The sequence below is a fragment of the Copadichromis virginalis genome, linkage group LG10 (assembly GCF_057382275.1).
Source record: "Copadichromis virginalis isolate Kocher_CV1m ecotype Utaka linkage group LG10, C_Virginalis_male_GT1.1, whole genome shotgun sequence".
Lineage (NCBI taxonomy): Eukaryota > Metazoa > Chordata > Actinopteri > Cichliformes > Cichlidae > Copadichromis > Copadichromis virginalis.
In genome coordinates, this window is record NC_140627.1 from 10,216,698 (window position 1) to 10,346,239 (window position 129,542).

General features: G+C 39.4%; 2 protein-coding genes across 3 annotated transcripts; one reads left to right on the forward strand and one right to left on the reverse strand.

Annotated features, from left to right (window-relative positions):
• Positions 1-9,102: 9,102 nt before the first annotated feature.
• On the reverse strand, positions 9,103-18,444 carry LOC146699843 (protein phosphatase 1D-like). The gene is made up of 6 exons (XM_085469763.1): positions 17,739-18,444; positions 15,757-15,985; positions 13,384-13,508; positions 13,080-13,261; positions 12,608-12,835; positions 9,103-11,279 (listed from the first exon to the last, which is right to left on the reverse strand). Exons 1-6 carry the CDS (start codon positions 18,253-18,255, stop codon positions 10,842-10,844), a joined length of 1,719 nt encoding a protein of 572 aa, XP_085325889.1. The 5' UTR covers positions 18,256-18,444; the 3' UTR covers positions 9,103-10,841.
• Positions 18,445-37,334: 18,890 nt separating this feature from the next.
• On the forward strand, positions 37,335-120,558 carry LOC146699844 (roundabout homolog 1-like). 2 transcript variants are annotated; one of them, XM_085469764.1, is made up of 29 exons: positions 37,335-37,946; positions 58,069-58,395; positions 93,642-93,799; positions 97,221-97,341; positions 98,734-98,872; positions 98,982-99,112; positions 101,734-101,858; positions 101,957-102,128; positions 107,173-107,378; positions 107,470-107,551; positions 107,625-107,793; positions 107,910-108,076; positions 108,177-108,298; positions 108,963-109,197; positions 109,331-109,452; positions 109,622-109,793; positions 110,131-110,328; positions 110,975-111,001; positions 111,548-111,587; positions 111,778-111,932; positions 112,082-112,441; positions 112,530-112,649; positions 112,740-112,875; positions 115,109-115,261; positions 115,354-115,799; positions 116,479-116,619; positions 116,713-116,934; positions 117,117-117,271; positions 117,454-120,558. In XM_085469764.1, the coding sequence occupies exons 1-29, from the start codon at positions 37,889-37,891 to the stop codon at positions 117,466-117,468; spliced, it is 4,674 nt and encodes a 1,557-aa protein (XP_085325890.1). In that variant the 5' UTR covers positions 37,335-37,888; the 3' UTR covers positions 117,469-120,558. The 2 variants fall into 2 exon arrangements, with proteins under 2 accessions (XP_085325890.1, XP_085325891.1); XM_085469765.1 differs by having other exon boundaries at positions 98,985-99,112.
• The last annotated feature ends 8,984 nt before the right edge of the window (positions 120,559-129,542 follow it).

Sequence of the window (129,542 nt, forward strand, 5' to 3'; positions counted from 1 at the left end):
CTTTATTGCTAGCAATGATCAAAGATTAACTGTTCCAGACTTAAATAATTTAATTTTGTAAAAATGGTTATGTTTCATTGCTTTACAGCATCAAACGTTAGTGGTGTTGCTTATATAAATGGGTAGAAGAGCTACTCAGGAACATTAATATCCCATCAGAGAATAACTGAGATTAGAACTGCAGTGATGCAGGCCATGGTGGGGGATGGACAGTCATCTCTCAGCTACTGTATGAGACCTCTTCTATCAGAGTGTATTTAGATTTCATCTGGGATCCTTCCTAATAGGATCCTTACATTCAGTTCCAAGAAGATGCTTGTGGCGGATGTGGTCCCTGGCGTAGCTGCAGGGGAGGGGTGGAGCAGTGAGCTCAGGGGGGTGGCGATTGTGTCATGAGTGTTTTCCTTCTGTGTGTCTATATAGTGACGGCAGAGGTGAGCGGGAGGCGGGCTGGACCGGGACGAGCTGTAACGGCGCATTGTTATTATAAATAAAAATATTTTTCTCCATACAGGTGACCCAGGAGTTTGTTTTTTTTTTTCTCTCTCTTCCCCCCCCTTCTCACCGTCTCTTCGCCCCTTTGGTTTTCTTTCTTTCTCTCCCCCTCTCTCTCTCATTCATTCCCCCTGTCCTATTTATTTAAAAAAAAAAAAAAAAAAAAAAAAAAAAAATGACAAAGGATGAACTGAAGCTCTGCCATCACGTAATGTCGCATACTGCTGTTTCTGATGTCATTTAGAAAAGGAAAAAAAAAAAATAAATAAATAAATAAATAAATAAAAATATGATCGTGAGCAAAAACGGTGTGTGTGTGTGTGTGTCGCATACATCACAATGCTCAATCACGTAATTCCTAACATATATACAAGTGATGATTATTGTAAAATCAGCTAAATTGATTGGGATCAGCTTTGCAATTCATATTATGTCAGGATAACTGAGGCTTTAGTCGTAAATACCCAAGACCCAAAAGAGAAAAGCTCACTGTGCGGAAGAAAAGATCATCTCCCTCACACATACAAAAACCTTTCATATTATAACTGGTTTTGAGCATCCACCTATCACTCATGGTGAGCCTTGAGCCTTTAAAATCAATCCACCAGTTCACTTTCTACCATTTATCTAGGTTTGGGTCATGGGGGCAGCAGTCTAAGCAGAGAAGGCTCGACTTCCATCACCCTGACCACGCCTTCCAGTTGTTGCCAGGTCAGCCAAGAAGTATAATCTCTCCAGCAAATCCTGGGTCTGACCGGGGGCCTCCTTCTTGTAGGACATGCCCAAAACACCTCACCCAGAATGCATCCAGGAGGCATCCTTATCAGATGTCCAAACCACTTCAGCTGGCTTCTTTTAAAGTGGAGGAGAAGCAGGTTTACTCTGAGTCCCTTTTGAATGACCAAGCTCCTCATCCCATCTCAAAGGGAGAGCCCATCCACCATCGAAGAATGCTTGTATCCTTAGCGAAAATGTATTTTTTCAAAACCCAAAAGGTGATTTTTATCTTTAGTTTCTTTATCTTTTGATTAGATCTTAGATTGAGACACTTGAAACACTTAATTTGGTCAGTTTGTATTAAATTACCATTTGTTTAATATTAGTTTAGTTCCTTTTTATTCTGTTTTGTAAAAAATAAAATCGCAATCTCAGACTGGTTGGTCGTGAGGGAAATCTGTACAAGGACACAAAACAGTCATCTGGTTACTGGTCAGCCACTCTAGTCTCACCCAAGATGCTCATCCATAATTTTTATCTGGCCATCCAAACACAACAGGCTAGAGGTGGCAGTTCTTCACACTCTTAACTGATAACTATGGCCAAAGTCCATGATGCCCATCAAAAGTTCACCAGTCTTGGACACACATGATGCATATCACACATACATAACAAGAAGGAAAATCCCTTACATCTAGTCCAGTCTAGACATAGGATCATCTCCACATCATTGCTCCGGGATATAAGAAGGTTATGTGGTCAGTAAGATCAAAATGTACCACATGTTTGTCATCTATATAAGATGCCTTATGCAATTAAGTATATGCACGAATGAATGGCTTATTGTCATCTTTGAGGAAGTTTTTTTTTTTTTTTAATAAAATGACTTCTAAATACTTTACCAGATTATTTGTGTCTTGTCAGGGTCTTGTCAGGCTTAATTTCTGTCCCATTAAATCCCATCATAACTGTTTAAGTAACAGGGCGCACCTGTGCTCTACTGCTGACCCTACAGTACATCCTTAATAAGCTTATCTTACGTTTTATTGAGGGGGAGGGGGGAAAATTCTTCTATTCAGTCAGTCTTTGAAATGCAGAGTATTTTATCAATTGCCATTTGTGCACAAATACACAATTCTATTCTCCCATGGGTAAGTCCACTAAACAAGCCTAGGCCCCAAAAGATAGGCCAGATTTCTGGTTCCCTATAAGACCACTTCAATTCTAATATGCATAAAGGTATGAGAGATGTTTTTTTGTCTAAAACATGTTGCCTAGCCCAGCTTTAACAGTGTTTAGGTCAGGTTAGAACTGTCTGTTTGTGTGTGTGTGTGTGTGTGTGTAAGACCCTGTTTGGCTCTTGAAGTCTGCTTTTCTTTACAGGAGGTTGTGCTGAGTATGTGAAACTGTTGGTGCTAAAAGCACTAGCAGTGACAGAGGAGGTGTTTGACAGCTCTCGCGCTCCCGACATGTCCTCCCGCCTTTGCTTTCACCCTAAGCCAAAGTGAAAAGACAACATATTCTAGCGACACACATTCAGTCAGTGGTGTGCTGCCTTTGTTGCCAGCAAGAAATCAGGAACGAGATGAGTCAACGATTTCTTTTCAATTCTCTCTATGGTTGGGCATCTGTGTGTTTGTGCATGTACTAAGATGTGTCAGAAACAATGAGCGAAAACAGTGAAGGACAAACAGCAAGGGAGATGCTCCTGTTGTATAAACTTTGGAAAAAGTTTTTATTGGACGAGAACTTTAGGAATTAAAATATGTCCATTTGTCCTTCCAGAGTCACAGCATTTTAACTTTGCGTTAAAGTTCTTTAAAAACAAATCAGTCCAAACTAGAAGCTTGGTGTCAGGACAAAGAGCCACTTGCAGACACATACAAACATCAGTGCATTACGGAGTACAAACTTGCACAGAGGGTTATAATGAGCCGCCTGGAAAATAATTTCCCAGTGGTTTTTAGGCACCAACAACTGGATCTGTTCCTTTTCTGTGAGAGTGTCACGACTCACTCAATAAAGCCTCCCTTTGACCAATACAAAATGCGGGTAGGTCAGGGCTGTATCATGGTGCACCATGTCATCATCAATTTTTTTCACTTGGTCAAAGGCTGAGGGTGGGGTGTCATCACGAGACTGCTCTAGTGGAAAATCTTCCATGGAGTGAATTACTGGAGCCAGTGGGGCATCACGAGAAGGCCTGTCTCTTCCTCCCCACAGTCAGCGTCGCACAACCCTTTGTCAGAGCTGAGACTACACGCTCAAACTACAAACTCAGACTGCACGCCACTAAAGGTCATGAACGCATCCCCACACAAGGTCCTGACAGGTCATTAAACTCTGGCTAATCTGTTTCCAAAATTAAGAGATCAGTTAGACGCGTACCAACTTCTGCCTTTACTCTATGTGTTTTGACCTTATATTTAATTTGCAGTAGCACTATGGGATATTTGTGGACGTCCCCATGCATACACCTATCTTGCAGCCACTCTGCCTCCAGCAATGCCCCCAGCCAAATCAGAGTTTGGTGAAACAGGGTTTATGTGCAGCCTGAGTCCATATTGCCTGGCCTATCTTCTCCAGCAGAAAAGATTAACTGGCTAATGCTTGGATAATCTGAATTGACCCCTGGGCTTTATTTTGAGGTATAAAGACAGATTAGCCATAAAGATAAGCAGTTTGTTGAGAGCACATGTCTTAACTTTGGGAATATTAAATTAATGGTCAAATCCTACACAGCATGGGTATCATATTAAAAGCAAACTAAAAGCGAACACTAAAATAAAACCTGTCACATTTTCTATTACATTAGCATATGTGGTCACAGATTTATAAGCTTATGGTCTGCACACTGTTTAATCAGGTCAGCTGGAGTGCCCATGCTGGGTGTCAACACTTCTCACCTCTGTTTCGACAGTGATGACCCTCTATGGCGTTATAATCCAAGCTTCAGAGGTTTGATCAGAGTAAGAACCTTTAAGAGATCAGAGGTCAGATTGATGTCTCAAACAAGAATGACTTGTGAGGACACATTAGTGGAGGATTAAACGCCATTCTGAGCAGGTCAGCCAATAATCAGAAGATCGGTGTTTCGATCCCAGGTTGCCTCCTGGCTGCATGCCAAATTTCCTTGAGCAAGATACTAACCCCATGTTTGCCTACTGGTGGTGGTCAGAGGGGCCGGTGGCGCCAGTGTCCGGCAGCCTCGCCTGTCAGTGCGCCCCAGGGCAGCTGTGGCTACAACGTAGCTTGCCATTGCCAGTGTGTGAATGACTGAATGTAGTGTAAAGTGCTTTGGGGTCCTTAGGGACTGAGTAAAGCGCTATACAAATGCAGGCCATTTATGAACAGTTCTTATATACAGATTTTAAACGATTGTGCTGTTTTTTGCAACAATTCTCCAGTAAACAAAAACCACAGACATTCTGAAAATATTTTCCCAGACAGCGATACGTTACTAAACCCGACCTTATACCTGGGCAGGTCAATCTGCCTTCAAACTGTTCGTAATGTGTGTGAGGTGAAAAAGATTTTACAGGGAAACAATCAAAGGACTTAGAGACATTTAAGAATCTTAACCTCACCATACCTCTAAATCCTGCTCCAATCTTGGGTCACACACTTACTCCCAAGCTGGCTGTAATTTCAAATTGTCTGTTGCGGCAAGTTCAACAGTCTAGACACTGTGACAGATCACAGCAGGAAAATGGAATATAATAAGTGTTATTATTTACATGTGTTTCCCAAGTCAGAATGCCTGTCTTGAGAAATGAAGTAATTAATGCATAAATAGTTTTTTTCTAAATGTATTTCTTTTTTTAAACTAACATTTTATATTTAAAACATAAAGCATATCATAGTAATGATATGTCAAAGTATTTCTATCCATCGGAATTTGGTGTAGTATGCTGTCTCGCTGACTTTAGCCAAAGCCTGTCTGCTCATAATGTGATGGAGCATTATTCATTGTACACTTGGGCACATTGACACCTGGCTCAGAGTTAAATGGATTTTGTGATCAACAGGCAAACCTTTCTCAAGCAGTTCACCTATTCCTGGAAAACAGAATATGGCTGGAGGGTTTGAGGATACAGTGAGTAAGCCACGTGAGTTCGTATAGTGCTGTAAAAAAGTATTTACCCCACACCCCAAATTTCTTGGTTCTTTGCATATTTGCCACACTTACTTGCATCATATCACCAACAAATTTTAATATTAGAGAAAGTAACTTGAATAAATAGAAAATACAGTTTTAGAATGATGATTTCTTTTATTAAACCTACCTGGCCCTATGTGAAAAAGTAATTTCACCTAAAGTTAATAAGTGGTTGTGCCACCCTTGGCAGCCAGAACTGCAATCAAGCCCTTTGCAACACCTGGAAGTGAGTCATTCACCTCAGTGTCGAGGAATTTAGGCCCACTCTTATTTGCTAAATTGATTTAATTTAGCCATTTTTTTGGGTGTTTTTTGTTTGTTTTATATCGTAAACCATGAGCTTTTAATGCAAATTTCCTGAGAGGAAGCATCATTGACCATTTTGTCCGGGATGATTCGGTTTTCGATTTATAAAGTAAAGTAAGAAGTGTTGAAGTCTGTAATATGAAGCAGGTTCATCATACTGAGCAGCTTATAGGGCTTTATTGTGCTGTTTTAGGAATGTGGTGCTTCTTAAGAACAATAAAAACTGATTGCTGCCCAAAAAGCAATAGAGAAAGAAAATTTACACTTACCAGAAAGTCACTTTGACAGTACCATTTTGGACCATATTTGGACCATTTCTACATGGCAAAGATTCAACAAGGTGCTGGAAACATTTCTCAGAGATTTCAGTCCACACGGTTTGTGCATGGTCTCCACATCCATGTTGCAAACTTACCATTCGACAGCATCCCAAAGATGCTCCAGTGGATCGAGATCTGGTGAATGTGGAGGCCATGTGAGTGCAAGATAGAGGGACACACTGTGGTCATAAAGGGATGAACACTGCCACAACAATGCGCAGACTGTAGTTTTTAAACCATGCTTACTTTAAACTTTAGAAGGTTGTCTTGACCATGTCAGTGTGTCTAAATGTACTGAACTGATGCCATGTGATTGGTTGATTAGATATTTGTGTTAATGAGTAGTTTGATTGCTTACAAGTGTAAGCAATCATAGTCCATACATTTAAAGTCCCTACCCTCATTTCCACACTTCTGCCTTCCCTTCTCTCTTGCTGTCTCTGAACACGGATTCCCTCTTTTCCTCTTCCTTTGTCTTTAGTAGGAAAGTTTCTACTGGCAACCTATTAGCCAACAGCACCAAATGAAGTCTCAATTAATGCAGACTCCTGCTGACCCAGTTTGAAAATCAAATTCATCAGCATTCTTGATTTGGTAAAGCCTTTACATTGGATGCTCTTCCTCAAGCAACCCTCCCCATTTATCAGAGTTTGGGACCATCACTAGGAGTACACTGGCTTGTGGTCCCTCTTTTCCCTGGGTGGGTTTGCAGTATGAGCGAATGACCGAAAAGAAGGTGTGGTGACTGTAAGAAAAAGGAAAAAATAATAAAGTGAAAGATTCCTGCCTGATTTAAGTGCATATTGTGCAAATGGAAAGGTGCAACAACACAGTCCATCGAGTTAAGCTGCATTACTTTGGAGCCTGATACTATTCAGTAGCTATCATCAAGAACAGTTAAGAAGCATAAGTGGAGACTTTATGATTTATAGGACAGTGCCTTTAATCAAAGCTACTAAGCAGGCTTAAAAAGGCAGCAATAATTTAGGACATCTGATGAATAAATCAAATAATGATGACTTATAATTATTATGGAAAACTGGAAAACTATCCAAGTCTAATTTTTACACTAGTAAAAAGATCAAATTTTATCTTTCAAACAGTATTTGAACACAATCCAGCACACATTGTTTGGAGAGAGACCAGGGGGAGAAAATGAGGGCACGTCATTTTACATCATGTGGAGAAGTCACTCTCGTCATAACACTTACTCTAGAGCCTCCCAAGAGTGGCGCAGGGCAAGCCATTAAAGGTCTGCTGAGATGCTGCCCGAAGGAGACGGGACACTTGGAGAGAAACAAGTCAATTAGTGAGAGTGTGAAGGTGGCAGGTGAGCAAAAGTCTAAGTTAATCAATGGAATTTCATGTGACACATGACAATGAAGTGCAAGATTACTCAGCACATGTAAATGTTTGCTGTAGATTGTACTATGTACACACATGAAAGAGTTTGGGAGATAAACTAAAGAAAATCACATTATAAATAATGTCTGCTAGCCACTGGGGGACTGATTGCTGCCAGAAAAGCTTGAGCTTCAAGTTGTTTATAGGAGCTTCTCCACTAAATCACTCAGGTTTTCACTTAAATTTGCAACCGCATCTGCCTATGAGACTGAAAGTTTGAACTCTTTCCTCCTACTCCGAGTAATCTTTGGAGTTCTTTTCTGAACTGAGTTTTTCTGTCTTATTCCAGGCCTGTTGTGAAGTGCATCGGAAGTTGGTGAGGATGGTACCCTTCATGGCAGGAACCCTTCAAAAATCCTGTTCTAATAGTGACCAAACCAACAGTATGGGGGAAGGAATGAATAAAAGGGGACATTTGCAGACTAGAGATGCAGTTTGAATGTATTCATGGCATGTTTTGCTCCTCACTTTTTCCAGATTTCCTTGGAATATGGAACAGATGTACCTGATCTTCTCTGTTCCTTTTCTTCTAGCAGGACATGTCTGACTTTTAGTATTGTCTTTGCTCCCCTTTTTTATAAATTAGATAGCAATTAACTGGCAACTATAACTGTCAGAGTGAAAAGTACAAAACTAAAAGTACATTAGTCTCCAAAACACAGTGGAGTTTAAGGAAGAAGCATAACCTGGAAATATGCAAGTGCATCAATAGTGTAGAACATTTGTGTAAATGCACTTAACGACATTCCTGTAGCTGTCACATCCAGTTTGCTCTCCACTGCCCTCCTCGACTGGCTCTGATCATGCTTATTTGTAAGAAATTCAGACAGGCGGAGCAGAGAGAAATGCGGTGGACACAGTGATGCTTCGCTGGCTGATGTACAGCGACAGACTGCAGTAAAAGGGAAACGTTGCGTGTTAGGTGGGTCAGCAGATGCCGAGCTGACAGTCGATGAAATATTTAAGTCAACACAACGCTATCATGGATCTGATGTCTGTAACGTGTAAGTGAAATGCAAAGTAGAGAGTGTGTCAGAGTCCATGTTACTACAAAAGACTTTGTTTCTTTCTAAATATAAATGATGGCATGTAGTATGAGAAATTACATTTAACTATAAATAAAATCCCCCTATTTAACAACATATATTAAAATAGCGTAAATTAGCACAATCCTGTATTGAAATTTGTTTTTTCCATGTATTTTTCCTTTTAAAAAGGTATAAAAATGCTGGACAGCCAAAGCATTTGCAAAGTCAAACCAACCTTTTTTCCACCATGTTGGGAGTTTGGGTTTTTTTTGTCCTAAAACTGTAGCTCTTATCAGTCCATGTTTTTGACCACTTTTCTTATTGAACATCTAAAAAGAGAGGTTCAACAAGAAATTATTTGTCCAAAAACTGTATCATAAAGAGCCACGTTGCAAGTCATATATATTAGTGATTTAGATCTGTGGGATTTATATAAGAGATACCCAATTTGTCTGGTAAAGATGGCATTCAAGCCCTTTACATTGCTACCATCTACTGGATAATAGCAGCAAATGCATGGTCTATTACCTCTCTTCTCCCCCTCTACAGTATATCTCAGCACCACGCTAACTCAAGACTATATACTGTGCACAAATGTCTACTGATTAAGCAGCTTTACCAAACAGCTAATCTAGTTATCAAAGTTGGGAAATTATTGAATGATGACGCTGTGTGAAAAATGAGAACTTTATTACAACACGCAAACACTTTATACCCAGTCAACTTTCAAAGTCTGTAACTTACACAGTTAAATCTTGAAAACCGGCAGCATTTGGATACAAAGTCAGACCAAAGCATTTTAATTTGTCATAACACACCACATGCCCATTAACACCCATCTGGACACGTCACAAAACATTGAATAGATCTGAGCATGCCAGACTCCTGAAACACCCCGATTACTTTGCATAATAATGTACTGTACAAACTTCTATTGCATATTGACGCACCGTACAAAAACGAACAAACCGCTCAAAGTAACAGGAACAAAATATTAACCACGCAGAGCAGATTTAGTGTGATGCAGTGCAAATGGTAGAATTAGACTAACGACTAATTAGACTAACTGAAGGTGTGTGGCGTTCGAGGCTGGGCCACAGAGATTGTCACCAGTTCGGTTCCCAAATATGTAAAATAATGTGAAGAGCACGTCGGACTCGTCTGTGCTAAGGCATCCATGACATTTTAAAATGGAAAAAGAAGGCAACGAATGAGCCGGGACTTTTGCTGAGCTGCCGTATAAACACAACACCATGAATCGGGCACTTAATGTAGTCAACTCATGGAACATAAAGTGTTGCCTTCGCAGAGTCAAACAAGCTGCGGATGCAAAACCATGCATATACAAAGAATACAGTATAGAACAACAAAGAGGAAGACATGTTGAAGTTGTTAGTGCCTAGTGAACAGGTAGTGTGCTTGGCGTTTCCAATACGTAGACACCCGTTCGAGTCAATAACCTCTTTAGCTGCCTTTATTAAAGTTGTAAAGAGGTCCAAAAGTGTCATTCAATTGGCCAAATGATAAATAAAAATAAATTAAGGCGAGTGGAACAGAACAATAGGAAAACCCAAAAAGGAAAAAAAGAACTCGAAAACAGTAAATGACCATTTCACTCAAATTGTGTACAAACTATTATGAGAACATGTAATCTGTGTGAAGTTAGCCTTTAACACAACACAAGCTATGCATGAAATTCATCAATCATATGAGTAAAAGCTGTGATCATAACAGCACATAATTAATACAGATTAAAACCCAGAACCTGCATAATTTCCTCACACCTGTTGCTTGAACCCTAAAGAATAATAAGTACTAGAGGCATCTCTCCAAGTGAATACACAGAACCTGAGCCTCCCCATTTGATGTGAACTGGCTCTGAACCCTTTCCAGATGCTGAGTCAGTAGCACATTTAAACTCAGCAGGGATCCAAACAACTGATGTGAAATATTAAATCTAGTCAAACAAAGGCTAGCATGTAATACCATCCACCAAGTTAAAAACAACAACAACAAAAAAAAAAAAACAATCTACAATAGTTCATGAACAGTTGATAAAAAATCTCGAGGATCACATGCTTAACAGTTCTGCTGAACTGATGTTGTGCCAGATTTTCTGATCTCCCATTAGCTGGCTTATGAATATATTGTACAAACTTAAAAGTATGACACTCGGTAGCGTAAACAGGGCAAATCAAAACTCAAACACAAAGTGGGGGCAAAAAAAATATAAAGGAATAACATATTCACAATTTCTGACATATTTACAAAAGGAAAAAAAGGACTTTGTAGTAAAATTATACATTTAGGAATAGGCCTGTGGCACACCTGGTTCAAAGTCAACACGATGCACATCATTAGTTCATTAGTTCAGCGTCGCGGCCAGAAACCACCTTGTGTATGAGACCAGATTCAGCACACGCACAAGGCAGCGTTGTGGTGCTGTGAAAGGATGCTGCGTTCCTCAGAGGAGCTTCTTTCTCTGCTTTGAGTTTGAAGGGACTGTTCGTTTTCCGTCTCGCCGTGAGGCGTCTTTGGGGACAAACCTTTGTTGGGGGGCCGGCCGAGCCGACGATGAGGACCTTTGAGTTCTGGGGAGACGTGCGAACAGCGGCGAGACCTTTTTATTGGCGGAGGGGAAGTAGCACAGTCCATCTGCGTGGTCGAGTCTTGCTTTTCAAAAACATTGGCTGAATCGTCTGAAGGGGGCAGCGCGTCCCCGACGGAGTCGATGTCGGGTAAGAGCTGTGTGGTCGCACAGAAAGCGGCTTCGTAAAACCCAAATGCCTGCTCCAGAGTTGTGGAACTTTCTTTGAAAGGCGAGGGAACATTCAGTGGTTCACCACTCCACTGAAATAAAGCGAAAATTAAAAAGTTAGCATTATTATTGAGTGATTAAATAGAATTCCAAAAACTAAGTACTTTTATTTTGAAATCCAAACACAGTTGTCAAGAATAAACAAAACAAACAAAAAATTTGCCATTTAATAACTTACGGCTAAAAATGAGATGGACTCATGGAAGCTATATTATATGAATGGAGACATGGAGACAAACTCAGAGATATAAAAATGAATCTACACTGAGTTTTATGTGTATTGCATGCACATGTGATAAATGTGCAAATGATGCAAACAGTAAATATCGATATATGACTGGCATCTGAAAGAATGATAAAGGTGAGTAAATGCAGTCCTAAAAATCCCCGTCTTCCATCTGTCCGCCTAAATAAACTGGTCATCTTTAACAATCATCATCTTCTCTGGAAGTGTAAATATACTCTCCCAATGCCATCTCACAGCGTTAGATGAGCTGCAGTTCAGAGTATGTGTAAAAGCGCTCATATCATAAACTCAATCATCATCAGGGTTACCGTCTTCTTGACTTTAAGGATGCTAAAGGCACTGGCGTCAATAAACACTGAAAAATTTGACATTTTAAATAAGATCTTTGACAGAAACTTGTAACACAATTCCTAGACTGATGCCAGCTGTTGTGCCAGTGCAACCTGGGAATAATCTGAGAACAGCAGCCGTTTCACCGTCTCCCACCACTGGTGCTCATTTGTCAGTAATGTTCTGGTAAATACCAATGAACAGATTTAAATAAACAAAAGCGCTACATTGGAGGTAATAATACCAGTATTTCAGAACAAATTAGCTTAACTGGTTGTACAGAGATGTAATCATCCTTTGGTCCAAACAGCTGCGTTTTCCTATCAGATTCAGTAAGACCAGCCTGGATCTTGAGAAGGGCAAATCATGGGCTAATCATTTTTGACACATTTTCATTGCTGAGTCAGTCACCTCACTACCACTCCAGGCAAGTCCATCCCTCATGTTCTTCTCCAAATACCTCATCTTCTTCATAAAACATGCCATCCTCATGCTCCGCCTGTTGGGCCCCGAAAACAAAAAGTGATTTGGTAAACCATCGATCTTCTGATGGAAACTGATTGTGTGACCTTTGGCTAATTTCTCTAGGTGTTTACCAATAATCATATTCCAACTGGTGAAAGTATTAAAATGATAATTAAAAAAATGGACTGAAATATATATATATATAGAGGACAATACAGTGAATAGCCAAAGACAAACACACACTGTGAACACACTGGGTATATGCTTTAATGGAAACAGAGCAAAAGGAAAAGGCTAAAGAAAAGCTAGGGCACTGACCTTTGGGACCTCACATGTGTTATAAGTCGTCCCTGGGCCAGGAACGTGGTCAATTCCTGTAGCCATGTCGACAACAATCTCATCTCGATGCATAGGGATAGGTGGGCCACCGCGTTCCTGTAGGGCTAGGACGATCACTGTCGTATTATCTGCACGGAGCATGCGTTCCTTCCAAAACAACAGAGCTGTGCATCCCAGCCGGCGGGCACAAGACATTCCCTTTGGCCCCTTAATAAATTAAGAGATAAAGAGAATCAATGTTTTCAGATTTCCAGTGATACCACTTTAATTGAAATTGTGTTTACTTGAGGTGAAAGTGTGAAAATCAATTCAAAACTGCCCCACTCTAATAAGTATAGCAGGCATCTACCTTAAGAAACGTTGTAACCGTTTTAAATTCCAAACCACTATACTGCATGTAAACATAACATTAAACATAACGTAAAAATATTAAAATGGTACTATTACGTACCACCATTTTGTCGTGACTATAACACATATTAACAGCATTCTTGGGTGGCATCATGTTCCACAGTCCATCACTGCCGAGAATAATGTAGCGATGTCGTTTGGGGTCAAGGGTCATCACGGTGGTATCAGGCTCAGGAGAAACCACAAACTCTCCACTGTAGAAATCATAGCTCCAGAGGTCACCTGTCAACACACAAGAAATTATAATTAGTGGGAATAGATTAAAAAAAAAAAAAAAAAAGGCCATTACTCACATCGTGCACTTACATTTAAACATCTCATAAATAAAGAGTTAAATTTCTCACCAAGGGATCGGGCTACGGCCAGGAAAGGGATCTGGTCAATGACTGTACTCCTCCTCACAGGGCCATTGTGGGTCAGCCTGGGCCTCTTCCACACAACACGGTTCACCCCAGATTTTTTCATTACACTACAAAAATAAAACAAAGAAACGCTTCAATACAAGATTTTGCTCAAAATCATTGTTATTAATGACACCCGCACGCATCAAGTGAACTGCAGTCATCATTCTACTGCTTGCAGTTAATTGCAGCTTGTGTTCACACAGTGATGATAGATATAATCCTGCACAATGCCAGTTAGGCTGATTTGGGCATGATCAAAAAAAACAAAACACATCTAGTTAGTTCCAAGTTGCTGGCCAAACACCCTCTGACTATTACTGTAGATAGCTATAGATACACCCATCGTCCACTATGTTGGGAACACCTGTTCAGCTGAGTGTTAATGCAAATATCTAATCAGTCAGTCACATAGTACAAATGCAATATGTTTAAGGCATGTAGACATGCTCAACACGAACTGTTGAATTTCAAACCAAGCTTCAGAATGGGGAAGAAAGGTGATTTAAGTAACTCTGAACGTGGCAGGGGTTCTGAGTATTTCGGGAACTGCTGATCTACTAGGATCACACACACAACTATCTCTAGGGTTTATACAGAGGTTCCTCCCCAAAAAAGAAGAAAAAAAATCCAGCAAGCTGCAGTTCACTGGGTCAAAATGCCTTGTTGGTGTCAAAAAAAAGGGCCAAACTGTGTCAAACTAATAGGAAGACAACACTAACTCAGATAACCACTGGTTATAACGAAGGTAGAAAAAGATGATGCAGAAGAGCAGTTCTAAATCGACCACACACTGAACTCTGAAGTAGATGGGCTACAGCAGCACAAGACCACACCCAGTGACAGTCCTGTGAGCTAAGAAGCCTCAGGAAACTGAGGCTACAGTTCACTGGGCTCAGCAAAACTGAACAAGAAAAGATTGGAAGAGCCTTGATTTCTCCTGCAACCCATGGATGTTAGGGTCAGAATCTGATGTAAACAACACTAAACCATGGTTTTATCCTGCCTTGTATCAGTGATTCAGGCTGCTGGTGGTGCAATAGTGTGTGGGGGAAGTTTTTGTGGTACACTTTGCGCCCTTTAGTGCCAAGTGAGCATCATTTAAACACCACAGGCAACCTGAATACCGTTGATGAACATGTCCATCCCTTTAGAACAATGTATCTAGATGCTTATGGCTGAACTTGTGATGCTCATCTTGTAAACAAGGACCGAAATGTCTGAGGAATGTTTGGTTGCTGAATCTATACCATGAAGACTTTTTAGTTCTGATGGTGAAAGTGGCTCCAGTCCACTACCAACTAGGTGTACCTAATAGAATGTCTGATTAGTGTAGTCAGTATTATGAGAACTGCCAGCTAAAGTTAGAAAAATTGATTTGAGAAATCCCAAGCTGATGTATCAGTTCAGTCTCAAGAGTTTGGACGAAATAGCCATACCCATTTGGTCTGAAGGGTTACAATAATGTATGTATGTATGTATGTATGTATCTTTATTTATTTCAGACATAATAAAACAAACAAACAAAAAAAAAAACAATATATACTCGTCTACATGTATTTTCATTTACGGATACGAATATATGTGTAGATATACACACACACACGTATTTGTACAGACAAACAAGAAAGAAATATAATAACACTATAATAACACAATAACACTGTTTATCGTCTGGTTAATGCAAAGTAATATTATCTACCGGTAATATGCAACCAATGCAAATTGCTCAATAGCTGAAGCAGCAGCTAGCTAGCCTTAGCAGGGTTTCTAAAGTTCCCAATTGAAAAATGCTAAATGGATTCTATTTTATGCTGGGACCAAGCACACTTGGCTATGTTTATTTCATGATTAACGGACTCCTTTTCTGCATTATCATTAGCCAGTTTAGGAACAAGCACAATCAAGATAGCTTTTGAACTTCCACTGAGAAGCCAACCAGCCAACATGTGGCTTAAAGGTATAAGACGCCACCCACTGAGACATTAAAATATTTTCAGACATTGGTAACAAAAGGTGTTTAATACATGGACAAGTTATCCAAAAGACATTTAAGCTTGACAGAAGATCAGCAATGCTGGAACTGAACAAATGCCTGGATTTGAATGGTAAATGGGCTGGTTCTTATATAGTGCTTTTCTACTGTAGCAGACGGGGATAGAACCACTAACCGTCTGATTAGTAGGTGACCTGCTCTACCTCCTGAGCGAGAGCCACCTTACATTTATTATTTGGCTATCTGACAGAGCCTCTAACTCTGTAGTCTTGACAAGTTCCTCACAGAAGAAGTTCTCTGAGGTTCTGTTCATGACTCACCTGCCACCAAGTCGTTCAATCCTTTCCTTCTCTTTAGGAAGTTCAGGTTTATGGTCTTGTGTTACTTCAAGTGCCTGGAGCGTGATGTCAGAGTCATTTTCTTTCACTCCAACCACTACAGCTGAATCCCCTACATGGGCAACATACATGTGAACCCCACGGATGACAATGACACTAGCTGTGGTGCCCGATGTACTGGGCAGCCCGGTAATAGTCTTTGGCCACTCAGCTGTAAGGGGAAAAGAAAAGTCAAATGTAAGTCAGCTTTCTGAGACCACTTAGCAAAAAATCTAGACAAGCGTACCAATATAACAAGAAATGTTACATTAAAAGGTAAGCAGAAGTTACATTAACATTATGAATATGATACTTAGAAACTTACTCCAGACCTATGAAGCATAGAATTATAACGAATGCAAGGATTAACAGTGGATTTCTGTTTGTGTGTTAAATCTATGCCTTAGATAAGTTGTAAATAAAAACCTTAAGCTGATGTAGGTTATGCGGTTGGCTCTACAGAGATTCACAAGTCTGAATGAAGCTTCAGTGAGTTAAAAAGCTGATCCAATAAAGGTGTTAGCACAATCAGAACTAAAGGGAAGTGGTTTTAAATGGTTTTAATTGAGTTCATTGAGTCCCATTATCAATGTTGGTATATGTTTTGTTTGTTTCCCCTAAAGTTGCACTGGAAAATAATGACGTTAAACTCTTCCCAATGGAGCTGCTCCCTGCGTAAGTCGCACGCAAGAGTATTTTTTTTTCTTTTTGTTAATATTGTATGATAATAAAAACAGATGCATTGACTGTAAAACAACAAACAAACAGAAAAATACAGGCCTGCTTTTTCCCTGCATCGAAAAACAAAAAAAGAAACTGAATTAGAAATCTAGGCAGAATCACAGTTGGAAAGCTCATATCTAAAACAGCCTACTACATAAAAAGAAAAATTACAAGGTCAGCTTGCATAAGAATGAGAGGCATATGTTCACTTTTGAACCCCGAAATAAAATTTTATAAAAACCTCTACGCTGCCTTATAACCTTTAGGGAAACCACAGGAAACTGTGGATTTTGCATCTTCGTGACCTCTTCTTACAGCACCTACAGGAGGAAATGAAGATCGTGTGTTTGTGTGTGTGTGAGAGAGTGTGTGACTGTGTTTTAAGGGCGGGGGGGCACACAGCTGAAAACTGTTTTTTCACTTTGAAAAAAAATCCAGTCCCATAAAGCTCATCTTACCATATATACTTTAAAACCCGCAGTCCCATGCTATTTGGGAAAGACTGAACATTGACTCGTGGTTAATTGCATTTCATTCCATTTATCAAAAATAATGAAACTATGAATATTATCTCTGAAAAATTATCTCTAAAACAGTATTTTCCCTGCGTTTTAACCATTAATTTCTTTGGCGACCGGGCTCAGGGGGTTGGGAAGCGCATCTGTAACCGGAAGGTCGCCGGTTCGATCCCCGGGCTCTCTGTCTTGGTCGTTGTGTCCTTGGGCAAGACACTTTACCCTCCCGCCTACTGGTGTTGGCCAGAGGGGCGATATGGCAGCCTCGCTTCTGTCAGTCGGCCCCAGGGCAGCTGTGGCTACAACTGTAGCTTGCCTCCACCAGTGTGTGAATGTGAGAGTGAATGAATAGTGGCATTGTAAAGCGCTTTGGGTGCCTTGAAAAGCGCTATATAAATCCAATCCATTAATGTCTTTGCATCCTATCATATCAACATCATATTGTGACAGCCTCGAAGGCTGAGTCGAGGTCAGATGACAGCTCGCTGTTAATTGTAACGGGATTGGCCGTCGGGGGAGCCACCAGCAACCAGCTGAGTGGGATGCTGCCTCACGCGACAGCATTTTGCCATCTAAGATGCCGATACTCGTAATTGTTAGATTTTATGCCCGTCGTGCTGCAATAAAGATCACCAGCGAAAAAATATGAGGGAATAAAGTGCAAGTTAGATAACTTGGATGACTCACGTAGCTCTTTCCACATTGCGTGGTGGCAAGCGATGAAGCCTTTCCGTAGAGCGGCACACACTTCACTGTGATCCTTCGACCAAAACCCCCGTTGCCTTTTCAGCAGACCCCACAGATTCTCCCTGGCGAAATGCGCTGCTTCTCGGCCCCCGTGGCCATCGAAGACGGCGAAAAACGCCACGGACCTTCGAGTATCAACTAGATTTTCCGCGTCTTTTTGGTCTGATGTTGGTGCACTGATGTTGTCGCTATTCCCGTCTGATAAACTCTCTGTCCACGCTGCAGTAGCTGGACTCGACTCGGCGGAAACCTCGTGTCCGTGGGTCTCACTCTGAGTCTGTTTGATAGCTTCACTTTCCGCTTTCCCCGGTCCCCCGTGTCTCTGAGAATTTGGATAATCTTCGGCTGGCGTCGGCGTCGGCTCGTACTCGAGTCTTATCTCGACAACATCCTCCATGTATTTTCTCCCTCCTTGCTCGGAAAATGCACTCATACGGAATATCATTGCGTCGTCCATGACTGTGAACTCCGTGTGGCACGTACCTAAGCAATAAAAGGCTGCATGTAGTTGCTAACTGCAGCTCCAAGCTAAAAATTTAAACCGATTTTGCCGCGATTGTGTAGCCGAAGGGTTCCTGCCTTTTTTGTTTATCTTCTCAGCTACGTCCCGCTGTACGTAATGACGTCGCTTTACTCGCTCTCTCTCCCTCTCTCTCTTTAAATGCATCAACTCAGACACTTCGCATAGCACTCCCGCCTGTCGTGCTGCCTTCATGGCAGCTCGAAAACCTCGCAACGACAAGCTCATGTTATATTATACCTGAAACATTTGCTTTGGTATTATAGTGGTAACAATAAATAATTTTCAAAAGCCGACTCTTTATTTGGCTGTAGCAAATCACCCTAAGATGGCAAAAAGTAGACTCATTAAACATTATTTATTAATAACCGGACTATCAGTGACTATGTGTTCAGAAGCTTCAGTTTCTATAAATTGGGAAAATACATTTAAACATAACTGGAAGTTATGCAAGGTTTTGGTCTCAGTTATCAAAAACCGATCTGAAATAAAGCCAAAAAACCTTGTGCTTTTCAAGGTAAAGGTTTCCAATTCACAAAAAAATTACTTACTAAAATAACTGTGTCCGACTCAAACTAGTTAAGTATTAACTGCACGTAATTTGATGGTGGCTGTAACAAAAGCTTATAGTACTAGAGATACTCTACAAAAAAAATAAAGAAATAGAAAAAAAATAGTTTTGTCTCCCTCCATGGTTCTACCCCGCTTTGCTTCCTGTTAAAAAGGAGTTTTTCCTTTCCACTGTCACCAAGTTCTTGTTCATAGGGGTTCATCTGACTGTTGGGTTGTTCTCACTATTACTGTAGGCTGTACTGTCTTTATCTTACAGTATAAAGCACCTTTAGCTGACTGTTCTAGTGATTTGGAAATCTATTGAAAACTGAAAATATATTGGAAACTGAATTTAACTGTGTTTTTATTGATTGATTTAGTTATTTTCCCTTCATACTCAATTACCTCAAATTACACAAATTTATCATGACTAAGCTAGCAGTTGTTCCAGTATCCTAGCATTGTGTATAACTTGTGCTATGAGAAACAATGGTTGTGCTCACACAAAGCTACAACTGCTGGACAGAAATCTCCAACACATTCCAGATAGTGTGGCGTGTGCGCTGGTCTTGTTAACTCTATAAGCTTTTTTTCATTGCTTGGGTAATGAAAACATTAATGTAAAAACCAAATGTGGAGATGCTTCTTACAGAGAGCTTATTACTGCGAGTGTTTGTCGATAGTATTATAATTTTGGTCATAGTAGACATTTACTGGCATAATGCTAGTTTCTTGCGTAGCACTTAGTCTTTCCTGGCAATGGAGATTGATCATGTTGTAAAATAAAACCACAGATTTCATTAAAACACACCACATGAAATAATGTAAAAAGTTTAGGACTTCTTACTCCAAAGCAGTGGTCTCTTTATGAGCACTTCGAGTAGTGTTACAGTAATGCCAGGTGGAGGCAGTGTTAATCCAGCCAAATAAACTATCTTTTTTTTAAACCTTTTCTCTCATATTCAAAGATTTCAAAGCATATAATGTATACTTTCATTTAATATAAGAAAAGAAAATATTTGATCTTATGTGTCATGGTAGGACTATCATGGTTTTGTTGTTCTTCATATAAAAGGTGCTTCCACATTCCCTGTCTTGCTACAAGTAAACCAGATACACAGTTATTTATGATTTGGTAATCTCATCATTGACTCTGGCTGTAGTGCATGTTTAATGTGAATGTCTAAGCAAACATTCAAGTTTGAGGTCACAGGTGCTACTGTGCATGCATGCAGCAGTTTTGCAGCAAGCATGGAGAAGCAAACAATAGATTGGCTTTGTGGCTTCCTGGAGCCTGAGAGATGTGCCAGATGTTTTACTCTTATCCCACCTCACAGGCCTTTTTTCTTTTGGAATATTGACATTTTTAAATATTGGTTTAATTTGTGATATGATCACGGAGAAATATTTGATATAAACACGGAAGGAAAATAAAATCTTGCATTCAAACATGTCTTACTGCAATCTAACAAGGCACTGAAACATAGACTATATGCATTTTCAACAAGTGCTTAGATGTGAGCTTTGTGGTGGATGTTTGCGCTTTAGGGGGAAATCTTTATGTCTCTTTTTAATGTGGGTATGTATTCCTGTCCACATGTGTGTGTCTGTGCATGCGAAAGAGGGAGAAGGGGAAAGAGAGGATCCAGGTTTAAGTGGAGAAAAAGGAATTTCCCACATTATGCTTTCTCTCAGTCTCTTCTGCTGCTTTATCCCTTAATACCTAAAGCTTTGACCTTGACTTAAACCCAGAAAACCCCAGGTTTTAGTATGCACCCTACTTTCTTTCTTTCTTTCTTTCTTTCTTTCTTTCTTTCTTTCTTTCTTTCTTTCTTTCTTTCTTTCTTTCTTTCTTTCTTTCTTTCTTTCTTTCTTCCCTTCCTCCCTTCCTTCCTTGTTTATGCCCATTAATAGTCCAGCCCTCAGAGAGGTCCTGTCTGCGTACAGACCACTATTACAGATGAAGAGGCAAAGTGATTTCCATGTAAATGGTGTCAGAATGTCATTTTCAAGTGAAGCTGCTGAGAAAATGAATTCCTGAAGACGAGAGAGATTACCAAGGGGCAATGACACCTGGATTGCATTCTCACAGATTCCCTGTGCAGCTCTTGTATAATAGTCCATCCATAAAAATAGCTTCTTCTTTTTTTTCTTTTGGTTTTCGCACAGAGTAGATACTAAAGTGTCAGTCAGGCCAACCAAAGAGGGTAAAAGAAAAAGGACTCAAATATTACCATATAAATGTATGCTAATATAGTCATTTGTCATTATTTGATATGAGCAAATCACAGTTAAACTGAATGTGAAAGTATGTGAGCAATCTTACTGAAGAAATTTATTTACACATCACTTTGTAGTATAAGTACAAGTTGTCCAAGGTAAGTAAATAGATAATGTAGAAATCACTAGACCTTAAATGTATGCTTTGTCTATCTGACACGTTCACAACGAAGAAAAAAAAAAACTCAGGAAAGACAAAACAATTAAGAATGAAAGATGCCAAAAAGGCTAGGACCAAACATCAACATGTTTCTCAAGCCCTTCAGGAGAAAGCCTGTTGCCAAATTTCACAAACGTTGATATAGTTCTTCATCATTGCTGTGTGACTAACCTCATGGAACTCGATACTGAGAATTTAAATGAATTTGAGATTCTAGGAGGTTTCGCTTCTGCTGTGAGAAATATGCGGTGGCGCATTTCATCTCTGTCTGCAAATGCAAATGAAATGCACTACCACACAGCTAATGCGGATACAAATTTCATTAGCATTCCCATTAGCTGTTTCCTTCATTTAGTAATAGCTTTAAATAAATAACTTAGATCGAACAAAATGCAAGTCTTACTGATCATAGAGGATATCATTCACAACATAGTGCTTTTTCTGGAATAATGCACCTTTTTCTCTTCAAAGTAATTTGTGCAGCTATTGCTGTTTTCACAGAAGAACTCCAGAAAACTTGCTTTATCATTACCACAAAATACTGCATTATATAAATACCTCTCACATAGGTATGAACAACTGGACATCGCACAGACTTTGTACCATAAAGCTGTTGGGTTAACAATGATTTAATATCTGATCTGAGTGCATTGAACATTTGCATCGGCACACGCAGCTCTGTCAAGTAACGGCTAGAAGTTTACGATAATGAGTGATATCAAAAACAATAACAAGAATGATAGATATTATAAAGGTGATGAGGAGCTCAAACACCAGATTGTGTTCATTTTTATCAGCCGAACACTTAATAGACATAAACAGGGGTGTGGCAGTCATTTGCATTCATCAAAATACAAATATTTTGCTCTATGATCAGCTTCTCCACACGGTCTGTCTTTTGTTGATTCCACCTCGTGTTCAAACTGCAAGCAGCCTGGTCATTCTAATCACCGAAGCAGCATTCCTGCCAGATACAGCCATGTTTCCTTTTGATTATCTTTCCACTGTCACACTCACAGGTCTGCTCCTGTTAGATCGATGACCGTGATATTGACTTGAGGTTAATTCAAAGCTGCACTGCTGAGTTAGATGAAGGATTTCGATAAAAGTGCTGATGATAAGAGTGCAGTTGAAACGAAAAAGGCTTTGGGTCACATGCCCTGACATTCCTTCATTGCAGCATCAGACTATTTACGGTTCCCCATCTTTTTTTGTAAGAGCACTTAAAAGCTGTTATTATATGTGGTGTGTACTTGAATCTACAGTGCATTGCACAGGTTGGCTTAATCCTGCTGATTTACTGTTGCTGAATCCTGTATGACACATAGCTGTTCAATAATCCTGCGGATCAATTTCTTTTGTTAAACAACATCATTGCACACAAGAAGATGCATTTATCAGTCGACATTGCCCTCATTAAAATAACATAAAGCCAGTTGCTGCTGCTGCACAGGTGACGTGTTTCTGAAAAATGAAAATCACACAGAAGTGTATGGTGGGAGACAATAGAAAAGGGCAGAGCTTAATAGTCATGCGAATCAGGTGGCCTCAAAACCTCTAAAATTTCTATAGGTGAGAATGTGTTTGTCTTTGTTATCTCTATGATGAATTGGGTATTTTCCTGCTTTGTGACCTATGCATCTTCAAGTTCGAACCAACCCCCTCAATGTGTATAGCTGAATAGAAATGAGAAAGAAGAAAAAAGCATTTCAATTTCACTCACTGCGAGCACCGGCAAGAGACGCAGGCTGGTTTTGCTGCAGGTAAACGTGGATACCCTGTGGGATACTTTTTGCAGATTGTGAGCCACAAAGCACGGCTGTTTCTCCACATTGCAACAACACACCATGGTTCTTTGCAGGTATCTTGAACTCTGCATCTTTATCGAACAGGTATACACAAATGCACTTGTTTCCAAATTGTGCCAAATCATCCAAGATGATAGAGCTTTCTGCTATACATAAACAGTTGCGATATAATAGTTTTTGTAAGAAATGAGAGGGTGGTGTTGAGCACAGATGCAGTAAAATTAATAAAATGCACATTCATTTAGAGTTGAGTGCAAAATAAAGCACTGGTATTTCCGAATACAAGAATATATTTCCTTCTCTTTTTAATAATCACAGAAAATAAGACCAAAAATATTATTTTATTTTAGCTGAACAGTTTCTAATGTCCTTGAATGTGTGGGGTGTTAGTCCTCATCTGTAAGAATAAACTGTTAGAGTGTAGCCTTAGGACCCTGAGGATATTGGACCTAGGTTGCTGCAGAGGTAGGTCTGTGATTTGTATTCACCCCATCTGATAGCGTCTCCTAGATCACAGATGGATTATTTAGGCTCTTCCTCCAGCATAGGCTCCCTCTTTTAACCCCCACCACCACCTTTTTTTATTTATTTTTTTACACAGGTCTAAAATGAACCCTCTTTTTCTTTTTCTTTCTGCTTTCATTGTGGGCTACTTGCATGCCTCAACAACACACAGTGGCAGAGACTTGGCTTCACTGGGAAAAATGAACCAGTAATACTTGAGGAATAACCTGGAGGGGTAAGTTGTAAAGTTGTACTCATTCATATTACTCATTGCTTAGTAATTTTGCTGCTGTTAGTGCAGTTTTTTGGCATAGGTGGCTTCAAAGGCAACTGAATGCTTTTTCAATTAATTTAGATTTACACGCGCAGACAGTCCACGTGCTGTAGTGCTGAAAGTTGTTCATGTAGGCAGTAATGCTATAGCGTACCTGTAAACCTTAACCTTTTTTTCATTCTTTAAATGTGTTCTGATTATTAGTAAATCATCATTGAATGATTCTACAATTTGCAATCTACTTAGTGTTCACATGTTAAATAATAGCTCAATCATAATTTTTCACCTTTGTTATTAGGTCTTAGATAATAAAATGCTAGTCTATACTGTAATCCTAGTGGATTTGAATGATGTCAGACCAAAAATAACCCATGCAAATTTTAAAAAGACATAACAGCCCTTTAAGAGAACCCCTTTGATTTCTAAAAATCCGTTGGTGGTTCTAGATGCATTTGGCTGTGAATGTGTGCAATTTAATTATCATTAGAATTCAAAAGAATAACTCATACGTTACAGCTTCTCTTAATTTGGTAGTTCTAGCTTATTTATATGCATTTTAAAAGTTGCTTTCAAATGACTTTCCCAGCCAAATTAAGGTAAACAGAATTATGATGAGCATGCTGTACTACCCACTGAAAATTAACAGTTGTCACACTGAGTGGAATTAGTGTATGTATTTCCCTTGAAATCTCTTGATCTGTGCTTGTCCTGTATCAAGTACAGTTTGCTGCAGTAGACTCGTTGCTGTAATTTATTTGTTGTTTTCTTGATAAAATCTAAATTCTTGATTACATTTTTACTGCTACGAATCCAATAAATCCACAGAAATAACCCATATTTCAATAATTATTTGTTAATAGAAGCCAAGACCATCTTGGACTATGAAAACTCTTGGTCCTGACATGCAGGGTAATTCATCCTCTGGGGTCATGCCCTTTGAGGCTGCTCCGTGGGACCATCAGTTATCTTCTTGCTGTGGTTCCTGCTCCACAGTGCCTACTCAGCTGACTGTGACTTGTTACTATGAACCCTGACGGAGCTCTAGACATATCCTCTCATACTTTTAATATCCTTTGTCTTGCTCTGATAGCTCCCTTAATGCATTATAGTGGCAGTGATGAAAGCTTGTATTTGTCTCCCTACCATCCATTTCCCCCAAAAGACACAGCAATATGTCACCAGTAACTGCCAAGCATTGATAAGAACTCCACAGAACTCCTTAGTTTTTCCCCAAAAAAACAGTAAGCCCTGTATAATGTAAAAGTATGTGATGTATGACTTTACCTGAGTGACACTAATATATGCAGGTGGGATGCGTGTTGTGTGTACATCAAATATCTGAGCCTACTCAATAGCGTGAGCCTCTTCCTTTACATACCACCCACTGTGGACTTGATTTAGACTCCAAAATTGTCAGTGAATCATACTTCCTGGTGGTGGCCCCTGCTTTCAGTTAGCACCCTGGAGCTGTTGCACTGGAGAAGTCCTGATCAACCATCACAACCTGTGCATAGTGATTTAAATATGCTTGATGTTAAACCATGTAAAAATTACGTAGTACTTTTTAATGATATGCAGTAGAGTCCTGCAAGGTGCATTGGATATGTCTGCTTTGCATTTTGTATCCATAGTTTCTTGACAGACGTTCTATGTATCTAAGTGTCTACACTCCGCCTTTTGACACGGTACACTTGGCAGCATATTGCACTGCACGTTTCTGTCTCCATGAGGACATGGGATTAAATTTTTGGAGGTTGAAAAGATGGGAGCGTGTGTATGTGGGGAGGTGTTGAAAAGTGATTTTGTTCACGGTCCAGTGCACTCTACAGTATTCGATCTCTCTGCTCGGGTATAGGGGGAGTTCTAGTCTGCAGCATCTTATTGACAATATGTTAGATGGTGAGCCGTGATTATTTCCCAATAGGCAGAAAACGGAAGGGGACATCAGCACTTCCATCTCCTGTGGACTGCACTCTCTTCCCATTAGCTCAAAGCCTGTGCAGATGAGCCTAGTAGATACTGTCTTTCAGCAAAGGCAGCTCTGTAAGTGTTGGCTGTAAGTGGACCTGTATCCACAGCATCAAAGTGTCACACAAAGTAGAATGTAAGCTATTGAAATGCTTCTCACATACAGTAGAATTGTACTATTATGATGATTACAGATACTTTTAATCTTTACATAATGCAACTCTCTCTCTCTCCCTCTTTGCTTTTACTGTAGATTTGTTGGTGTAATTTTCTCTCCTATGGAGTTTTCAGCATATTATGCATAACCCTATATGCCTTTTCTGGTTGATTCATATTTTTCTTCCGCTGGCATATTTTAAAATTACATTTTGATTTATACATCCACTTTCTACCATTCCCCTCAGTATTCTCCAACAGATGTTGGATAAAGCTAAACAGTGCAATGTTATTATTACCACCCACATTTAATATTCAGCATACTGCAAAAATCTCCCTCGCTCATTACGTTAGCAGTAGATTTCAATATGAATGTTATTCATATTTCATATTTTATTCCTATGAAATATTATTGTTTCTGGCTCACGCTTTTTGAGACATCAGCATCTTTACTAGATTTGCAGAATACTGAGCCCATCACAGCAGGATAGTTTTGAAGTACCTACAAATATGTCTAGAACACAGTGTTTTGCAAGACTCTGTGAATAACTATTAACTGGATAAAAGAAAAAAACAAATATATAAAACTAACAGTTTGTAAAACAGTTCATTGGAACAGAGATGTTTTAAGATAGATCGTTTTTGGTTGCACGTTTAACAATTCAAGTTAAGTTGGTAGAACCATTGCAAATTAGTATCAATAATTTAGAGTTGAGCCTTAGACGCATCACATTTACAAGCTGTTGGTTAATAAATAAATCGGTGTGTTAAGCTAATTTTTACTCCATTGTGTTGCACGCGTAGGGTTAACTGATGGCATGACCATAGCTGGACTGGCCATCAGGCATACCAGGCATTTGCCCCGTGGCTCGATGGGGATTTTTCATTTTTATGGGCCGATTTTTTTCTTCTTCTTGTAACGGTATAAACAATGAAAGGTGGTGGATTTGCCAGATACTGGCATCACTCAGTTGCTTGGTGGTGGCTATGGCGGAGCTTCCACAGAGGCCAGCGGGTGGATGAGGGAAAGGGGAGGCTGGAGGAGGAGTGTCAGGTGAACTGAACTTCAGGTAAGAAGTTATGACCTGCAGTCTATCTGGGTCAGATATAAACCAACTTTAGGTGTAGTTTATTTTCGTTGTGCTGACTTTTTACAGTCAGTTACAATAACTCGTACTGCATACTAGCTAGCATGATGGAGTTTCTGTACAGCTGGGTGGGTGCTATGATGTTACTGATAATAAACTTTAGGGGTGGGGAAAAAAATCGATACTGTGTAGTATCGTGATATTTTGTTTGCTAATAATGTATCGATACAGGGACAGCAGAAATCGATATTTTGTTACAAAAAAAGTTTTTGTGGACTGGAACATGCTCTGACTTCAGAGCATGTTGATCAGCTCCTTTTTCTGAGCAAGAATCCTGACATTCCTTCACTGTCCAAATGTGTTTAACTTTTTTTATGGCAGCAATGAACATGACAGTTTACTTATTTTCATTTAAGACATGTTGTATTTTAATTAAGTTTAAAACTTTTTTATTCAATGTAAAATTATATTTTGTTTTAATTTACTTTCAAATTCTTCAGTTGCTGAAGGGGCTGCATAGTTTTCACAAATTTCATAGTTCAGAATAGCTATAATTGTACCAGATGGTAAGTTGGACTAGACTGTAATACAAACCGTTCAGTTTGTCAACAATAAAACTGACTGAAATGAGAGAAAGACTGAGTGTGAGACTTTGTTATTAGATAAAATGAATATTAATAAAGTTTACCTTTATGTACAGAATCTGAATATCGCAAAATATTTTTCAAAAATTGCAATAATATCGTATCGTGCGTTAAGTATTGTGATAATATCATATCGTGGGATGTATGGTGATTCCCACCTCTAATAAACTTTATTTTATTCATAAGGTTAGTTAGTAGAGTTGCTAACCATCCCGTAAAAACCGAATCGTCTCTTATTCAGAGAAAATATTATGAGTTTAGTATTGATTTGAAAATGAACACAGTTTGTCCCGGACTTCAGCTAGAATGGAAAAAGACACAAAGCTGGAGTTATTCTGTCTTTACTCTGTCAGCTGCCTCTTCTTCTCTCATTCCCTCTCCCTCTGTTTCCTGTTGCTCCTCCAATCATGAAACTGATCAATGATCAGCTGATCGGCTTTTCTCTCTTGTTTGTTTATCGCCCACTTTGCGCCAGAAAGAGGAAACCAGCGGATGTCACGCTAAACAACAGCAGCATGTTTAAGCTTGATCAGCTGTTGTTAGAATTTATTTAATATTAATTTCTAGTATCAGCTGATGTTTGCTGGAGCCATAAAGCTGCTGGTCATGATATCGGTGTGGTTATCTGGTGAGAGGGAAACATGAAGATGAAACCAGGAGATGTCCTTACTGAATCATCAGAGCTGAACAGGTGATGGAGAAACAGGTTTACCTTTTAGGTGACATGAATGAGTTGAAGGGAAGTTATGAACTGTTTCTGAGAGACAAATAACACCAGGATCCTTTTCTAAGTAGCTGACAGCTGGTAACTGTGCAGGGGCGGGTCTAGCAAAGTTTTGCCAGGGGGCCAGGTAGGGCATTAACAGGGAAAGGGGGGCACAAAGAAATACTTTTCTTTCTTATTCTCATTTAAAATCTCTTGCCTTTAATAAATAGTTATCTGAATCTTACAACCAAGATGTAAAATGTATAGAAATCATGCATATACCAACAAGACAGTGTTCATCACTGTCATCACCACAGCGTTTGTTTTCATTCAAAGGCTTTATGGCTTTTCCTATAGTACCTGGTGGGCCGGTCTCTAGTCAAAATGCCCAGGCCGATTTTTTGTGAATTAATCTGAGAGGGTGCATTAAAAAATAAATGGCCAGGCCAGCGGTGCACATTGGAAATTAGCTCGCATAGACACATTAGTTGTGCCACTTCTCAATGACGGTGGCATCTTAGCTAACAACCCCAACTACCAGATTCAACTTGTAATTGGCTAAAAATCACTTAGCCTACCGGTGAGAGGGACGTTGCTAGCTGTCAGTTTTTTCAAGCGATGTTGAAATTTCTACATTCCGACATTTCAAACGCTTCAGGAGCTCTCCGCTCAGCGCAGCATCAGCACTGCGGAAATACACGGATACATCCATAGGCTCAAGACAGAATTCACAATGCTTTTTCTGGACTTTCAGGCGTATGGACCAATGTTTTCTTTTCTGATCAAACCAGAAAGCTTTAATGAGCAGCTGGATTTGTCTCGCATTAACTGGCTGAGTTAATTCCAGTTAATGCGACATCGAAATGCAGCTGATTAAAATGAAAACCTCGACTCTGTGGGGGTCAAAGTTTGCAGAACTACGAACGCAGCTGGAATCCTTAGCTGTGCGTGTTCGTGGAGCTTGTATTTTCACCTGCTGGACATCACTACCTGACAAGTTTAACTGTCTTCAGAACATTGCAGAGGCCTTATTGACAGTATTTGACTCTACATATCTGTGTGAGCAGATTTTCTCTCACACGAAGAGTGTCCTCAGGTAGTCGTCTGAATGCTGGACACTCAGAGACCATGTAACATGTGTATCTCTGTATTAACAAACATGCCATATTGGCTCAGTTCATTTTTCTTATCACTGTTGTGAGGAGACCATAAATAGCATTTGCATTTTCTGTTGTATAGTTCATTTGCTGTTATGGAGTTCTTGTTATTGATAAAAAGTGTCTTTTTTATTTCAAAATAGCTGATAACTATTTGCTGATAGCTGCCAACATCTGTGAACAAATATAATTCTATAAAGTTGTTCTATATAGTGTGTAACTGTTAATATAGAGTGTTATTAAATTTATTGTTAATGCAGTCATATGGCACACTGACCTCTTAGGAAATTTTAGATGGCACTCATCATCAGAAAGGTTAGCCTACCCCTGCTCTAAGGTATCACCAACTGCTGTTGAAATATTTAAAAAATACAGATGTCAGCTGCTTGAGGATGCTGCGGTTTAAATATCCATCCATCCATCCATCCATCCATCCATCCTCCCTCTTTCCTCGGGCTGCACCTGAAATGCCGGCTAAGCTAAGCCACTGTTCATCTGCAGAAAAGATACCTGGCGGCCCACCTGATCTTTTTTCTGAGCTTAAAAAAATGTCACCCTCATTGTGGAATCAGAAGAAAAGAAAGTTATAAACAAAGTAATCTGAATTCATGCTCTATATCTCTACAAACCTTCTAACAGAAGAATTGTAAAATCAGTCATTGAGATATTTTAGTCCGGTGTGATTAATTCACACACCTTTATACATTCCAACTGTCATATCTACAAGTTGACTGGTATAGAAGCACAATCAATTATTTAAGTAAGCAATTATTAACAGTCTTCAAATAGTACAGCTTGATTTGATTTTCTTGGTTCTAAAAAAATGAGTTCAATTTTAGATATCTAAATTAAACAAATCAAATTTTTAAAAGTGCAGTCATGAATCTCATGAAACACTCACACTTTGTCAAATGACACAAAAATACCTGGAACCTTAAGCTAGGACAGTGCCGTAAATATCCCCCTTTACACGCCAAAACCCATATCTTTTCATTGCTATGTGCACAGAATATTCATGCTTCATTCAAGTTTTTGGCACATTCACAGTGCTGGCTGTTGGTGCGTAATTCTCAGAATAATTAAAGTGGTGCATGGAGTTGATGGCCACAGGGTGCCAAGACATCCCAGGAATCTGGCTGTCCATCAGACAGCTAGGAAGAGTTGCAGTGCTGTTTGTACCACAGATGGCTGATCAGTAGAACTGATTTCTTTTCTTTTTTTCCTTGCCTGGAGCATTCATTGTGTCTCATCACCACACTCACTTGAGAGTAATGGTTTGTTTCATTTCACTTTGTGTGTGAAAAATGTGTATTTGCAGCATTAGGATGGGCTATGCAGCAGGTAAACGTGAGCATATTTCAATGGTGTTTGACTTGGAATATGTATGAGCGCATGAAATTTTGATGGAGCACTTCAGCACAAAGCGTACTCCTACTCAGTTTTCCACAAAACAGACAGAGAGCGTCTTTAAGATTTAGAGGCTCACTTGTGTGTTGGGGTTTGAAAGGAAATTCAGCACAGACACCACAGCAATCTGCATTCACTTGTTAAGGTTGGACTGGATTAGACTGAAGCAGGCAGACCCAACATTTGTCTGTATTCTGGATGCATTTCAGAGCAAAGTCCATCTGTCTGCCTCTTTTTCTTTATTGTAGAACTTTTACACAGAGACACGCCTGCACAAACTAGCCAGCAGGATAGATGATGGAGAAGGAATGATTTCACTTTGGAACTGTAATAAGAATATCTGTGGTAACAATTTCCTACATTTTTTGGGAGTTTAAAATGGTTTAAAATAGCAATAAAGCACACAAGGAACTACATGTACAGTATATTGAGCCATTTATTTCTAAAGGATGTTCCAAATTTGAAATGTGCTAACACTCTTTTCCCCCATCTTTTTGTCCAAGCTTCTTTTTCGAGGTCTTCCCGAAGACCCACTTTGCCTTTTGGGACTATGCTGGTTATTCAAATATTCATTCTCATTGGCCTGCTTTGTATGAACAACCTGCAGCAGGGCTGTGGCATGGACTTTTTATCAGGTGAGAATCTCATACGTGGGTGTGAGAACGATGAAGAGTAATATATTAGGACGCACTATTGTGATTTACTAACTTGAACTTCTCCTGTAGGTGCATTTATGTTGTCCTGGATGAAAACATGAAAACAAAGATCACTTGCATCTGTTCTTGTCTTTTTCAGTGAAATGCACACCCTGCCTTACTGTACAATACGCATTGCTGCTCTGTGTATGCAAACTTTCATTGTAATCGAGCTCACTGATTATAATTATATACGCTTTGAGCTGTCTTTGAGTGAGATTATCTTCTACCAGTTATTATGTAAAATAGATTGGAATTTGTAATTTTGCTTGATGTTCTGTTCTTTTATTTCAGTTTCAAATGACTAAATCTCCTTATCAGATATGTAAACCTTTAGCTTTACTTATATATTGGCGTTTGTGGGCATCATTTAAAAAACTTAAATACTTAAGGACCGAAACTATAAAAGCCCAAACATTATACCTCTGTTCCATTTTCTTGCACCCAGCTCTGCTGTATTGATTAGGCAGTGGCGCCCTCTAGTGGTAGAGTTTTAGAAAATATCTGAAGCTATACAGCATATCACACCCATACCACTCACCATTAATTTCCCCCAAGATTGGGACGATCTTGGGGGAAATTAATGAAAACCTTGAGGTTGATCTATGTGAGCATATGCATATGAATAGAATGACTGCTCACAGTATTGCAAACACACAGAAATTTACCATTTACCTAAAACATTTTGAGAAATGTTTCATTCTCAGTTTAAGGTCATAAGGTCATAATACATATATATGAATGTCAGTAAGCTATACAAAAGTTTTACTGCATACCAAGCTAAATTTTTTATATCATAATTGATGTTGCATTAGATTTAGTTTCGGCTTACACATAAAAGATCACATTCCTCTTGTGACTAAGTCATTAGGAAAACTTGTACACTCCTTTCTGCTACTGCAGGATTAAATTTGAATACACTTCACAGGGTTGGCATTTATAAAAATGTGCTTCCAAAGCAAAAATGTATTTATCTACTGGGAAACATCTTTTTAACTTCATCTATTTATTCACTTCAACCAGCCCAGTCATCATTTCAAGTCCTTTTCTAAAATGTCAACTGAAGTTCATAAAACTTCTTTGTTAAAAATGCTTCTTTCTTTTGGGTACTGAGAGATGATTTACATTTATTTGTTCATTTTTTTAAAAAAAAACCTATCTTACGGTGTTCACAATCATTCTGCAACAATTTTCAGTGTAGTTTACTGTTTGTGGATACATTTAGGCCATGAAGATATAGATTACATATATTATGTAGGTCAAAAAATACTGTATTTTTTTTTACACTTGCTGTTGTTTTTCCATGCAAACAAATATAGACAAACACAGAGGAAACCATGAGGTCATCACCCAGTCGCCCGCATCTGAACAGGAAGTCGAACAAGGCAACAACCAGGGGTATAAAGGTATGATCCACTCATCAGTCTTGTGTAAAGCATCGTGTCGTTGTGACTACAATGTGCAGAATGCTGGAATTAATTTGGTTTTATGCTTGCATGTTCCTAGTTTGCATTTACTTTTCATTGCATTCTCTATTGCCAGTAGTTGTTCAACTAATCCTGTTGCTTTTGCTTTGGTTTTATCTTGCAAAATAGCTTCAAAGAAGCGTCTGAAATAAGCTTCAACAAAGCTGCCGGTGAAGTGTTGCCCCAGGATGTGCTGATTCTGTATTTGTCCTTTGAAAGACACAATTTTGATCCCATTTCCCAGGAAGAATACCACATTTCCTTTTGCTGACAAAGACTCTAATACCATTTAATGCCAGTTCAGCAGCTGTCGACCGCAAGTCCTGTGTCCAAAGCCAACACAGTTCAATCCTCTATCCCTTTGCTCTGACATTTTATGGTGAGGGCTTTGACATGGGGGTATATTGTGGTGGAACAAAGCTAAACATTTAAGTGTTCTTCTGTCTCTGTGGTTTCTGAAGATGAAAAAATCGCCCTCAATAAACTGATTTATATGCTGAGCACTCTTCCTAGCCTCTGAAGCAAAGTTAAGTCAAACACAAACAGAAAATGACATGCCATAATAATTATGTGAGTGTGTTTTTCTAATCCATAATGGGCACCATGAAGATGTTTTCTTTTTCTATTATGAAATCAAAAGTGGAGTTCCATTGTTAGTTTATGTGGCACTAATGGGTGAAAGTGGAATTCTTGATCCCTTTCTCACATCTAAAATCTTAGTAGACCAGCAAGGAAAGAAAAAATACTGTGAGATGGCGCAAAGTTGAAAAGATATCCAAGTCTTAATGAATGATGAGACCATCCGGGCAGCTGCCAGTTTGGAGGAAGACCGAGAAAAACAGAAGGCATGGCTGTTGCATCAGCTTTTCTGACTGTGTTGTTAAATGTGAAGGCAAGGGCTGCTTCTCATTTTGCCTCAGTACTTTGCATGACCCTGAGCAACTGTAGTGAAAGGCATTTGACAACTATGATGCAAACAAGACATGAAAAAGCCAATGAACTGTCAGATGAGGAGCAAAGAGCAGTGAATCAGCATGGAAATTACAGCTAGTAATGGGTAAAATATGTGAAAAGGAGCCGCTAATGGCAGTGATTTGTCACATGCACAACTGGTATGAGCAAAAAATATCATGAAAGACCTTTTTTGTGTGTGTGTAACAGCTTTTAAAACCTGTCTGCATCTTTAGTGGATAAAAACAGTTGATAGTGCTTAACAGACGATCGAGGCCAAGTTTATTGCTCTGTTGAGATTCCAAATTATTTATTTTTTTGTAAATATATTTTTTTGGGAGGGGGAAGAGGGGCGATTTGGCTTTGTGCTTACTGGAGATATTTTCTCCCTTGGATGAGAACCAACTGGATATCCACTCTGGGGTGAAATAAATAAATAAAATTAGGTCTCAGTACTTGGCAAGCTCTCCTTGAATTCCTTGCCATTAAATGCGCTGTGTTGTCGTGAAGACGTGCACGTCTTTGTGTTCATTTTTTTTTTCATTTTACACCATCTGTTCCTGGAAATATTGGTGCTTTGGGTTGTGAAATACACAACAGAATTCACAAACTCTGCATTTAGCGGCGCATACTGCACCTGGCATTATGTAGAGGCCATGCATGCATAAAACAAAAGAGGCATGGGTGAACCTCTGTTTATCTTCTTTTTGTTGTTCTTTAGCTCTACTGTGATTCCAGCCAGTATATTCATATTAATGCAGTAAATTGAGACTAATGATGAAGTTATTACATCACCAAACGATATGTCTTGCAATACAATCACAGGCCTGCTCTTCCTTATAGTCTCAGCCAACTGGGCTGCCAGAGAGTCATATTGCAGGGATGATATTTACGTGCAAGTAATGAAAGAAATGTAGGCAAACAGAGACCCCCTTTGGGAAAATAAGAAGGAAAATGCAATATGTGCAGTAAATAATTAAAAGTGAATAATGGAGGAAACCACTGTCCAATTATTTTTTTTAATATCACTGTGTTGTTAAAATTATTTTTAACACTATAAATGGTTTAGAAAGGTAGAAAATGCATAAAGGCGGCAGAGAATCAGAGGTGTTTACAATGAAAGCCATTGAGTGTGTGTTTTATGAAGCCAGACGAGAGCTCATAGTGAGACTGTAATTTCCCATATTTTACTGGTTGTTTACCAGCTGTGATGTCTTGGCATGGAAAGCTGAATGCATTCGACAGAGCCATCAGAGGTCCACAATGGGCAATTACAGGATTTGAGGCATGAGGGCAGGGACGGCTGAGTAAGTAAACTTTGTTCAGTCTAAATGTGACTTAAAAGAGCAGAAGCTACTGAAGATTACCACTTCTGTGGCATGAGAGGGTGGTCACATTTGCCCTAAATGCATAATTACTGTTTACTCCTTTTTTGTTACTAATTTCAGTCAGATATGTGGAGGAATTTTTTAAATGCATGCTTTTTTATTGCAAAAATTGAGGGGTACCTATTGTGCTCATTTCCAAATTTATTATATTTCAGTTTTTTTCTACTCTGCTAGAGTGGCTTTGCATGATTCACAGTTCAAAATAATACTTATTTATTTTTTAAAATCTGTCTGAAACAAACCATTTTAGCTCCTTTTAAGCTATCTTTCTTAGATTTGAACTGCGGGTGGGTGGAGCGTGTGTGCATACAGAAAAATAAACATATAAGGTATTGCTGTGCCATACTCCAAATTTTGGTATCAATCCAATGCAAGTAATTACAGGGCTAATATTGCCACTACCACTATCAATACCAATACTTTTACCCATCTATAAAAGCAGCATATGTAGGAGAGAGAGCAAAGAGATTAATGGGATGTCTCATCATTAATTTGCAAATTCTGAACACATTTTAATGACTAGTGACTTAGTACAGCAAAACACACCATTCAAGTTTTTATATTTTTGAAATTGTTCTTTATTTGCGAGCTGAATTATAAAGGCGCATGTCTCTAAATGACTTTGGCTATCAATAAATTAGATATGACAGTCAACACAGAAAGGTTCATACACACACACACACACACACACACACACACACACACACACACACACACACACACACACACACACACACACACACATTTAACATACTGAACTTAGAAGACAAAAACAAAGTATTAATCCTGTTGCATTAGTAATGATCCGGGGTGACAGAGTCAGAATTCAACGTTAACATTTAATATCACTACTTCTGTACTTCTAAATTTCTAAAGGAGAAGCGAAATTTCTCAGGAGCGATCCTTCCCATGGACTGTGCTGCGCTCTTGCAGCCAGCAGAGGGAGCCCGGACCTGCTCAGACAACAAATACATTTCTTTGGTTCACTAGGTTAGAGAATTAGACCAACTGCCAAGTTTATAGTTTTCTTTATCGATAGAAAGTATTTATTTAATCGGATTATAACTGAGGATGTCCAGTTATTACTTCAACGTGACATTAGGACACAATCCACGAGATATTACATTTCTAACGCACTTTAAAATATCATCTAATTTCACAGGAGTATGAGTGGGGGTCACAGGGTGCGAGCTGGATCGATTTTTTCAATTTCCCTGAAAAGCACAGTGACGCTTCAGCCTCACAGATGAAGGCACACTTTACCAGCTCATTAAGATTGTAGCACTTCTTTGTGTGTTGCCCGAGCCTGTCCCTTTTGGATATAATAAGAACACAGTGCACGTCTCTCTCCTTGATGGTGGGATAAAAATAGTATAAATCATTCATCAAGGTCATTTGTTCACTTCAGCAGTAGTCACACTTTAAAATATCGAGTGTAGTTTAGATGGGGGAAATCTGCATGTGACTAAAAGCACTTCTTAAAATATTGGGTAATGATGGGCACCTGACAAAGGGTTTAGTTGGAGTTTACTATAGTCCTCTGCAGGCTGCCGCCGTTCATTAAACAGGACTGATGTTGCTGGAGTTGCCTGATGTGTTACATGATCTTGTGACACTTTGCTATTTAATTTCTTAAACTGGATATACCGTGTTCCGATGGTTTTATGACATATATTAGACTTCTTCAGCCTCATCTTTAAAAAAGTTGAGCACGATGCAAAGCCAACTGGAGCCTTTTTGCTGTCAGTGTATCCGTATGCGGTTAAATGGTGCCTGATTCGCAGGAATCTCCTCTGCACAACAGAAAAGCCTGTGACTGGGTAGGCAAGCCAGACCAGCTCTGAGCGCAGAGACGCACGGCGCCTCATCCAACCAGCGTCAGTCCCACTAAATCGGGCTAACACTACACATTTTTAAACCATTAAAGTGACTGCAAGTGGACGTTTCGGATCTTTTTTCTTCTTCTTCTTCTCGATCCTTTCTCTTCATTCAGCTGCGGAAATCTTCTTTCGAAGTCGGACAAATCTGATCCCAGATGAATTCCGTGAAGTTAGCGGCATTTGGAAGTGAGGAGCTGGGTAGTGGGAGTGGAGAAAATCCAAGTGGTGTTGAGTGGATTAGGGCTACTTGTCGGATAACCCGTAAGGATGTCTCCGACTGATTCGAACTTTGATTCAAACACAAACTCAGTGTCCGAGGAGCAGTTGTGAACATTACTGTCTGTATTACCGCGGAGCTCAGGAACTCTCCCTCCACCCCGATCCCCCCTCTGTCTTCGGCTCTGCTGTAGAACTTCCTAAATTAGATGAAATAGACAAGAAAACGCATTCTCACTGGATTAACACCGTTTCCAGCTGTTCTTAGAGATGCCTGCTTATCTCACAGGAGTTTACCTTCTGCTGGTATTTCTAAACATTTCTTCAGGTATGAGTTGCTTATTGCCTAAACATTTTTCCCCTGTCAGCCTGTGTTCTAGTGATGGAAAGTTTCCAAATAATACCCGATGGGCACGTGCATATGCAAAAATGTAGCGATGGTGAAACAGAAAGTGAAGGGAAAGAAGATGATGGATTTTCTCAGTTGTATCTGTAACAGCAGCCCGCAGGTATTTGGGTCACCTTTGCTCTCTGCAGACTGCAGTACCAGTGTGTGGCCCCTGACCCATGCCGCGTGCTGACTGGAGTAGCTGGAGGTGACCCTGCTGTCCAGTGAAATACTTTTTATAAACCACTTATTATAATTCATTGGAGCTCACAGCTGAATGCATGGGCTGCTGTTAAGTTTATGTGAGAACTCTCAGTTTTGCAATAGCATGAGATCATTTGCATGACTAAGTGCAGGAGGAGTTAGCTGGATGTGGTAGGTTGTCGCCTTTTTAAATTCATTATATAGGGGTGTACTTAAGAACAGAGGCTCTGCAAAATATCCTCTCATGTTCAGGCACTGCAAGTTGGGAAATCAGCCACCAGCCATCTTTAAACATCATTCTCACTGGGAGAAATCTGAGACAAAGACTGAAAAAAGAGAAAAGCTTTTGGATTACCAGTATGCACATTGATTATTACCCACAGAGTTTTATTTTTGTCTATTGAATGGCCAAGGTTAACCTTGAGCAGTGAAGTCACAGGTGGAGGTTGGGGGTGCATAACCTGAAAGAAAGGTTTTATTGGAGTGTTTTGTGCAATTTATTGTGATGTATTGGCTCATGTTGAATAACCCACAATGACCATTTGAAAGCACGCGTTTCCAAATGTTTGCAAATGTAGCCTTAATATGTGTGCATGCGTATTTCTGAATGCACTTTAGACTCAAAACACATGAAATGACATTTGTTTCATTTACTATTTATATATTTATTTATTTATTCGTTTAAAGAAACCCTGATACTCTGTGCTGGCGCCAGACTCGTTCACTCTGTAAAGCAGAGGCAGCTGTCAGTAACATTAACAGTGGCCACAAGCTGCAAAGGAACTGCTGTGTTTTCAGCACTAGAGCTTTCGTAAGTGTCTGACACTGAGTGATGGTTTTATCTGATGCAGAACTTCCTTTCCTTGACAGCACACAAGGTGATTCTTCCAAAGGCTACAGCAGCTCAAATAACTTCAGAAAAGACGTGTGGCTTAAACACAACCTTACTTTTGGATCACATTCTTTAAAATAAACATAGTTGTATTTACTTCACACTTTCCAAACCGCTGAATATGTCCTAAATGGTCTTCCAGGCCACTTTCATGAACGCAAAAACAGTAACGTGGCTATAATGCAGCTTTTAACCTGCTCTTTTCTTAAATTTCAGTGGTCAGTCAAAAAAAGGGGGAAACACGCTAAAGCTTGCCCATCCTCTTCACCAAGAGCACTAAAATGTGCGTGACACCAATTTTCCAGTACGTTGTCTGTAAATTTGCACACTGACAAATTTGGTAACCGCATAATTCCAAGAGTTTTCAGGGAGATTTGAGAAGTACGGCTCACTCATCTAGTTTAAAAAAAAAATGTCTCTGAACTATAATCATCTATAGCCATAGGCACCTACTCAATGCTATTTTTTGTCAGGATACAAGAAGCAAACTGGCAAGAGGAAGTTTAAAGTGAACATAATAACTTCTGTGTGGTTAATGTGAACAGAAATTAACCCCTTAGTAGAAGGCCAAGTACTAATAACAGTATTTAACAGTATTTACTTCATTCTCTTTTGACTAATGCAGTGGACATTTTTTATTACAAATGGTCACCAAGTGAGTTGGAAGAAGCTATTAGGTGCAGAGTACATGCAATACCACAGTTTGAACCCATGAGAGAATGCTCTTATGATTGATTATAGAGAGTTTATACCGGAGATAGCTGCCATTTCTCTTGCAAATGGTCCAAATTGCAATCAGAACGATTACATCGTTTTCCCATTTCTAATGTGTTTAATATAAACACACCTAAATATGGCAAATATCCAGCTCTTCAAGCTGGATGTTTGGTGACTTGATCATACACAGAAACCTTCAGCTATTGGTGTCATTTTAAGTAATAAATCAGGTAATAAGGATGATGTTCAATAATCTAAATGACGCACAAAAAAGCACGTGCTCTTGTCGAGATGGCCTTTTCCTTTTCTTCCCATGTGCACATCTTAATTATGCGTCCCCAGAGCGTTGTTGTCTCACCATTCTACCTGCTTTGTTTAAAGGTCTGCAAAGACTGCATAAAAAGGTACTTCAGGAAAATATAAGATCGGCCCATTCTGTTGTTCTTCATTAAGATGACTGTTTTACAGCTGCGCTTTCAAACTAAGTCGAGGATCATTATAAAAACACTGCCAGCTTAACTGTCACTAGGATCATTACTTTAGCCTTTAGCAATAAGTATCCAAATCCTCTGAGGTGACATCTTACCTTTATAAACCTTCTCATCCATGCACTATCAGTGGATTAGCTTACTGATAGCAAAACCATATTCTCAGTCAGTATGATTGTTAAGTACAAGAGGGACTCAGAGACCAGCAGGACACAGCCCAATTTTATCATCGCTGTGAACAGCAACCCCGCAGAGGGTAGTTTAGCTGAAACATCTGGCCTACCTCCTGGAGCTTGCTGTACGCAGGTCACAGATCACACATACTTATCATTTTGTTTCGTGTCCTGTATGCTATAGGTTGACTTTTGTGGCTGGACAAAACGTCCAGCACCTGTTACTCAGAGCTAGACTTCAAACAATAATGGTTTGACTGGGGGAAGCTGACACTAAGCTAACAAGACTCCCTACAGTCATTGTGATGGTGACAGTGATGAGATGACTTCCACTACTAATGAGGATTTCTTTGCTATGGATGATAGGGCTGATAGGATGTCTTTGTATGCCAAGAATTCTTTTGTTTGTTGGTTGAAATTGTGTTCCTTAGGAATAATGCAGCTTATAAGCTACAGTAGACATGTGTTTGGTTGGAAAGAACCTTCATGAATGTTTATTTTGGTTTGAATACACCAGTATGTGGGGTCTTCTTCACACTGACTGAGTACACGCTTCTTAAACAACCCTGAGCTGGTTGCAGATTTATGTGTCCCCATGAGTTCCAGTAGCTTTATGTTTTTCTTACTGCTCTTTAAGATACATCAGACTTATACATCTGAACATCAGATTGTATGGATGCTTCATTTTAACCATTTGAATGTGATAGACATCCTAAATCTTAGTGGAATTTTTCATTGTCATTCAAAGCATCCAGATCAGAGAGTGTAAAAAAATTAGGTCGTTTCACATGAAGGTTGTTTGACACAAGCATTTACTCATGAGAAGCTGGCCCATCAAGAACTGTTGAAACAGAATAACTAAGGCTGCATGTTTACTCCCCCAAACCCCTGCAGATGTTGCTGCAATTGTTTGGTTCAGCCTGAATGTGCATAAATGCATACGCAATGCTGTTAGCGGGAGCTTGTTTTTAATGTGTGTTTTCAGATTGTCTGCTGAAAGCTGTGATTCATAATTGCTTCCCTTGTTTACTCACTTGTTTCTTGTGGTGCTGTGGGGCTGAATGTGGTTGCTTGCCTGGGGAGGAACAAGCTACTGGGAGCTTCGACGAGTGCCTCTGGGCCTGTGGGCAACAGGTCATCACACCTTCGCACAGACACACAAACATATACACAGAGAGGCAAAAGTGCTTGCACATCTCATTTTGAGGGGGATCGATTATTGTCTGCCTCCCCTGCAAAGGTAGCAGGTTGCTTGCCTGGAGGATCTTCACAAATCTCTACTACTGTCTCAGTCTTTTCAAGTCACATTTTAAAAATAGAACAAAAAACCAAAAAAATAATGTAATAATAAGAGTTTAAACTGTTTACCTCAACAGGATAATATTTATACAGTGTCACAACTTAATAAAGTGTAACAGCAACTCATGCATGTGTGAATCAAATTATGTTGTTATAATTAAAACATTATTAAAAGCATAAAGCTCAGCATAAAATTTAACTTTATGTCTCAGTGTAATTGTTAACTCACTGTGTATTCAATCAGAGTGATATAATATATAGAAAATCAATGTAGTTTTGTTCATTTGGCATGAATCCAGATCAAGACACCCCCCCCCAACATTTGGTGAGCTTTGCAGGCTTTGTTCAGCAGCAATATTTTCTTTGAGAAGAAAAAAAATAGTTTGGTATGATCTCTCCAAATTTGCAGACTATTTACATGCACAAAAACTGTATTGTACACTAAATGGAAAAACCTGAAAAGCCAACCTTTATTTTTATTTATTTTTTAAATTTGGCTGTTATGCTTGTCAATCTGTGGTGTTGTTCTTCATTCCTCAAACCCTGTCAAGAAAACCTTAAATAGTAAAGCAATAGCTTTGCTCATCTGGAGAGAAAAACGTCTAAGCTTCAGAAATGGCTGTGGGTTTGTGGTTTTCTCTGGGTTGTTTGTACTCCTCTGGCCATAGTTTCCTGTTCTGAGGTTATTGTCCAGCTATGTCTGTGTGTTGAAGCACTTAGGATAATTACTTCTCTAAATAAATCAGCTCTCCATTGTCCTGAGGTTTTATAAATATTGTGATATTCTGCGCCCAAAGTGTGTGGTTAATCTGCATAATCTGTTGTTTCATTCTCTGACAGTCAAGATGGGTTAAGGCATGCTGTGCTGATATTTTCAGGGAAATCTCTGAAATTTATCATTGGGACCCATTTCCCATTGGTGCTAGCAGTGATTGGAGTGCTATAATGGTGGCAATACTTTAAAATGTAATTATCTATTCTTCCAGGGTTTGGATTTGAAAGGGTCAGAGTAACATGACCTCAGAGATACTTCTTGAAGTGACCTCTCTGAGTTATCTCCTTTCCATCCAGGCATACCAGTAATCAATAGAGTCAATATTCTGTTTGATAGGTCTTTAGAAGTCGTTCCATCGTAAAGCTCAGACATACGTGGAAAACCACATATATTCTCTTACATATCTATTAGGCTACCTCTGACTGTTAAACCTATACAGTAACACAGGCTACCAAAGAAAATGGCTGAGGATTGCGATAGACCCCATCAGCAATGCACATTACCCATTTCCTCAATCCTTCTCATCTTTCACCTTTATTTGTCTCCTGTCTCTCCCCGTCATTACTGACAAGCTTCAAAGCTCTCTATGTGAAGACTTCAGCATAAAGAACTGTTTCCCACCAGAGCGTCTCCCACCGAAGAGCCCGAAACGTGCATAAATTTCTTTTAATTAGGGCACCTATTATTAGTTAGCACTTGAAACACTGTGCTTTGGATCAGTGTTTCATTTAGGATTTTTTGTCAGCATTGGGGTGGGAAAGGGTTTTGTTGTTCCTGGGTAGTGCATGGGTAGTCTGTTGGGAAAAGTGTTGGGAAAGCGATGCTTGACTGTAAAACATTCTAAGGAAATATTAACTGGCATCTATTTGTTAATACATAATTTAAATTTAACATGCAACTTACAGGATATACATTAGCCTAAGTGGCATTTTTTATGCAGTCTGAGTTAGTACACTTCTTTTATGTGGACGTTTGTGGAAGCAGAGTGTTTGATGAGCAGTAGATAAATCTTGCTGAGAAACAGAGGATATTGCACTTTCATATGAAAATGACTTTTTAGTGTGATCTACTTTAGGAAACCCGCCTCAAAAAAAGAAAATTTCACAATATATTGTGAATTAATCACTCTATAAACAGTACGTTGTTTTGCATGTTGAAGTATAATAACAAAAAGACTGAAGTTTCATATTTGAATATATTCCAAACATGTTTTAGAAGAAAAGTTAAGAGGAGCTTTTCATCACACTGGATATTTTCAGACACCAGGATAGTGACAGATGGTGTGGTGTCAGCTTCTCAAGTATATGGAACCGAGCCACTGGGTGCTAATAATATATTAGAATTTTATGTCAGTCAAATTCAGACGCTGAGATGAAACGCAACAGTCTCGAACAGACGAACAGAACCTCAAAGCCAAACACTGTACCCAATATTCCCGTCATTAGACAGAGGTTGGTGCAGGTGAAAGCATCTCAAGTGTTTTGATATTAACTCTCATTAGCTTGTGAAGACAGTGGAAAATATGTGCCCTATGTGTTAGTCACCATATGCATGGACATGTGGACTCTGTGTGTAAAGATTCAAAGTATTCTTAACTTTAAAACCTATAACTTTGGTAAAGTTAGGAAATATAAATATATATTCATGCAAAATGTTAACGTCAGTCATGTTTGGTGTTTTTTGTTTTTTTAATAGAGGGCTATGAGCATCTGACAGCTAATTTAGCATGCTGTAAAAGCATCAAACATACTTGTTACAAATGTATGATGCACATTGTATTCAGTTTATCTTTCACTGCTATCGCTGAATAATAACCATTTTAATTGAATAACCATTTTCTTCATTTTCTATAATTTTCTCAGCCACTCCACAAGAAAAAGAACTCTTTTTATTTTTTGCCTGCTCTCATCAAGAATTTTCCATCTTTGAATTCAGCTCTAGACTTTGTGTAAATAAGGCTGAAACTAATATTGTAATAAAGCCGGGCTTTGCCTGCTTACTAGATTCAATTTTCTCTCTAGCAGTGCTGGGCTTCACTGTGCCTGCCGGCCATTTTTTGATAGTCTGTGAAACTGAGGCTTGCTGAGTGATACGATAGGCCACCGGCCAGTGTCTCATCCAATTAGAAAATGGCTCAGGTTAATGAGAGAGAACGAAAGGAACAAATGTTGACAGGGATGGCATCAGCAGGCTTTGGTCACGGTGTTGTGAAATACGTTAATTAACCCGTGTTCAGAATCTGTATGAAAACAGAGATGAAAAGAAAGTTCAGTTGCTCATTCATCTCACAGAGGTTGTGTTTGATTTCCCAATGCAATGAGAGCTAAAAGAGCAGATTTACACCATATTTAAATCCAATCCACAAAAAAAAAAATACCTGCGGTGTTTTGCTGACTTCAAACAGCTACTTTGTCATGAACTTGATCAAATGAGAACTGTAGCCAGATTTGGTTTTATTTTCCACAAATCAACTGCGTTTACATTGTGTCAATACAATCTTTTGTAAGCAGCTCATTACATCATTATTTCTGAAACTGAAAACAACGTGTTAACTCTTAACACAAGTTTGTACAACACACAAAGAAGCATTTTACCTCAGTAACACCTTTTTTTGATAACCGCAAAAGCATAAAGAGGTTATTGGATCATTACCCTTCAAAGAATCCAAAAGCAAACCCAAAAGCTGGGCTTATGCGTCAACAATCAACCTAAGAGCCTGTGCCAACACGTGCGATCTACAGCACCATTGCAAATGGAGCCAAATAAAAAGCTGTTCACACAGATAAATTCTCAAATTGCTGCCACATGAGTAATCACCCTGAAAAAATCTATTGGCCTCTCCTATGGTAAGCTTTTATCTTTTACAGAAGTAAAAAAAAACCCCAACAAAACAAAAACCTGAACTTATCAGTGCTTTAGTCTTTCAAATAGCAGATATAGAGTGAAAAGAATGATATCTGTGGAGTGGAAGTGACTGACAGGATTGTTAAAAATAAAGAAATAATGGTCAGGATATTATAGACTTCCAGAAGCCAGCTCTCATTCTCTCACTGCTGTGCTTTCTTGCCACTTGTATGTTACTGCATTACTGATTCATGCTTTATGTGTGACACTGGGAAGTCAAACTCCCATAATCAGTTTGAATAAATAGCATTACCACCATTTGTTATTATATGATTTATTTTAAGCAGTTTTACAAATGGTGGGAAATACTAAATTTTTTTAAAGAAAGATAAAAAAAACAAACCCAGATTCAATTGGATTAAAACTGCATTTCGCATCGCAAGTCCACTAAGGCCTAATATTTCAAATGAGGAATGTGTTTTTATGGTGGTAATATAGCACCACCAGCAGCAGCAGAAGCGGCAGCTGTGTTTTGATAAGACTTACATGTGGTTCCTTGGCATGAACGCTGCCAATGTGTGAAACACCAGTTGGTGTTTTTAAAATGTTCAGACCTAAGATTTGAAACTGTTTTGAGAAAAGACAAAATTACATTTAAATGTCATATACACTGCTGCATAAGCATTTCCAGGTGAACCTGCTGATTTGTGGGTAAAAAGTAACATGCCACGCTTTATTTCTTCAGTACTTGTTAAAACCAGCTTTCAGAGAGTTTCCTCATTACAAGGAACCGAAGGACGTCTGAAAAACCAGATTCCCTGAAGGTCTGATGAGTTAAGCAATCAGAAGATATTTATTTCCCTTTTCTTTGTTCCACAAGTAGCACGAATAAGTCCAACAGGTGTCAGCCAGCTAAGATAACAGGCTGTTAGTATCATAAGAAAGTGCAATGTGCTTTGCAAACTGAGAGCGCAACCCATTTTTAATGTCTTAATGTGCAGGAAATGAGCCCATTTTAAGAAATGTGCTCATTTAGTTTCTTTCCAGTGATTAAGATTAAGAAGACTATTAACAATCTTAATGTGTTAATTGGTAAACGTCAGAGATGCTTGTGGATGGATTTCCTTGTCTTTAGTCAAAGATTCCCCTTTCAGTATTTAAGTTATACTAATAATCTGCCTGTTGCAGACACAGGTGAGAACAGAATTGATCTTAATATAATTCTTGGCAAGAATAAAAACATGAATATTGTCTAAAATGTAGAATATGTGTCAGTGTAATCTATCTGCAATGCTAACAGCAGCACTAAAAAAGAGAAATCCAAAAAATACAGAACAATATAGCATGAAGGAAATTTCTGTATTATTTTTTATGGCTATTTTTTATGGATTTTTTAGCTTCACACCAAATGTTACTATTTAAAATGTACAGAAATACCCCAAAACACCTGAAAAAAAATCCAAGACATTATTTTTATTACTATTGTTATTTCTCTTATTATTATGGCAATGAAATGTATACTGTATATCAGGTATATGTCTACATTTGGGGCTTATTGCACAGCAGGTGAAATTGATTGAGCTATAAAACTATAATAACTGTCTTAATAAGATCTTATGTTTGCTGTAACTATCTGTACAATCCATGACTGTGGCATCGTGTTCTGCGTCTTTATTATAGAGACAGAATTTGAGACTTTAAGAAAGAAGGGTTTGGAGGAAATTGCCAGCTTATTTGGGGGTTTAATTGTACGTGTGTCCATTAATATTATGACATGGCATAAATAGCGTGTGTACAGTATGTGTTTGTGCATGAAATGGGATTTTGCCAATGAGAAAGACTTCTATTATAGTGCTTCAGTTTTGTAGTTGAATTTAGTGCTTTGGGCAAAGTCTGGCTCCCCTCACAGTGTGACAGTTAGTTCACATCTGGGCTGTCACTACCAGGGGCACAATTAGGACCAAAAATAAATGTAGGTCATGCACATGTGACATGCAATAGCGCAGCATGAGCCTAATGGGACATTAAAGTATTGATTTATTTAGTTTAGGAAAAAATGTTTTATTTAAATAAAACATTTATTTTTTAAGTTTCAAGTCTCTAAGGGCACAGGGAAGGAAAAAACATAGACTACAGGTGGTCTGGTGTACTCAGTTTAACTGATTATACTAAGACTGTAGACTACACTGTAGCTTCAGCTAGTGAAATGATAAGACACACTTAAAAACTTTAAATAATGCATTTCATTAAAAAATCTAAATGTGTAATAATTCATTACAGATATACAAATGTGTGTGTGTGTGTGTGTGTGTGTGTGTGTGTGTGTGTGTGTTTTTCCTGTAATCATAACAAATTACCTTTTTGCCAATTCACTGTCTCTCTATTCATGGGAGGTTTTGCTCTCGGGCTCTGCTTGAGTGATAATCAATGGCCTGTACAGCCACTTTACTTTCCAGTGAACATTTAATGGAGTGAGAATAAGCCTCTCAGATGGGCTACTGGCCTTTCCAGGCAGTAGTGTACCGGAGATAAACGACTGAAATCATCTCACCTTAGCATATGGTGTAGGAATAAACAATATGGTCAGCACATAAAAAGCCAAACATGTAGAATCTATTGACAATATTTCACACAGCAGACTTTACTTTTAAACAGCATTAGAATAAGCTGAACGGCAATGAATGAATGGACTAATACAAAAGGGGAAAAAAGTTATCTGATTCTTTCTCTCTGCAGGGACATAAGACACGTGCAATATGTTTGCCCCCTTATGTGAGTTATAGACAGGTTGATGGATTTATCCTGCAGTTAATGTGTCCTGGTGACCTACTTGGCTCAGATGATTATCATGTACCAGCAATGTTCTGGTTCGAGTATGCCCAGGGGACTTTATTGTGTGTTACCTTCCCAGTGAGCATTTAACAGATGGCAACCCAAAGTGTATTTTTTTCCTCTCTCTTTTATTTACCAGCCATAAGAGCCTGTCTGGGTTTTGTTTTCACTATGCGAGTCTGTATGTCTATAAGTGTGACAAAATGTGGTACTGCCCACTCTACTATAGTAGAAACTAGTACAACAAAGGCTTAAAGCACTTTTGCAGCTGTTTGAAGAGGATGTCTGTCAGTCTATGAATAGATGCTTTAAGTTTGGTAGAATCTTCAAGATGCAGTCCAGAAACAGCACAGAAGCTTTAAAATTTAGAAGATGGGTATGGTTTAACCAAACAGCAACCTCCAGGGCTCAAAAATTAAGCCTATAAACACACAAGTGTCAAAAACTGCAGCTTCTCAAATGTCCATGTCAGATTGCAAGCCGCTGCTAACAGATTTTATTTAAAGATCACATTTACAGCAGAAACAGACACATTTACAGCTGGTACAGCCTGTCTGTGATCTAATATTCCCCTTTATAGTAGCTGTTCATAATAGCTGAAGGGATGTGCCTGAAAGAATCAAGCTAGCTAGTGTCTGCTCATTAATTAGTACTCCACCTTCTTGTCCAAACCTGGTCATTTCTGGCTCAAAGAAAAACAGAACACATTTTGTATGCAGTGCAGTGAGAAAATATTTGCCCCCTTTCTGATTTCTTAGCTTTTTTTTTTTTTTTTTCCAAAAAACCTAAAATCAATTGTAATTCACTAGATTTTTTTTAAAGGCTCAGTGTTACTAGCCACACCCAGGCCTGATTACTTCCAGACCTGCTGAATCACTTAAATACAACCTGTCTGACAAAGTGAAGTAGGCTGAAAGATCTCAAAAAGCAACATTTCGTGCCACGATCTAAAGAAACAGCTGAGAAAAAAAGTCATTGACAAGGATCAGTCTGGAAAGGGTTAAAAGTCATTGTCTGGACTTAAATCCAATTGAGGTGCTTTCTTGTGACCTTAAACATGCCATTTATGTTCAAACCCTCCAATGTGGCTGGATTCTGCAAAGAAAAGTGGGCCAAAATTCTCTGCAATGATTTGAAAGACTCAATGCCAGTTATTGCAAAAACTTGATTACAGTTCTTGTTGCCAAGTGTGGCACAACTAGTGATTAGGTTTAATTGTGTCTTCAATTACTTTTTCACACAGAGCCAGGTAGGTTTGGATAGATTTTTTCCCTTATAGGCACCAGCATACCTGCCGCATTGCTCGCTTTGTGCCCCGCCATTAACATCATCATACATCCATTTATGCCCAACGTTATGGTGCAGGTAGTTGCTGCAGTATTTTCCTGAATGATAGGTGTTGCAACTCAGATTAAACCCAACATTAGTGCTGATATAGGAGGAAAAGTCAAAAGCAAAGGGATTGCAGAGTTTTCTTTTCAAACTGTTGCAACATCTCCCTCTGTGTAACCGGTGAATCGGGGAGCTTCTGTACTGATGTGTCATTAAAACGGCAGTAAAAAGCAAGATGATTGTACACTTGTGTCTTCAACCCAGCTGTGGTGGCGGCAGCACAACAAGGCCGGGTTACAAAAATCGAGAGGTGCACGACCTGCAGAAACGGCGCCTGGCGATAGCGACATGATGTCAGTGTGAATAAATAACTCAAAATGAGTTGCCGTACTCCCACCTTTATCTGACATATTTTATCTTACCAAACAAAAGGAGGTGCAACAGATTGTTTACAGATTTATATGTTTAACAAAAGAAATGTCAGTTGCTTACATCACCCTTTTCTCTTTTGTGACTTGTCTCAAGAATTTTCTTGTACCTGCTTTTGTTTTTTCACTGCTTATACAATCATTCATACTGAGGCTGCTGGTTGAGCTCTAGATATCTTTAGCCTTAAGCTCTTTACCTTTGTCAGCTTATTTAAACCACACATGTGAAGCTTGGGGAAAGTGCTTGAAGTTTTTCATTAACAATGTTCTTATAAATATTTTTCATGGAGGTTCCCCTATGGTTGACTTTGGCAAAGCACTTTCATAATCTCATTGAATGCAAATGATTAATTGGACAGGCAAGGAATGGTGGTTGGTTGGAATTTGGTATTCATTTAATTGTGAATGTAATCATTAAATATTAATCTCAGAATAATTTTAAAAATAAATGAAAAATGAAAACGCCTTTAGTCCAGATTTTCATTAAATCTAATTTTAGGCCTGTGGTAAGCCTATTTCCACTCTGCTCATATCTTGCCCCGAACATCTGGGTGCTGCAGTTGGGAGGTGTTATCTTGTCCATGACCTTGACTGTCCTCCCTGGAGACTGCCTCACTGCGCATTGTGTTGCAGGAAGCGAAGAAAGAAACCCTAATTTACAGCATTGCAACCAAAGTTGATCATAACTTCCCAGTAATTATAACCATATGTACAAATGCAATTCAAAATCAAATGTTTCAGCAAAATATGAGACAAAGTGCGGTTGTAGACACCTTGTCCTGGCCGCACACAGGCACAAAAACACACTCACATTCCTTTTCTTGCATTCTTGTGTGAATGACAGTGTTGAACTGCTCCACTTAATTGTAGTTTATACAGCCTGAGAAGGAATGTCTGGCATTCATTGCGTCTTTCTGTTTTACTTAACAAATGAGTATGTGTGAATCTTTGTTATATGTCTCTACCACAGATGCGTAGCCTGATTGCTTGACAGTTTGGGAAGTGCATTTCCTACCAAGAGTGAGCTGAGAATATGGTTGCAACTCTCATATCTTTAATATGAAGCCACTAGCACGACATGGTTAGCTTACCTCAGCATAAAGACTGGAAACAGGAAACTGTAAAAAAAAATGTAAAAACTGTAAAAATGAGTTGTGGTTTGATGGGGGGTTATATGCTATAGTAGAAGCTCAGATCACTTTACCTCCAGGCTGTAGCTTTTTAATGAACAGACATAAGAGGTGAATCTTCTCTTCTGACGTTCGTCAAGAAAACACACTTGTATATTTCCCCGAAAAACATGTCGTTATTGTAGAAAAATAAAACCTAATCTGTTTATGAGACTTTTCACTCTATGATGTACTTCTGTGGCCTTATTAAAGCCAGTATTCTTGTGAGAACTCGGAGCCATTAAACAATAGCACATCAACCTTCCTAAAAGCCTTAGCACAAGGCCTCATCTTTGATTGGTAGTTTAATCATATTTCCCTTTCTTTCAAGTTTTATAAATGACAAGTTAAATAATATGAATATTCCTCATTTGACATTCACACTGATCAATTGTTAAAGTAACGGGGGCAGATGCGACATTTACGAGCTCCCCTTTTGTGATAATTATGATTCAAGATTGGAGAAAATTAATAGTAAGTGACCATGTGGGCTGCTTTTAAAATCACTATTACACCGTGCAGGATTTTACCTTTTGTGTCCATGTAACCTTTAGTACTATACAGTTATGTGAAACAAGCCTCTGGTCTCTCTTGCAGTCCCTTTTGATATAAAGCTGAATCCACATTAGTGAGATCATGGCCTTAGAGAAGTGGATTTGTTAGGTGTTATGCTGACATTTTAGTATAATAAGATGTGGTTAAAATACCCAAGGTGATGCAGCGATGCAGAGCAAACACTTGCATACTATCATCTTGTCACACTAATACCTTGGTGCTCTTAGTTAAGTCTGTGAAGCACTCATTTCTTATCCAGGCAGAAGTCATTTCATACTGAAGCCACTATTTTTTTTTTAAACTGAGGTGTATGTAGATGTCTGGCCAAAGGTGGAAGTAACAACTTTCATGTGGCACTTGCTGGCTCCTCAATTTAAAAATATCACCTTTTCTCCTTTGGCTGCTACCTAAAACTCAAAACACCTTCAGGCATTTTATCAAGTTCAGTTAGTTTTATTGTGCTCCAGCAGTGCTCGTTGATACTATGGTGGTCATTTGGTTATCAGCGTGACTTGTCATGGCGGTCTCTCAGATGCTCTTTTAGCCTTTAAATCTGTCTTGTTTCAATCCCTTTCCTTAAACTCTGCCCTGAGAAGCTGTCTGTTCAAACATGCACTGTCATTTGATGCACAAGTACCGAATTTAGAAGCTTCTGGAAATCTCTGCCTCTCCATTAAATGTGTGGACTTTGATCCACGATCTAGCCCAAGGCTCACGAAAAAAGAAAGCTAAATGACTTTTTCCACACTGAAACAAAGGGACTGCCTTAACAAGATGTAGCTGTTCCACTTATTGCACACTCTTAAGCCTCACAAAAAAAATCTGCCTGCCTTATTAGCTGTCTCTGAGTCCTGCTTTTCCAAAATGGCATTGTCATTCAAGCACAGGTAATTCCATTGTACTGGAGGTAGAGATTTACCACCACAAGAGACTCTGGTAGTCTTGGCGTCAGCGTTACTCTTTCTGCTGCTGGCAGCTGTATGATCGTGTCATACAGCTGCCAGCAACAAGGTAGGAGGAAGCTGCTAAGTCTCCAGCATCCTACACTTGGTGCTTTTCTAGTACTTGCTTGTTTGGACAAACCACAAAGAGACAATTATGCACATTGTCTAAGAAGCACATCTTAAGACTGAAGAACAAGATTTTGAGACTGAATGTGAACCAGAGGTGAAAACTGTAACCCAAGACTACAAGTGAGGGTCCAGAAATGTGTGTTAGCATGTGTGCTCATTTGGTTCTGCTATTTGATATGTTTCTTTGACTTGTTTCCAAACTGTCATACACCCCTTTCATGCGCCATAAATCCATACATTATTCTACAGTAGATGACACTGGGGTGGGCTACCTAAGACCACCAACATTGTGCTAAATTACATTCCCATTGTGTTATTACAATCTCAGTGCTTATGATTTGTTATTTTAAAGGCCCCTCTTCCCCTATTATTACATCTTTTTTCCTCCTATTATATATCCCCCCCTTGCATTCTTTTCTCCCTTACATATTCAGAATTTGAATGGCATACAAAATACCAGCCTTGTTATCCAAATATAGTTTGACTTTCTACTGCATTTAATTCTCCAGAGAGATGCACTATTCACCTCTTTTCTTCACTGTCTGAAACAAAACTACACAGACATCCGTACAAGACAACAGCACTGCCTCAGGAACGACTAACTAAAAAAAAGAAGGGAAAAAGAGATTTTTAGGTTCATAGGTGCTACAAATGACCTTTGTTGTGTGCGTGTGCACTCCATTGTGCACCTTTGTGCATGTTTTTGCATACTGATTGTCTGCTGGCTGCTGGCCCTTTGCAGATAAAGCCTGGTCTTTTTGGGGGCCACTTGTGGCAGGCTGATATTGCCTTTCAGTAATGCCAAGGAGCTCAGGGACTTCTGTGGACCGCTAGGCATCAGCCCAACACAATTAAGAACAAGGAAAACAGCATGTGTGTTGTGAGCAGGGACCGAAGGCCACACTGGCTGCCTTGTTTGTATTGTTCTGATACTGGTTTAAATGTCTAGACAGTGTGTAAAATTGCACTCAGATTAAATATTTACAGTTTTTGCCCACAGCAGTATTGGTGGGATTGCCTTTTCTGTTTTTAAATATTTGGTTTGAAAAGCTGCAGAATGTGTTTTGCTTTTCTTTGTAGTGGTTAAGATTGCTAAACATATTTTTTCTCTATGATTCAGAGCTTTTTAAGCATCTTCTTCATTCAAGCAGCATTGTTTCCAGCTTCAATTGTGGGATCAGAATGATGCATTAGAGATGCTGCTCTGTGCTGCTACCTTCACAGGCTGTGCTACTGGAGAGTTACTTACCCAATTTACTCCCCCCCCCCCCCCCCCACCGGAGCTCTAGCAATTTCAGTGCACATCTTAAGTGCAAATGTTAATGGTGTCCAGAGGATGAATCCTCAGAAGCTTACTGATTCACCTACATTTAATCAAGTACATCAGATCCATTTCTTGCTTCCATCAACCACTGCTTTAAATTATTATATTGTATTATTGTTGGTCCTTTACCTTACAATATAAAGCCCCTTGAGGGGACTCTTGCGATTTGGCGCAGTATGTAAAAATGCATAAATAAACCTTAAGATGTTAACATGTACATGCTCATCTAAGATGCTCAGAATGGTAAGGTGTAAGTGCTACAGCTTACCATTCTCAATGTTAAGGCGTAGCATTTACATTTTACTAGTGGGAAAGGTGTAAATATGACAGATTATTAGGACCACGTTAAAAAAAACAAAGCAATATTACTGCGAAATTTCGACTTTAATCTGGAAATTCTGACTTTATTCTCAAAAAGGTTTTTGTTTTCTTAATGTTGCCCTAATATTCCTTCATATATAAGATGGAGGGTTTGTGATTGAATGGGGTCAAGCTGGCAATTAAATGCAGTTTATTTGGGATAGTACAAGTGAAAATGGCCATCTTCACACACACACAAAGGTTACATGAAACAGAAATTCACATTAACAACAAATGTTTTACCACCGATAAACAATGCAATATTAACATTGTCATGGCCAACATATAAACGTAGTATCATATATATCATTACCAAGCAACTGCTCAAAACACCACAAGTGTTGGAGACTAACTAGCATTGCTTCAACATTGTAACCATCATTTTGTAGGCAGAAATCCCAGCTGCAAAAGAAAAAAAAGGATAGTTAAATGGGTTTTGTAACTTGTACAGTGGTTCCAAATGGTCCCTTGGTGGGGAAAATTTTCCAGTTGATTCTAATTTGATCACTATTGATTGCATGTGACTGTACTGTGAACCTTGTGAAAGCCCTCTGATCATTTAGACTCACTCAGTCTACAGTCAGTGTTTCAAGGCTTCCAGTTTGTGCTACAGTCGTACTAGGGAAAACAGTAGTCGAAGATCACAGCACATTAGTGAGTTACTGCAATTGTATGCAGTGAACCTGCAATCTCCTTGTCTCTGAAATAGTTGTTAGACTAGGCCACTTGCAATTAGTGCCATCTTCAAAGTGCCTTTGGTGCTGCAGGATGGCGATTTAATTGCAAAATGACAGTAGGTAACCAGAATACAACCAGTTGACAACAGGTTGAGCCCCATACTGCAAAGAGACATGTCACAGACAAGTTTTACTCATAAGTTCAGACTGACTCAAGTTGATTGCAACATCTTGTCTGCATCTGTATGCATTTAAAAATTAGACGGCTGTTATTTGTAAACCTTTGACAATCTGATCGCAGTTAGCCTGAGTCCAAAAACAACTTTCTGGAGATGAGTTGCCTCCCACCAGACGACCTGTGCAGTCACCTTGCAATTGAAAGTGATTGCCTGGAGGCTTGACCACTGCAGCTACTTATAATTTGTCACTGAGTGCAATCACTGAAAAACCACCAATATTTCCTAGTTGCAAAGAGTGTTGCTGTACTATTGTCATTCTAGCGTGACTTAGCTATTGGCTGTCTGTTATACCTTTTCCAAGAGATAACTGGACTTTAGCTCTGTGTTGCGTGCACTGATCTGTTTAGGACAACAGGAGCTTTTTTAAAAGATACTGAAAGCGATACATCATTTTCAGACACAGAAGCAATAGTTTTAAGACTGCATTTTGAGCAATGTCTCCCTCTGTATCTCTCCATATGATTGCCAGCTTGCAGTAAAAGCCCACTCAGATGGCCAAAATCGTGCTCCATGCTTAAAAATTCAGCGCATTCATTTTCAGGCATCTGTTTAAACAGATTTGTATCATTGCTACATGCCTTCAGGCTACTTTTCCGCCATGCCAAGGTGTCCTTGTTAAATAAGAAACTGCTGTGGAGCTCCTGCTTGATTCTGAGGATAATTTTTTCCTTTACATGTGTAATTATCTGTTTTATGTAGAAATCAACTTTTGCTAAATTTTGCGTTCATTAACACGTATTAGTTAGATCAATCATTTGACAGAAAAAAATGACCAGTAGACAGAGGAAATAATTTGGTGAAAGGTAATAAAAAAATGTAAAATTCATGGAGTGGGAGGACTTATCTCAGCTGTCTTCATCCATTTAGTCAATCGGCTACTGTCCATGAATTATGGAGTATTGTGGATGCAAAACATACAAATTCCAGCATATCTTTCAGTTTTAATGATAAGCCTGCACAATCCTCACTTTTTTGTTCTTATCAGTTTGTGTACTGTGTGGTAGGGGGTTTATTCTATGTACTATTTTCTTTTCTTCCTGAGAAAATTCAGTTTTATACAAACACCAGAACTGCACCACACTACCCAGTAGATCACATTCTCACCCATTTCACAAGGTGTTATCTATCTGAGTAAACACTTGTCTGTGTGGGATTTATTACTTGCAGCGGGAGTGTAGGAGCTCATCACTCTCTGGCACAGTGTGATTATCAGCTTTACAGGGCCATTGGTACATTAATGCAAGACCGACTGAAGGCTGTATAAAGTACTGTTAGAAACAGCAGGAAAGAACAGAAGTGTTTCCACAGTCATAGAACGGGTAAACAGCAGTTGCAAAATGGCCATTTATGTCCTCCCTCTTCTATTGCGTGATGCTACCGCCTTTGCACACACCTAGTTGTGCATTTTGTGTTAGGGTTACAGGTAATCTAAACTAATTCTGGAAAACAATAACACCTGTGGCAGTCTTGCAGAATCCACCCAAGATTCAGAAAATACAGGAGGGACGGAGGACAGAAAATGAGTAATGGTCTGTTTGCAGAGCTGTTGGTAGTGTGCTAGTGTGTGTGCTTCAGTGTGATGGGGGTTGGAAAGAGATGAATAGAATGTAAGATGTACAGAGGCATTGGAGTTGTGTACCTGGCTCTCTCATTAGGGAGGTTTTTCTTTGTCCTCTGCTTCACTGGGATTCATTCTTGCATGGTTTCTTTTAAAGACCAGTATGACTGACATCTCCACAGTATTTCATGGATTAGAGGTGGTTTTGTGGGCGTTTTGTGTAGGTGTGGCTGCAGATTTCTCATTTCATCTTGGTTTGTTTAACAATTTCTGAGGTGATGGCGAAATTGGCTTCAGCTGTAAACACGTATCATAAATAAATGTGTGTAAAAATATATATGCAACTGAATAGGTTGGGGAGAAAGTGATGGTTTATCCTGAGGACAGGCATTCAGAACAGGCAGCTGCAAAAAATACCACAGAAGCTCCATAGAAGTAACACGAAAATATTTTGGAAACTATAAATTCCCTGGGTCATTTATAAAGTATACTTATTGGAGATCTTTCTGCCACTCGTTTCAGTTTTAACTGAAGTGCAGTCTTACTACAGTTAAATAGGCTAAATATTTAAACTAGCACAATAAACGCAAAAATCTACATCCCAGTGTTCAGTGGAACCACAGATAATGCCGTAATCCTATTATAGTTCAGCTTAAAAGATTTTCTTAAAAGCTGTGAATACTTACGTCTTATAAATACACATTTGAAGGCTAGACATGCTTTCAAAGATATTACTTCCTGAGGATTTTGCGTGTCATCATCTTTTTCTTTTCTTTTTAATTTACACTGCCTCGTGGGGTTCCAAACTACTAAACAAGAACAAAACATATTATGGGGAGGGATGTGTAGTATGAGAGGGGATGTGTTCGTGTGGTAATTACACTGTCAGACTGGATTATTGCTTAATGAAGGCACTTACACATCAATAATAATGTGCCATGTCTAATTCCTTTAGAACTGCTGCTGTTTTGATTACCACCACTCTTTATTGAGTGGAAGGATTATCTGTTATATTTCACTGTGGCTCGTTGTTGGGGTGTTTTTGTGTTCGGCTAACATGTATCTGTAGCTTAATTTCTAATAAATGCTATGCCTGAAATCTTGTGCCATTCTTCATCTCTAGGGTCTCGTCTTCGCCAGGAAGACTTCCCTCCCCGCATTGTGGAACACCCTTCTGACCTCATTGTGTCCAAAGGGGAGCCAGCCACTCTCAACTGTAAGGCAGAGGGCCGTCCGCCGCCTACGGTGGAATGGTACAAAGATGGGGAGCGTGTTGAGACGGATCGGGAAAATCCCCGTTCCCACCGTATGCTGCTTCCCAGTGGGTCCCTCTTCTTCCTGCGTATCGTCCATGGACGACGGAGCAAGCCAGACGATGGCAGCTACGTGTGTGTGGCCCGAAACTATCTGGGCCAGGCGATCAGTCACAATGCTTCTCTGGAAGTAGCCAGTAAGTTCCTTTTAACATGTGTGTGTTTTTTTTTTTGTTGAGTTTTTTTTGTTGTTGGTGTCTTGGCAATGCCATTAAAGAAAAAAGATGCAAAACACCAGGAGGGTTTTATATATCAGACACTGCATCTTACAAACAGGATCAGTGGAAGCAGTCAAACAACACCAAAGTATGTCTCATATCTGTAAGTGTTTGATCAAGAATTCAAAAGTTCCATCTAATACCCAGGTCCATTACCCACACGGCCAGATTTTAATCACCTAAGCTTTTATAAACATTTTAATTAAATTTTCCAAAGACGGTGATAGCAGCAAATTTAATATCTACTTTAAAAGAAAGCAAGTAGCTTCTTCTCATTTGCTCACTATTTCCTCCATATAACCTTACGATAATCTACATGACTAAAGTTATTCAATTATTTGTACTAAAATGAGTGTTTATTTAAGTTTTGGGGTTTTTTTTTTTGGCACCTTCCAACTTAACCACTTTCATGCATCTGATTATACATGAAAAGCATCATGCAGTTCCAATCTTCTTTTTATTTTGTAACTTTCATTCCTAACTAGCTTGTTGTTGAGAGACCATAAAGGAAATTCAGACAGGTGTCAGCTGTGTATTCCCAACAGGTGACAACCTCAACTTGCTGAATCATGGCTCTGAAAACAGCCAGCATGGGGAATTGCCAGTTAAACAGTCCCTTTACTGCACTATGTCACAGGCAGGACTCCATCTGCTTGCATGCAACCAATCATACGTGTGTGTTTATGTGTTATCTTGACTGTTGGAATGGACCATCTGAAGTAGAAGAGGCCAAAGAGCAAAAGGTCAGGACTTGCGAGCGTCAGAACAGGGTGTGCACATACACCGACAGTCTTTTAGGCATTTTTTGTAAGAAATGCCAGGATTAGTGTGAATGAAACAGGAGTAAATAATGGCCAGAAAGTGCTGGTGACAAGGGTTAATAACCACGACCGTGCCCTCACACACTTCAGAGCTCCCCATCTTTTACTGTCAATCCCCAGTTCTGCTCAGCTGCGTCAGCTTTGCAGTGCGCTACCCAGACTCAATCTCATGGGCAGACATCAAGGTTTTCGAATAATAATGCCCCTCCAGTATCTGGTTCACCTTTTGAATTATAATGAAAGAGTTGGTCAAATGCTATCATGGTAGTGCTAGATCAGTGCTCCTACCTTGAGAAGCTCAGCCCTCCAGGGAGAGAGTTTATTACTTGTAGTTCACTAAATTTACTGCCAGGTTTTAAGGTCGAGGGGGAACACAGAGAGGACTTGTTGAAGCTGCCTGGATGAATTATGTCTCCCGGCTTTATCCTTCAGAGGTCACACGGATTCATGGGTCACCCTGGGGCTACATGGTAAAACAAAATGCCCTCTGGCAAATGCTGCTGAGTTAAGGTGTTTAGAAGAGAGAGGTGAGGAGCTGGGGAGTGTTAAAAAGGGGACTGACCTTACTCTGTCAAAAGTGTGTGAAGTAATTTGTTCAGCTTCTTTAGGGTAATAGTAATGGTGTAGGGTTGCTTTGTTTGAAGGAGATGCTTTCAAAAAGGTGGCAGTGGATGTGTTACAGTTTCTCTTTAAAATGCAGCTGTTTCTAAAAAGTTGCGGTGCTCTGTGAGATGCAGTTAAAAATGAAATACAGTGATTGGAAATTTTTTTCAATGCTGTATTTAATTAAAATACTATATGCACAGTTTCAACATCAAATGTTTGAATTTGAAGCCCGCAACACCGTGTAAGTGCTCAGCAACTACGATGGTCACGTGTCGTAGTTTGTAAGAAAAATGTTTTCTCAGTCTTGCTTGATAAAGGCTTTTATCTGCTTGGCCACTGAGGGCATCCTTTATCATTTTTCTTTGTTTATCAGGGGGCTAAATGTTTTCTGTGGGTGGTAGGTCAGGTGACAGGCACCTTTACTGCCTGGATGCTGTAATATGTGCAGGAAGTGGTTTAACATTGTATAGTTTAAATAAACAAGGTCTTTCATTAAAAAAAAAAAAGACAATGGGGTTCATTCACTAGCATGTGCAGAAATGTCCTTACCCTGCTAACAGAGCAAGTGCACACACAAAATTATAGTTAGATACAGTAAACGTTCACACCACTGTGCATTGTGTTTGCTATCTGCAGTCTGTGTAGTGAGACACAAACTGTGCTGGTTAAAAAGAAAAAAAAAAGATATAATAAAAGAAAACCTATTGAGAATAAACACATTAGCTGGAAGAATGAAGCAGGTGGTGAAAGGCATCAGTACAGCATGGATTCATGCATACAACACAATATGCAAATGAGGTTGCAGCATATTTATTTAAGCATTTACAGGTTGCCATATATATGTCCCACACCTGGGAGGACTTGATGGGCAATCACATGATGGCATGCACTTTGCATCAAAAATTAACTCAGGTCAAATGAGGTTTTTCTTTATGAACACATGACAATAGTTATTTGCTATAACATATAATATAATATTCTTTTTTACTAATGTCCCCCAAAATCATTAAAGAGGTCATAGTCAATTAAGATGGCTGTCATTGTTATGCTGCCACTTTATATAATATATGTTTTTTGAACATGTTTTTGTACTGTGATTGGAGATTGCTGGAGTACACGGACAAGAATCCCACATAGAGATTTAGCTTTTTTCATCTCTTAGCGACAAAGAAAATGTGAGCGCTACAGTGGGAAATAATAACTTACTAAAACCTCAACTCAATTCCAAGTGAATTTACTGTATTAAAACCATTTCTGCTGCTGTTACAATTTAACTAACATCGGGGGAAGATGATGAAAAGCTTTGAGACGGCTGACAAAAGGCTGTTGGAGGCTGACAGATGTAAAGTGATGGGAGCAGGAAAGGAGTGACAGAGACAGACTGGAACAGAAGACACGGAGGAAGAAGTATCTGTCCTTCAAGGCACAGAAGTGGAACTTGTTTGCAGAAAATTGAGGTGAAGTTGTAGAGACAGTGACAGATGTACTATGTGCTGGTGCCTGAAGCATGACCACAGGGTTGAAATACTTTGTAAGCATGCACAACATCCGCACATGCATGAGCACAGGCATACACACTCTCGTGCACGCACTGTGTAGAGGAATCCTCTCTAAAAGTGAAAGAGATGAAATTAGAAAAAAGGGGAAAAAATCTAACTTAGTTCGTATCCAATAAATGTCACTGAAGACACTCAGCATACTTTTTTGTGCCCGCAGGGACCCTAGTGGACCCTGGGAAATGAACATATGTCCTGTTGACCTCAGCCACTTGATTCAATCATGGAGAGCTTTATTGAGGTGAAGGCAAAGTCACAGCTTGTGTACTCCAAAGGTTATTGGGTAGTATAACAGTTTTAGGTTCAGTAAGAGAGAAAAATAAATGTTATTCTTAATGAAATTGGACATTGTCATTTGCTAGAGGAAAGTGAGGCTCATTGCAGGGCTGAAGGTTAAGCAGCAACACTGCAGTGATGAAGTAATGAGCCACAGGGAAAGACATCCATACAGAACCGAGACTCGTCATGCAATTAGAGCGTCCCACAAGATTTCTCTGTTTGTATATACAATTTATTGGTATATGAACTAATACATTATTCATACTATTAACAGATGTGCTCTACAGAACCATGTGTCCCCTGCTCACCAGCAGATGTTGCAACCCTGTTATTTTGACTTCATGAGTCTATATTGAAGCATACCACTTGTCATAACTTGACAGTTTACAGGAAGCTTACGAGCTGAAATTAGGGAGCATTTCATAACCCTTTTTTTCAGTATGCTGTAACTCAAGAAACTATTTTTGATCTATTATTGTTAATATTTTATCTTGTTATTTTTTATATTAATATATTAATTAACACCTACTGATAGGACACACTCAATATTGTAATGTACTCTATTTTTGTTAGAAAGACAGACTATGGAAAACTGTAGTAAATATGTAATAAGTATGCATAGTATCACTAATATAATATTATAATGTAATACTGGATGTGAAAATCTGCTTTAATGCTCAATATAAATGGGACCCAAATGGTGGTATTAGCTAGGTGTAGTCTACTGTGACAGTTATACCAAAGAAGCTGAAACTGAGTAGAATATCCTTTTGGTCTCAGTCACTGATAATTATTATAGTGTGACATAAATTGCTGATGAATTGGAGGGTTGCTGGGCCACAGAAAATATTTCTGAGCCACTGTTGGCTTGTGGCTACACTCTAGAGAGTTGTAGCTGGGAAGTCAGTGGAAGCCATATGAAGTACTAATTACACAAATGCGTTACATTAATAGACATGTCCACTGTATTACTCTCTTTGACATGGACAATGAGATATGCTTACCCCAGTCACCCTGTCAGATTGGCAGCTTGTGATGGGACCATGTCTTTTCTCTGTGGTTGAAATCTTGTGCTAAAACTGAGCAGGTTCAGGAGATACACAAGGCAGCAAAGACAGAGAGGTGGCTTCTTAGAGTGCTTGTCCCCCTCTGACTGCCCCTATCCCTTAAATGATGTCTCTTTAGTTCAGATGGCTGTCACTGCCGCTGACAACATCCTGTCTCCAGTCACTCTGGATAAATGGAGTAAGAGACTTTAAGTGGCAGTAGAGTGGTATATCACAGGAACGCTGTCATTTTCGCTCCATATGGACGGGAAGCGATGTTGTTTTATAGACAACCACCGACACGTTGCAAATGGTCTTCAATTCACAGCCACAGAGCCACATATCAGTATTTATTTCTAATTGCCTGTGACAGTCTGTGGAAGCTGTGCTATCCTCTCGTTCCTGATCCTGTGTTCCGCTCCCTTATTCCCTCCCTGTTGGCCTATGGTTAGATCAGTCAGTGAATAAGTATCACACTCCAGGGACAGCTGGTTTGTGTTTACAGTCTGGAGACTGGGGGCGAGTGCTCTTCAAGTATTGTCTAAACAGTTTTAGTTGCTCTATTCCCCTCAGCTGAGCTTTTCCAAGAGCCAAGTTTGTACCAGACTGTCAGGACGTAGGGAAAGACTTTGTTTGGCTTGCAAAGGCTTGGTGAAAGGAGAAAGGAAGTAAAGTACTCAAGAGCCTCTGACAAAGACCATATGGCTCCTGGGTGTGTGGCCATATAATCATGACGCAAAAGCTAACCCTTAGTCTGTGTCTGTGTGTATATTTTATGAGAATTGGGCTGTATATGTATACATGCTAACCGAAAACAACAGTTGGAGCGTCATGATAGAGGAAAAGACTGACCTTCACATTTTTACACTCTGGGTGATTACTGAATGACAACATTAATTGCAACCATCTTGCTTTCCATATAGTTTCTCTAAACAAAAGAATATTGTGTGTATGTGTGTGTGTCTCTGTGTATGCATGTGTGTGTGTTTAAACCAGCAGAAAGAAAAAACAAAACTGATGAATCTACTTTTATATATGATCACACATATGTCATTTAGGTTCACTGTAGGAACCCAGTTTTACGTGGCATATTGTGTATTGTAGTCATGATATGATTTTTGAATGATTTTTGTGTAGAGTTTGCTTCTGTGTGCCCATATATGAGTGGCATAAAATATATATTAGCGCATCTCTCCCTCGTTTGCCTTGCATCTCTTCATTTCTTCTCCGCCCATTAAATCATGCTAGGCAGCATTTTGCATTTAATTAATGTATTCTGCTCTAATTGTTGCCTGTTAGATACTGTTTGGCTTGTCCCATTTCCCCTGACAATAAATCCTCCCCTCGTCTTTCACGCTCTAAACAAAGAACTTTCTTGGTGGTTGGATTTTGTTGCATCCTTAGAGCAGTAATACAACCTGATTTTATCTATTTCCAATAAAACCATGCGCTCATTGTGTCAGGTTGCTCTGATGTCATATGCCTTTTATGCTCACCTCTTTGCTGATTTGTAACTTTGCACAAGAAGCAGCATTAACATGCTTAACTGTAGCAGTGCATCTAATAAGTGAATCAATTAACAACAAAAACCCCATCATCAAGTAAAAACTTCTGACAAACCATTTACGGACATAAATTATGATGCGTCTGCTGTGCCATTTTGCTTGTGAAACTGTCACTGTGAAAATATTAAGTGCTTGCAGCGTGTCGTAGTAATCCCGCTGTCACCAACAGAAGAGTGATGTCTGTGCACTTGCTAAGATATTAGCATTATCCATCCTCTATCTGTCACACCACAGTCACCAGCACCCACCAGTCTTATGTGTGCTCGGGGTTAATCCTAACACCCTCAGGTGCCAAACGTTTTGCCTTTTTTTCACTTTGTGTCTCATCGTATCAGCTGCTGAAAGTTGGGTGTTGTTGTGTTGAAATAAATAAAGAAATAACTCTATGCACAACTCTGACAGTCCCTTCAGGCCATTAAAATGAAAAATGAACACTCTCCCAGATGGCAGGCTGCGTAATTGTGGTTTGATGATTGTTTGTTAGTGTTTGTGAATTAAATGCCAACTTTTTGGACTATCATTAAGCACATCAAAATTCTAATGCGATCTACTAGAGGCGGGCATTTTTATTTTATTCCTGTCAAACATAATCAAATCTTATATGTTGTGAATAAATACCAGACAGCCAAATTGCTGGAAAATTCATCTCAGCGTTTATTGTTTGTTATTAACCGTCTTTGAAGCGATACAGTTTAGAAAAACAGATCCTTTCAGTGCCGTTCGCGTTTTGCTTAACAAAGTAAAATTGGGATGCCATTAGAGTAAAACGCTTAGCTTTTGCTTCAAAGGCACGTAGCTTCTCTGGTATTATAGCCATCATTGCTCATCTGAAATAGGAAACATTAATTAGTTTTTGCACAATCAAACTGTTAGGGGTTCCGAAAGAGACTCAGGCGCAGGCCAGGGTTTTCCTTTAAGCGAAGGACAGTGCGTTTATTTTCAGTGAACACATACACCAAGTGGCTATATACAACGTGCAGGGGAAACGGGTCCGGGTCGCCAGGGTCCGTGGGAAACAGGGTTGGGAGAAGGGTGTTCCACACTTTCTGTACAAAAAGTTCCCCCTTCAATCACTCCTCTCCGCATCGGGTTCCAAAAACGATCTACACAAAAAACGTCGGGTTAGCAGGATAATAATAAGAAATTCTCAAGGTGAAGGTTAGCCGAAACACAAGTCTAACTGACACTGATAGCTCAACGATCCAGCGAAGACTAGTGCAGACTCGCCATCTAAGTAGTGCAGTAATCAGCTGGGATCAGCGGCCGGTGTGGTGATGAGCAGGTGTGTGGGCCAGCAGCGGGAGCCCGCAGTGAGCATCGCCGTGGCGAGAGAGAGAGAGAGAGAGTGAGAGAGAGAGGGCGAGAGAGCAAACAAACCACAAACATATTGCCCAATAGAGGATTGACCAGCGGGGCACAGGGACCATGACACAAACAGTGATTTAAGATGATTAAGCTAGTTTATACCATTTCTGAATATTATATTAATTATGTAATTATTTTCTTAGGTCCCTGTTGCCAAGATACAAGATTCTGAATATAGGTTTGGTAAATTCATAAAATCAGAATTGGCTAAATACATTTGCAGTTATTTATTTAGGTGATGAAAATAAATATCACTTTCGCCACAGTAAACTGGGCTGGTCTTACTATAAAGTAAATTACATATAGTTTGAAACAAATACTGAACAAATGTTATATTTTAAACATCATTACTGAAGCACACTATAAACAAATGTGCTATAATGAGGCCGATGATCAGTGTTGACTTCAAGGTAATTCAAATTAGAGTGTTACCATGATCCCATTACATTTTTGTTGAACACTGTAATAGTCATGTAATGCAGTATTGTACTAATATATTAACATAGTTACATATAAAAAAAAAATCAACACACCCATCTCCTGTGGCTTTGTGCTGGGATCACCCAACTTGAGATTGTGTAGAGGAATGGCAAAAGTGTGCTGGGGAACATATTTACACAAGTGGGAAAAATGAACTTATGTGATTGGAATTTCAGTTTTATTGAAAAGGATAAGAATGTGATGTTAAAGTGCAAACTAGCCACTGCTGCTAAGACATAAACCCGTACCAAGTATGTGGAAAGACAATATACTTACCTCTTTAATGTACAATCAGTAATACTTGATTTGTAAAGTTTAAATTTTACAGATTTTACAGGTTATTATCTGGCAGTGAGTGCATGTTGCTGGGTAATACAAAAGTAATGCAACAAGTAGTGTAAAAAACTACTTTGTTCAGCAAAGGAACATTTTTAAGTAACATAAGGTGTAATGCTGTCACTTTTTGGAGTAACAAGCACATTTAATCAGACAACACTAATGGAGAAATAATACGAGAAACTGAGAATATCTCAGCTGAGTATTTTCACAGAACTCACACTACATAAAAGCACTGAGAGACACTTGGAATCAGAGATGTGAGCAGTTTCTAGTGCAGCAGCAGTGTAATTGACTGTGTATGCAGTGTTGTTCCTACTGCTTACCTACCACAACCAACGATTCGGGTATCTTCTCTAATAGGCTGCAGATGTGGTAATTTATAACATGCAGCAAAAATGGGGGGAAAAAAGAGTGAGAGTGGGTGCATGTAGGGGGGTTGTAGGGGTGTGGTGGGTTCTCCCTGGAAAGGGGAATAATGAGATGAACAGTTCCAAGGCACCACATTCTTGTGTCTGCCTGGCTGTCAGTTCTGCATCCCCTATTTTCTGCCATTTTCTTCCTGCTTCTCCTCCTTCTGGAGCATCGTTACCTCGCTCCTGAGGGAATACTTGCCGACATGTTTGCGAAGGAGCTGCTGTTTGCTGAGAAGCTTTGATGACCGTTAATGTGTCCTCCATTGTAAAATTGCCATACCTACTACTGTACAAACTGTATGCATGTGTGTGAGGGAGATGGTAAAACAAAGGTGTGCCTGTGTGTTTTCATGTTGATGCTCTGCCTTCCTTAGTTTTTTTTAACATTAATATTGTAGCACATGAAAAAAAAAAAGCGAAACATTGTTGTCATTGTCAATGTTTCCAATCCCTAAAACATAATTGAATAATAACAGACAATTTTTCATTTTACCTTTTTTACATTTTATGATATTGTTTCAAATATGCAAGTTCAATCATTTTTCCAATTAGTTGCTAGTGTGGCTGTAGTAGAAACGAAAACTCACAGCCTTTGTTTTCTTGGCTGGGTTCTTCCACCCTCACCCACAAAATACATTCTTCTCTGTCATCAAGGCCAATTTCAGGGTCTGTGTCATGTTGTGCGAGACAGACAATTGAATGAAAGCCTTCTCCAATCTACAACAACCTAGCAATCAGGTACAAGTGTCTGCAAACACAATTGCAGTATATGCTTACAAGTAGGCTTTCTATCCCATTGATTCTCTCAAATGTATGGCAGTATTTTATCTTGAAATGATACGGAATATGAAAAGACATTTCTTAATGCAATTTCCATCTGCCAATAGATCCCTGCTCTGTTTGGCCATCCTCTCTCAATCTGTGCTTTTCTTTGTAGAGTATTTGCTTTACTGGTTCTCCCAGAATTCCCAAGGCTATCACAGAAATATAACAAAGAGGCACAAATGCAGACAATATATTAGAAGGAACTCTGGAAGCTTAAGGAGAGGATAAAGCTGAGAAAAGTAAGACACACTGAGGAGAAACTGGAAATAATTAAAAGGATATTCTGAGTGATATGGCCTTTGGCACTGTGACTTTGTATTCATTTATACAAATATTAATGCCCCTCCACCCCCAACCACACACACACGCACACACACACATACTCATTTTCATATCGTAGTGAGGACATCTCATTGACATAATGCTTCCCCTAGCTGCTTACCCTAACCCTTACCCAACCATAACTAAATATTAACCCTGACACTAAAACCAAATTTTAAGCGTCAAAAATGCCTTCAAACTCATTGGGATGCACATTTTGTCCCTATAGTATAGTAGCATGACAATGCTCTGTCCTCTCAAAGATGTCTAGACATGTACGTACACACACACACACACACACACACACACACACACACACACACACACACACACACACACACACACACACACATTAAAAGCAGGTAATGTGCCTATAGTCAATGTGCCCCCCCACTATTTAATGAGATATGCAAAACATGTCAGAATTCAAGTCATTTTCAAAACAGCAATCTACTGACAATTTACCACAGTCAACCATAACAACAATACTGTCATGCACCAATATTACTTTTTGGTGGAGTTTATTATAATGTCTCTTGTATTGTTGTAGTGCTTTGTTATTTTCTTGCGGTAACATGTTTTCAGGGTGTGATATCCAATTTAAATATTTGCATTGTACTAATAAACATTTGCCTCCATTTCTGCTTCATGGTTTGCTACTGAGGCAAAACGACATTTACAGCTGATCTGTCAGATGATATTCCATCATAGTCACTTGTTTTCAAAGTTAAGGATGATAAGGAGACTTTTTAGAGCTCATTTTATGCATGTAGAGTTTATATTAATTGATCAGCTTCTGAGAAAAAAACATTAATGAATCCTGTTAGAACGGTCTATGTAATGTATGACTCCAGCACTAGTCCCCCTAGTAATGTAGTGGGGCTTTCTTGAAATGATGTGGTCAGAGTAATGAACAAATGATAGCTGTAATCTGTCAAACAATGGAAAATGACATAAATATCCCTTACATCAATCTTGCCTGGGAGTTAACTAGATGTAAAAATGTAAAAAAGTACAAAAGGAAAAAAAATCTCGTTTTAAAAAATGGTCCAGATGAGTCCACATGACTGTTAAGGTGGCTATGGGTCATGTAAGTGCAACAACCACCTTAAGAAAAACTAAATAAATGCATGACACAGTGGGTTGAGAGTGAGAGGCAGAATGAAGTGCCAACCGCAGCTTTATGGTTTGGGAAAACAGGGCCCAGGTGTTCCCAGTTCGTGCTGACAAGCTGTGCCCTGCCCACCAGGGCGCTGGAACACATGCAGAGAAAAAGGTTGCGGGTCGGGCAGAGGCCGTCACACGTGGGTCAGTAACAGGAACGCATTTTCACTGGAAACTGATATATATGCAAAGTACCATTGTTAATCAAACTTTAAATATTGCATTTCATAGCAAAATTTACTACGTTTAGGAAAAAAGAAATCGTATTAAATACAGAAGCTTTGTTTGTACTAACATGAAATTTCAACATCTGGTCCACACTGACTAGGTTGAAAAACATTTTTTTCAAATCTCTGCTTGATGGCACCACTATCTTCTAGAGCAGCATTATGTATAGCAGCAGATGAATGACAGACAGGTACGCTCTCACAACCTAATGTGCAAATTGTCTCAGCTGTAGAGTGCTAATGTTGTTTGCTTTTAACAATACCTACACAAATTTATTTGAATTTTCCACTGAGAAAATACAACAAAAAAAGAGCACATGCTTCCTTTGTTTCTCAGTATGAGATCATAGTTAAATATTATTAACCTTCATTCTTTATATGAGAGACAAGGGAGATAATACCACCAAGATCAAGTCAACCTAGAGAGTTAAGATATAGACGGCTGGCTCGTACTTTTTGATAGTTTTACTACTTCAGTGAGATGTGTATTCTCTCAGATCTCACTATGCATGTCAAGTCTGAATGGGTCTCATGATACAACTGAGTGTCTGAATTTCATATTGACTGTAAGCAAACCTCCTCCTGGCAGGTTTTACATCTTCTCATGAAAGATTCACATGCTGATAAGAATTTTCTTCCAAGCTCCATATTCCTATATTTTATCCCAGTGGCTTCCAAGCAGAGCTGGTTAATTATAAGCCCACTGAATTCATTTGGAGTGAACAAATTGAGCCAGGTTTCATAGCTGGACTGATAATTGGATTGATCAGGTACTGGGAGGCAAAATCTCCCTCATCTAATTTAGTGCTGTGGATAAATAGTGCATTGACATAGAAAATGTTGAAATGTACCATTTTTTTCGTGTCCGCTTTTTGCATTCTCAGTACCATTACTTGATTGTCCAAGATTTAAAAAAAAATGGAAAGCTCCACATCCCTGCTGAGACTCCTGTGAACAACAAGATTCACTTTTTCTGTTTTTGCTCCGGGTTGGCATTTCAATACGTCCCCCTCCCCCTTATGGGCCTTCATCAAACCAATCTATGTCATATATGCCATGAAAAATGTCTCGCTAAAGGTCTTGAACTGAAATGTCGAGAGACAAGAACACATATACAACCACCTGTCATGCACGTCTTTTTTCACCCACTCTCTGCTTTGTGTGAGAGGCTTCTCAAGATGAGTGCTTGTTTAATTGACAGCTGCTTCACTAACTGGTTCCCTTCACTGACAGATGAGGAAGTTTTTAGACTAATAGCCATTGGACACCTGCACCTCTTGTCAGCTTTCCTTGAGGTTTGTTGACACCGTGTGCGGAGACAGCGACTGTGATGCAGGAGTGCTGTCAGTCTGATGTCTTACACTCTTGCTGTCGCCCTTTTTTTTCTCCTCACATTCGTGCGATTTATAAATAGATGCTGAAAGCATGTGGTGTTCTTTTATTGTTGGAATACATTTTTTTTTAAATGTCTGTATACAATACAATTTTGATTGCTTTAAATTGTTCACAATGACAGAACTACAGATATCATTCCTTCTCTTCTTGCTGGCTTTTTCTTATATGAACAGAGCTCAGCCTCTGGGTAAGCCTCTCTGCCTTCTCTAGCCAGTGCTGCTCTGTTGGCATTGATTATCTCAGACCCGAGGTCTCCACTGTGTGTGCACCATATGTGTTTATGTGTTTCTCTGTCTCCAGCATTGCTGCATGCTGAGAAGGCAGATATCTCCAGAGGCACTGTAATAGAGCAGATACTATTGCCTGCCTCGCTTTGCCATGGGGGGAGTTGGAGGTGGTGTTGGATACTAGGGAGGAATGAAAAGGGAGAAAAAAATAGGGTAGAGGGCAAGGGATGAGAATATCTGATGCTTGCTTAAAGATACATATGAAATCCTATCTGTTTGATAAGCCTGTTTACTCCACATTTCACACCCATGACTGAATTGTGTGTCTTCAAGAGACATTGTAAATGTTGTGTACTTGTCTCGGTCTGGATCAGTGGTCGGTTTGCTGCCATTCATTTTGACATTATACATCTTTCATGTGTGAACTTAAGTAACAACTGAAAGATTGAGATTGTAGAAGAAGATTCAGTTCAATCAAATATTATTTATACAGCACCAAATCACAACAACAGACACCTCAAGGTGCTTTATATTGTAAGGTAGACCCTAATAATAATAATAATGGATTGGATTTATATAGCGCTTTTCAAGGCACCCAAAGCGCTTTACAATGCCACTATTCATTCACTCTCGCATTCATACACTGGTGGAGGCAAGCTACGGTTGTAGCCACAGCTGCCCTGGGGCAGACTGACAGAAGCGAGGCTGCCATTTCGCGCCATCGGCCCCTCTGGCCAGCACCAGTAGGCAAGTAGGGTAAAGTGTCTTGCCCAAGGACACAACGACCAGGACAGAGAGCCCAGGGATCGAACCGGCGACCTTCCGGTTACAGATACGCTTCCCAACCCCCCTGAGCCACGGTCGCCCAACACCCTACAATAACAAATACAGAGAAAAACCCAACTATTATATGACCCCCTATGAGCAAGCACTTTGGCGACAGTGAGGGGAAAACGCTTTTAACAGGAAGAAACCTCCAGCAGAACCAGGCTCAGGGAGGGGCGGCAATCTGCTGTGACCGGTTGGAGTGAGAGAAGGAAGACAGGATAAAAGATGCTGTGGAAGAGAAACAGAGGTTAATAACAAGTATGGTTCAATGCAGACACACATAGTGAGTCAGAAAGGTGATTGAAGAAGAAATACTCAATGCATCACGGGAATACCCCAACAGCCTAATCACCTGGTCCAGCCCTAACTATATGCTTTAGCAAAAGCAAAGTTTTCCGCCTAATCTTAAAGTAGAGATAGTGTCTGTCTCTCGAATCCAAACTGGAAGCTGGTTCCATAGAAGAGGGGCCTGAAAACTAAAGGCTCTCCCTCTCATTCTACTTTTAAATACTCTAGGAACAACAAGTAAACCTGCAGTGCGAGAGCGAAGTACTATACGTCATTAAGATAAGATTGGGACTGATTATTCAAGACCTTGTATGTGAGGAGCAGGATTTTGAATTCAGTTCTGGATTTAACAGGGAGCTTCACTCTCTGTGATACGAGGGTGTGACAGAAGTACAGACACTGCTCCAAATTAGAAGGGAGTTAAGGTACTCTGGCCATCTGATTAGATTGCCTCTAGGTGCCTCCTATTGAAGGTCTAAACTGGGCATGGTCAGCTGGGATGAAACCTCAAAATTGGCTGAGAATCTGGTAGAGAGTTTATATCTCCAAGTTGGAATGGGAGTGCTTGGGAATACCCAGCGATGAGCTTGAGAAAACTGCAGGGAACAGGGATCCCCGGCTTTTCCACTTTCCCTATTGCTACCAAGACATTAGGTTAAAGATGTACGCCTCACTGTTTTAAGATGTTCATCTCTGAAATGTTTTCATCTGTCCTAATGATGTGAAAAAGAAATCTGTTTGTAGAGTACCAACACAAAAGAAAAAGTATATTTATAATGTTCATGAATTAGTGTCCTTAACAGGACAGTTTCAGGACAGAGCAGAGTTTTAGAAGAAGCAGACCAAAACTGTGGTTAATGATTTTTTGGATAATACAGAATATAGTTCCAATGCAATGAGTAATGTTCTAGAAAGATATGTTGCTCTTGAGGTTTCATTATCTAGTATTTTCAGCGCTGTGAGCCTAACTACGAATTATACAGTATTTCCCTCCACTGCACTGGGCTGTAGCAGAAATCTCACAGCCAGTTATTCCCTGTAGTTGTTTGAGAACAGTTTGTTGTAAAGACCAAATGTAGGCAAGGTTGGTTATTGAAGTCAGAGGCATGTGCTTGGTTGAACATTTTCTTTGCAATTCATTTCCTTTATTAGGAATGCATAACTGTGAGAGGTATCTGTGTTTCATTCCTGTGTGTGAAGACCTTTATGTAGTTAAAGGCAACAGTGCCACTTGGTAACTCTGGTACTGAATTGCTTTTGGGAAGGTAAAGTGGAAGATGCTGTATGCACTCATGAACACACAGCAGGACATGTGGTGTACATTGTTTACAGTATACACAGTCTGCTGTTCAATAGTACTCCTTGTCACTCCCATTTGGTTTCTGAACAGAGCGACAAGCTCAAAAACACCAGGACTTTAACAGCCCATGCATGTTAGTCAGTACGCTTCAATGAAAGCTATTAAACATGGGCTACCTTCACCACAGACACCTACTGGGTCTAATCAAGGGTTTCAGTCCCAGTAAGGCTCACTGTTCTTTGCCTTGTAAATTACTGTAAGACTACCGTAAATGTATGTTGACCTCCCACTTTTTATTCGAACCCCCAAGCAATTGCATACTTATGTCAAGCAGAGCGGAAGAAAACAGCGTGTCCAACAACAAACCAATTAATTTGGACACATGCTGCCAAATGAGACAGTGAATTGAAATTAAGAGAATGGAAATCAACCAAGGCTAGATTTAAAAAAAATAAAAGCCTTTGTATGACGTGGAATGGTGCGCTTCATTGTGTGTGGGAGTGGGGGACTGGAGCATGAATGATATTTTACTCTGACCTCGTCTCAATGCTAATTCTCTCCTCTTTGTGTCGCTTTTTTCTCTCTGCTGCCTATAGAGACATAAAAGACTCTCAACAGACTGTGAAGGACATTATTTAATTTTAGCCCACAATGCAAAAAGTGTCTTCCCAGAATAAGGTTATCCCTACCCCTAACTGCTCTCTTTCACATTTCTTCCTATTTGGATCCAGACAGTGCTGAGTCTGCTTAGAGCCAGACAGCTGAAGGGATTACAATGAACTAATTATAAGCTATCTATCCATAATTGCAGCAGATTATGCTATTATTCATACACAGCTTAGCTGCATAAAATGCTCTAACCGCCATCACATTACGTAGCATATATTGCTATGTATTATTCATTATTTGCACAGCTAAAACTAAATACCACATTTCAGTTTGAGTAGCCTTAAGGGTAAAGGATAACCAAATCTCATTACCGTATTACAGCTTTTTTCTCAGTCTGTAACATATCATTGATGACTCGATTAGGCTCATACATTGTGGGCACTGATGTGCAGAAATGAGGAGATGATACTGTCCATTCAGGTTATTGTTTTTGGAGATGTGCATGATTTGACTTCTAGGCTTAAGGTAATAAATAGAGTGTCAAGGAAAGCATTACAGCTTAACTTGTCTAAGCAATCCTGTCATCTCCTGTACCCCCTTACTTCCTTTGTTTATGTAATAATTGTTTTAAAAAAAAAGTGGACTGGAGAAAACTACAATACAGTGCAAAAGTGAAGCAACTCCTCATTTCCCATTTTTTGTCTTCTACAGAGCCAGACTTTCTTGGATTTTTTTTAATGTGGTCTTGAGCAATAGTTCCTAAGGCTCTCTGAAGTTTTTCTTTGCATATCTACTGCTTTTTCACTAATTTTCAGTAGGATAGTGTGCAGGGTGAGGAAATTGGATAAGTGGAGGCCAAAAGAAGAAGTGGTAAGTCTTACAAAAACTATCAACAGTATCCGAGGCCTCATCAGAAATGTTCCGAATGGAAGGGTGGCTGTCAAGAAGCCCTTTATGAAGACATGAAAGAGCAGGAAAGGCTGAGGTATGCCAAATTACACAAGAACTGTTCTGAAAATCAGTGGCAAAAGGTCTTATGGAGTGATGAATTTGTGTTTAAAAGTTCTGACTCCAATCGCCAATCAACATGTACCAAGTAGGTCAAGAGAGGTGCAATAGTGAGTGTCTACAGCCATCACTGGAAGATGGTTTGGGGCTTCGTTTGTACAAGTCATGTTGGGGATCTTGTTGAAATTGATGGAATTATGAATGCTACTGTAATATCCATCTTTTGATCCACCAGGAAAACACGGATGCCAAACAAGCTGCCAATTCAATAGAAGTATACCTTGATAGAAAACACACAATGGGGCCTGTATTGAAGCAGTGTTATCTTGACATGGAATCAAACAGTGAACATCCAAAGAAGAACTTTGAATGTCCTTCAGGAAGCCTGGAGAACTATTCCTCAAGACTTCTTCAAGCTAAGAAAGCTTGGATAATACAGTTCAGGCTTTCGCGGAAGAGTAAATGTGCTTATATTGATTTTCAAACTCTGCTTTAGTCTTTCCATGTATGTTTGTGCTAATCAATTGTGACATCGGGTTTCCATTTTACTAGCAACATTTAAAGAAATTAGGTGTCGCTCAAGAAATTTGCATGGTGGTGTACAATTTTACAAGTAAACCTGGAAATCTGTTTTCTTCATTGAGTAGTTCTAGTAAGGTACATTGAAACACTGTTAATGGTTTACTAGACTAATGGCCATTGCCTATAAGCTGTTTGGTCCAACAGTACAAGTATATTCCACTCACATCAAATGGTGAAGTGTACTGGAGTAGAGCTTTATGGTGTTTCTGTCTTGTTTGAATATGCAATCAAGACAAAATCATCATTTTCATTCAAAGCAGACATTCTATATTCCCTGGCAAGGAGGCCGCATAGTGTTGTGTACTGAGTAAAACTATTAAATATTAGTCTGATTTGTACAGTTAACCTTTAGATTATTGAATAAGAGCTATAAACAGCTTAAAAGAGTCACAAATGCTATATCGGAGTGAAAGAGAAACTATTTCAAGAAGCCTAACTATTGGTTGAACCTTATTGGTTGGAACAATAATTATCAAGCATTCTTTAACAGCTTTGTTAGCATGGCCAAATATTAAGATTGAAATGCCAAACAAAGAAAAAAGAAGCAGGTTTTTCTCATCTCCGGTTGTTTTGGAAGAAAAAGATTGGGAATAATTGATCTGGTGGTCTTAGGCGTTACTTTAGTTATCAGCAACAAAATGCCTACCTCTTTTCTGCTTCTTTGTATGGTTCTTGTTTATGACTTTGCAGAACCAGAGCAAAATCAATCCCCTGCCTCAGAGCCTTGTGTCCTTAGTGACCACATTGACTAAACTTTGCTTTCAGCATTCCAAAAAACTCATTTTACTAGTGAGATCATACCCACTTACCCAAGTTACAAAGCAGAGAAAGCACTTGAGGGTTTCAGTGGGAATGGAATAGATGCCATTTGCCCTTCTACAATTCACTGTGTAATCAAAATGATTTTTGTGCTGCTACAGTATTTAAAGAAAAATGATTACCACATTATAAAATATTGGTTGTAGTCATATTTGAATATCAGCCAAAGATCTTATTGTGTGATCTTCTGCTTTTGAGACAAGTTTTACAGCTGCCATAGAAGTGCAGAAAATACCAAATATACCATGTAAGCTAATCATTATTGAATAACCTGACAAAACATCTGTGATATCAGAACTTGTGTATACATCATTTCAGTCTCATGCTACTTTTGCTTACTTTTCTATAATTGTCCTGTATGGCGAGTGGGATAAGGAAAGAAATGGTTGGTAACATACCAGTAAAAGAGTCTTGGCTAAACATCGAGAATGATTCACAAATGACCAACAACTCTAACTACCCCAGGAGATTAACAACACCAGACAGAAATTTGTCCTTTGCGTAGGCTTCAATGGGATTAGAGGCAAAGTGAATATTTGCAGAGTATGGTACTGTGTGTTTGCGTGTCCTTCCATCCATCTGCATCCCTGCGTTTCCAGGCTGACAGTATGTTGTTTATCAACCTGGCTGGTTTTTAAAATAATCTATTTAGCAGTATGTTCACTTTGCTCCCTCCTACCTCCTACCCATCAGAGCAGCTGTCTCTGTGCACATGGTGCAGCAAGCCAACCTTAACGTTTTCTTTGCACTGCTGCTAAAACCAATTAAATTTACAGCAAAGAATTCGCCAGATTCTAAAGCTCAGCCCGCCCCGCCCTCTTTCTTTCCCCCTGGTGTGTGTATTCATGTGTGCATCTGTGTTTGCATGCCACCAAGGGCAATGTTAAGAGCTGATCAGGTGGGAATGTGACATACTTTCAGCTTGTGTGTGCGCCTGTCTGTTTGCTAATCCATATGGGCGCAGCACTAATTAAATCCAGAGGCTCAGCCATTCACACCAGTGACTGCTTGGCACTGAGCAAAAAAAACAAAAAAAAAAAAATCTGCTGGTGTTCTGTCAGGTAATATGACAAAACCAGCAGGGAGAGTTTTAGTGAGCGTGTGTGTTGATGTCAGTGAAGGAGACCAGGGTGTCGTTTTTGGGCTGCAAAATGATTTTGTTTGGGTACAGAGGGAGCAAGCTCATCTATAGAGGCAGAAACCTTAATTCTAGTCCAGTGTTTGTAGATTGAACAGTCAGATTGGCAGCTGATGATGTAGGTATTTGTGTAAGAGGAAAGCTTGTGTCAGCAGGGTTAATAGCAGAGGGGGACATCATGTCACACGAGGCACCTCTCGGCTGAGCCAAGCCGGTCAGAGTCACCGAGACAGACTGGCTTGTCTCTGGAAGTGGATGCCTCACTCAGCAATTTCCAGGCCTTATCAAATCTAACCAGTATAAATGTTGCCTTCTCGCTTCCCTGACCTCCCTGACTCCCTAAAGCTTTTTCCAGCCTTCTTCCATCTCCACAGTAGAAACTTATTACCGGGGTTATAAGTGACATGTTTTTGCCCCCAGATTTATTTTCTGAGTGCATCCTTTCTATTTTGCTTTTTCTCTCTCTCTTTTCTTTTTTAGCAGGAAATGCTTTGCTGTTGTGTGCAGATGCTGTGAGTAATGGCACTTCTCTGAAGGGATTCTATAATGTCTTTTTGATGTGTTTCTCGCTTTCTTTCGTTTCTTTTTTAATCAGGAATGTGTTCGTGTACTCTACACATTGTGCGATATGCTTGATTAGCCTGCTTGTGAGGGCTAATGTGTTGGTTTATTGGCATTGTGTTAACTGGATAAAGATTTATGGGGGGGCAGGCCAGCATGTGTTCTGCAGTTCACACAACACATAGATAAATAAAGGGAAATTGTGTCCATTTGTCACTGTCTCGGGCTGCTCGGGATGCCGTCTACCTGTGGAGTGCCGAGCCCAGCAGAGATGTGACAGTTTGTCCTTGTCGGTCTGTTATCGCGTTGTCTATCACGCCGACACCTGTAAGCTTGTTGCAGCCTCCTGCCTGCACTCCTATTGGTTCACTACTCCGAGGCAGAGGGCTACAAGGCTTGTTTGAACTCCTGCTGTTTGTGCTTGTACATTTTTAGAAGAGTTATCTCTGGTTAAATTTGTCGCTGTAATGAAGAGCTACATGGAACAGAAAACCAGCAGGATCAAGATCCATAGTTTCTATATTTTTGAGGTGGGAATTATTTGTACACACTTTTTTTTTTTTCCAAATTCAGCACAGAGAGTCATTTTTTGATTGGCATTTCAGCTTCTTAAAATAACTAGATGGAGAAAGTGGATCCTTTATGTGTGAAAGTATTGCAGCTACTTGTGTCTCCAACTCCACCGGATGATTTGCTTCAATTAACTTTTTTTTTTCAGTATTTCTCCCAGACCACAATCTATCTGTAACCTCAGTACAGTGAAGCATAAAAATAAACTTTAATTGAGTCTGAATTCTCTGACTCTTCAGTGACAACGATTTGCAAACATATTACTTTGTCAATCAAAACGGTATTACTAATGCCCTTAACGTTTCTAACAAAACATATTTGCGGCAAATTAGTACTGTGAAAACATAATTTCTAGGAGACGGGATTGTTTACTAAGCGGAATCCTCCTGTTATTTCCTCGGGGATATAAGTTATGGGACAAAATTGGGGGGAAAAAAGCTTCTCATGCACAATATTTGCTGAGTTTATCAGAAGCAACAGCAGTTTCTTGGGAACATGGAATAACTGGGTAAGTATCAAGTTTAATGGTAGCTTTCATGACTGCATGAACAGAGGAAAGTTAAACCTAAGCAGTTTTATTTTTTAAAAAAAGAAAAAAAGCTGCATTACCCCTTATTAGTTAAAGATTAACAAATAAAAGAATAAGCAAAGAAAAAACCCTTCAAGTTAAAACATTAATTTTAAGGTTTTTATTTGAGATATCAGACACTGCACTGTGAAGAAGCGTTCTTTTTGCTTTCGTGTTCGGCAGTTTTCAATTCATTTTTTTGTACCCCCCTTTTTCATAGATGGAGTAGAGAGACACTGAAGCAGAGACAAACATGAAGCCACAGTGCAGTTGTGCGGTTTACTCTGGTATTCTGCAGACACTGGATCCATTAGGAGGGTTTTCAGGGTGGGGGGTGGAGAATGCACAACAGAGCTGGAAGAGAAAATGAGGAAAGCTCAGGCCTAAAAAAAAAAAAAAATAACAGGGAGGAAAATCTAGCCTTGCCGAAAGACTTTACAGCAGGTTTGAAGTAGAGGAAAAGAAAAGAAGATAGGGAGGAACAAAGCCCTGGGAGATTGTGAGATGGCTTAGAGGAAACAAAAGGAGATGAGAGTAAGTAGAGATTGAAGTTAGAAGACAGGAAAACACAAGGGGGGGAATGAAAAGTGATGAGGGTGTATGCAAGGGTAAGATGGAGAGATGAGAGAAGGAGAGCTGGTGGGTGGCTGATTCAGCTTATCTTTGCGATGATGGGGAATCACAGGCACATGGCAGGACCTGCATAAGAAAAATCGCAAATGAAGAATGTTTGCAACTTTCGACATCACATTACAGCAAAGCGCCATCAAGAAATATCCAGGTGTGAACTTGTCTTAACCAAAATTGCTAATGACTCACACCACTGACCCTGGTTTGGCCTGCTAATTTGCACACACGCAGTTAGATGAGTCACCTAATGTTAAAGCAGAATAAATGCAGGCATTTATTTCAGCAGCGCTTATTCGTGGGATACCTCACCCTAATGAAAAGGCAGAATATCTGCATGCACACTTAGTGATCTTTCCTGTGGTGCCCAAATTATACCCTCCTCCCCTGTCATCGCCAGAGCCTTGCACACCACCGGGTGGGAGTTTCACAGTATTGGAGGCTTGGCATACCTGGAGGTTAGCGTCTTCCGACAGCACATCAGCCAGTCATATTTAAGTGGAATCAAACATCGATGGATGAGTGTCTGTAGCCACGGGGCTGTAAGCAGTGTTTGTGATGGAGAGCAAATGACAGGCGCTGTATTCACAGCATTTTCCAAAGCGCTTCATGTAATTACGGACAGTCCTCAAGGATGTTCTTCTGCTCACTTTGTTCACTTTCGTACGAACATTCCCACATGCAAATGTCCACTCTTCCCAATTACTCCTCTGACCACGACATCAAACGGAATGAGCTATCAGAGACGAGCTCTGCGAAGCGTTCCAATATAAAAATATTTTCTTCGTATAATCACATTTTTCTCATCCCTTTCCATATCGTTTTGGAGCCTTCTCCCCTTTCCCTCCCCCACACCTATCCATGGACTCCAATCGTCAGAAAGACAAATTACCCATTGGGCTGCTCTTTTAGCTGTGCTTTCTGTACAATAATCAATTTGAGGTTGAGGGAAAGGAGAAGGCTAGAAAAACGTGAAATTATTCATCAGGGTCTCTCAGTAGCGGGGTTGAAGCGGTGCGGGGGATGGTAGGGGCTATGTTGTCCTCCACGAGAGATAATTAGGAAGAAGACCAGAAAGCAGAATTAAGGGGAGGACTGCAGGCCACAGTGAAGGCAGGGCGGGGGGAGACTAGAGATTGAGAGTAGTTGGTGCAGAGAGCAGTTTGTCGGGATATTTGGAAATCTTGAGGTGGTGTTTGGCTTGTTGTCCCAGCAACAGACAGATACACAAGGCAGAATGGAGGCTAGATAGCTGCGACTAGCGATGAGTGAAGGGGAACTGTGAGGAGGAGGACGAGCTATGAGGGGAGCATGGCTTTGAGTTAGCTTCAGTTAAACGAGTCAGGAGAAGAGGATAGGAGCGTGCACAGAAAAAAAATGAGCCAGGCTGTGTCTCATGACAAGTGTTTATTCAGAGTCCTCTTGTTTCCTACCAATTACGGGGCTGGGGGCCGCTCCGGCACAAATCCTCCTGGTTGTCTTCCCTCCTATGCTCCATTTGCAATTTTGGATCACTTAAACATCTTGACCATGGATGTTTACATACGTGTCTTTACTCTTCGAGTCTACCTGTCTGGCATTTTGACACATGTGCTTAACATATAAATGTGTGCGTAATTATCGCTTTCATGTGTTTAGTTATCCTTTGTGTGTTTATCTCATGTTAATTACTTGTATTATCTGGAAACCCGCGTTTGCTCTGTTCTGATCTGTACCCTTCCCCGTGCTGCTGCAATGACCCAATTTCCCAAGAGGGATCATTAAAGTTTCATCTTTCACCCCTCATTCATTTCTCTTCCCATTCATTCCTCCCTGGCGCAGCTCGGTCAAAACCAAACAAGCTTGTTGTAATACCCGATTTCTGTTCCCATTCCTACTCTAAATTACTGGTTTTTAGCTTCGTCATGACTTGAAGGGCTTCTAAGTGCCAAAGACTACTGCTCCTAGGCTGTTTTTCCCCCCTAAACCATTAACAGGGCATAGATTTTATTTGTGCATCACTTATTAGGTTTTAAATGATCATTTATTTCATTTCTGATGACCTCTGGCAGTTCATGGTAATAAGGTGTTTAGATATTTATGTTTATCCAGTGCTATTTTTTTGGTGGAAAGCCCTTTTTCCAGAAGAATAATTTTTTTAAAGATAGAAAAAAAGAGAGAAATGCTTGCAAAGCATGACTGAAGCACCGATGCTTGCCAGAACATCCTATTATCAATATCTGACACTTGATACGAAGCACTAAATGGATGTAAATAAGCCAATGATTCGTTTTTCCCCCACTTTTTGCTGCATCTTTTCACACATCCTTCAGTTACGCGGAAATTATCGATGGTGCAGTGTCAAACCTTTCGTGTCTTGGGTTCGTGTAAATCTGCTATCACTTCATGCAGTGTCAGCATCTTTGCATGTTCTTAAACCGCAGTTTCTCCCGTTTGAATGAAAGCATGGGCTCTGGTGTGTTGTGGTGCATAATGTATATCTGTCAGCCACTGTAATATCCTCTGGAATATAATGCTGTAGTCTCAAAATATTTGCGTGAACACCATCCGTTGTTCCGTCTCGTACTTTTCTCTGATTTATATTAGGCTTTTTTTTCCTCTCTTTTCTTTTTTTCCTGGCACACCACAGTGCATTACATATTTGCCCACAGCCTCTTTCTCTCCTGGGCCTTGAGTTGTCTCTCAGATTGATGATGAGGGAGAGACTAGGGCACCTCTGGGTACATTAAGATGCAGAACATAGCTGTAACTATGAATGTGTATATTGCGTGTGATTTGTGTGTGTGTGTGCATGTGTGTGAGAGTGCGTGTGTGTTTTAGCACATAACTCCTGCATATTTTGGCACCTGCCTCACCATAAAGCAAACAGTGACTACAAAGTTGTCTTATCCAGTGTTACAATGACTATACCTCTTTGTTTCTTTGTGTCTATATCTCCACTCTCCTGCTTCTGTCTTTGTCTGGCTCACTTTTCTCTTTGTTACAATACATTGCCCTCCCCACTACCAGCTCTTCCTGATCCTCCTCCTCCTCGCTTTGTGACCTAGGTGCACTCTTCCCTTGGAGCATCTCTCCTGGGTTTTGCACTTTATTATTTCCATCGCTACCCACTTTGTCTTCTTTCACAAACAAAGGCCAGGTAGAAATTAGGGTAGATACTCATTTAAACAAAGAGTTGCCCACTCAGGGTTAGATTTATGCTCTGTCTGCAGGGTGTAATTGCACATACCCTAAACTTTGCCCCTCTCTTCTCTTTGTGTACAGTTCATGAAAGGTGCTTATTTAGAAATCAAGCTAGCCCAAGGAGATTTTCCAAACACTATTCTAAGGTCATGCTGCTCAAACAAAGGTTTCTATGGGCCAAAATGCTGGAATACATTTGTCTCAAGGTCTGACTACTGTCTACTATCCAATTCTTTTGTTTTGCCAAACAAAGCCGGTAAAGTCTTTCACACCAATCTCTCTCCTTCAGGGGGACTCATTGGACCTATTAGTGGAAAATCTGCAAATGTGTTTTTGTGTCTGCGAAAAAAATTAACTGACATACTCGCACACGTACTTACACGGACGCCTCCCTCCGCTTACCACATTTTATCTACTCGTTAATGTTCCCAATTACTCTGTCAAACACTGCCAACGTTTTGCAGCGTGGCACGCTTATTGAAATGGTAATGCAACCAACTCAAAGTGAAAGTCTTTCATTCGCTGACTTCTAAGTGGATTTATTCATGACAATTTACTGTTCTCATGCAGGATTACACTAATGAGAGGGTTAAAGTATGGTGTGTGTGTGTGTGTGTGTGTGTGCGCGCGTGTGGCTTTTCTGCTTTCATGTGAGGGACTCTTGCCCCAGAGAGAGAGGGCCACTCTTCGACTGCCTCCAGTTCTCTCCATTATTCAGAAGAAGAGGACTTGATTGGGTTTTGTACCATTCCCATTCTCACTGACATGCATTTCCTGCTTTCTAAAGGATTCAGGTGTTTGCTATTGCTGTCACAATTAATAGTTATGTTATGTTTCCTTTTGTGAGGTTTTTGATGCTTTATATCACTAACAAGTGTATATCCTGACAGCCTCAATACAAATCTCAGTAAATTACATCGCACATGGAATAGGCTTCAGGAGTAACAAAGGAAAGCTAACTCGGGACCGTACAGAAAGCCATCTTCTGGCATGAGATGCAGTTCTAATAAGCAGGTGTTTTTAGGTGAGATCTCAGCATATAGATCATTATGTGTTGCGTTAAACAGTTCCTGAGTTTTCCACCCATCTAACCAGAGTCCTGTTTTAGCCGCATTATTCAGTTTTATATTTTATTGCGTTAGCGAGTGGCTATATGGATTTATTCCATTTGGTCTAAAAGCGCTTGGTGTGCAAAGTGGGTGCTATTTCCAAAGTAACGGGTGAAAAGCACAGACACAACCCACACACATTTTGTTTAGACTTCTAAAAGATAAATTAATGCAAGGCTTGCATCACTAGAATCCTGAAGTAGTGCTTCATCCTTGCAAATAAAAGACTGCAGGAAAATAATGGCAACCTCATACCTTTAGTAGATTATATTTCACTAACATGTTTCATTGAACGCTGCATTTTCACAATTATTATGTGCCCTAAGGAAGGAAAACGTTCCCTGAATGCATTTGCACTTATTAAATTGACCAAACGGGGTCTGATTTATTCTCTGTTCATTTATTTTGTCCAATACAATCTTGATTTAATTAAATGGCACACCTTGGCGAAAATTAATTAAAAAAATACTTGAAAATAATTAGCTTGTTTAATAATTGTGTGTATTCAGTGCCTGCAAGATGAAGCAGTATAATACAAATAATTTTAATTTAAAAAGAAAGGTGTGAGGCAATCCCTTTTGATGACAGGACACCGTGTTGTAAAACTATGGGTTTTCACATTCCTGCGTCATTTTAACTCTAAAGGTAGTTATTTCTCATGTCACTTGCACACACTATTTGTTTTGCAGTGCTGCAACACAACTTTTATACCTTATAATGACGCTATTGTAACAATTTATGAAGTATATATACAGTATGACATCAGAGATAGGTATGTAATCGGCAGGCCTGATTATCACTACTGCAAATTAAAACATTATACCATTAGAGCAGAAACAATAGTTGTAATGCAAGGTACATTAAGGTGTGTGTTAACACACAACCTTCACCAGAGTGGATGTCCCAGCAAATTCAGGTCAGACCATAGTGTAACCATGCAATCTCATCTACAGCCCACAGTTAGCATGCTAAATCCTAAAGTTCACAACAGCACAATTACAAAATGACTCAACAAGTATGTCTTACTTGGAAGGACTGCCAAAAGAAGGCTTCTTCTCTCTAAAAAGGACACAGCAGCACAAGACTTGTGGAATATTTTCCTTTGCACAGCACATGAGGATGACACGTCATACTGTCAAGTATAACTGTCAAATATAACTGTCAAGCACAGTGGTGGAAGGGTGATGATTTGGGCTTGTTTTGTAGCCACAGGACCCGAGCAACTTGCAGTCATTGAGCTGACAATGAACTCAAAGTCAGATGTGGGACCATCGGTCTGACAGCTAAAGGCTGGCACAAATTGTGTCATACAACACAATTGATATCCCAAGCGCAGCTGTATTGTCCAATGTGAAGCCATCTGTCTAACAGCTAAAGCATGGACACAAAAGAAGTCATACAAAAGAATGATGTTGCAGAATGATCCCAAGCACACTATCATATCAAAAACTGAATGGCTGAAAAAAAATACAACGAAAAGAAATGTAAAAGTTGTTGCTGTGACCCATTTTTTGTCGAGATGTCAAAGTAAATGAAATGCTGTGGTGGGAATTTAAGGATGAATGCCCCTGAACTTTAACTGAAAGAGAACTGAAAGTGTAAAGAAAAATGGGCCAAAAAAGGGGGTTCTATCAGATATAAAATGTATGGATTGTACTTCATTTTTAAGTTAGCTGCTTAATTAAAATTTTAAATAAGAAAATATTTCTGGTCATGTGGGAAATTACATGAAAAATCAGTGAGAACTGCCCACCTGATCTCGTCAGAATCAGCACTTCTTCTTTGACTCTTTTTTTATTTAGTCCGAAACAATTGCCAAATGATAACTGTCAGATTATTTTTATTCAAGAAATTAAAACCACAATAAAGTGAATGAGTGATCACTATACAACATGTATAAAGGTGTCGTTTCCACATTTAACTTTGACCTTTTGCTGACGGTATGAGAAAAAGTCCAGTCCAGTCATGACATCAGAAAATGATGCTTTCCCAGCTAATCTTCATGTGCATGTGAGTCATAAGCTGATCAAAGTCAGTCCACATAGGAATTTAACTTGAAGACTCAACACACCACCTAGTGTTCTGACAAAACCTGATAGATCTGTATACCTATACAGGTGGCATTTTAACAAAGCTACGTTGCCACGAGACAACCTATTGCAGAAATCAGTCATTGTAAGAACTGGAGGAGCCTGTGGACCTATTTAATGCCTTACAGCCAGAGCTAGTTTGCAACAAACCAACAGCAGTCACATTCTGACTCCATAAAAGCTCTTTGAATGGTCTACATTTTCTATTTTGATGCCAACAAAGCACACGTAATAGTACACTGCAAATCCAACAAGAAAGTCCCAGCAAGATGCAGCCATACTTTACTACTGCAACAGCGTCAGCAGTGCCATATTTGGCAAACGTCTATGATAATGTATGGTGCCTTGTATTATTTCTAGGTGTTGAGGAAAAAGATATTCATCTAGAAACAATCATTTCCTGACTTTGTAGAAAAGAGATACCCAGATTATACATCATGTGACATCTGAAAATGGAAACAGGCTGACAGTACAAACTAACAGAGGTAGAGAAATAAACTGCATCAGAGCAAAACTAGAAGGCAAGAAAGCAAGGCCACCGCATTGGTGTATTTTTTTTTTTTAAAAGAGAGACTATCAAAAAATGGATGGATGAACCTGTATTATGTTTGTTTTGACAAGCCAAGTATGATATATATACCCACACAGTTGGTATGTGTTATTTGTATGTATTGATGTGTCTCTTCTCCTGAACGTGTTTTTTTCGCAACCAAATATATCCAAGACAGTAATTGACAACTCTACTAACCCTATTAGAGCTGTTCAGCCTCTGTTTCACCCAGCTCTTCTGCCACTTCACTAATTCTCCTAATCTTCTTCATGCTCGTCTGTCTTTTCATATCTCCCCTCTCCTTATTCTCACTGCAATGCTTTACCTCTTAGAGAGGGATGGGATGAGTGAAGAAGATTAAAATAGAGGTCACGCAATCCTTTTAGCTGGTTTTAATATCTGCTCCTCGAATGATATGTTCTGCACGTACATCAACAGGATTAGAGTGTCAGAACTTCCAAGAACTGATGAAGCAGTGCATCTATCCCTGTACGCACATTCACATGGCACCATGGTACACATCCCCTGCCAGGATGTAGTGCTGCTTAGCAGATGATATGCTTGTCCATTTTGCACATACAGTGTCTTTTTTCAGTTATTGTCTTTTCTTTTATACATATGTGTGTTTTAAAGAAGAGAAATAAGCAACAGTGCCAGCATTATCATTCCCTAACAGAGGATTTCGATGTATTGAGGCATTAAAGGGTCGTTCTCTGAATCTAAAAGGTAAGGACAGCAACAGAAAAGCGAAAGTTCAGTATTAAAAGACCCTGCAAATATTATAACATGGAACTTTATCATATGAAGTGAGCTACAATATTGAGTTAATTGGTTCGCCAAACAAAGATAGATATATGGCCCTGTGTGCAAGAAAATGTTTGCCCTGGGACCGTTTTTTTAAATAATAATTTCATTGTGGAAAATGAAATTCAAATTGGAGAGCCCATGGAGGACAAGCAAGGAATTTTTGTTAGTTTATGAGCCTTATGCACTGTCTTCTAGATGCTTGTGTTTATTTTACAAATCTCCTGTGGCATAGTTATGAGACTGAGCTCATGTATGTATTCTAATTTGTATGTGTGAGACTCTTTTATTGGATTTGCTTGGTTGCAATTCTTATTATGTTATTGGCTTTGGTGGGTGCTTGCAAAGGAGAACAGGGCCCACTGGACCTCCCGTGTGAGAGTACAGTATGTGTTTGTTGGTCTCACTCTCTCGCTCTCTCTCTTTTTTCAGTCTATATTACGAACTATTAGACATGAGCTGCGCATATTGGTTTTTCTGTGAAGCAGCTGTTTCTCTCAAAGCTTTCTGCCTCTCCAGACTAGTTTTTTAAGAGCAAGGAGAAGAAGAGGAGGTGGTGGTAGTGGAGGAGGGTGGTTCATGGTGGATAAACACACCAGGGGGTGGGGGTAGCAAGAGGTCAGGAGATAGATTGTGAGAAAAGCCAAGGATTTCATATCTACTGGGACTGAACGATAGCTGTATTTTCAAGGTTAGCTTTGGGTATTTATTGCATGCCCGTTTTCAAGTTGCTGCTCTGTGATATTTTAGTCAATAAGGGCTGGTTTGTATTTGAGCTGAAACAACAGGAAATGTTTTAAGCACTGAGCGCATTAAAATTTCACAATGTCAGTTCTTATTTTCGGTTAATATTACTTGCTCTTATAATATCATGTTTTTTGTGCGGTCACTGTGATGAGTGCCAGGAAACAGACAGAACCACAATACTGCTAAGCATCTGCCTCTTGCCCTTTTCATTTCAGTATGTACACATCACAGACAGGCTGAGGCTGATCTATAGTAACAGTTTAGCATTTTGGGAACCCAAATGAACCAATAATCAGTAGAAGGTTAAAAGACAGTCGCTACTATCTTACTATCGGAACTGTCCTACAAGTGACCCCTTTACGGTGGCCCTGAGAGGCCAAACGGACTGCAACTTAAGAAAACACCAGCAATAAGAAAAACGCTGCAAAAGCACACAAAGCACAACAGACATAGGAAAAACGACAACAGAAATAGGAAAAAAGAAAACAGAAATAGACTCTGTGCGCCTTAGCATATGCTGTTTCCGGTGGGGAAACTCCTGTATAGCGCTTCGTTTCCAGTGTGATATTCGCTCCTTGTTTACGGTCGGGTTTTCCAAAACAAGTCAACCGAATAGATGAATCAAGCGGTGATTTACATTTCTAAAGATGTCTTGGGCATTTACCGAATATATCTGTAGATGATGTTCATTGACTTGTCAATATTTTTTTCCCCGCGCCTCAGAGCAAAAGAGAGAAATAATTCAAATTCTATATTTCTCAGCATTTGTATACAGTGGTCCCTCGTTTATCGCGGGTGTTATGTTCTAAAAATAACCAGCGATAGGTGAAATCCGCAAAGTAGTATCTTGGTTATCTTCTTCAGAGTCACACTGCAAAATTGATCATTTAATTTTTTTATGACACAGCAATGGTGAGTGTTCGCACACTCCACTCTTTGTAACTTAACACGATCTTACCGTTTTCGTGTTTTGGACATGATTTTGGAGTCCTTCGCAGTAGCGACTGACCACAAAGTAAGGCTACCGGAAATGTACAACCCTACACCCGGTCTTAAAACAGGAAGTAAGCATTTTCTTGTGCACAGGGTCTATTGGAAAAAAACATATTTCCAAAAGCACAAGCGAAGTGTTTCTAGGGAGACAATAACCCGACAGACCAGTTGCAGGAAAACAAAATATGGTAGGTGTGTTTTATCATGATTCATATAATACTGATGACGGATTTTTAGGCTAATAGTTAGGCTAACACACTTACCTCTCATCTTTTCTTTCCTCACAAAACCGATAGATCCTCCACTTCTTTTAAGTGTCTCCCAGCGCAATTCTTAGCATATTTTGGTTCCTGCAACTGGTCTGTCGGGTTATTGTCTCCCCAGAAACACTTCCCTTGTTATTTTGGAAATCTGTATTTTCCTATTTCTGTTTTATTTTTTCCTATTTCCGTTGTCATTTTTCATATTTCCATTGTGTTTTGTGTGCTTTTGCTGCGTTTTTCTTATTGCTGGTGTTTTCTTAAGTTGTAGTCCATTTGGCCTCTCAGGGCCACCATACTCCTTCCTTTTTTTTTCCCGTTTCAGTTTTTGTACTGATAAACTAGATGTTAAGCTAAATGGCTACTAGATAGCTTTGTAGGATATACAATGATTTTTTTTCTCCATTTAAGTCTTAACCAAAACAGCAATTAAGCATTACAATGTTAACTTAATATAAAAAAAACCCATTAGATATTAGGTCAACTCCTCTGACGAGTAAGGAATATAACTAAATATCTTTCTAGTAGTAGGTTATTGCAATAGACTATGAGGGTAAAGTGCTATAACAAGATATAAGATTTATGAAAATACACATCAACCAGGTGATAAAAATGCCAAAGTGCTCTGCTTTGCTTTCTTTAAAATACTAAAAAGGACATTTTTCTCCAATATAGCTCAAGGTGAAATCTGATTTTAACCATTTTTAACCATCAGTGTCTTAAGGTAATATCACTATTGACTTTGGGACATAAAAGTTATGTTTTATTATTGCAGTATGCAATAACTGTTACTGCTACAGGATAGCAAATAGTAAATTGAGGAGTAAATTGAGACCATCACCACAAAAAGTGTATATGGCTGTCGTATACAATGATAGTGTGATAAGGTTACTGTCTGTGGCATATCTCAGGCCTGTCCTGATTTGATCGTATTTCTTTGGTCTAGTTGGACTCTATAGAGAGGATTATTGGAGCCCTGCTACAGTAGGCCTTTCAAGCTGTGGTTCAGGCTCCAGAGGACTAACAACAAGTCAGACGCTGTCAGATCCCAACTAGTGAGGCCAAGGGCTAATGCTTTGAAGTGGGCTATGCAATTCTCATCTGGAGGGATCAGATTGAGGGAGAAAAAAAGACGAGGAGAGGTGCAAAGCTTGAGCTAAACAGGCAAGTTGGGTAGGCCTCAGAAGCTGGTGAGGTGGTTTTCACTGAATCAGACCTACGTGGATGCTACATACCATCAAAAACATACGAAATTCCTGTTCATTATGCAGCTTGTGGAATACACAAGTATGATTTGTTTCTAAAACGGAGTGCAGAGCCCTAAAATATGCAAGGCATGTACAAAGAGAATGGAAAATCAGATTACACTAAAAGTTTTTAAAGTTGGCGGGAGGACACAAAAGAAATCATAATAGTTCTGGTTCTGCAATCAAAGCATGCTGAGAAAATTATATGGTAAGAAAGAAGGTTTAATTTGTGCTGATTGTTCCTTGCATAATTCTTCAAATCCTCTTAAAATCAGTATGATTTTCTTTTATTATTATTATTATTCTCCATGTAGCTTGGTCATGCAAATGCTGCTGACTTGGGAAGATTTAAGGCTAGACAGTGTTGTCTAGCCTTAAATCTTTAAATCTCTGAGCAACATCACTCCCAAAAAGTAGGTTGTCAGGATATGCTTCTAGATAAGCCGAAATTATATTAATTGTGTGGAGCCAGTAGATGACGAGAGAAGACAGTAATGTAAGAAAACAGGAGGATTTGACGACTGTTGAGAAACTGGAGAGAAGAAAACAGTCTTAGTATGCATAGTTTAGGTTTGGAGATCACAGTACATGCACTGGTGTGTGCTTTCATGGTTTTTACTTGGGCATGCATAATTTCCTATTATAATGTAACAGGCAGATACTTTTTCCAAACTCAACATAAACAGTCAGTTTTACAATCACAGCTTTTAGATTATCTGTGTACTTACCCAGCACAATAGCATGACATGGAAAAACTAACCAGTTTCTCCTTGTTCACACACACACACACACACACACACATACAAATGGGTGCACACTTACAAAGACATTCCTTCCTAACCTTCATATGCTCCCTCTGATTTTAATCCTTATCTCTTCTAGTCTTATTTCTTATGCTAACTGCAATGCTATCACTGAAACTGAATCTTTAACAAAGGGGTTTATGGATGCAGTCCAGGCTTTCGATTTCTGTGAAAACATTTGGCCCTCACACAATAGTAAAAGCAGATGTGCAACCCACCATTGGAATTAAGCGATAATATCAGTCAATCAGTCAACATGCACGCACACAGTGTGCACAGAATTATGACGGTCTCCCTTTCTTCCTGTCTGAGGTAACCCCAACCATGTTTTTCGCGTCCCACGGGGAGTGCCTTTTATCATGCGACATTGTGGTGTCGGCAGTATTGGGGGGAGTCGGGGAGCGGGGGTGAGGTGGGGTGGGGTTGTCAGACAGCTGTTTCCCATCAGCACTCAGTCAGGCGGTCGCAACCCTCCTCAGAGGATCAGAGGGGGCAACGCAGCGAAGTGAGTCTCAGAGATATGCGTGGGCCAAAATACTTCCAATTAGGTGGTCATCCCAATTTGTTCTCTCATATCCACGGTGCTTATCAGGCGTCTCGGGCCCACTCGGTGTTATGCACAAAAAGAGGTGAATGGGTTGTTGCTGCCATATGGGAGTGATTATGCGTTTTCCTCATTGTTTCCTGTCTTTTCACCCCAGCTCTACTGAGTCTTGCTGCTATGCTTGGTCTGCGTTGGCTCGGCTCCCTCGGCTTGTTTCAGGTTCTAAGCCCCTCCTGTAATTTAAGTCCGGGAATGCTTAACAACAGTCACTCATGCACAGGCGTCTACATTAGCACATGTTGTTCACCTCATCAGTGGCAAAACTGTGCTCACCGATATGGAATTAAAGTTGTTTTTCATCAAAAGAACTTTCTTTTTCGTTTCTCTTCTACATATCCTAATTTCACTTTTATTCTTGCTGTAATTTTGCAAATGATAGCCCATTCAATATGATGCAAGAATCTAATAAAAAAAAAAACTGCTGCAGACACCACAACATAATGTCTATGGTGGAGACAGGAAAAAGCTCTCTCTGACCACCAGAGTTCACGCTGGAGTAGATGCGAGTTTGCTTTGTCTCTGATACAGCTGGTGGCTGGAAGATCTTTTTCTGCACACAACCTAGTCGTTGTGGAAAGATGATAAATTGCCGTGGTAGCTTTCCGCCTCCTGCTAGTATAGGCTGCTGGATCCCACCTTTACTGCAGAGCTTTATATCTTCTCATCTTACTGTCAGCCATTAAGAACAAACTTTCTCAGCAGCTAGTCTCAACAGACCTTGCATGAGCGAAGGAGTAGTCCCACGAGGGATCCTGACAGGCTGATAAATGAATACAATTTAGATGAGTGGATAATACTGTACTAATATTATCAGATTACTAACAGTGTAGCTCTGTAAATTTATTTTGTGTAGGTGTTTGTGTGTCACTGTCAAAAAGTGGGATTGACAGAGCTAGTAAACAATCAACTGAAACTTGTACGGCTGTGTTTTTGACATGGGAAGTCAAGTACAAAATATCCTGCTGGTCAAGCTGTTAAAGACTTGGTATCGCAGCCCAGTTCTGCCAACAAGAAAAGGCGTTAATATTGTTACCAAGAGCAAAAAAGCAGCTTAAGTCCAAACTATAAAATTTGCACCTTAAAAATATTAGCTGCTAATGCCACATCACAAAAGTCATTGAAATAGACTTTTTGACACACTAAACACAGCCCCACTTGAAGACACCAATGATACGAGGAAGTATTCACCTTCTTAACATTATTAAAGTCCTCTCTGTTTCCTGTTCTGCTTGTCTGTGTTTTTTCCAGTCTTACGTGACGAATTTAGGCAGAATCCTGTTGACGTTATGGTTGCAGTGGGTGAGCCTGCGGTCCTGGAGTGCCAGCCACCCCGTGGACACCCCGAGCCCACAATCTCCTGGAGGAAAGATGGCTCCAACTTAGATGACAGAGATGAACGCATAACAGTAAAAGCAGCTATTTTGATTTCACACATTTCAACTAATGATAATTTATACTGTTGTTGTTATATCATTATATTCATGGGAAAGTGCAAGTCATTACATTGGAGATGCTAGAACGTTGACGTTATGTGAAGAACAAACTTTGACATGAAAATTGGTGGGGTTCAAAAAGCCTTTCAGTGTGAAATTCTGATGCTTAGTTGCCTTTTTTGTAACGTTAACATACAAATTAAAGCTCTGCAGGAATTTGGAAAAGCAACCCTGTGAAGTCGCAAGATAATTTTCTTGTGGTCACTGAAACCTTTTCTGGTTCTCATTACCAAAATGCTTGTAGGAATTTTGGAGAGATGATTTATTTGGCTCATACAAAACCTTAACCACAGAGCAGCACATCAGAAAAAAACCAAAAGTGTACATTATACTGTACAGGAAGGAACAGCATTGTGTGCTAATGTTAGCTACTGTATTGATGTATGGTCTTAGTCTAATGTATTAGGTCATGTGGCACGCGGCAGACAGCAGTGATTTTCCTTTTCATGCTTTTGTATACACTGAATTTATTTTGCATTTAATGGCTTCCTGCTCCTTTAACTTTGGAACAGAATCTGGTTTCAACAACTCAGATAGCTGTGTGCGTGCATGTGTGTGTGTCTGTGTGAGAGAGCTGATTTGTTTATTTGAGTCTTCTCTTCCATGCTCCCAGGAACATGCAGGAAATTCAAAGCTCATGTTAGTGTGGAGTGACAGGTAGAGCATCTCTGGGGAACTGTGATGGACAGAGCAGCTATCTCTGATTTAAGAAGAGGAAAGGATCAGAGCCAAGGGGGAGGCTTCTCTGAGGGAAATACAAAGGCTGCTTTTCCCTTTGTACTTACGTGCCTGGCTTCGTCCTCCCTGATCATCTTTTCTATATGGAAATGTGTCTTTGCCATGAGTGTTCTCTCAAAGACATTACTTACTGTACAAAGACCAAAGGAGTCTACCACAAGTGATTCATGGCTACTTTAAACCCTTTTGAGTGTTTCCCTTGTGGCCTTTAGCTGTCAGTTATTAATAGTGATATGCAGATCAAGTTGTGAGTTAACAGTTGGATTGAATTTTATGGATTTTAATTAAAAAGCTGAGTGTCTTCATTGCAGGAAAATACGTACACATCACACTAAGGCAGCTAATGTGTTTTCCCTCAGGGTATCTAAGACTATGTAAAAAAGAAATAGAAGACACCGAGGCACAAGAGGAAGAAAATCTGAGGTTTCAGTGTCCGAGATGGAGGACTGACAAACCACATTTTCATTTCTTTGCAGTGGAATTTTTGCTAAAAATGAGGAGCGGTCAGTCGAGGAAATAAAAAAGCTCTCAGTCTACTCTTTAATCAGCTGCTAAAGTTACAAGTGCAGTAAACAGAAAAAAAAAGTTGCAGAGCATAAGTATAACATTAGCCAGTGGCAATGGTTAGATCATCTTTGCAATCCTCGAGAAAGACTTGCAGCAAGGGGTAACTCGCAAAACCCTTTCTCCAGGATTTAAATAGGTAATCTCAATGAGCCAAAGTCAGTAAACTCTTTGAAATGTAGAAAAGAAATGAGACCAAATAAGAAATCTTTTAACTCACATTGCACTAGTTTGAAAAAGAGCCTGTGGTATATCTGTCTGTGTCCTCCAGTCCCTCTGCAACCCTGAATTGGATAAGCAGTTAAGAAAATGAGTGGATGGATGGGTTATTCATGAATCATTCACAGCAGCTTAAACACCCGCATTGCATTATGTTTTTAGTGAAATACAGAGCGTTTTATTTTAGTGGCTATAATGTAACTCCAAACATCCAACCCTAATCCAGTGAATACTGACAGGAATGGCTGAATCTGCAATACTAGTTCCCAAATTCCCCCACGTGCCCCCTGTGATTACCAGTGGTTGGCAATGTGCATCTCAAGTACACACAACCACAAGTCACCCCGCAATTTATTAAGTCTTCCTCTTAAAACCGCATGATTTACAACAGATTTGAAATGGTATCCACTCTTAGGCCACTCTTGGTCTTTTTATTTTTCAATTTTTTTATTTATTTGGTGGACAGTGTCAGCCGTTTGTGGTGGAAGGTTAGCCTGGAGGAGGCTGACTAATAAATGAAAGGCTGCTGGTTTTATCCCTGCAGCAGCAATTTAATGATGTATTCCATCTGTAAGCTTGAGAGTTGAGAGTTCCTACGGAGCCAGGTGCTGTCTGGCATGTTGCTGAATTACTCAATGGACGCAGCTCTGTAGGCAGCCTTGACCTCTGAACTGTGTTAAGAAATGGCAGCGCTGCAGTGTGTGTCGTGTCCCTAGCAAGAATGCATGAATAGTTTGAGCAGGGAAGAAGCAATCTAAGAGCATAATAACTGGGCTGAGAGTTTAATTGAAGTTGATGCCTGGTTTCACATGTCTGGTTGCAGAGAATGGCTTTGTGTTTGTTTGGAGGTCAGCATGTTTCCCTTCTCCAGTTTCTCATCTACTCACTACTGCTCTGCTGTCACCTCTAACACCAAGCTGCTGCATACTATCAGTAGAGGATCTCACATTCAAAGTACCTCAAAGACATGGTGTGTGGAGGCGTGTGGTGGACAGAAAAGGCTGAAAGCAGTGGGCCACCCCAGTAGCTTACCTGGTAGATCGCGGATTTCTCACTGAGCCTGAGTCCTTTTGTGCAGAGCCTTGGGTTTGAATGTAGGGTGGGCTCTTTGCTGCATGTCATTCCTTCTTTCTCTTTCATGCCTCTGCTGTCTATCTCAACTACATCTACCAAATAAAGAAGAAATGCCAATAAAAAATAAACATGAATGTGTGCCTGTGCCTGTGCGTGTGTGTGTGTGTGTGTGTGTGTGTGTGTGTGTGCGTGCGTGCGTGCGTGCGTGCGTGCGTGCGTGCGTGCGTGCGTGTGTGTGTGTGTGTGTTTGCCGATATGCTTAGAGAAAAGTTTGGGAAAGGCAAAGTAGGCTGACAGAACATCTAAGGAGTGTCTCTACAAAGAGGCAGTCCCTTTGTTCCCAGGGTTCTCATGTAGTGCTAGATATGAATTATGTAATTTCATAATGGGTGACCTTCTGTGCAGATTGAAAGGCAGTGAAAATTCTATTCCTAAGCAATAGAGAGCCAGATCAATGCGCACAGGCTTACACAACACCATGCACTTCTTTTTAAACAAGGGACAGTCAAAGATGTGACCATGCAAAAGACGGCATCATACTTTCAAGTAAACATGTCAAAAAGAAAACTTGAGCTGAGGCATATTTTATCGCAGAATACACAAATAGCAGCCAGATTAATACACGCTTTATGGATGTGATACTCTGTTAGTAATTCACAAACACGGTACACATACAGATGGCTAGATCCTCCACAAATACAGCTGTGCAAATATTGATTTTTTTTCTGTTGTCTTTTAGATTCGGAGTGGCAAACTAATGATCACCAACACTAGGAAGAGTGATGCAGGGAAATACATCTGCGTTGGAACCAACATGGTGGGAGAGAGGGAGAGTGAGATTGCCGAACTCACGGTGCTTGGTAAAATATGCAGCTTTTTGATTGCATTTCACAATGTTGCAGTACTTCACTTAGTCTGAGTACTTCCAGTTCTCAGTGCCTTGCCAGTCCACTGTACAATGCTTTTTTCACTGGGGTATAATAACCCATTAATTATTTTGATTATGCAGCTCTACCACCCAGTCTACCAGCTTTAGCAAATTTCCCCACTGAACATGCACTGAACATCTAACAGTGCTACATCTAATGTTATAACCTTTCAGTATAAGAGCTCCCTATGGTACTGTGCTTCTTCTAGTGCCGCCTCCTGCTTCTAGCCTCTATTCTCAATCCCCCACTTATTTTCCCAACACTTTCCATTAGAATAGAGCTCTTATCTGTACCACATCGTTAGATGGCCTTGGTTCAGGTTGCAAATATACAATGTAGTGGCTCAAAGAGCCTGTCAAATAAATGTGGAAAATCCCGCTGAATGCAGAAGCATATTAACATATGCTGTTTTCTGGGCTGTACAAAATAAATGGCAGATAAATATATGATTATCTATAGAATTTCATGTCAAACCTGATTTTATTGTATTTATTTAATCCCAGCAACTAATAATTTATACTTATTTGGGTGAAAAGTTGAACCACTCAAAAATAACATACTGATTATAAAAGTTTGTTCAAAACTCAAATGTACCTCAAATGATTTGAAAAAGTTATTAATATGAAGGACTTTTTCTGCTTGTTCAGAGGGGTTAAAATCAGATGACTTTGGAAGAAAGTTCATGACAGACAGCATTTCATGGTCTTCTACTACAATAGGCCTTGAGAAGCCATAACATGCATTAGATCCCATTATTCTGCTGTAATGTGAATCGCACTGCACAAGCATTTGATCTTTTCCCCAAAAGTGTTTTGTAGACAGCTACTCATTCTCTGTGACTGCCTTGAACCAGAACATTTCACAGAACTTTTGCTGGTTGTAGTCCTGCTTTCTGTATCTCAAACAAGTTGCTTTGCAATTTTTAACTTTTGCAAAACTTGATGTATTGATGTTCTGTTGGTGTGCATAGTCCTCAGTCCAGCCATGATATGATGCAGAGGAGAATAGAATAACAATCTGACTTCTGACGCTTCAGCTGTTCGAACACGCTGTTTCCCACACAGAGTACTCAGTAATAAACTCTCAACCATATTTATAATAGGTGAACAATTGCAGCAAGTGGATTTACTTGGGTGAGCCTTTGATGAGTAGATTAAATCAGTCTGAGTGCCGACTGATCCCTGCTTCAAAGGATTTGATATGATCCAAGACGTCTTTCCATTTTTGTCAGCTTTTCAATACTCATACCTTCTGAGCCCACAAACACGATGAATTTGATCCTGTAATGATGTTTGTTCCTCTTACTACTGTGCTGCCATATAGAGCGTCCGACCTTTGTGAAGCGGCCCAGCAGTGTAGTGGTGCTGGCAGAGGAGAGTGTGGAGTTCAGCTGTGTTGTCCAAGGAGACCCTGTTCCCACTGTCCGCTGGAGGAGAGATGATTCTGACCTGCCTAAGGGCAGGTAACACACAAAAACCCTCTACATTCAGTAACTGACCATGCAAACATGGTGTTTCCACTTGTTCTTTCATCTCTTGGGCATGTGTGTGTGTGCATGTCTGTCCTGCCAGCAGATTTGAAATCCTAGAGGACCATACCTTGATTGTTCGCCAAGTGACCTCTGCAGACGAAGGCTCTTATACATGTGTGGTGGAGAACATGGTTGGGAAGTCTGAAGCGTCTGCCACGCTCACTGTACATGGTCAGTACAACCCAGCCTTCACACTTAATGCTCTACAATCGAAGCACCTTCTTCTCATGTATATGCAGTCCACATATTTTTTTTCAAGGCCTCAGGTTTCATTTTAATGGATGAGAAGTGTTTGCCTAAGAGTTGTTCCTAACAGGAGACCTAATCCTGTGTCATAGTGTCACAAATTTACCAAGAAATGACTTTTACACAGCCGGGCGTTCAGCATGACCACGCTTTCATCATTGTGCCTTCTTGTACCGAATAATTGTTTCTAGGGTGTGTTTGTCTTAAGGCCTGAGGGTCATATAACAACAGCTAAGAAGTCATAATAAAAGTTTGTTTGTGCAAACTAAAATGAGCATCAGAAGGAAATGTTCGTGACTGCAGGAGCTAAATTAATTTGGTCTAAGCTGTAATGCCACAATGACACCCTTAAGTTCTTAAATCAATGACAGGAAATAGGCAGTGAGATATCTCTCATGGTTGCACATGCAAACCAGTACGCATAAATACACACATACAGAGAAGCAGTTGGTGACATATACTGCAAAGACAGCAGGACTTAATTAAAGACGAGCTGGTTACATGCTGGGGACTGACATGGTTCCAATTACATTGTCTTCCTCCTCCTCCAAAAACCTGAGAAAATGAGCATGGGGGGGGGGGCATAGCTAAATTTGGCAAACAATGGAAAAGACCAGGAATACAGCATTTGATGTTGTATTACTAGATTAAAAAGATAGTTATTTTAGTGAATGCATGTTTCATATTAAAAAAGAAGAAAAGAAAAAAAAGCCCAACCTCTGTATGGCTCAAATCATAGTCACAACCCTAACCACAGAATCATTTTTACTGACCTAGAACATTTGGTTGATATTAAACAATTGCCATTATAAACAGTTGTAGTAAGCCAAGGAGCTTAGTCATAATAATTTTGCACAAGTTCCAAGTATGACATTGTTCTGGAATTACTAAATTAATATGTATTTATTCTGCCTGTATTACCTCTCTCTACTTTTCTCTCTCTCTCTCTACTCTAGAGATGTGGATAGATATGGCTATTTATAGAGAGGGTGCTTAAGCCATGCTTTACCACCGTATCCACAGCAGTGTAGCACTGTAGTTCCAAAAGCAGCTGGTTAGCAAGCAATTCATTGCACTATAAATCTAGCTTTGACATCTTAAGATTTCCAGTGTTTCCCATCTACAAATGCATGTTTGTTAGTGTGGAAATTTTACAGTAGCTCCTACTTTTCCCCTCTATCCAGACACAATGCTTCATCCGCATCTCACCCTTTATGAGTTTTATGTCCTCATTAACCAATTGTACGTCTGTTAAACTATGCCTCTAGGCTGGCTGGCTCTGACTCAAACTGGCAATTACATGTGTTTTTCACACGTCACAGCCAATAAGTCTGCTGCACATAACTGGGGATAGACAGCCTGCTTTACTCTTTAACATCTGTGCTTTTCTTCCATTTCTTTAACGAGACATTGTGGGGGGTAACCTGTGTCACTTGAGATCCCTTTGAGAACACTAATCATATTTAAAAAAAAATCATACATCATACATCACAATTTATAATAATAGTTTTGAAATGCTACTAACGACAATGATGAAGAATAACTGGAAGGATTATTGAATTGGTCTAGTGTGCACAGTGCAGGGTACCGAAGGGGCCAATGAGTTCCTAAGTAAGATCTTTTCATTTAACGTGACCAACAATGAAATCAGTAAAAGAAATTAAACAACTAGCTTTCACACACACACTACAGTCTTTCTGCATATTAGCGCAAATGTCAGAAACAGTCCAATCAAACATTAAATAGACCTCAACCTACCATGTGTCCATGTGATGTCCGCTGTTGCATTATTTTGCAGTGTGAAAATAGCTTGTATTATAGTCTGGTGAAATCACGGCAAGCAAGGCTGTTCTTCTGTCTGCACGCTCTACCCACACAGCACCATCACATAAAGCAGACAGAGCATTTCCTAAAGTAAAGCAGGTCGTCTCTTATGGAGCACCAACAGGGAGAAAGTGTAGCTTTGGACACCTGATGTGAACTACAGAGAAACTAAATGATTGCAAGCTCATGAACAGAAATACACAAACCAGCCACGGAGAGACAGAGCGAGAAAGGGAAAGAGATAGAGAACAACCACAAGGTGAAGCAGAATAATAACAAAGCACCTCTTTGACAGTTTATTTTGGAAGTCTTGCACATGTGATCAGGTGCCTACAGTTCCATAACCCTTCAATGAACTGTAGAAAAAAAATCTTTTAAAACTGTCCCTGCATCATTGCAATTGTGTGTGCATTGTGTGTATTCACCCTGATTATTCATTGCGCTGCTTTTTTGTGTGTCTTTTTTCCTTGTAGTCAATACTGGTAAGTTGTCGTCCATCCCTCACCCACCATCAGACAGCAACAAGAACTCATGAGTCCCTGTCACTGTCCTATCTTCACTGTAATTCCATCCACCACTACAGTATGTAATTCATGTTATGTGTGGGTAAATGAATAAAATATGTAAAGCTTTTCTCACACACACACACTAATGTTATAATGCTGAGAATGATAAAAAATGTGTAATGCTGACAGGTAATTAGGACCTCTCTTCTTCTGCAGTGCCCCCGGCTTTTGCCATTCGTCCCAGGAACCAGGTGGTGGCAGTGGGCAGGACGGTCACCTTCCAATGTGAGGCTACTGGCAACCCGCAGCCTGCTATTTTCTGGCAGAGGGAGGGCAGTGAGGTGAGACTGACCCTTAGTCTGTCATCACACTACTAAATCACTGCACAGTGTAAATAAAGATAATGAATGGCTAACTGTGATCTTCATCTCCCCTCTAGAGTCTTCTCTTCTCCTACCAGCCACCGCAGCCCTTTAGCCGGCTGTCCGTCTCCCAGATGGGCAGTTTGACCATTACCAATGTTCAACGTAATGATGGCGGCTTTTATAGCTGCCAGGCTCTTAACATCGCTGGCAGCGTTATTACCAAAGCGCTGCTGGAGGTTACAGACTGTGAGTAAAAGGAAGTGGTGATGGAGGGCAAAGGAGGGGACTTTTATGTAGCTCTTTTGCAGCTTCATTCTTTTGTCTTTTGGCTAAGTGGACTACATTGTGGCAGCAGTCTTGTTTTGTTGAGCAGGTAAATTAAAGTACAGTTTTGTTTTGGCTACAGACGGCAGTAATATGGGTGTGGTGGTTTGCCTTGGCTTCAGTCAGGAGAGGGATTTTATGAGATATTGTTCACATGTTGGGCTCAGAATAGTTGGTTTCTGCGGTGACTGTCTATAAAGAATGTCTGTACTTACAGCGCTGTGCAAAAGTTTTGAGCCAGTCCTCAGTTCTTTATATTTACTTCCAAGGGGTCAGAATTTCTTGTAATATTTTTAAAGTGGTTTTGAGGAGTACCTCTGCAGTAGTTGTAGTAGTAGTAGTTATTTTAAAAAAAAATTTTTATGTTGGTTGCTTTTCCACATTAGTTTTATATTTTCAGATTAACACTTATCTGTTTATTTTTATTTATTTGTTGTTAACTCAAGCAACAGTATCTGTAAGTCAGGTCCTTTCACAAATGGGGGAAAAAATCCAGCAAAGACCTGACAATGGACCTGAAAGATGCATCTAGCTCTTCAGCTGATCTGTCTACTTTTGGATGAAGCCTCACCAGAAATGATCTCAGTGGAATGGTGGCTGTCAACTAGCCATTCTTAAGGAAAGGAAACAGGGAGAAGAGGCTGAGATATGACAAATTACATGAGAACCATGCTAAAAATTAGAGGCAACAGATGCAATGATGAATCCAAATTTGAAGGAGGTGCTTGGGAGAAGTACAACAGGAAGTGCTTACAGCCATCTGTAAAACATGGTGGAGGCTCTGTCGTGGTTTAAGTATCTTGTCAAAATGGATGTACTTATGCAGAATATGTGCCATCAGATTTTGATCCACCATGCAAAACCATCTGGACAGTGTCTGATTGGCAGCAGCTTCATTTTTCAGCAAGACAATGATACCACACTGCCAATGCAACAAAAGCATACCTGGATAGAAGAACTTGGGATTGTCTTGGCAATAAACAAAACAAAAGGCAGGCAGTATCCAAATAAGAGCTTTTTCTCATCCAAAGAAAAAGAGCTCATAGCGCCAAACAGTCATTGTAAGATATATTAAATTGTAAGGTAAAGACTCTTCTTAAAGACATTACAAGAAAGCTTGCCTAAGAGAGTTCAGGCTGTGTTAAAGACTAAAGGTACTCATGCCAAATATTTTAGCTCATTAGAATTATGTATGTTTGCAAGTTTCAATAAATTGCTTCATGTGTTTCCGGTTTTCCCAGCAACATATAAAGAAATGTGTTTTGACTCAAGACTTTTGCACAATACTATATAAATCTTCTCTTAAAGAAACATTTCCCAACCTGCAATTGTGCAGTAAATAGTCTAAATAAAGATGGCTGCACTGATCATCATTAATCATTAGTTTGCCTTAACACAACACAGCACAGACTGGTTTATTGTACTCTAGATCTAGAGTTCAGTATATGAGGTTTTTATAGAAATTGGTCTGAGGGACTCTCATCCAAACTATACATGATGAAATAACTATGCTGATTGCCTTAAAAAGCAATTTGAATGTGCTCGGAGGCCTACAAAAGTAATTGCAGACACAAGTAATTGTGCACCTGTGTGGTGATGAATAACTACTTGTACGTCTGTGTGAGTTCTATGTACGTAAATACATTAAAGAAAATAATTGCTTCAGTTTTGAACAGACTGGTAATGCATCTACACATTGAGTGGATCAGTGCACCTCTGTCAGTTGTCGTGGACAGTATTCTGCCCATACCGATAATGTGTCCTGCAGCCACCTTAGTATGAAAGTGAGAGTCTATTCAGTAAAAAGGAGGTGGGCTGTTCATGGGTGTTTTTAGGATTTTTTCCAGCAGTCTGCACAGCTCTACACTCTCACTTGCACATTTTTTTTCTCTCCACTCTCCCCTCCCCTAAATTCTATCCATCCTACCACACGCCTCTCATCCCCATTTAGAGTAGTGCATTTGTATGGTAATAACTGGTTCACATTACCTCTGGCAGTTTTCAAGGCACACTTCCATCACCTTTTTTGGAGTTTTTTTTTGTATTTTTTATCTAGAGCCCCTGCTCCCATCCAGGTTTTTTTTTTCAAATGTAAGAGAGCGAGAGAGTCTGTTATCTAAGTTAGACTGTTATTAGTTGGGCTTTGCCGACATGATTGGATCCGGCTCCAGCAGTACCTACAACCCAATGAACGATTAGTTGCTCTCCGCTGGAGGGGAAAAGTTGATTTCTTTTTCCTCCGCTGCCTGCGCAGCCACCTAAGCTTATTGTTCTCCCTCTTTACCAATTTACCCCTCAATATCTTCCACATCTTATCTGTCTTTTGTTTTTTTCCCAGGCCTTCATTTTCTCAACTATTCTCAGTTCTTATTTTTATTTTTCTCTTTCTCTTTATAACTTTAACATTTTATTAAAATGAATCCCTAATCTCAAATTCTGTAATATACCACTGGCAATGACATTGTTGTAGAGAAGAAAATGCAGAAAAGGGTTGGAGGGGGAAAAATGTCAGCTAAGATCTCACTTGTCCCCCAGCCACTGCCCATATATATATATATATATATATATATATATATATATATATATATATATGTATATATATATTAGGGGTGCAACGATACACAAAATTTTTTCGATACAAAAAAAATGTTCATGCCTTTTTAATTTGTCATTTATTAAAATTATAAATATATATTTTAACTCAAAAGTACAGTTTTTAAATTTAACCCTAACCCTTGTGCGTGTTTTTTATTTTGACAGCGAATGCGCAGCTGCGGACCACTTATGTGCAGCCCTGGTTATTTAGCTCGTCATATTGCAGCCACAGAAATTCTTTTGTCCATGAAACCATAAAGCTGCACTTTCTTTTTGCCTTATAGTCTCATTTGTCATAACTTCTCCGTTTTGTGGTAAGCTTTTCTTTGGCTGTCACTTCTTCACCCTGACCTGTCTTATTTGGCTCAGCAGAACTAAAATATATATCTGTCTGTGAAGGTCATCGTAGTCAAATATATATCCTGCTGCTTTTACACACGCACTCACATAAGCTCAGCGATTCTCTGCGCGATGAACCTCTCACATGTTTAAGCTGCGTGAGATTTCACTTGTCATGTTTGCATAGTAAGCTAACAATTAATTAGACGATGTCAGAGGAATTGGTGCACAAATTATCATCACTCACAGATCAGTGCTGTCGCTCTCTATACACAGTTCGCCCGATTGCAAAGTGAAAGCAAAAAAACAAGCGCAAATTCAAACGCGATTGCAATATGTCACATATTGACAGTGGCTCACCGATGCCAATGACATAATTACCCAGCTACATTTCTGAAAGAATGCAAAAGCATTGACATATATTTTTCCTTCCTACAATAGCCCGACGGGCAGGGCAGAGATAGATTTTGGTAGCCCGACTGAAAAAATCGCTAGCCCCGGGACGTCGGGCTAGCGATATTGCGAGCCCTTGATGAGTGATTGAGGAATCACTCATCTTTGGAAAAGAGAGTTTATTACAGAGAAATGTCTCTTTCCAAAATAAAAGCTATACTATCTGCTTCTTCTGGGCTATATTCTCAGCAGCATATTAAACATATAAGGAGAATGATGTGCTAATAGCTGTCTAAATGACTCGGCAAAAGTTAGTAGCATGCTTGCTTGTTTTTTTTCTGCTTCCACTTGTCTTTGCACTAGGATGATGTCGGCGTAAATGTGCAGTCATATTCGTTGTGTTCCCACTAGTGCTTTCAGGTTAATCTCGTTGAAATGACCTTAACGCCACAACACGGCAAATCTCCGTTAATGAGCTACCGCCGATCGCTCCGTGCATGGGGCTAGACGGCCAACACGTTAACGAGCTAACTGCGCTAACACACTAGTTCCCACCCATGTAATTGAGCATTGCATGGCACATCCAACATACTGTTTTACTTTAGTCCATGACTTGCTTACCTTCAGGGTCATACTCACATGAAAACCAAAATAATTCCAAACGCCAGATCTGAATGAGGGTGGGGGAGGTCCATGTTGCAAGGAGAGCTTAACTTCTGTCTCGCTAGCTTGCCCTGCGCTCTTCCTTCTGACGATGCTGTCTGTGTTGAGCGCTCAGTGAATCTGCGTTCGATTACTCCGCCTAGGCTGCACTGTCGAGCGCAGATTCACTGAGCGCTCAACACAGACAGCATCGTCAGAAGGAAAGTTGATAAAAGAAATTACAAATTTTGTATTGTTCGATACATATGCGTACCGAACCGAAAGCACTGTATCGAACGGTTCAATATCGATACGAATATCGTTGCACCCCTAATAAATATATATATATAGATATATATGTATGTATATATGTATGTATATACATATATATACATACACACATATATATATACATACACATATACATATCTATATATATATATATATATATATATATATATATGTACACATATATATATATATATATATGTGTACATATATATATATATATATATATATATGTGTACATATATATATATATATATATATATATATATATATGTACACATATATATATATATATATATGTATATATATATGTGTACATATATATATATATATATATATATATATACACACACATATATATATATATATATATATACATATATATATATACATATATATACACATATATATATACATATATATATATATATATACACACATACATATATATATATATATATATATATATATATATATATATATATATATATATATATATATGTACACATATATATACATATATATATATACATATATGTATATATGTATATGTATATGTGTATGTATGTGTGTATATATATGTATATGTATACCACACCACATGCTGTTTTGACACTGACTTCACTGTGTATTTCCAATGAGACATATCTATAATTAATACATGTCATTTTGTGGTTTAGTCATTCACTTTTCCATTTTTCTTTCCTAGCTGGGTCAGACCACCCTCCTCCTGTCATTAGACAGGGTCCGGTCAATCAGACTGTTTCTGTAGACAGCACAGTAACCCTGGGTTGCCAAAGTGTTGGCACTCCAACACCTGCCGTTCACTGGAAGAAAGATGGTGTGGTGGTGTCTCCTGTGGACTCCCGTATGTCGCTAACAGAAACAGGATTGCTGAAGATTCACTATGCTAAGGTAGTAGATAGTAATACAGCACTTATTAAGAACTCACACTGAGCCAAGGCCACCTGTCAATGTCTGCCTCCTCTGTATCTTCCATCCTTAGCTGGGAGATACAGGTTTCTACACCTGCGTTGCTTCTAATTCCAATGGAGAGGCTTCCCGAACAGCGTACTTGCAAGTTGAAGGTAGGCTATTCAGATATACAGAAAGTCCTGCTAGGTTAACTTTTGCATGATTTTGTTGCTGTCTCACTGGCAGAGTTTGGAGTTGTTGTCCAGTCTGGTCATCCCTCAGACCCTAGCCTGATTCCCAGTGCTCCATCTAAACCTGAGGTGACTGACATCAGCCGTACCTCTGTCACTGTATCATGGAAATCTGGCCCCAGTGGCACTGCACCACCCACCTCTTACCTGATTGAGGCATTCAGGTTAGAGACTTGCAGGGTCAAACGTGTTTTAACGAAGTCATTCTGTTTAACATGGATCAAGCTTGACAAAATATTCCCTGTGTTTGTGTGCTGTCATTTTTGGCCACTCTCTGCAGTTACACATTAGGCAGCAGATGGGTGACCCTGGCAGAGCATGTGAAGGCGCAGACCTTTGTCCTGAGAAACCTGAAGCCTGGAACTGTATACCTCTTTATGGTCAGAGCAGTGAATTCCTATGGCCTGAGTGACCCCAGTCCAATCTCTGACTCCATCAGAACACAGGGTCAGTCTGGATTTTCCATTAGTTTTTAAGCTTTTAAATGCCAGCTTAGCCACAAACACACTGAAATTTTATGCTTCTGTCCTTCCTTTGGTACACACAGACAGCACTGCCACTATGCAGGGAGTGGATCATCGTCACATCCAGAGAGAACTGGCAGATGTTGTTATCCACCTGCGCACGCCAACTGTCCTTTCGTCTTCCGCTGTCAGAGTGCAGTGGACGGTAAGCGAAGCGACTGGCTTGAAGTTAATGTAACTACAGCAAAAAATAATTGCCTTGTTTGTTTTTTTTAAACATGTGGACAGATTTAACAAATGATATGAAAACCAAGGGGTCAGGATGTTAAAATAAAGATTATTGATGCTGGCAAACCTTTTAATTTAGGGATTCTTGACTGAGAATCTAGACTGCCCAGTTTCCCAGCATTTATTAGCAGAGAATAAAGCACAGTACGGAGATGCAAATTTATTGGTCTGCTACATTGCCAATTTGTTCCAAGCACATAAGAATGTCTGATGCATTTTTCTGTGTGGATGCCTCCACAAAAATCTTTAAAAGTATCCCATTTTGTAATACTGTGGTTCAAATGGAAAGTGCTGAGTCCTATGCTGGCTTAATTTTAACCAGAACCTTACTGAATGGAAACCATAAATGACTTCATGCTGAGATTTACAGTGAGAATCCACAGATGATAAAAAGATAAAATGCATCACCCTAAAGGAACATTGAATGAACTGAGTTTTAACAGATCTGTTAAAACTAGATGTTTAACTCACATACAAATATTATTGTGAGCCTTTGAATTGAATTTGTTTAGTTTCCGGTGTTCAAAAAGAGTCTCATTGTCATGTGGTCTGATATCTTAACGTGTTTTTATCTCTGTTAGGTCGAACAGCAGTCCCCGTACATCCAGGGTTACAAGGTTCTCTACAGGGCGTCTGCTGAGCATGGCCAACCAGACGGGCAGTGGATTGTCCAGGAGTTACGTGCCCCACTTGAGGACGGGGTGGTGATCAGTCAGCTGAAGAAGGGATCCATCTACGAGTTCAAAGTGCGTCCCTTCTTTGACGAGTTCCAGGGAACTGACAGTGAGGTGAAGGTGGTCAGGACACTGGAAGAAGGTGAAGTTTTGTCTTAGACTATCTATAAATACCAAAGAGATAGTGATTTTAAATATCATTGTACATGATCATCATACAATATCAGCGACTCTGTTAATGTCTCCGTTATTAACTGTGTGCTTCTTTGTCTTAGCCCCAAGTAGAGCACCCCAGGGAGTGACAGTCACAAAGACTGAGGCCAATGGCACTGCCATTCTCGTTTCCTGGAAACCTCCTCCAAATGCAGAAGAGGCTGGACTCATTCAGGAATACAAGGTTATTAAAAAAAGAAAGATAGCTATCACTCACTCACTCCTGTACTTGTCCTTCTGCGTCTTGTATTGCAACTAAAATGCAAATTGGATCTCTGTAAGACTTAAGGTGCTCAGTGTGTCCCTCGGGCAATCACTGCCCTCTCATCTTCATCTCACCTTCTTCTCGACAGATCTGGTGCCTGGGTAATGAGAGTCGCTACCATGTAAACCAGTCAGTGGATGGCTCCACCTTCTCCGTGCTCATTTCCAGTCTGGCACCGGGGATTCGCTACAGTGTGGTGGTTGCAGCTAGCAATGGTGCTGGACCTGGAGTACAGAGTGACGTTGCTTTCTTTCAGTTAGGTAAATGTTCTGCCAAAATGCAGTGTTAAAATTAGAAAGCCACACGTCTGAGCACAGCAACAGAATGTTTTAGAGAAAACCTCCAAATGCAGTTGATCAGAGCCTCCTTTGTGTGTTCAGTGAAAAATCTGAATGGAGCATAATGCTGTTCTTAATCTATTCATGGTTAGATTCACATTTTTTTATGTTTGTTTAAGCAATGCCTTTCTCTCTTTGGGCCCTTTAACTTTTTTTTTTTAACATACTAAAGGGTCCAGTTATACTTTCTGCATTTTCTGTACATATGCATGTGTGGCAATATATGTTTGAACCTTCTCCTTTTGTTTTTACTGCTCAGACTCTGCAGGCCAGATGATGGATATCAGCGAGGAAAGAGACACATTGTCCCAGATCTCAGATGTGGTGAAGCAGCCCGCATTTATCGCTGGCATTGGCGCCACCTGCTGGTTGGTTCTCATGATTTTCAGCGTGTGGCTGTACCGTCACCGCAAGAAAAGAAGCGGCCTCAGCAGCACATACACTGGCATCCGCAAGGGTGTGTGCCTTTTCCCTATGTCCTTACTGTACAGTAGTAGATGTAAATATCAATTTCACATCTATATGGGCCAAATGTGCCTACATTTGAAGACTTTTAGGACTGTAGAAGGGATCAAGCCATGACATGTTACCACCACACTGATCATCAATTGTCCTTTCAGTGATATTAAGGAATATTTTCTGTGGCTGATAAGCAGATCACATCAAACGGTCAGACACAAAGACTTCAGAAACAAATTTGCATTTGCAGACATTCAAAGGCTGACCTTTAATTGCTTATTTGTAGAGTGCCATTTCCTCAACATAGCACAGTTCTTGGAGCCACTGGCCTGTCAAACTGCCATTAGCATGTGTGCTACAATATTGCTGATATTTCTTCCCTGTCTCCTGGGTCGCCTGTCACCCTTATTAACCTTCTTCTGGGCACTTGTGTCAGAGGCAGCACTAACACAGGTGGCATGTGGTTATTAAAATACTTGTACACCTTAAACTTTTACATGAGGAGATGCCCATCACACAGCAGAGGTTGCATACAAAGGTCTGCAATGTTATAATGTACTATGGTAGTATCTAACAATTTAGATACTAAAGTAACTAAGTTACAAAAGAGTAAAACTGATTTCTCTTGTCATTTGTTCCTTCAGTTCCCTCATTCACCTTTACACCTACAGGTATGTACTATGTGCTTTAGCTGCTAATACATGTTAGATTTTATGTGGCAAATGATTGGATATGTTTATTCATATAACATTTGTTTCATAGAACAATGGAGAGAAACATATGTTGTATGGACACATTGCAACAATGTACTTGTCCCATTGGACCAAGTGCATTGGCTTAGGTTAAGTTCATTTGTTTATAATTTTTAAAATATGGAATCTCTCAAACAAGATTAATATCTTTTATATGACATTTTACTACTGGAGAAACTGCGAACAAGTGTTACTAAATCCATTGTGAAGTTGTGTTGTGCTGAGATGTGTAAAGGAACAGACAATTATTTGTGGTGTCTTCATGCAAATTAAACTAGACAGTTTAACAGACGCAGAAACCAGACACAAACTATACACCCCATGGATAGAAGCATGTCGACTTTTTGCTTTAATTTTTCTTTTTCTTTTTTTGCTTAGACTTCTTTCATGTTTTTTTTCTGCCTTTAGCGCTTCATCTTTTTGACAGCTCATCAAGGCTGAATGTTTTCCTCTTTCTCTTTGCAGTTGCATATCAAAGAGGAGAATCAGTATGCAGTGCTGGCAGGTGAGGTATTTTTGTCCCTTTGTGTTGAATAAAAAATAATAAAAGAAATGCACTTGCACAGTGGAACCACTAGGGGGAGGTGTCTTCTTGCTTTAAATGTGCTGTAAGGCACCCAGTCCATGCTCACTCATTACTCATTTATGAAGGTGGCAGGTTGTGATTGACACCTCTGTGATCCTCCTTGTTGCAGACCTGGCCTTCTCAGCATGGGTGAACCTCTAAACCAGCTGTGGCTGCCAGACAGTTGGCCAAATGCATGTGCCAATCATAAGGACTGTAGCATCAACTGCTGCAATAATGGCAATGGCACTAGTGACAGTAACATGACAACATACAGCCGACCAGGTGAGTGCAGTCTCACAAACTCAGACTTAATTTAGCTCTGTTACAAGCTTACATACATATTGCTCAAGTAATAAAAATCATACACCTTGTAGCTGTGCTAAAATTTGTGTTCTTGCATGCTCATGTGCTGCTTTGTTTCACGTACTCAGCCGACTGCATAGCCAACTATGGAAACCACCCAGAAAACAAACAGGAGGGACAGCTTGGGTCTGAGACAGCCATATACACTGATGTGAATCTCTCCAACAAACTCAATGAGATTAAAACATTCAACAACTCCAACTTGTGCTATGCAAGTCCAGGAGGGGATTCAGCAGCCACATATGAGCCTATTCCATATGCCACCACACAGCTCATTCAGGCCAGCATTAAGAATAAGGCAGCCTCTGGCGGCTCAATAGCAGAGCCTCTGGATATACCCTGCTGGAAACAGCCCCCCAATTTGCCTCCAATACCAAAGGAGATGGCAGCACAGATGCAATACAACTTGACTGAACAAAAAAGTAATGGTAGGGAAGACCACCTTGATATGTTTTACACTATTTTTATATAAAAAATAGAAATACAGGTACATTTTTCCTGCTGCTTTGTCTTCAGATCATTTGCAAGGAGGAGAAGGAATGATTCATCCTAAAGCTATCCCCTACAACCAGACCCGAGATCACAGCACAGGTGGCTCACACCACAGTTCAGACAGAGGCAGCAACAGCACCTCAGGTGAAGCCAACAACTAGTCTGTACTGTTTAATATTAATGAGGCAAACCGCAGGACTTTGTTTATCTTGATGTTTATTTTTCATTTCTCAGGGAGTCAAAATCAAAAGAAGGGAATACGGGTCCCAAAGATCCCAAAACATAATGCAGTAAGCTGGGGAGAAGCCCTATCTCCTCCTCATGCTAATGCCTGGGACTGTGATGAATATAGCCTTCCCATGGAAAGAAGGTAGGAGGAAAAGATACTTGTATTTCTACACAGCACATGCTGATAGACAGATTAGCATATCCTCTTCAGTTGCCAAAAGCAATATGGAAGCAATTAGAAGTTTACATAGGCTCATCATGGGCATGGATGCGATGGTAATTTTGGGATTCTAACAACATCTTTCTTTTAACTGTTCTTTTTCCAAGATGGAAAGGTTGTACATCGTACATCTTTAACGATTAAAGAAAACAAGAATTAGCTTTACAAATTTTAATTCATTTTGGGTTTTTCTGTAATCCACAAAAGGATAATAGTATATTTACAGGGTCAGATACAGTATATACATACATCCAAATTAATATTTGGTTAAATGTCCCTTAGCAATTTGCCCTCAGCCAGATGCTTTTGATAGCCACCAACAAGCTTTTTGCATCATTCTAGGTGGATATTTGACCACTCATTTTGACCATTCTCTTTCAAAGAATTGGTAGAGTTCATTTAAATTGATAGGTTTCCTGATCAGGCCCAGCTTTTAAGCATAGTCGAGGTTGGGGCGTTGGGAAAACCATTCCAGAAGCTTAATTATAACCTACTTTATCCACTCCAAAACCAGTTTTAAAGTGTATTTGGGATCATTGTCGTGTTGGAACACCCAACTTTGCCCAAGTTCAAGTCATCTATCTGTTGAGTTGAGGTAAAGCTGAAAAATATAGAGGTAGTCCTCTTTCGTCACTATTCCATTCACTTTGTGCAATGTACCACTACCACTGGATTCAAAACAGCCCTTGAGCATGACGTCACCAACACCATGCTGTGCAGTTAGTACAGTGGTCGTAGGTTTGAAAGCCTCACCTTTATTTCTCCAAACATAACTCTTGTCATTGTGGCCAATTAACTCAATCTATATCTCATCTGACTATAAAATATTTCTCCACAAGGTATATGGCTTTTCCAAGTGCACAACTATAAAGTTCAGCCAAGCTTAAATGTGCTGATTTTGGAGTAGGTGGTTTTTTTCTCAGACCATCTAAAAGTTGTGGACAGTGATGCTGGTGTTGCAGTAGTTTTCTGTTCATAGCAAGCTTGAGCCTTGGTGGTTCCTGTATTCTTCTTAACATCCTAACTTATTTACTCACATCTAAGTGTGACAGTTTGAACCTTCTTCCAGACCCTTGGCAAAGTGGTGACGCATTGAATAACTTGTACTTACATAGAATTGTTTAAACTGATAATCTGGAAATCTGCAGTTTATTAGAAATGGTTCCAAGGTACCTGTCCAACTTGAACTCAACAGTTCTCTCCTTCTTAGATCTTCACTAAGGTCCTTTGACTTTCCTATTGTTCTGAATATTGGTCAATCCAATGAGTGCTGTCAGACAAATTGTTTATAATACGGCAAAGAGAAACTACGGGTTGAAGTCAATCATGATCACTAACAAAAAGTTAGTAGGCCTGGGCTAGTTAAAAGACATTCTAAAACCTTTAGCACAGTTTAATAAATGCGTAAATGTATACATTTCAAAATTGTGTCCCTTGTGGATAAGGCCCAGTGTGGATTAGATTAGAAAAAATCCAAAATAAATTAAAATTTGTGCAAAAAAATCTTTCTTTTTTTTTAAACTGTAAAAAAATGTATGTTATACACATAGGCATAGAACACCTTAAAGAAATAATTAAAAAGCCCCAGATTACCATGACATTCATGGCTATGATGAGTGGATATAAACGTCTGAGCACAGCCTTACATAAAGTAGTGCATTTCAAGCTGCTAGAAAACATGCACTTCGTTGTGCAAAAATATTATTACTTTTAGTTATTCTTCACTGACCCCCCACCCCCTGGCGCAGGACAAAACACGGTCTCATTAATAACAGCCAAACCAATTACAATATTCACATTTATGGCATTGACTGACAGTTAGTTTACTATTAGAGCAGGATTATATAACTGGAATTACATTATGACATGTTTAATGAAAAAAAAGTTGCCATGGATTTTGCAAACCACTGGTTTGCCCAAGGACCTTAAGGCACCAGTTGCTGTTGTGGATAATTTAATCTGTCACAATTGGGCAATTAAATTGTGCTTTTAGTTCACTTCTGTATGTTCTGTATTTTTCTTTGATGGAAAGTGTTGATGATGCACCGAGGGCTTTGCATTAATATCTAATGAATTGTGACTAATATGCCAGGACTTTGGCAAATGGTTGGACTTCTTTAGCCATTTGATTATGTCAGCTATTCTTTTTTATCAGTTTTAATCCAGAAGAGAGAACTGAAGGCTGTCCAACTCCACCAGTTAGAGGGCCAGTCTCATCCTCTACTGAAGTATCTTATAATCACCCACCTATCACACCATCACAGGGAGACCTGACTAATGGCCTACACAATCCAGCAGAACATCTCAGGTAACCCACGACCGAATTCAACGTGCATACATTTATTAAAATAAAACTATTGTCATGACAGAATTTGACAGATTTTTAAATTCGTTTTACAGTCAACACGTCACAAGCAACCCTCGCCCTCTTTCCCCAACACATACCTACAGCTCAATACCGCTCTGCGTGGGTACTGATGGACAGGAAGAGAATGATGAAGATTTGGAGGAGGAAACAGATACAGAGCTCACTGAAAGTCATTACAGCCAAGACCACAACCACGAGAAGCACAAACACCAGTTGCACCACCAGTCCCCACACAAGCAGCTGCTGCATGGACTGGACCAGACCCCGGCCTCCAGCACTGGAGATCTGGACAGATCAGTCACAGGGTCTATGGTTAACAGCTGGGGCTCAGCATCTGAGGACAACATCTCATCAGGCAGGTCCAGTGTGGTCAGCACTTCAGAAGGATCCTTCTTTACAGATGGAGATTTCAACCAGGCAGTAGCCTCATCGCGGGATATTGTTGGCCTGCGCATGTGCAGATACCCAGAGGAGTCAGGTGAGGAAGCATATGGGGAGTTAATACAGTTCAGTCCATAAATATTTAGATTAAGACACACATACTAGCCATACTAACTATCAAAATCCTCAAAGCTCAAGCTGAGGAGAAGTGGCAGCAATCTCTGGCTTATTTAAATGAAAAATAATCTGGTATTTACGTGTGTGTGTGTGTGTGTGTGTGTGTGTGTCAACGTGCAATTCATGCAGTATTTCACTAACTTTTATATGTAGCCCATTATTTTTAAAGGCTCAAAATGAGACAAACTAACATAATTCTATATGAAAGGGTTTATTTTAAGTATTTTGATCTTTTTGGTTTCACTAGCAAAAAAGAAGTCCCAAAAAAATCCAAGCACCACCCTAACCTGGATGACTGACAACCTTAGACCTCATTAAAGAACATTTGAAATAGCCAAACTGTTCAACTTTTGCAGAAAATGTAGAGCTGTATTACTCACAGAAAGAAGCTGGTGGAGGTGTTTTGGCATAACTATTATTATTATTATCATAGAGACAAAAACAAAAGTCAAATTCTCTTCCAATTATAATAATAATGGATTGCATTTATAGAGCGCTTTTCGGGGCCCTCAAAGTGCTTTTACAATTACAATAATAACTGTAAGCTTACCATATGTTATATGTTAATCTGTGCTATCTATGTCCATGGGATGATTTAGGGCGGCGACAGCAGCGACCCAGCAGTCCCATGTCCACAGATAGCAACATGAGTCCTGCAATAACACATAAAAGGCCCAGGCGCCATAAACAGAACCAATCTGCTCCACAGGGTTACCAACCCAAAGACGTCTTCAGTGATGGTAAAGAAAGACCCACGGATACGTTTTGCTGTTGCATACTGTGTCTCTTAATGATTGCAATATTTAAAATTCTGTGCACTGCTCTTTCCACAGACACTTGTATGCCTCTGGATTTCACCAGCCAGATGTCCCATGGTGACTATAAAGTGAGGGGGGCCACGCTGCCTCGGATGGGCCCTGGGGAGGCCCGGGGTAGACGAGGCAGCACTGGGACTCACAGGGTCAAAGAGGCTACAGTTGAGGAAAGAGAGAGCCAGGAGAATCACAAGATTCCATTAGCAGGAAAAGGGAGCAGCAAAAACCGACAGCACTCTGGTACTATATGGATAATGTTGCTCATTTTGAAACTTAAATTTACACCCAAATTATAATGGAGATTTTTTGCATTTTATTATTTTATGTGATCTTTTTTGTCTCTTATCATTTTAGGCCATTGGATGTGTGATTAATTAATTAATTGACTGACTCTTTAATTGATTGATTTTCTCTTTTTCAAGAATTTGGGGACATTCTTCTGTACAGTCGTCCCTCTTTCCCATCAGGACAAACTCAGACAGTGCCAAATGAGTCTAATTCATCCAAATTTGCATCATCTGGAGACTCAAGGACTAAACAGGGTGGACAGGTGGCACCTTTGGGACAGGTGGAAGAGGTACATGAAAATGTGTAGCTAACACTTTGCGTGTGTGTGTGTGTGTGTGTGTGTGTGTGTGTGTGTGTGTGTGTGTGTGTGTGTGTGTGTGTGTGTATATATATATATATATATATTCATGTGTATGTGTGTGTAGGAAAAACAAAAAGAGGAATGAGACTAATGCTGTTTTGTTTCCACAGTTCCTGAAAAGCTAAGAAGCAATGTGAGCTCAACAGGAATATCCTATTGTTGCTTCAGAGAAAGGACTACAACCTTTAAAAAAAGTGGAAAAGACTCCAAAAATACTGCACAATATAAGTTTTTTTAAAAGTCAGATTTCTCATTAAGTGTTGGAAAAAAAGGAAAAAAGTGCTCTCATCTTTAAGTAACTAGACTTTTATTTGATGCACTGTTTATTGTTTGCTTTCTTTTGCTGACCAGACTCCAGGACACTGACCTGTTGGAGGCTGGCTCTAGTAATATAAATGCACATTTGATGGCGGTTGTGAGTGTCTACAAAAGTATTGTCCACAATGACTGCTTGATGCGGTCCAGTATGATCTTTGTTTGTCAGTTGTCTTGTTACTTTGCTATAATTGATATACAGTCATTACCTGCCATCTTGTAAATTGTTTACTGCCACAGAAGTGCTTCAAATTCAAATTTTATATAACAGTGTTAATGTTTTCTAAGTGATGTATATGTTGTCTTTGTATTATTTGTCCTACTTTGGTTAAAAAAGCACAATCACATAATTTTATTCTAAGTCATTGCTATATGAATTTTCAGTCCTACAGAAAACACGTTTTTTGAGTCTTGCTGATCATTTCATCATGCTGATTGTTGATTGTGATTGTGCATTCAGTTGCGTACATTTCAGCTGTTTTCATTCAGATCTGAACTATCTGTTGTGTGTACTGAGAGAATTGCATGCAGATTCACCTGTAGGAGGTTTTACTTAACACCATGACTGCTTTGTCCTCCCACTGGGATGATGAAAGTTTGTTCACGGACTGGTTTCATTTATTGTTTCTCTTCACTGAATTAATTCTATCTACTCCTCTGTTCCCCTGACCCTGGCCAACTTATGGTGTAGAGCTGGACAACATGCCAGTCTGCCAAAATACAATATGTTACTCGCTTACTGATGTTAATTCATATATTGTAATTTGAAATACCTGGGCTGCTTGAAACCACAGTGACTACAACAGTCAGTGATATCCAACTACAAGCCAACCAAACTGTTATCAGTCCAGAACTAGACTGAAGAAGTCGCTTGAATGAGTGACAAAACATTTCTCCCACTGAAAAAAGTTTTGTCCAGATGAACAGAGCTGAACTTTTTGGGAACTAGGCAGCCAGTTACCTAAAATGTTAAACCGGTCATATGTAGCCAAACAAATGTTGAAAGTCCATTTAAGTAAGATCAAGTAAAAAAATAACATTTATATTTAAAAAAAACATATTTAAAAAAAACAAAAACAATCATTTTACTGTTTATATGTTCTAGAGTTTAGTCATATTGTCCAGCTCTATTCTGTAAGTTAAATATGGAACAAATATGTCACTTTAACTACTCTCTTCAAATAAATATTGCTGTTCATTAAGCGACAAGAAATAAGGTAGTAGTTCATTTACTAACACAATACTGACAATATTTATTCCACTTTCCAGTTTTAAGGAGACAATCGTTATCACCTCATGAAGAATATATATGGCTAAATCTGGCCACTGTACACACCATGACATTTACCCACATTTTTTGCATCTTTTTTCAAAAGTTAACAAACTTTGTCCTTGAAATGTATGTTTCTTAATGTGAGATGACAACTCCAATGCTGAAGACAAGGGTAGGATGCAACATGCATACAGACAGTAGCCTTTATTAATGAAATCAAAAGTCCAACCATTAGACAATCTACAAGGTGGAAAAGAATGATGACATTACCCAGTGGAAACAACCAGGGAACAGGACCTTATAAAAGGAAACACAGGACTATACAGACACTGAGAGGGAGCTAATTACACACTGAGACAACGGAATGAGCTGACCGTTGGTAAAAAGAATTCATGACAGGCAAGGACAATGGAGGGAAATGAACAAAGCAAAGCTCAAACTACACACAACAGAATACTATGTCAACATAAAACGGGAAATTAGAAAAAAAAACCATGTAGAACAAACAAAAATACAAGAGAAGACAAGAGGAGAGGATGGAAATAAAACAATGATGTGAACTTGTCCTTTTTTCAGCTTTTGTCTGAAAATACAGAAAACACAAAATCCTGAATGTTTCCCCAGTGCTCAAGAAGTTCAAGTTATATGACATACAGTCCTCTGAAAAAGTATTTGCCCGAATTCCTATTTAGTTTTTTGCATATATTTCACACTTATACATTTCAGATCATCAAACAAATGTTAAAATTAGACAGAGATAACACAAGTAAATAAAAAATGCAGTTTTTAAAATGACTTAATTTCTTAATGAAAAAAAAAGAAGGTATCCAAACTTACCTGGCCATGAGAGAAAAAGTAGTTGCTTAAACCTACTAACTGAAAGTCACATTGCAGGGGAGGAACTTTAGTCCACTCTGCTTTGCAAAATTTGAAGAAAGGGAAGTCAGCCACATTGGAGGTTTTTCAAGTATGAAAGTTTATGCTCATTTTATGCTCATGTAATTATGCTCACGAAGGATCGCAATTACATATGAGTCCAACCAACTTTGTTTGGTCATTTTGTTCATGTTTTTAACCGTTCAGAAGTGGACTTGTTGATGTGTTTTGAGTCATTCTCCTGCTCTAAAACCCAAATAGAGTTTCAGAGCACAAAACTGATTGTTGGACATTCTTCTTCAGGATTTTCTGGTAGACAGCAAAATTCATGGTTCAATCAATTATGGCAAGTTGTCCAGGCCCTGAAGCAGCAAAGCAGCCATGGGCCATCACACCACCAGCAGCATGTGTGACTGTTCCTTTTATGAAATGCTGTGTTAGTTTAAAAAAAAGTTTACTGGAAGAGAGATCTTCCAAAAAGTTCAACCTCTGTCTCATCAGTGCACAGATGTTTGCGCAAAAGTCTTTGGGATCACGGGACTTTGTTTCTTTTTGGTCAGCATTGATATCTGGAACTCTCTTCCTATGGGTGCATTTTTCCAGTCTCTTTTTTATTGTGGAGTCAAAAATTCTTACCTTAACTGAAGCAAGTGAGACCTGGGGTTCTTTAGAAGTTGTTGTGGGTTCTTTCTAGCCTCCTGGATGAGTAGGTGATGGCCTCTTGAAGTCATTTTGGTAATCTAGTCATTCCTGAAAAGTTCCATGTTTTTGCCATCACTGTGATTTTCTTCCAAAGCCTTAGAAATAAATTTTTTTAACTCTTTCTAAGCTGATAGATATAAAAAGCATTGTTCCTTACCTGTTTGTTGAGTTCCTTTAGATTGTGGCATGATGTGCTACTTTTTGAAACCTATTAGCCTGCTTCACTTTGTCAGACACAGCTAAAGAAACTGAAAAGAAACTCCACTTTCTAAAGAAAATGCCTAATCACAATTAGTTCATGATATCTGCGACATTAGCTATTATGAACATGTCGTCAAATGTACTTTAGGTCATATTTTTGTATTTGGTAGGTAGGTTGTTAATTCGTTTTTTGGTTTTTGATTTACAGATATTACTCAGTTTATTCAGTTTATGTTGCGCACCATCCTGGTTTGTGATTGTAAGGTGAGGTAGATTAGGAAACACAAGAAGAGAAAATGAGATTGTGTGATGGGATATGCATTTTAATTAACATCATATAAACCTTAAGCAACAGAGGAGTAAAACCATGTGAAATAATTTTAAAAAATTGCTATTTCATATGTCAACTCTCCCTGGACTGACACAGTAAGTGGTATGTCACCCACAAATAATTACTGTGATTAATTCCACTATAGTGATGATCAGTGTTTGGGAGTAACGGAATACATGTACCGCCGTTACAAAATATGAGTAACTGTATTCTGTTACCGTTTTAAAAGGTGGTATTTAGAATACAGTTACTTTGATGAAATGAACGGATTACAGGGCTGTATTTCCCTGTTTCAAATGCTAGGCTATGCCCTCTCTATTTTTAGTTTCCACGCCGGTGGAAACCCAAACAAAACACGCATTAAGAGGCTCTGATGTCTGTGTCTCAATTTCGCGGCCCATGTCACCTCTACTTGCGGCCTGCAGAATGACGTGAAGAAATATTTTTAAAAATTATTCACAAAAATTATTTCATATGAAGGCAATAGGCAGAGTGTTACAGGCATAGCCCTAAAGAATGTAGCCTCATGGGCAGTGTAGTCTGTGCTGCAGGGAGAATGGCCTGCCATACCCGTTATGTGTCTGTGAGCCAGGGAGGGAGAAAAAGAGTAGAAAAGTACAAGTTGGCACCAACCAGAAACGGGAAATGGAAGCATGTAAATATAATAATAACCACTGCAGCCAAAAAGAGTGACTGACGAGCCCAGTTGTAAGTAAGCTATTAAGACTCGACTGTACACTGTGTTCGTGTTTTCCTCCGGAGCAATAAGTTCCGTTGGAGCAGCCTTTCAACACCTCTCTCTGTCTCTCGCAAAGTTGACCCAGACAACAAAGTAAAGCTAGTTTTCAGCTACGAGCCCAACATGGAACCCAACGTATTAGCCAGAGGTCCCTTTACGCTTTTACGGTTCGGAGCCCCGAACCTGTTTTACAGGTACGGAATAGTTTTCTATACAAGATCGCTGCAAAAAGTGCAGCCTTACCTAATGTCAACCTACTGTTACTCATTTTATATTAAGATTTCAAATCTAGTTGGTATTGGTATGGCAAATAACATTCAGTAAAAGTAATAAATCACACAGCAATAGTACATTCATGTAGTTGTAAACGGCATGATAATATATTAAGTAATCCAAAGTATTCAGAATACGTCACTCTCATTGAGTAACATAACGGCTACGTTACAAAATACATTTTGGGGCATGTATTCTGTAATCTGTAGAGGAATACATTTGAAAAGTAACCTTCCCAACACTGGTGATGATGAGAAATTTATAAACATAGCAGAATAATGGCCTTTTCATGTGTGCTGGACAAGCACATGATTATCCTCCAGAGTACATACTGCTTTAAGCCCTTTGCAATGATCAACTGAGATTCTGTAGCTGCCCTTTTGCTTTGCTGAAATGACATTCAGGAGTTTCATGACTGAGCCACAGCAATACTCAAAGCAACCTTTAAACTGTGTAAGAAATTTATTTATGTCATTTTGTTTTAGACTAAGCTATTGAACTTCTGCCCAGATATTTCAATATGACACCTCACCTTAGAGTTTGATTATCCATGTAAGTACCAAAAATTGTGCAAGCGTCTTCAACACCACTCACTTCACCAGAACTTGCAAGCTAAGAATGATCATTTTTCTCATCCTACATTGAAAATCGAACATTAGTCAACTGTTTAACAAATGTTTTAGAGGGATTTCAGGTCTTCAAATATATAGAAGGAAATTGGACTATCTATCTATCTATCTATCTATCTATCTATCTATCTATCTATCTATCTATCTATCTATCTGCTAAAAGTCAGACAAAGGTTCAGTATATTCAGTCTTGTATGATGAAGCAGTACCTAAATTACATGATCTGTATACTAGTAGTATAGACATTTTCCATAGAATTATGTCTTCATTACTTAGGAATGCTGAATCTATGCTGACTTATTCATAGTGCTACTTCTTGTAGCGACATCAGATGCTAAAATATTTATCTAACATCTAAAACACAAGATGGTGCCAGAGCTTTTCTAACGTCAGTTTTCATTCCATATATTCAGACTTCCATTTAATATATTCGGATTTTCATTCAATATATTCGAAGTTCATTAATTTCTTGATTTTTGACACACGGTCAACCGATTGCCAAGAGGAGACTAGGAGCCAACATAATCTTAATAATTAAAGCCTTTTTCATTAATTAAACCTTCATCTCTTGCAGTCCATTGCTCCACTCAACCTAGAAACAATTAATCTCTCTGTTTGGCTGTTTACCAACTCTTGCAATTTGGTGTTCAGAATGTACACAGAATGCCAAGGGTAGGGGGATGAATGGATGTTCTCTTGACCTTGTAAATAGGGCTGCACATTGCACTGAAGTCCCTGCTTCATCCTGCTCTTGCTTTAACACAACACAGCTGAAACATTTTGTGCAAAAAACGCAATGTAAAGACCTTGGTGGGTTTCAATCTACAGTCACCATCATCCAAGTTTTATTTTACAAGTGCCCTGAAAAGTCATCTATCATTCAGTTAGAGGACTTGTTGGACAACACCCTTGACTCAAATTACATAATCTCTGTCATGATAACATGAACCATTTACTTGTGGCTACAATTTACAGCACTCTACACATTCATTTGCTACATTACAAAAGAAAAAGACTCAAAATTTGCAAGAAATCCATACTGACACATTGTGGAGTTAGTAATACATATTAGCTCAAAATGTGCCTCTACAAAATGTACCTCAGTTTGCATTACCATCTGCTCCTTAATACAAGCTGAACTCTACTGACCCCATTAGACTTCTTTTAGTTAAGTGGCACAAATAGCCATTCAGCTGAGTAGCATTCTGGTAAACCTTTATGCATTGCAATATGCCATAAACAAAGTTATAGACATTCATTTTGCACAGGACACGATAAGAAGCGGGCAACTAAATGCATGGAAGAATAACAGAACATATTCCGTTTTCTGAGAAGAGAAAAACATGTTTGAAAACAGTCCAAATATTGTGCTTTTACTTTTCAAGGTTTAATGAACTACTTCATGTGTAAATAAAACCTTCCTTCAATAAAACCATGAGATGATATTATGTGTCCAATATGTACATAAAGGTTGGCTTCATTTACAGTTGGATTTCTTGAAAAGCTTGAGCGATATGACAGGTAAAACTAGTCAGAAGGTAATGTCCATCCCAATTCTCCAATAGCGTTTAAAAAAAATATGAACTAAACTTAGTCATAGATAGTATTAAACACAGTCAAAAAAGCCAGTGGAGTACCTTAACCTGCATTCTATCCAAAAGACACCTGATAGCAATTGTGTGTAGTTGCAAAAAGACAGGTTTATGGGAAAATGTATTTCATACATTATCTTTGTAAACACTTTCCTGGTGAATTTATGGTACCACTCAATTGTTTTATCTGTTTTGTAAGTGATTATCTTTGGTATGAAACAGCCCTCTTATTGGCTAATTGGTTGTCGGTCACAAATCATTAGCCCTTCCTTATCACATGTTTGGTTTTACAACCAGCGTGGTTTTGCTCATCTAGAGGCTTCAGAAACAAATGGGTGACATCACTGCAGTTACATCCACTTTTTAAACTGTCTGTGTTAGTAATATATTTATGAGAAAGCACAGCTTCACCTCTAAGGTGATGATTATATAACCATTTCTAAACAAGCAGGCCCTATTTAAATGAACACACTTACATAATTTTATCAAGTCATTCATGCAATAAAGAACCTTTCCATTAATAATTTCAGTACTTTGATTGTAACTACATTGAATTCAGGACAAGATTAAGTTCTCCGAGTAATTCTGCTTCCTTCTCTAAAAATTATTTCTTAGCACCATGAATGACTGCTTTCATTTTTTCCCCCCAAGGACAACTGTCTACAGTGGGTTATTCAAGTGTTTGCCTTGGTTTCTAAGATACTGGATGTGCATGCATGTGTGCCTGTGCATGTATGTGTGTGAGCTGCCAAGTTTCATTTTCAATTTTGCTCTGTTTATCCAGCAGATTCTCTGCAATCTGTTGACAAAGAGGCAGCCATGACAGCTAGGGCAAATGTGGCAAAATTGCACAGAGGCTGACAGAAAAAAAATGAAACTGATGGCTGTCAACTCTGAACAACTCTTTATAAGAGGACAGATCTATAGAGGCAGTATGGCTGAGTGCTGTGCTGCAAATAAAAATGTCGCTTCTGAACTAACAGTTGAACTGCAACTGTATCTCAGTTAGATGATCAGTTTTCTCCTCTTATCAACTTCAAAGGTTGAATTTTAATTTGTTGTGTTGTCATTGGTGGTTGGCCTCTCAAACACGTACGTGCGGTCATTCAGGCAACAGGATTTTCAGTATAATGGAGTTTATTGAGGATGTGCAGAAAACACTGTTGTGGGAAAGAAGCCCTGAGGTGATGAATACATCGATTAGCTTCGCGGCGGTGAAATAAACAGGTGGTGTCAGAGATAGGCAGCTTTTCTCAGCTCTGAGAAGCAGTGTTTTCCATTGCCGCTGACATTCTTGGTGACAAGGAGGGTGCCAAGGTTGAGGACTAAGGGCTGTAGAACACAGGTGTTAAATGAGAAGTTATGAGTGGGGAGAGGGGCAAGTAACAGACTGCAAATTTATGATTTTAAATTTATTACAGTTGTGTTTGAGGAAGATTACTTTCTCTTAAAGCAGGCAGTTGGTAAGGAATTAGGAGGCGACAGAGATAATGAATCTGCTGGTGAGGCGGAGCTCACTGCAGCAGTGGATAATTCAGATTTGTTTATGGAGCTATATCACTGTCTGTCACTATAAAATTTCACTGTGCGCAAGGGGAAGACGCATCGCTCCGTGCCAAGACATAACTTACTGTGGCAGATGAGAAGCCAGGGGTAAGATGTCGAAAAGCTGCACTCTAAGCAAACACGGTGATACCAGAGCTTCATTGTGACATCACAGTTAGCATCAGGGCAAAATTTTTAAAACTGGCAATTAGTTAAGAAGATTATAAAGTGATATTTTCTGACAAAGTGAAAGTTTCTTGCAGAGTTTGTAGAAAGTCATTTGCTAACATTTATATTTTAAGAGCAAATGGATAATATAGTGGCAATTTATCAGTTTGATACAAACAAATAATTTCAACCGACATCATTATTAGCCATTAATCTTTTTGAGGGGGGGTCTTAATTCATGGTAATGATTGGTACATGATGTTGTTTGAAAAAAAAAAACATCTGTATGATAATCTGTTTCTATTTTGTTCTAAAAAAGTTTAATTGCACTAACCCAAAATACATTAATATGGGGAAAAAAAATCTACATGCACCATATGAGTACATACTTTCCATTACATTTATGTATGCTCTTTATCATCATGTTTGCCTTCCAGGTTGTAAATCGCCAGTGTATGCATATCTTAAACTTCAAGGTGAACATAGCTAAACACCCTTCAGCACATACATGTGAAAGTAAAACAGCCTTCTTATGTCAGGCTTGCCCTGGCTCAAAGGAACTCCCATGAGAACGGCAGAACACAATAAAGCCAAGGCTCTTAAAAAAGCTTTTTTGGCAATAGTACAGAGACAAGCTAACAAGAGAAGCTAAAATACAGATTTTACTCTCTTGGGGTCCTCCAGTAACTAGAGATGGATTTTGTTGCCAAGAATAAACAGCAGAACTTATCTTGGCTGCCACTTGTACACTGCGAGTCAGATCAAGTAGGCATGGACAAAGATACATATCAATATTGGCATCCATTTGGATTTACTTAGATACCTTGTATCACAGACTGCCAGGAGAGGCTTCACTGCTTCATGTCGGTGGCACAATGTGAAGTGGTAACATGAAGGATGAACCATTAGGGTGAACAAGATGAAAATAAATTGGCCACTGAGGGAGCTGAAGGCCATTGGCCTTTAGCTTACCCTCAGGGTAGCGGAGCCACAGAGCAGGACTTGGGGTCTCAGGTGGGGTGCATGTAAACCACCACACTGTTTGAATGTTGCAATTAGCCAAATGTCATGAGTCACAATTCAGCCTTTCGAGGCAAGGTTACACATACTCAGACTGAAAAGGTTGTCCACCACGTTGGGAAAATTTCATGAAATGACACTGCTCATGGTGAACTGCGATCTAAAAAAAAAAGTGAGCGAATAGTTCTGTTTTTTCTCCTTTGAAAGTGAAAATAAACAAAAATTGCACAGCTGTTCATGTGCTATCTGAACAGCTACTGTGTAATTAGTGTAAGGTTGAGCTGTCATGTACACTATTTCTAAACCAAAAATGCATTATAATGAATGCAGCTCACTCTGATACCAGCTTATATTGGACTTTATAATGTTCTTTGCATTTCAATTTATACAGTGGCTCTTTACAAGCTCTTTAATTACTCTATCCACATTTCCTCTGAAAATGGATTTTTCTGACATTTCATGTGTCTAAAATTGTCTCTGCTCTGGGGTGAAAGCGCCACAGATATGAATATCCTGTACTGAAATGTGTTAATTTCGCTTTACATGTTGACATTAGCTTAAATAAAAATGTCTACTAACAGGAACTGTGTGAGGCTGACTTTGTCAGTGTAAATAGCAGACTGTTAATATTTCTCTTTTGCTGTTTAAAGTGACAAACCAAGCTGAAATTACTAACAACCTACAACCTGGCTAGTTCAATTCAATTCAATTTTATTTGTATAGCGCCAAATCACAACAAAAGTCGCCTCAAGGCGCTTCATAGTTTGTGGTAGCACAGATCCCCTCCAAAAGCTGGAAGAGCTATAACATCTCAAGCCTTACGATTTATTATAAATACAAAACGTTATAAAACATATACTCTACACATCCTTAAAAGATAAAACTTATTCAACAGTGTGGCCAAGCCTGCAAACCACCAACGATTCCTCTGAACACTTAACTTTTTACCCAGTAGATTACTTCCAAATGGATTTTCCATTAAGAAATGAAATATAGCTTCTATAATCAGTTCAGTGTTGTTTTCTCATAATAGTGTTATTACTACACTAGAGTTCAAATAATATGCAGAGTGGATTATTTCATTTTTTGTAATCAAATTGTTTTAGCTGTTTTGTTGTCATTATTACTACTTGTACCACAGTAAAACAGGGACTTCATTATGAGTAGTTTTCATTTGTTCGCAGCAATATCTGAAGAAGTGCAGCAGTTTCAGGCCAAATCGGTCCCCTGAGGGCTGAGAATGTATCTCAGCAATAAATTTGTTACAGTAAACTGAATTTTTATTGAACCAAAAGCCATAATGACCCACAAAGTCAGCAACATCACCGCTAGACCAATATATTAATGTATAGCTTTTATCAGACTGAGGTGTAGGTATTGAAATGCAGGGACCTTGTAATTGGGCTCTGTGGGCTAGGTTGTGAGTCTGCTCCTGTATTAAAGTCACATGTAGTACAAATTGGGTAAATTAGGAGGAGTCACATTTGGTGATGGGATTGTGTCTGTGTGCTGGGTTGTCCTTGTGATGGGATGATAGGTAGCTAAATTGAGTGAAAGTGTGACAAAATTGTCAACATGATGCTAATTTATCTGTCCTTGTGGCGCTTCTGGAAACCTAAGCAGTTGGATATAGCGTTTAAATGGTCAATTGAACATTGTACTCCTTGTCTGCACAGTATCTGCAGCCTGTCCATCCATTTCCAAGTTACTAATGCTGACAGGTTAGCCCACCCTGTGCATAGCACCTATTGCACCATTGCCTGAAGCAACTCTCCACAATGCTGATCGACTCCAGCAACAACAAAAGAAGCTATCTCTATGTAACATGGAGCTGTCATGGGGTCCCGAGATAATGATGATGGAAGTTGAGCCTGAAACTCTGAAAAAAAAACCCAGCGTCAGATAAAGTTAACAAGAAGGCAAAGAGGTATTTTTTTGTTGTTTTTTTAAGATACGCCAGACAAGCCAGTGTTTGTGGGTACACTATTTTTACATATACAGGTATGCCTATAAAAGTAGATACATTGATGTTACACTGTTTATAATACATCTTTTTTTTTTTTACATTTATGCACTGGTGTGCAGCTTATTTTTGAATTATTGCTGAAGAACAATTGGCGTGGTTTCTAAAGTTTGTTTTAAGATTCCCTGGATAATTTAAACAATTTACCATAGCTTGCTTATATATATATATATATATATATATATATATATATATATATATATATATATATATATATATATATATATATATTAGGGGTGCAACGATACACAAAATTCACGGTTCGGTTCGATACTTTGGTGTCACGGTTTGATATTTTTTGAGATACAAAAGAGTGTTCATGCTTTTTTAATTTGTCATTTATTAAAATTATAAATATATATTTTAACTCAAAAGTACCTTTTTAAAATTCTGATGTTGCTGAAACAACAAAGTAATAAAAAAATAAATCTATCTGATCGAGAAATCACTCATTTTTGGAAACGAGAGTTTATTACAGAGAAATGGCTCTTTCCAAAATAAAAGCTATACTA

Bases quoted from the DNA above. Each gene is read 5' to 3' on its own strand.
- LOC146699844 (XM_085469764.1), top strand. From the start codon at position 37,889: ATGCCTGCTTATCTCACAGGAGTTTACCTTCTGCTGGTATTTCTAAAC. The intron at 93,800-97,220 runs GTAAAAGCAGCT...GTTGTCTTTTAG, and splicing joins ACAGAGATGAACGCATAACA to ATTCGGAGTGGCAAACTAAT. The intron at 115,262-115,353 runs GTAACCCACGAC...TTCGTTTTACAG, and splicing joins AATCCAGCAGAACATCTCAG to TCAACACGTCACAAGCAACC.
- LOC146699843 (XM_085469763.1), bottom strand. From the start codon at position 18,255: ATGGACGACGCAATGATATTCCGTATGAGTGCATTTTCCGAGCAAGGA. The intron at 15,986-17,738 runs GTGAGTCATCCA...TTCCCCTTACAG, and splicing joins CGCAATGTGGAAAGAGCTAC to CTGAGTGGCCAAAGACTATT. The intron at 11,280-12,607 runs GTCAGTGCCCTA...GCTTTATTTCAG, and splicing joins ACACATGTGAGGTCCCAAAG to TGGAGTGGTGAACCACTGAA.